We start from the raw sequence: 109,173 nt of genomic DNA, 5'->3' as shown, positions 1-109,173 counted from the left end.
TCTCTTCAATACTAGTTTTAGGGTTTTTTTCCCATATTGTATCAGCTATTTTATTGAACATCCGGGTTGAGCAGTTGTTTTTTGTGCTTCAGTGTTTCATTAAAATCATCGCTCTTCAGTTTTGTTACATTTTTGTAGGATAACTTACACCTTAATCACTCAATATTTGTGCATCAACCTGTGTGACCTTCCATAATTGTCAACTTAGCGCTGTCCATCTTCAACCTGAGCTGAGGTCTAATCAGCCAGAATAAATGATAACACCTGTAGGGATGTTCAGGGTCATTAGAAAGTGTTTCAATCGATGTTGTCACTTCAAGTGGTTATGAAAGAGAAAATGACAGAAAAAACAATGTAGATTTATAATATGATAAAGAATATGAATAATATGAATTTCTTCAACTGTGCACCTGTTAAAACTCAGTGAAACATGTTATAAAATCAACTTTTTCATAATTTTGTTTTTACATTGATGGTACAGCGTACAGGTACAGCGGCAAAAGGGAGGAAGATGAGGAAAGATAAATGTGACAGCATGACAGGAGATAAACACACTCAGGCACAACTAATGGATGATTTTCCAGGTAAGCCCAGACATCCATTCAACTACTTTCTTATTCCTCTTTTGAATGTATTTGGCAATTCAATGTGCTTGTGGGGGAATTTTAGCATTAAAATCTGGGAAATGTCTCGCAAATGTATGTTAACAGGCAACAAACTATAGATTTTACCCTGATTCAACTTATTAATGTACTTTTTTCCACGAAAAGTCTTTGCAGTTCTGTGTTTTGTTTGCGTCATGGACAGTTAATTACTCCTCGGGTCCGGGGACTGTTACCTAATTCTGATCCCTAACAGCTGACTATTGATAACAGTTAGACGTGTGCAAGCAAGAGATCAATATTACTGGGTTGACAAATCATGTTGTTTGGGGTCAATTGTTGTAACAAAAACACTTTCGATTTAAAGATATAACATGGAAATGACTCCACTGATCAGCAAATATTTACCACTTCGAAAGCCCTAGAAACAGCCTTTTTTTGCTGGAGTCCAATCATCCAATCATGCAACTCTTTTGCTGCAGTTGCATGATTGGATGACACAGATATGACTGTCTTTAGCTTTTGAAGGGATGTTTACCAGATGTATACACCACATATCCAACAGTAACCCTCCCCGCCAACTCCCAACTACAGTCATCCCCCATCCCAGGCACCTCATGTGCCCCAGCATGGGCTCCCTTCCCCCACTATTCCTCCATGCCAAGTGTGGCTGTCTAATTAAACCGCTAGAAGAGCACTCACTCTTGACATGCCCTAAGGGTGTGGCAAATGGGGCACATGGGCATGAAAAGGGGGGTTAGATCTGGTGGAGGTGAACAGTGTGAGTAAATGGGGGTTTTCTGGGATACCATAATATGGCAAGAGGAGGGAGGGGGGCATTATGGGACATGCCAGGGGACTATATTTACCTCTGGCAGGGACACAAGGGGTCTTATCATTCCTACAGACCTGAGCTGAGCATCGGCGTGTGTGAACCTGGCTCACCAGAAAATATGCAGAGCAGACGAGATAAACTGCTTAGTATACACAGCACACACTGACACACATTCATACACCAATACGCATGTACATCGTCATGCATGGATGCCCTTAACTGCAAATACAGTACTCACAAATACACGCATGAACAGATAATAGGACTGCACAGACAAAGAAACTTGGTTTAATAACAGCATTCATTAATGTATAGTTGAATTTTCAAAAATCACTGCCCTAGCCGTATGTTTAGGCCTACTGAATATTTGACTTGATTTTCAGCACATTATGCACAGTATGCCAATGCTAATACAACGTGATATGATTAATAATAATATGAGCCAGTCCTCAGGGTTCAAGGCTATATAGAAAGGCTGTGGTGTGTGCTGTCTGGTGATGTCTGTGTGCCTCATTGTATAGCCAAAAAGAAAAACAAACAGACATACAGAGTAATAACAGGCTGGGAGCTGCTCTGCTGCCTGAACCTGTTACATCAGAGCAGCTTTGGACTAAAAAATCAGACAGAGAGAGACGGATTGATTGAGCAAAACTTCACGTCAGTAACTCCTGTACAATCATACACATTTAGCTGTGATTTTTGTGCCAGTGCTGACTTCTTTTGAAGAAATAAGCATAATTGCAATTTGAATACACAATGAGAGCTTGCATTTGAAATCTAAATATGACTTGAATTATGCAGACGTACAGTAGTACAGTACGGTTTATCAAAACAATATCTGGAAAGATAGTGGACATGGCCGCAGGATTGAACCACAGAGAGGCAGATGTCCATATGGGACACCGGAGAATGTCGCTCCTCACCCAGCTGAGCCTGTGACATACAACCCCATTTTCCATCCAGAGATAGGAGTTATGACACTGTCAGAGCAGCTGTGGCAAACCGTGGATGTGTGTGTTCAGTGTGCGCGGCGCAGGCATATGAGGGAATGTGATCTATATGTCAGTCTGCAGATAGCTCATCAGTAACCAGGCAGCATAGCTTTGCAAACCCCCATCCTTCCTCTCATCAGCCCCTTGCTTCCCTCTCTGCCGCTGCAGTGCTGGAGAGGTCTGATAGGTTGATTGTGAGAGTGTGCGAGACTGCATCGGTGTGTGTTGTTATGTGTGCCTGCCTGCGCTGCCATGTCTGATAGATGATGTGCTTATGTGGTAATGAGCCAAGCTGCACAGCGTCCATTTTCTCTGACTCCTCCAGAGGGTTTCAGATGGCAGCACTCTTCCTTAAATCATCCCCAACCCTGGTTCCTGATCCTGATCCTCAGCAGGCTCACCGTCTCTGCTGCAGGCACCTATCCATCCACGGAGGAAAGGACAAAATGTCTAAACTGCACAGATCACTTACTACTGGCCTGTTCAGATATGTCAATGGTATACATGTGTCATTGTTGGCCTGTACAAATGTATTTTCAAGCATTGATTGATTTTCAGAAATCATCCTGACATGGAGGTAATTTTATCAATAAATCTGCACAACAGACACCTGTTTTCTGATTTAATTTTTTATTTTCTGTTTGCATTCTCAAGTAAAAAGAAGAGAAAAGAATGGAAAAGGAAAGAAAATGAAGGAAAAAGTATAGGTACATCCAGGTTGCAGGTGGAAGCAGACAAATCACCATGTGTGTAATATAACACTTTGTAATGACAAAATTTTGTCCAGTTTTATCAGACAGCTATTAGTTTTATCAATGATATAACATCTAGTTCTATAATTAAAACAATAATAAAAACAATACATCTTTCCTCTGAAAACAGGGCTGGGAACCTCCCTTTTCTAAGTTTGGGGCAATGTCGACAAAGACGACAGCACAGTAAACTTGTTTTTACAGGAATAGTTCAACATTTTGAGAGATACACTTATTTTTCTACTTACTAACAGTTAAATATGAACAGTTAAATGCCTTAAATGTGCAACAGGCCACAAAATAGTTCAGCACAAAACCCCAAGTGATGTGTTTTTTTGTACAAATTGAGCAAAGAAGACATAATGTTTAAATAGTATGATTATTTCAGACAGACACAGGCTAACTGTTTCCTCTGAGTAGTATCTATCTTCCCGTATAAACCTTGACAACAGAGCAAATATTGTGTTTCCTAAATTGTTGAACTATCCCTTTAAATATAGTCTGTTGCAAAACCAGCACAAAAAGGTGCAGTCTTTGTCAAAAGAACCACAGAATCACAGTGCTTCGGTTCAACATCCACTACGGTCATACAGTTTAATCATGCCTTGGAGCAACCTGTCATAAATGACACGCTCAATACGCCTTCATCAGAGGTTTATCTGATTTGCAGCGATGTGTGATGTACATTGGCCAATTTTTGATAAACGTGGGCGTGTGTATGTATCTGTGCGCAAGAGAAGATAAGAAAAGAGGAGCGTCGTAGACAGACAGGCAGGCAACCCAGTTTATCCACAAGACAATCAAACCACCGCTCCATTTCCAGCTCCAGAAAATCAATGTTGGAGCAGACAAGAGAAGAAATTTATCTGAGTCCGGTGATGCAGAGTATATTCTCACAATTGCCTCTCCTGTTGTTGTTTTAAGGTAATGGATAAGGAGGTCATGAGTCACTGCTGTATGCTCTGTGTGTGATAGTTCAGGAATGACAAACAGTGACTACATCCGTGTTGTATCATCAGCGGGCAAAGTGTGACAGCAGGACGCAGCCAGGGAGATCCTGATAAGAGACAATATCAGTCAAGTGAAAGACTAAGCAAATATAGTAATGGAGGTCAGGGAGGATGGATGGTTACATAAGGAAAAGCAAGACAAAAGGAAAGAGTAAAACCAGCAGTAGCAGTTAAGTAACCTTTGGAGAGAAATAGAGAGAAAGAAATGTTGGAGCTGGAATATTTTTGTTCAGACTGTCAAATTATTCACCTAAATCTTTTATGGCTTCAAATACAAGTGAACCCTTTATGAGTAGTGTAACATGGAGCTAGAGGCAGCATATCCTATCTAGTTATGGTTATAGTAAATGTATAAAATGTTCTGCTGTTGAAGAAGCTCTGCTCTATCAGTATAAGATTTAAGATCTTTGGTTTGGCATGACAACACAAGACATGATCCACACTGATATTATGGTCACAAATATGGTAATCATGAATAACACTTTGTTTTAAATATGGCAAATTAAAAAAGAATGGATCACTGAAGCAATAGAAATGATGACTTAGAAAAAGTAGCCTTTACATTATAAAATAATGAGACAGAATATGCGGAAACATGGACGCCAGTGGAAAACTACTTAGTGTCACTATAAAAATCAATCCAAGACCACCATTTTTCCTCTTTTTTGTCAGTCTGGTTTTCCAGTATTGTTACCTGTGCTGTAAGATGTAAGCACAGTGAGAATTGAAGGATAATTCTAATGTTTATGACTGATATCGTTTGACAGGTGGGTAAAAAATTTGAAATTAAAATGGGTTGCACCACACAAACTATATTTATGTGTCGATGAATTGTTACTAAATATTTACTCTACTGCCATCTAACTGCTATGTGCCGATAGCTGACACAACTAAATGCTAGCTAACTGACCAAAGCTTGCTAGCTTGCTAATACAGAGGTAGAATGGAATAAGGTTAAGTATAGCCTGATTTTTGAATTAAATACAATAGTCAGAAAATGAACACTGAATTAGGTTTTTCTTGCTGTAATAATTTTTCCTTTTCATACTGACCATTAGAAGATCAATTCATAATGCACTTACATTATAAGTGATGGGGGCCCAAAATCCACAAGCAATCCACAAAATGTAATTAATAGTATATCTGAAGCTATTATGAAGCTTCAAACATCCCAATGAGTGAAATCAAGCAGATATCTTTTAACATTACAGTATTTTTAGTGCCAAAGTCTCACTTTTTGTTTCTGTACTTCCTCCGCAGTTCAACATGGAAACACAAAGAGGGAATGTGACGCTAATAAGACTGTAAATGTGGCAGATATGCACTTAATATGACTAACTCAGTATGCTGAAGGCTCATATAAGCTTCAGTTAAACTTTTTAATGTGGATTTTGGCCCCAATCACTAACATTGACAGCACACTGAAAGAGGATATTTTAGTCAATAGTCAATATAAACAGGAGGAATGATTACAGCAAGGAAAGCTGCTTTTATTGTTCATATGGAGACCTGACTGATATATGTGTAAGCTCATGATGTGACTTAGCTACTACTTTGAAACTTTGAAATCTAGTAGTTACTAGTCTGACTTTACACACAAACTTAGTAAAGGATTTATGAATAGCTGATAGCCATCCTGAACTCATTAAGTAGGACAAATCTCTTTTTTTTCAAACAATAGAAAGTGGCATGTTTTCAAAATGAATCATACATGTAACATGATGTACTTACAGTAAGTGTGTGGCATTCAGCATGTGTGTGTTGGGGGAAGGGTTGATCCCTCAGGCTCTGTTCATGCTTCAATGATATAACTTCCACAGGCGTGTTTTGACACCACACTGTGTAGCTGCCGTCATCACCTAATTGTAGGCCACGCAGTCCTCTAGAGACCGGACAAAAAAAGTTCAGTTTGATGTCCAGAAATCCATATGAAGGAAGGTTTTGTGACATTCATATTATATTGTTGCGATATAGTTAATAACCAACAGGAATTAGGTTTAATCAGTACAGTTGTGTATTATCTGTGTTATAGCCTTAGTAAGAGTGTGACGGAACTGCTGTGCTTTTGACCTGAGAAATAAGGATATATTATCATTCTTTCTTAAAGACAAAATAGACAATGTGCCGCTCAGCTATCAGTCTATGTTTCTCTTTGGGAGCCTTGAATTTGATTAAATTCCCCAAATAATCGTTTACTCTGATTTGATACAGCTCCTGAAACGATGCTTGAGAAAAAAACTGACTTAAAGGGTATGAGAAGAGAAGAAGTTATGCTCCCAAAATGTTGATACTCATATGTTGTCTGAAAAGTGTGTAGTTTGCAAAGATCTTGAGTATAATTTGTTACTAAACTTTATATTTCCCCACAATGAGTGTCAGTGATCAAATTATGCATAAACCTAATTTTAATGGAATTTACACAGAAATACACACTGACTAAGAAATGAAGTTCAGACATATTTATTTAAATAAAGATTAAAAGATGAAAATAGCGTATGACATTAACAAATACAGAATTCAGTCAATAATTTAGGCCGTAATTGGCAACTTCACACGAACATTGCTTCAATAACATTCTTCTGGGACTTTTTAACAAACAGTTTTAAGAGGAAAGATATGTACAAAAAAAAAGTCTGTGAGACAGAAATGATCAAGAGAGTAAACTGTGAAATGACAGCTTTACATTATAGCTTGTTTAGGATACCATGATGCTCCAGATGGGACTGAGAAGTGATATAATGACTGCAGCAGAGCGACAGAGACACATTTTCAATGGCATGTCGTTTCCAACATCCCACTCGCGGCTGCTACCAGCGTGGGGTCTTTAAAACCACACAGAGATCATGAACAGTCCGCTGCCCAGCCGTCACCTTCGCAGTGGTTTCTGTCTAATGCTACAAATAAAAGGTGAGGCGCCCTCTCGGAGAGCCATCCCCCCCTCTCGGTGAGACAGGAACCCCGCTCACGCCTGACCCTGCTCACACTGTTGCTAGGCAACACGTTAAATTCCAGTGTTCTGTACATCCAGAGAACGCCGGGCTTCTCAGCGCAGACCTACAAATCATCAAGTCCTCCATTAGCCGAGCTGTCAACAGCCACTAATGCCAGAAGACTCAAGTGAAAACAAGAACAACATCAACAGCTACAAAAAAACAAAAAAAAACAAACACCAAAGACAGCCACAAGCAAGTAGAAACATCCAGACAGGCTATTTTATAAATGGAAAATGTCAAGAATACTTTTAAGGGAACTTGAAAAATAAAACCAACATATTTTTAAAGCATAAAAAGAGGAAGAAAAAAACATCTCTTTCCCCACACAGGACCAGCCTGTTTGTGTGATTCAACGTAACCCCCCTCCCGCCCCCCTCCAACCCCTATATTGTCAAACATCAGCTCAGGGACGTTTTATGTAGTGTTAACGTAGCGATCAAGGCTGGAAATGGCAGCAAGGGCGTCATGGATAACAGTTAAGACTGAAAAATTCAGCTTAACTCAGTGATAGTCCAAAGTTGAAAGCTTAGGACTGTTTCTCTTATCGTATCCATGAGGAAGAAGACTCATAAACAAATATTATAAGACTATTTTTGGTATGTTAAAATAAATCCATCCAGGCTAGCATGTGTAAAAAAAAAAAAAAAAACCAATCTTTGTTTTGTTTTTTATAAACCAAGAAAGAATGATTTTTGTTTTTTGTTTCTTAGCTGGAACGTGTATTAAAAAATGGTATCCAATGTAAAGCAGCTCTTAAGGTAGCAGGGGGAAAGTGAGATGATACACCATTAATGTAACACCACTAAAATCAAGGCTTATGGTTAATAACAGTTTTTGATGATGGGTAATGGAAGAGCATCTGACAAAAATCAGTCTTTACATGGCGCAGGTTTTTGTGTGTTTGTATTTGTAGACTGTTAGGTTCATGTGAGTGCTGAGCCACATTGCGCTCCTTCTCCTTGAGATGTGCTCTCAGATTGTCCTCCCACTGCCTTTGCAAATGGACACTCCTCTTGCCAAACTGCTCCCCTCTCTAACCGCTTTCTCCACTGTCAGCTTTAATTTCCAAACAAAATACTGCGAGGGGGTTCAGCCAAGGAGGAGGAGGGGGGAGGTGGGGGGGTAATTTCTTCAATGGCCACTGTTTTAAATTCCCCGAGCCAAATTTCTGTAGATACCACTTCCTGTCGCTGTCAAATTGTACATTTCATCTCGTCACTCAGCTCGTACTGTGACCTTAAGAGACATTCGGATAAAGAGATGGACGGGAAAGGGCGACGCTATCAGAATTTCAAATGGGTCTCATCAAGGTAATGCAGTCAAACGCAGGGTTTACAACCACTTCCCCAATGGAAAAGAGGAGGCACTGACCTTATTTGAGCAGACACTCTCACAGCAACCTTTCAACGTGAGGAGTCTTAAAGTGCCTGCTATGCTCTGTTTGTACACGTGCAGGATTGTTCTACATATAAAATGCCAGTTAATTACTCAGGAATATATTAAACATCATTATCACTCTGTCTCTGCACTGTGCGCTAGTGACAGGATCAAAAGTTCAGTGTCAGAGTTGAATAAAGAGTGTAGCGGTCTTTTTGAAGTGGCCGAGTTTGGGGAGGATGCTGCAAAGGAGAGAGAGGGGCATTGTACAAATCCACATCATCGCTCTCTTTCCCTTGCACACCCTGCACCCCTGCTGGCCATCTTTAGTTTGCTTGTCCTTGCTATCTCGTCTTCCCACTAACAGGATTCACATGATGATGCAGCTTTTGGACTTGTCCTTGTTGAAGGTGGAGGAGAGGAGCTCTGTCTTGCTGGGCAGGTGTAGGAGTCTCTTGGAGAGGCGGCGGACTGGGCTGGGTTTATTGGCAGGTTGCAGTTTGTTCATGCAGGCAAGAGCTGCCGCGCGGAAAACACTGTGGATGCTCTTCTCCGACGTGAAGGCGGAGCACTCCAGGTAAGCCTCAGCTCCAAGCTGCTTGGCCAAGGAAGAGCCCTGCAATGTGAAGGAAAGCATGTAAAATGCTTAGCCGACTAAATTTTAAAACCCTGTTTTCGTGCAAAAACGAAACATCCACAGCAGGACTTTCAGCTTATTTCTGTAAATACTTTTGTTTATATAGAAACGCCCCCGAAATTCTCCACCTACTGGGCATGGGCGGAGGATAGACAAATGTCAGCCACAGAAAACTATTGAGGAAGAATTGGTTTACTGTTTCTGTTTCCGCAGCTGCTTCCTGACATTTTGTTTATTGAAAGCAGATTACAACAGTTTCAGTGAGAGAAAGATGGTAAATAGCTATGTTTGACTTTGAATAAGCTACCAAAGTAGACAATAAAGAGAAAAACACTCGCACAAAGCCATCCTCTACTGGTGTTATTGTCGTTGTGTTTATTCGTCTTTCTCTCTCACACCCCTGCCACCATCTGTTTTGTCCCCAATATGATAACGTTTCTACAAAGCTCCATTTTCCCCATTCACACTACAACGCTTTGAGAGACTCTGGAGGCCATTTCTACAAAGCTCAATGTTTGGGGGAGAAAAACACTGTTTTAGTCTGGTGGAGGAAACAGAGAGAAAGACGTGTTTATGAATTTAGCCGGCGTAGCGTGGAGATGGTCTGAGGTAGAGTAGATCAAAACAAAAGGTGGGATTTCTTTCCTTGTTAGACAGGCGAAACCTCAATAGACACACAAAGGAGGGAAAGAGAAGATATAGAACAAACCTGTTCATGGGAGATGGGCGTCTGTTTCTGATTGGACAGCTCCATGCGTGTGCACACATCTGTGCGCAGGTCTGTCTTGCAGCCTATTAAGAGGATCCGTGTGCTGGGACAGAAGTCCTGGATCTCTGCTTTCCACTACAAGGAAAAAAAGAAGCACAGGTGTCAGCAGTCTGTCAATTGAGTGTGTAATTAGTAAATGGTACAACATGTAAGGAGTGTCGATTACCACATGCAACCAAGTAAGACTGTCATGTTCACAGTGCAGCTGTTCGTACCTTCTTCAGCGCGCTGTCTACTATGTCTGGTCGACTGATGTCAAAGCATAAGAGCACTGCGTCTGAGTCGCTGTAACAGAGAGGCCTGACGTTGTCGTAGTATGGAGAACCTAGAAGGACAGAGTAAGGTTTTAGAAAATACCTCAGGTAGCTGATGGACAGGCTCACAATTTAGTGAACATGTGATTTTGGAAGGTGGTCTCTTAACTTTTGAGCAGCATCTTTAAAACTGAAACCTTTTAGTTAACGTTTTCCACTTGTCAGCGAGCAGAAATAGAAACAAAATATCTCTCTCTTTGGTCTGAATCCAGCTGACACTATTATCATGTTCTATCACAATCATCCTCCTCACATCCACACAGTACAAACACAAACAGACACCCCTGCCAAAGCGATAAGAGAGCAAATAATTTCACTAAACCCAACGCCTTCCCACTGAGTGGAATTTTTCCAGAAAAGTCAACTAACACTGACTCACAAGCGCTGCACTAATCTTATCTTTCCATTACTGTTCAATAGTAAACTTTATTTGCCAAACTTTCCTGTGAGTAAAAACAAATTACCAGTAAATCAAGTGAAGGTGAATTACCATCATAGGGTACTAATTGTTTGGCATGTATGCTCACTGCCAAACACAGACACTATGTCTGATACAGTCAGCAACACCTGAGAGCAAAAATGGTCAATTTGAATAACTGTCTATTAAATTAAGTATCTGTCTGTAAACATTTTATATAGGCACTGTATATATTAAAGAAAGCATAGTCACAATTTACAATGTAATGCTGTTATATTAACAAAAACGAAGTAGAAATAGAATGGTTATTTTTTGGAGAAACTATATGTGATTGCTACCAGTTAAAATTAGAGTTTTGTGCAGTTAGCAGCAATCACATTAATTAAGCAAAAAGTCAGTAATGTTGCTATTAGGCTCCATGGGTTTCTTCCATTTCTTCCTTATTAAAACGTATTTTACTTATTCTATTCGAGGGTCTATGGGTAGAAGATTATGTATTGCTGTACAGACAGTAAAGCCCCCTGAAGCAAATTTCTGATATTGGGCAATACAAATAAAATTGACTATGACTATTCAGACATCAGTTGCAATATTTGAGGTGTTTGTTCTTACTTCACAGATATTACTGATGCACTGACATCATTACCACACATTTCTGACCCTGCAGCCAGTAGTAACTTTTCTTTTCCAACATTTTTAACCACCTCTTACTCTACTAATCCACTAACACACTAATCCCCAACACGACATACACTATTCATCACCTCACTCAGGCAGTCTACACAGATATTATGTATGTGTGTGTGTGTGTGTGTGTGTGTGTGTGTGTGTGTGTGTGTGTGTGTGTGTGTGTGTGTGTGTGTGTGTGTGCGTGCGTGTGTGTGCGTGTGAAGGAAACATATTTTGCTTACATTTCCATAAATATATTTTTTTTAACTGTCAGGAAGGCTCCTGTGCTATAAACAGACTGACAGGATGTCCGCTCTCTATTGTCTTCCCTCTGCCACCTAATCACTCCCCACACACCAACACTGAGAATTAATTTCCTACTCTAGTCCTCAGGGGCTAAACATGCACCAGAAGCTTTCCTCACAAATATAAAGATGATATAATTATATCCTAAAAATAATATCAGGAATAGATACTTCTAATAAGCTTCAAGCGGAACTAACTAACAATCATGCTGCCTTGATGAATATGTCCCCTGAGACATTAATGAAAAATGTTTTTATAACAATATAACCATCAAAACAGCACTTCCATTAAACAAGCCCATGCTGGTCCACTCGGCTGGTCTGAATCTTCGACTTGAAACTGCAAAGTAGGACAACTTATACAACTGCAATCTATCAATATCATATTTTTTTTTAGTGGGAATCAAAGCGGCCATCACATAACTATCCAGGGTGATGTAAGGCTTGGGAAAGAGGAGGCAGAGAGATCTAAGAGGACACAACTTCTGGCACCTACCACCTCCCACACATTAGCAGCCCCCTGCCTGGACATGCAAACACACAAACCAAACACACAGAGAAACGCACACATACACACACACACATATATACACAGCTTAGCGCTGCAAGCAAGAGCTGATGCATTTGAAAGTGTCTGTGAAAGAAAGAAAGTCAACAGAAGGCGTCATCCTTTGTCTATCTCTTTATAAAAGATGCAACATTAACTTGAAACATAGACGTTTGAGCCTTTTTATAGTGAGACAGCCTGTGGCACACACATATTTGAGGTGAAACGTTAAACTGTAAGTCTTCTCTTTTCTGTTTTATATGTGAAAGATCGTATTATACCAGAGAGGGACACCTGGAGTGATATTATTAGAGCTGAATTGATTTGACTTGATGAGTGAATCGACAAAATATTAATTACATTTCTCATTGTCTTTAACTTATGTGATGGTAAACTCAGTATCTTTGGGTTTTTCAGGCTGTTGTTTGGACAAAACTAGACATTTGATGATATAAACGTTGACTTTAGGAAACTGAGATTGTAAAAAAAGGAATTATTCACTATTTTCCAATCTCAGAAACCATCGGCAGTCTGTCCGACGACAATTTAGCCTCTCGGGTCAACCGCCAATATTTCAGAGGTTCACGTGTCACAAGCCTTATCCGGTTAACGGATATCTATCCAAGACTTCCTCTTCCGTGCAAGTCATTATTCACAGTCTGATTAGCAACTTCAGACAGTCCAGACGACATTTCAGCTAATCTCTATGAACAGATAAATGTGTACGAACTAAAAAAAAAGCTAAATCATTTTCAGACGATAGTCGATGGGTTCTGTGATTGCATTTCAGCCATTCCGTTCCGCTTGTTTTTCTCTCCACACGGACTGTTTACCTGGATGCAACCGAAGGCCGTTCAAACGTGATTGGTCACTTGGACTACAAATGGAAACCAGAGCGCTTCCGGTAAAAAAATCTAGTCCACTTGTTTATAGAGATTAACTTTTTTCTAACCAACAATTAATCAGTTATAATTGAGAAAATACTACGGAGATTGATCACAAAAAAATCTTACGCTTCTACCACAAATGAAAAGAAGGGGAATGAAGACAAAATAAAGACTGAGGGGAACTTTGTGTTTGTGTGTGTGTATAGAAAATGTAAATAGGTCTTATGCAATGTTTCCTCTGGAAAGGGTGACTGTCCAGAAAGTTTTTACTCTGTGGGAGATAAACACACAAACCTACATTAGTTCAGTGTTGGTTTCAGTTACATAAGACCTCTTTTTTTGTTTTAGGCAGCACGCACCATAAGGCAGTGAGGAGGTCATGCATTTCTTTTCTCTCGGTCTCCCTCACTTGCGCCTTCTGTTCACAGCGACTGTACGCCGTACACACATTGTAGGAGAGGACACACATACACACATGCTTGCCAACACTCTCACAGACTTCCACCCCCTGCATGGTCGAGGCAACCCCGAAAACAACCCCTCTGAAGTCCAACTGGCACTGCTCAACTTCCTCTGAGCACAATGGCTCAGCCAATGCTGTTACACAAGAAATCTATAGTGGAGTGGATGACTTTTCTTATTGATTTTATTTACATAATTCTTTATGTATTTTTAAAGGTCATTATGCTAGTAGGACATTGCAATTAACACATTAACACAACTCATTTTCAAGACAGAAAGTGGATCCAAAAAACAAAAGGAAGATATTGTATAGATACCAAAACTTTTGTTACCAAATATGTACTGTTTTAAAGGCACACTGTCTTGAATATAGGGAAGCAACTAATGATTATGTTAATAATCTGTTGATTATGTTTGATAAATCTATAAGTTCTGTCTATGAAATGTCATAAAAATTAATGAAAAATGTTGATCCCTGTTTCCCAAAGCCCAAGACGACATCCTCAAATATCTTATTTTTTCCTGACCAACAGTCCGCCACCCAAAGATATTCAGTTTACTGTCACAGAGGAATAAAGAAACCAGAAAATATTTACATTTGAGAAGCTATAATCAGATCATTTGGAATATTTTTCTTAAAAAATTACACAACACAATTAATCGATTATCAAAATAGTTGACGATTAATTTAGTAGTTGGCAACTAATCAATTAATCAACCAATCATTGCAGCTCTACTTGAATATATTAGATAACAGTCTCCTGTGCTGTTCACTGAGAGACAGTCATAATCTCCCATCAGAGGTCAGGGGCAATAAAGTGAACATCATGCAAAAAAACAAACAATAGATGAACTGTGTGATGTGTCTACACCATATTAAAAAAAACAATTAAATGAGAAGAAATCCACTGTAGAAATCAGTCCATGCAAGTCCCACCCCAAGTTTATTGTCCACTCTGTACAGTTTTCCTGTCTGATTAACATGTTGCAATAAAGAGACATTTGCGCATTTCAGGAAACACTCGTATTCACTTTCTTCAAAGAATTAGATGAAAAGATCAATACCACTCTCATATTTGTCTGTTATATATGAGGATACCTGGGAGACCATTAGCGTAGCTTAGTTTAGCTTATCTTAAAGGCTAAATGCAGGGGAAAACAGCTGGCCTGGCCCTGTCTCTCTGGCTCCTTATACAGATTAAATGAATGACATATAACATGTTAATCAATAAGCTTTAAAAGGGTGCTGGTTGGTGGACCTTTTACCTTTAGACAGAGCCAGGCTAGCTGATTCCCTTTGTTCTCAGTCTATATGCTAAGCTAAGCCATGCATCTCTTTACTGTGCATAAAAATATGAGAATGGTATTGATCTTCTCATCTATTCTCAGCAAGAAAGCAAATACACACAATACAATAATACAACCAGCTTAAAGCTCCAATAATACTGTAATTATAGTTTTATTTTTAAAATCGGACGAGTTTTAGCGTCTAATATCCACACAGTCATCATTACTTACTTTTGCAAAACAATGCTATTAAGCAATACATGTGTGCATATATATCTCAGGCAGGGCTGCAACTAATGATTTTTTTTATTATCGTTTAATCTGTCCATTAATTTGTCAATCAATTTAGTTGTTGGTCTATAAAATGTCTGAAAAGGGTGAAACATGTAAATCACTGGTTCCCAAAGCCCAAGATCACATCCTCAAATATCTTCTTTTGTCACGACCAACAGTCCACAATCCAAAGATATTTAGTTTACTATCATAGAGCATTAAAGAAACAACTTTAAATATTCACATTTAAGGCGTAGGAATCACAGAATTTCGACTTTTCCCTTAGAAATCACTCAAAATGATTAATTGATTATCAAAATAGTTGGCGATTAATTCAATAGTTGACAACTAATCAATTAATGGACCCAAAGTTAGACTAGAGATTTAGTAGTTAACGTGATGTAGCCTTAGGGATTTTATATTCCTGGTAATAGCTTGGTTATGTTGTGCCTTTTATGCTTCTGAATCTGAGACCCCTGTTTGTCTTTGGTTGTTGGTCCCATGTTTAATTTAGATTTGAATAATTTGTATTTCATTTAAAACTGAGGCTTTTGGGCCCTGCTTGTCCACTATGTAATCCACATATGTTTGGTGCACCGGAGTGTCGTTCCTGCTTCACTCAGAGACCGATTTCACACCAAAAAAGCTGCTTAACTGCATTAAAACAGGACTGACAGATAGTGATGTCTGGGTAAACCACAACAACACAGTTTAGTATAACAATGAATGAGGGGGAGCTCCATTTACAGATGTTACCCGTCTCCGGCCTGACTGTGTTGTTGGGAGGATAAACGAGTTTCACAAATCAGCCATGAATACAGTACAGAAACTAGTTAGCTCGCTGCTCAAGGACAAACACTGGCAATAAAAGCTCAGGGAGAGGTTTAAATTGGCAGCAAGTCAAAGATAGAGGGCAGGGGAAATCATGATGTCTTTAATGGATTAATGCTGAGCAAGATTTTAATAAAAATATCAGAGTATCCTCACCTGATGTGTCCCAAAGGCTGAGCTCAACACGCTGGTCTTCAAGCTCCAGACAGGCTGTGTAGTTCTCAAACACAGTAGGGACATAAGTCTAGAAATAGAAAATTGAAATAAAAAGCCTAATTTAGCTTTACTTGTCCTTTTTAAATCAGAAATTCTAATGGTATTAAATTATTCATCAAAAACAAGAATAAATGTCCATCACAAGTGGCCAGAGTCTACAGTGACGCCTCGAGTCTCACCAACCACAAAGAGTATTATAACAGACAAAGAGTGCTTTGCATTTGTGTAGCTTTGTTATTTTTAAAACACAATAATCTTTATCAATAAGTTAACTATAATTAACTTATCTTTTAAACCAACTACTCAATTCATAGGCTCATGATTTACAGCATATCACTGATCTAACACTGTTATTATCACCACAGGAAGTATTTTGTGAATGGAAATTTTGCCTATAGTCAAATATCCTTTACTTCACATATGCCAATCCAATAATTATACAGGCTACATAGTATACAATGGTAACATGGGAGTCTGAAAAATATAAAACAAGATATAAAAAGATCACAATAAATTCAAATTAAGTACCACTTATGTACTATTTGTTTCTAACACTACTAGAAACACATAAAAGCCTTGTATAATATTGTCTAGGAATACGTGGAACTGTGTGTCCTCATAAATATATAAATATAAATATTAATTCACCCTCAGGAAAATAAATAGCTAACTGTATGAACATGTAAAATAAATCTTAATTGTTATTTTTCTGCTCAAAAACACATCAGAAAAGTAAACAGCAGACATTATAAGGTTGTACAGACATCTCGTACCTCTGGATAGCAGTCTTTGGCCAACACTTGTAACATCGCTGTTTTACCGCATTGGACGTCCCCGACCAGCACTAGTTTGCACCTCGCTACAAAAGCCTGCGTGAGTCTTCTTTCCTTCATGGTGAAGATAAATGACACGAGTATGGACTGACAGAAGAGACAGGAGTGGGAATAATGGCGGTAAACTTTGTAATCCTCCCGGTGGTGAGCTTTGCACACTCTCCTGCTCGGTCAGTGGGTGATTGGAGCTCAGCAGCAGCAGCAGTCAATGAGGGAGTCACTGCGGAACTTTATATTGTCGCGCCAACCAATGAGCGCTGGGGCGCGCGCGAGCCGGCGCTCCCAACGAGGAGGGAAGCGCGCGTGCACGAGGTCTAATCTTATTCATTACTGATAGCGGATCAATTAAGTACTCAGATCCTTTAAGTACCAATTAAGTAATGTAAAAATACTAAATTACAATTGAACGTCCCACTTGAGTAAAATTAAGTATTATGAGCTTGATGTAGTTAACCCTTACATACTGTTCGGGTCCAATCTGACCCATTTTGACATTTGAAAGCAATTCTTTTTAAAACACATTAATTACATTTTTATGCCTGAAATTTTATGACTTTTTCTACATTGGCCTAAAATGTCCAAAAATGGAAACATTTTTTTTATTTCAAAATTACACATTTTTAAAGGTTATTTTTTTTACCACTTTCAATAAATTAAACATAACATGATTATGGCTGTTCTCATTTTAGATAATATAAGATCATCAAATCTGAAGAAAACATGAACACAAAAAATACATTTGAGGTTTAAAATTTGATACAGGCACTAATTATAAAGGAATACTTGAGCCGGAGTCAGAATATGAACAGTATGTAAGGATTAAAGTATTGAAGTAAATGTAGTGGTTCTGTCCCCTCTGACTAATAGATTATTAGCCTATATAACATCATTAGATTATTAATACTGAAGCATAAGCAGCATTTTACTGTCATAGCTGCTGGAGGTGGAGCTAGTTTCAATTACTTTAAATACTATATAGTTATTAGTTGGTCAGTTATTCCAGTGGTTTCCAACCTAGGGGTCAGGCCCCTCCTAGCAGTGACCAGATAAATCTGAGGGGTTGTGAGCTGATTAGGCTAATGGGAGAGGAAAGAAGAAAAAACACATTTCTGGTTGTTAGATGCTCAAAATGATTTATTCACTGTTTTATAGCCACAACAGTAACAACCAAGTACATTATGGTGGAGGTATGTGTCAACAGTGTTTTTGTTATTACTTTCACTGCTAGAAGCGGGGGACAATATGGTGGGTTCCAGTTGTTTTCGGAAGTCAGAATTTCCGAGTTCCCAGTTGGAAATTTCAACTGTAATGCCTCCTGAAGTCAGATTTCTGACTCCGAAAGTTGGACGAATGCTGCGTTCCATTTTCCTCTGAAGTTGGAAGTCGAAGCTGGGAATGACGTCACACCCGAGTTTGTATCGTTAGTTAAGAAGTCGTAGCCAGGTTAGCCATTGATAGCAATACAAACACTGTAGCAACACGTCCAGTCCACAGACAGAAGTTGGATAGTGCTGTGTGTACGACTGATTTACAGAGACACAAATAATACAAAACTGCTAATAAACAGAATATTGAATACAACTTTCACACTGTTGATGCATGGGGCAGCAATCTTGGATTTTAAGTCAGGGCTGGTGGGGCTGATCTGACTTTCCGAGTCGGAGATCCAACTTCAGGGGAACTCGGAACTTCCAACTGGGAACTTGGAAATTCCAACTTCTGAGTACAACTGGAATGCACTATATGACACAAGCATGTGTCATGTTTTTGTATTTTTTCTCACTGCCTAAAGAGGGAGACAAAAGTCCCTCACTCCATTTTTCCTTCGATAAGTTTGCCATGAAATTTGGTACAGGCTACTCTTGGCCCCCGCAGGCTGAATTGGAACTAATAACTTTGATGATCCCTTAACTTAACCGTTAACCGCCATCATCAGGCCTTATAGTTTGGTTTCTGACCAAATAAAAACGAATGCCATTCCCATCAGCCTCAACTGTACTTTAGATTTAGTGTTAATTAGTGCTAATTAGCTTAATGTTAGCTAATACACTTGGTAAACATTATGGGCTGCCTGCTAAACATCAGCATTTTAGCATTGCCAATGTGAGTGTGTTAATGTGCTGATGTTAACATTAAGCTTAAGCACTGCTAAGCCTTTTTTGGTCAAGTTGAACATTTTCAACTTTGCTAAGTTTGCTAAGTTTGTTTTGCTTTGACTTTGTATGCAGTCAGTCTGTTTAGTGTCTAAAGTTTGCTTCACGTTCTGTCTGAACACATTTATCGTTAATTATTTGAATTGTTCGTATTTATTCAGTGATTGTAACAATTCACTTTTACTTCTTGTAAATATTATTTTTCAAGATGAAAGCCTAAATGTTGTTTCAAAGGCATCGCAACATTGCCCGGAATAAAATTGGATAGGAATACATGCTCTGGGCTTTATTTATTTTCACTCCTGTAAACGTAGTTATATTTTAAAAGCACCGAGTGTAAAAATATAGCAGTTGATAAAATACCCTACCATGTGTAGGTTTTTAATAATAGAATATAAATTCCCTGCAGGTCTTACACACACACACCCGTGGAAAACCTGATGTGTCCTTTTCCTTTAGTAGACTTAAATCTAATTTTGTTCATAGCTGCAACAGAAAAAAGTACACAGAGATATTCGACGGCCTTGCAGGAAATGTTGATTGATGTATGTTATTAGCATTTTTTGTTCCTCTGTGTCACGTGTTCATATATTTTGTGTGCAAGTTTATATAGTCACAAAACCATAAGTCATTAGATAGGACCACATTTGTTATTTGACTTGTGTCAGTACCATAAGTGTTTGAGTGCAGGTATCTAAAGAATGTTGTATGACCCCAAAGCCTTGTGGTATCTCTGTTCATAGGTCGTCAGAGCCTCAGTGACATGTCATTTTGGTCAGATCATGGTTGAAAATGAGTGTCCACGAAAAGGTTGTAAGGAGGACATTACAAAGAAATTCACCTGATCAGAATTTACATGATAAGTAACAAGTGAACTCTTACAGTGAGGTGTATTCACAGCTAGGAGGATGCTGCACGTGCAGATTTTAAATGATTTTAACATGAAACATATGAGTGACTGTATGTGTATATATGTTTATATAATATGTAGCATGTAGTGACGGCTGCTCACGCAGTAAAGAGCTGAGCGCTGGCTGCCAACCATAAACAGATGACAGATGGCTTCATCAATCTGAAATATAACCGAGAATCCAAGTGTGTCAGCCATTTGGAGAGGAAGTGGAGCATGGCGAGTTGTGCAGCACATAAATGGAAACAACTGCTCAACTATCACAGAGGCTCTTTGATGCCATTAATGTATAGCGTGAAAATCTAAATTGGGGCACCAATTGCACCTGCTGCCTGGTGCAGCAAGAAACTCAGTAAACTGTGTCCATTTGTCAATTAAAATCTTCATGCTCAGTTCCTTCCCCTCATATATACACAACCGAAAAATAACATTCCGTAACCTTGCCATTTTTTAATGAAACTTGTTGTTAGTTTTGGGCTGTTTTACAGTAATCATTAAAAGAAACAGCTTCCCCTTTCATCTATTATTTACACTGGATAGTTAAGAAAGGCTGAGTTTAAAGGAATCGGTCAACATTTTGGGAAATACTACTCTCTGTGAGTTAGCTGACAAGATAGATACTACTCTTTGTCTGGTAAACATTGTAAACACTATACATCAATTGTAATTTTCAGCATGCATACTGACATTAGCATTCAGCTCAAAACAATGCAGACCCACTAGCTCTTTTGGTCTTGATACATTGATTAAACAAATGAGACACATGTTATGTAGTGAGCTTAAAAAGGGGCTGATTGAGAGATTTTTACCTGTTTTCTCCCTTTGTGATCTGAATGGGGATAAATAAGAATGATTCATCTGTATTTCTAGTGTTTTTTATCATCATACTATACTTTATTATACTTAATTTTAATAGGTTATTGCAAAAGAAGCCCCCATAATAGCTATTTAGACAGGGTCAAACATTTTGAAAGCTGCCAAAACTTGTGACTTTATGTAATCAGCTATAAGACTAGACAGTCTTATAGTCTGATAGTAAAAACATTAGTGTATTGGTCTGTCTGTGGAGCAATAAGACACCACCTGACAATATCTGGTTTACACGTTGGTCTTTGTCATATGAGTGATTCTCTAGTGTCACTGAATTCTACAGGTCACAAATTTCAAAACACTGAAATCACGGCTATCAAACTTTGTGATCCTATCTAAATACTTTGTGGCATCATAAAACATGCAATAAAGACTGCGCTTCAGAGGATTTCTACTGACCTACGTGTCACTGGTGTTATCCTGATGAAGGGTGACAGCACATTTGAGATGGTGGCACACTTTGGTTTTCTGCAGTGACTTTTATATAATCCCCAAACTATGACTCCTTGTGTACTGCCAACACATTGACCTATTGTGCTGGCCAACGTACTCCACGGGCACCTGACGACTGTCTGACCTACATTTATCATACACAACTGAAAGCTACATTTTGTCTCCACACTTCACCTTACCTAACTCGCCCCACTGACATTTAGTGCATGCACACGTGTGTCAGTGGATGTTTGTAAGCAGTAAGTATCTCTTACACTGGTACTCATACATGATGATGTCATACATGATGACAGGAAAGCTAAAGTACAAAGGTTCAAGTTTAACAGTTCAGAGGTGGCCAGTAAGGATTAAGGATAGGAGCTACTCGATGTAATGTGCTTTAATAAGGACCAACATTGTTACATACAATGATAATGAAAGACAGAGGGTATTAATCCAAAGTTCATTTCAAATAATTTCTGAAAAAGGACCCTCCCTCCTCCTCCAAAAAAAAAATCCATCACATAGCTTATGCCTTGCAGACAAGAAATTTGCATAATTCAACTAAGATGTGGTCGAGAGCTCTTGCATTATGTAAATCAGGGTATGATTAAAGAATATTACCATAAACACAAATGCAATCATGAAGTGGAAATGCATTGGCGACGCTTGTGTGTTAATTGCTTTTGAACATGTCACAGTTAAGTGATGCTGCAAAGGATTAACTATAGTTCATTATCATGAATCTAGATTACAGATATTTTACATACTGTAGCATGTAATGATAGCAGCCGGGTAATTACAGGTTGACTGTAGTCCTCACTCTCAGCGACTATACCTGACAACTGACAAGAGCTCTTATCGCTGCATAGCTCTCAACCTTCAGTGTGAACAGCACCACTTGAGTCAGAGTAATATGTAGAGTTTGAGACTCGCTGCATGAACATACAACAGTAAAGCCACATTATCATTAAGCAATCAGTGTTGCCACTGGATACAGCAAACCCCCTAATCTGAAGAGTAGGACAAAAAGGGGGCACCACCCCTGCCCCTTTTTTTGTGGGTTGGATGCACAAGTGCCCTTTTCAAATGTCAAATTAAAGATTGTCCTTGCCGTTTGTACCTACAACTGCATCTGAATGAAGATAGAATTGCATAAATTAGACCAATTTACAATTTGTTATCCAAAAAAGGAAGAAAATGTATCCCTCATTTCCCTGTTTGTCCCGCCTGGACTCTACATCCCCCGTCATACCTTTGCCAGTTCTATTTAAAACCAGGGAAGTCCCCTTTTTGTTTCGCATCTCTTTCCAGAGAGTATCTGAGTGTTCATCTCAGCTGACAATTGCACTTAAATTTGGACAGTTTTCTTGCTTAAGTTGAAAGAAATTGTATCAGTGTTTCAGTACCATTGATGTCTCATGATGAACAATACCATCACATTTCCTGAAATAGGGATCACTGTGGCAGCTCTGAATATATTGTCATGAGACTGCACTGCCCTCTAAAGGTGTAGGTAATACATAACAGTCAAAACATGCTGTAAAATCAGAACACATTGAACAGGGTAGGGTTTTTAATTTGGCAGGTGGATAAAGTAAGTTTCCTTCTGTGAAACATCAGATTTCTATAGAAAATATCTGGGTACTGCTACTGCTTTGACTGCAACTAAGAAAAGTACAGTATAATGGGACGTGCATTTAACATGAAGCTAAAGAGTATAAAGAGTAGGCTATTTCAATTTTGCAGTACTTCTAAATTAATTTAATTTTATATGATATTTTTTAATTAAAGTAAAATATGTACTTTATAATTTAAAACATTGTTATATTATCAAAACTACACCTAATCTGTCTTTTATGTACTGTTATCTTTTATATTATCTTCATTCCTTTATCACTATATTTAAGTTATTTGTATTTTACTTGAACGTTTATTTCACGTTTCAATATGTTTGTTTTCATATTCAGAGGTTTACATTAGGTGTAACATGTCAAATATCTCTTGTTTTTTATGGATAATATGCTAGAATTGTTCGTAAATGAAACCATACATTTTGAGAAATATTATCTCTTGCCATATTTCTTGGGCATGGCTTCATAATGTCTCATGTGTGTAACTGGCATTTTCGCAAAATGACTACACTTCCCATGATGCTCTCTTCCTAAAGACTAACAGCACTGCCGCCTTCTCTTTCGTTGTAGGACAAATGTTACAAAGTTGAGTCTAAACCAAAAGTGTGAGGAAATCAGAATAGAGAGCCACAAGCAAACAAAATTATTTAACCTAACTTCACTTGTGATTATAATATTAAACATAGTTTTACTGAGCAAAAATACCCGTTGGTAACTGGTTGCTAACGAGCACGTTTCCTAATTCCGGTGACGCAATTGTCTGAACCTCTTCTCATTGGCTCTCTTCTGTCCTCAAGCTTTTCCCGCGCTGTCTTCGGTGTAAAACAACACTCCGAGCTGGTGTCTTTGTGACAATTAAACACACTCTAACACCGGTACCGGAGCTGTTTCTATAGACACATAATGCCATCATCATTAGCGTCAGATTATGACCCGGCTAGTCTGCCAGATTTATTACCGCTTTACTACCGACGGTTGTTTCCTTTCTCCCAGTATTTTCGCTGGCTAAACTATGGAGGAGGTGAGTAAACCCGATTAGACAGTGCAGGAAAGCAAGCAACAGCTAATGTAAACAAGCTAAATGGCTGGTAAAGGTGACACGTTGTACTCAAATGCTTGATTAGTGTAAACTGTGGTTGACCTGCTCCCCTGTTGACACCATGTTAATCTCTTCTGTTAAATATGGGCTCCACTATTCAACAACACTAATATGTATTTTTTTCCTCTACAACATTCAGTGCACAAGAACTACTTCATGAATCGAGAGTTCTCCTTCACACTCAAAGATGACATCTACGTCCGCTACCAGTCTTTCACCACACAGAACGAGATGGAGAAGGAGATGCAGAAGATGAACCCATACAAGATTGACATTGGAGCAGTGTACAGTCACAAGGTATGACTGCATGCTCCTACCACACTTTCACAGGTCTCAGTGTCAGAGCAGACATTTATATGAAGAGATTTTCTTGTGTTTGTCACCCACAGCCCAATCAGCACAACACTGTGAAGTCAGGAACCTTCCAGGCCCTCGAGAAGGAGCTGGTGTTTGATATCGATATGACTGATTATGATGATGTCAGAAGCTGTTGTAGGTAAATATGTGGTGCATTTTGTTGACCAATGTTTGGAAAGACTGTAAACAACCACTTAATTCAACGTCTCACATCCTGACAGTTACATCTTTTAGATAACACAAAGTTTTTAATTTTAGTGCTGCAGACATTTGCTCCAAGTGCTGGCCCTTGATGACCATTGCTATACGTATCCTGGATAGAGCTCTACGAGGTTTGTTTTGCATTGTTTTCTATTTTACTTTGTTTGTTTTTTGTTGGCTATCATCTACTACAGCTGCAATGATTGACAGAAAATGAATCATCAGCTCTTTTTGATAACTCATCCTTTGTTTTTTAAGTTTTTTTTAAAGAAAAAATGTCAAAACTATCATGTTCCAGCTTCTTAAATTTGAGTATTTCCGGCTTTCTTTAATCTCTGAATCTCTATTTTTAGGGTTTGGACTGTTGATCAAGACAAAGATTAATCTAGAAAAAGATTGACAGATTAGTCAATACTGAAAATAAGCTGCCCTACTCTATACTCATGTTCTCTTGAATTTCTATTAAATGTTATTGAAGAAAATATGACTTTGCAAGGAGACATAATCAGCGACAAACACTTCTGTGATATTCCAGACGACTTTGGCTTCCAGCACCTGCTTTGGGTTTATTCTGGCAGAAGAGGAGTGCATTGCTGGGTGTGTGATGAAGCTGCCAGGAAGCTCTCTGTGGCAGCACGCTCCGCAGTGGCAGAGTACCTCAGCCTGGTGAAGGTAATAATATTTTAGATAACACACTTTGATTTTTCAAAGCTGTGAGGAACTGGATGACAAAATGATAGATGTGTACTGCACCCAAGGTCCTTTATCCCTTTAGTTGACTGCAGTTGCTGCCAAAATGTATCTTTAATATAGGGTGACTTCACCGATTTCTATGTTTATTCCTATTGTTCTAATGTGGGAAGTACCTGTATGTCAATATTCCCTCTATTAAAATATCTGTTTTCACCCAGCTGCAAAAGAAATCATCCTATTTACAGCAGTTAAATTCCTTCTTTAATTAACTTTATTTAACAGGCATTAATGGGTATGACCACAGTGTTTAGTGTGGTAATATTAAAGAGGTTAATTTATTAAGATTCATTCATTTTTACCATAGTATCACCTCAGTTACCAACTGGATATAACTAAAAATTTGAACTCAATTTGGGTTCTTTTTCAATTAGTCAATGACTAGTAGAAATGTGTGTAGAAAGCCAGAGTTCAGTTTTGAGATGTGACGTACTGATCACTGTTGTTTTTACAGGGCGGTGATGAGACTGTGAAGAAAGTAGTGCTGACAGATCCAATTCATCCTTTAATCAGGTATCCATGTGTTGTTTTGAAGTGCGTCTCTGACTGTACAGACTGTTATCAATGTTGTTGCCTTTGTTTGGTTCTGTGGCTTCAGCTGTACCTGTAATCTCAACAGGGAGTCTTTGGCTGTGGTGGAGCATTACTTTGACCAGTACGCAATACAGGATCAGGACATACTGGGCCGCAAGGAATCTATAGACAAAGTGCTGGCCCTTACGCCGGAAGATATCCTTTTCACAGTGCGCTACAGTGTGCTACATCTGTATGTCCGGATCACTTAGATGTGATTAAGATATAAGCATACAATCGATTTTTCTGTTGTTTTAAAAAGATTGCAAGACCATGCAGAAATCTTTGTGTATTTTTACACTTAACTCCGCTCCTACATGTTAAAAAAGAATTGCAGCAGGACTTTCAAAGTGAGAAGAAACCTGGCAATCGTTGGGAACTGGTCAAAAAACAAGCCAGCAGGAAACAGGTCGGTATTTGTGCCTTAATTACATAATTAGTTATTTAACACATTTTATACACATATGAAGAAGGCTTATTGTAAATATAGACACATTAATATAATCTTTCTTCCTCCAGGCTACTGCCAAGAAGGGCCAACACTTTGAGAAAGAAATCATGCTGCAGTATTGTTACCCACGGCTTGATGTGAATGTCAGTAAAGGGGTGAACCACTTGCTGAAGAGCCCCTTCAGTGTGCATCCCAAAACAGGTGAGCACAGATGAAATGAGATTTTAATCAAGGCAGCATGTAAAATATACCACTGACAAAATGGTTGAGTGTCACTGAGGTTTATCTCTTTTAACTCTGACCAGGACGCATTTCCGTTCCCATGGATCTCAAAGAACTCGATACGTTTGATCCTTTTGCTGTGCCCACAATCAGGTAAGTGATAATTAAATGTCTCATTGTCTGCTGTGTGTAGAGTTTGATAATCGTCAGAGCTGATCTTGTAACTTTTTTCTAGTCTGATCTGCGCTGAGTTGGATCGGCCCAGGACAGGCGAAGAAGAAGAGAAAATGGAGGAGAGCCAGGACAAGGAAAACGAGAAGGATGCAGCAGAGAGACGGAAGATCAGAGGTGCCTGAAAATACACAAAAAACACACAAGATTTGTTTTTTTCTTTTTCTGAAAGTCATGAGTAGACTCACACAAAGTAATCAAGCAAGTATTTCCAGACTCAAAATGAGGCAAACGTGTTCAAACAATGACCTGCTGAACCTTGTTTACTCTCCTATTTTAACTATTAAAATAGGTTTAAACATGAAGTATGATCTGAACAGATTAATGAGGCCTCATCTATGATTCTTTCAGCTTATTGATTGCATTTCTTCACAGATTATAAAAGAACCAGTCTGGCAAAGTATGTGAAACACTTGGACCAGTTTCTGGATGGGATGGCTCGTTCGTGGAAAGGAGAACTTCTCAAAAAGAGTGGTAGGTTGTAGTTTTATTTGGTGAAGCAGAGAAAGCATTTTTATTATTTTATGTAGTCAACGTTGTTGTTTTTTCTCTCTTTTTTTTTTTAGATCTTCAGAAGGAATTCTGAGCTGGATCAGTGATCGGTGATATTCGGAGGAAGCAGCGGTTTCTGGCTGATGATGCAAACTGTCCTGTTTTTTGGGGCTTTGTATTGTGGTGGGATGAAATGTTGCCATTTATTTCTGATGAACAATCATTTCATCTAAATCTTTTTTATTATAATCCTCTCTTTCTTACTGCAGAATTTTGTTGTATAATGCCAATTTTGTATGGTTTGTCTACCTGTTGCTATTGTACAGTCAGTTGTGAAAATAAATTTGGTATTCAACTCTGATATTTATGAAGGTTTAATAAGGGTGTTTTGTTTTACCAGAGGTTGTTTTCTTTTTTTAATTTCCTACATTTGCAGATTAATATTATCTCTGTAAATGTAAAGGGCATTTCTTTTATTGAATCATTCTGTATTGATTTCTGTCAGTGGTGGACTGTGACTGAGAACATTTATTCCAGTACTACACTTAAATACAATTTCGATAGAAGTACTTGAATACTGGATACTTAGTTCCTTAAGCAAATGTAGCAATACTGCAATATTAATATAAGTCCTGCATTATAAATGTCAGAGATATATTAATTGTTATATTTTTATATTTTTAAGTAGCATTTTACTGTTGTAGTTAGCTGAAGTGGAGCAAATCTAAACTATTTGTCTTATGCAGACTATTAAATATGTGTCATGTTTTATAAGCTCATTTTATATTTTGTTTGTAAAATCTTGAATCTTAGTGAAAACTAACCAGTAACTTTAGCTTTTAAATAAATGTAATAGAGTAAAAAGTACAATATTTGTCTGAAATACATAAGAACCTCAAATTTATATTAAAATACCTAGGTAAATGTAATTATTACATTCCACCAATGTTAGTTTTATGATACCTTATTCTAATACTCTACTAGGTTTAAGATGGAAATATTGCACTTTTACCCTATTATATTAATTTGATAGCTGTAGTTTGCAGATTCATTTTGACATATAAAAAAATTAAATCATAAAACATGAATAGATTACACAACCCAACACTATAGTGAGTAGCTTAAATTAGCTCCACCTTAAATAATTACATTAAAACGCTATTTCCACATGAATGCAAGTAAAGATATTCCAATAAAATATTCTATAAGGAATTAACACTTACAGAAGTCATTTATTCATGTAAGAGCTTTAACTACCAAAGTGCATTTTGCTGACAGTATGTGTACTCCTTACGATGTTGAATCTAGGACTTCTACTTGTAGTGGTGTATTTTAACAGCAAATGTTGGCTGATACACTTTAATATGGTGAATGTGATAATATCTGCATTTTAGCGTTGTCATTGTGAGGCTAGTATAATCAAATGTAAAAGTGCAAGGGCACTGAGGTGCAAAACACAACAACAATTTTGAAATGCGATAGTGTTCCCCTCAAATGTTGTGTTTTGTGAAATATCTTTTATGTTTTCAGGGTTGGGAAGGTTACTTTGGAGATGTAGATACTTTTCTAATTGTTTTGAATGTTTTCAGCTTTTAGGGTAAGTGTACCCATTAAGCCCAACAAAATTCCAGGTGCTTTCCATGACATGATGTATAAGGGAGATAATTTCTTATAAAGCAAGACCTCTCATTTGAAAATGCATTTGGTAGTTCATGTAGATTTTGGAAAATAAATAAAGATATTTTATGAAAAAAGTCAAAAGTCTGGCATGGGCTTAGTTTGTACTGTGGCACCATTTAAGCCCACGTCATGATTTATTTACAAAATATAAAAAATATATTGTTTTCAAAGAATTTAAAACAGTAATACATCTATTCAGTAACATGTTAAATATTTTAAAAATGAGGGAAAAAACATCCTCCTGAGCAACATCTTAAAGGTCTGGCTTCAGATAGAACCCCCTTTGTAACCATCAACATGTTCATAAGTAATTTTAATCAAATTACACATTTTTTCTCAGTAACTGCAACGGATTACATAAAAATGTGTCACTAGCCCTTTAAGTAACCCGGAAGAAGAATCTTCGGCTCTAACCGGATATTACCGAGAGCCTCCGGTCAGAAGTTCTCTCTCACAGCCATCTTGGATATAACGTCCCAAGTCGGTGAGTGTCTCCGCTGAAAATCCAACATCATCCAGCCATTTTTCACTTAATACCGTCCGTATCACCGGGGTTAAACGTTTAATTAAAGTGCGGTCATCACGTCGGTGCTGTTATTTTTCCCGTTTCTCTCCTTCGTGCGGTGATATTAGTGCCGTTGTACCACCGATTACCGGTTCAAAATGGGCGAACATCATGACTACCAGTTTCTCAGCAGCAGTCAGGGCCGCAGTGGAGCTGTGTGACAACCGGCCGGTCGCTTTGAATAATTCAAATTGTGGGGAAAGTGATGTTAGGTTTTGGTTATTTATCGGTAGCTTCTCTCCGTGCTGGAGCTGACAGATCTGAACATCAGCTCGGTGACACAGACTGGAGCTCAGAGGCTAAAGCGTGGGCTCTCTAACCTGCTCCTCTACTGACAACTGCGAGTGTGTGTCAGAAACTACTAACTCTGTGTTATTGAGCCATAGAAGATAACCTAAAATACTACCATAGTGTTGCTTTACTACACACAAGTTTGTATCTACAGGCCTTTAAAAAAAAAAAAGTCTTAACAGCATTGAAATATGAGGGCTCTTTAACAGGTTTTTTAAAGGAGTCTTGGGGGGGCTCCTCAGTGAAAAGGGGAAACATGTATTTTCACGATTTCATCCATCAGTAGCACATTGACAGAATATGTGACTGTTTTGGGCATGGGTTTCATACACTTTGTCAAGAAATCTCAAAAAGATGTGGGATCCTGGGATAGTCTTATAAAAATAGGGGGTCCACACTCTTGTGTCAGTTTAAGGGTCAGTGAAATGAAAAAGCATGTGAACCACTGCCCTATGTATGTTCAAAGTAGGACTTCTGTGTTTTTAATTGTGTATTTTTACATTTGCACTGCTGATATTACTCAACGACATTAGCTTAATACTCTCATAGCTGTTCTTCTAACTCGATACATTGGCTTTAACACCTATAATACTGAATGCTATTGAAAAAAAGTTGTTTTATAGGATAATATGTACAACAGGCAGGATTTGAAGATGCCTTACATTACCAAAGTAGGAGAGAATACAGGATTGGAGCCCAAGACTTAACTTTTTTTAAGTAGTTTGTGTTTTCTGATGCTGTTAAAGGGTTGTTAGGTCAGTTCAAGAAATGTGTCTCAACAGGTCTTAAATATCCCATCTTAAGGTCTTGAATTTTTATTTTTTTTCCTGAGGTAGAGAGCGACATGAGTTAAAATAAGTTTGTTTGCGGGCTGCAGGCAATGTTAAATCTGTTTTAGTGTGCACCAGACTTGCAGGAAACATCATTAATTAAAACTTGAACTAATCATGTTAGTTTATAGATTATATTACTAGGAGTTGTTGTTATATACAGTGGCTGTTAAGTGCTGGCAAGAACTTGATACAAATGTCAATAAATGTACTTAATGAATGGTTGTAGGTCTTAATTGTTCCTGCAATTTTTCCCTCATTATTAACTGGCATGACAGTGAATAATATATTAAATTGCATTTAATGTGGTAACAAAGTAATAAATTGAACTGTAATTCATTTCATTTTTCTCACCAGCAACCATGCCTGGCGAAGCCACAGAAACGGTCCCAGTTACTGAGCAGGAGATGCAGCAGCCTCAAGTGGAGACTGGTTCGTATATTTAACTTGACTCGCATGTGAAGCTGCATATTGACTGATATTAGAGACTGACCGTACTAATGGGGTCCTGGAACTAAAAAAAAAAAAGTGTGTATTGTTTAACAAATAGCTATCTGTGGAGTAAAGGATCAGTGTAAGATGATTATTTAAGTTCGGGGGGAGTTGACTCAGCTGGCTGGACACTGAGTTGATGTAACAGGTGACGGATATTTTGACCCTCAGCAACCAGGTGTTTGGACAATTGTGACAGTTGTTTTCTCACTGAGGGATCTGCAGTGGGGGAGGGATATAGCTTTACTTGAAAAGAGTAATCCAGGGCCCCTCTTTTTTATTTTTTTTTTATTTTTATTTACACAAACTCACAATGGTGTGTGGTGACTTGCACTTATAACTGGATTTAGCACACAATGCATGGTGGTGAGTGTGGTTTCCCCGTGCACAACAAATGCCTTGTAAACCCACTTTGTGTAGTTGTAGTGGTAACATTGTTAGCAATGGCACAGATCTTTTGCGTTACATTTTTATATTAACCTCCACCTGTAAAACCTTTTTATTATGTCTTTATTTTGAGAGTCATTATTCTTGGTTGTAAAAATGTGTTCAGAATTCAAACACATTGAGTGTACATAAGTACTAACTCTTGGGTGTAATTGTCTTTACCAGTTACACCAGTGTTTCCCACTAGAAATGGTCCGTCTGTGGGTGGAGATGCATGGTGGGTGTGGCATTGAACACAAACTGACTCATTGCAGCTATCAGTCAGTTGGAGCTATCCCTCTACAACCAAATGTAAAAATACAGAGGGTTCAGAGACATGCGCTGCACATGGACCATGACTCGCTGACATTAAACTACTGCGAGCTTGTTTTGAAACAATTTCCCAACATTTGTGTGTGTGCAGCACAGAGGAGACTTTTCAAAGGAAGCAATGAATAACCAATAACTTTGAACTTACTCATTCAACTCACAAAGGGAGTTTTGAGTGAGTAATCTTTAAAAAAGGTAAGGATTAAGGATAAAAAGCTCCATAAGCTACCCTTTTTCAATTTCCTTTTAAAAAATTGAAAAAGCCTTCAGTTTTAACTGTGAATTCTCATAGTCCAATTTGACACCTGAATTTTAAGTTTATGATGGCTCAACCAACAGTTTGTTGCAGTCCAGTTTGTTATATTAAAAAAGGTTACTTTGGGACTGTTAATAGATTTATAACTTTTTGTCATGTATGGGATATTTTGGATGTTAAGCAGTCTTCCGGTGCTTATCTCTCTCGTTTGGACACTGCATGGAGTTTGGGACATTGGGCACTTTTTTTTTCTTTTGGAGTGCACCCAACACGCACCACACCCTTACGCTGGCAAATCAAGAGCCAGTTCCACATCACTGAACTTTTTCCACAAACTCATCGTTTCTATTCACGTGTGGAGCACAATCCTTTTTCACCAGTTGTATCGGGTTGAGCTTGTAATATTGCTCCCTAACTACTGTGATGGCCCTTCCCCCTGTTACTCTTCCTTCATTAGCTGCAGGAGTATTGAGTTCTCCTGCTCCTCCTGAGATGGCTGTTCCTTCAGTACACAAGGAAATCCCATTGGAGAATCCTCCAGAAACTTCTACTCTTGCTGAAGTGATAGGCTCCCCTGAAGAAGTTAGCATTCAGGCTTCTGCTGATCAACCAAACGGTGTACCTGCAACTCAAGACGCGCCTGAGAAAACGGAAGAGATTGTGTCGGAGGCAACACCTGTTTCACTGCAAGGGGCGACTGCTGACCCAGCAGAGGCTTCAGCTGATTTGCCAGTTCCCGAAGAGTCTGTGCCTTCTGCTGAGGCTCCCATGTCTTCTTCAGAGCCGCACATTCAGGAAGAAGTAGCTCCCCCTGAAGAAGTTCTGAAAAAGGAAGAGTCAGCTGTTGCTGCTGAAGAGTCTGCCTGCATAAAGGTTACGCAGATATCTTCTGAAGTAGAGGCCTCTGGAGAAGAGCCGGCAGCAGAAGTAGCTCCCCCTGAAGAGGATCCGAAAAAGGAAGAGTCAGCTGTTGCTGCTGAAGAGTCTGCCTGCATAAAGGTTACGCAGATATCTGCTGAAGTAGAGGCCTCTGGAGAAGAGCCGGCAGCAGTGGCAGAAAATATTCCTGATGAGCCAAAACCATCTGCCTCTGAAGACATCAGTGTGAAAACTGAAGATGTGAAGACGAGTGAAGCACCAAAGTCAGCAGAAGAATGCCAGAAGGATCTCTGCCTGGACGCAGCTCCTGAAGTATCGTCTGGTGACGTGAACGTCGATATTTCTACTCAAAATGAAAACCTAGACGAGAAGGAACCTGTTATACTTCTCTCCAAGGCCATTCAGTCAAAGGGGACTTCAAAATGTGAAGATCCAACTCTTTCCACCCGCCACCTGTCAGGTTGGTTTATCTTTTGTGAAAGGCAGGCTCTCTCTTACCATAACTTTTTGTCTCAATGTTTGGAAAGCACCTTAGTGATTACGTTAACTTGAACAAAGATGTTTTCCATACAGTGTTGATAGTCAGTCATTTTGCAAAATGATGAAATTGCTTTAGCCATTCTGCTATCTGTTTGTTTTCTGTCTGGGGAGGGGGGGGGTATTATAATTAATCATTATAATATATATTTGACATATTTAAGATGCATTATTCAGTATACCACCCCTACATTTCACTGCACATAAAACTTGATCTGTTTGGCCAGGCGTTGGTCAGCTCTACTGAGGCACCAGTTGAGGTTCAGTAGGTGCATTGATGCGTTGCAAAGCCCGGTGCTGTGCCATATTTCATTGAGATGTGGTCTTGGACATTGTAAATACGCATTTTGTTTTGGTCTTTCTTGCATCCTGACTAAATGTAGAATGCAGTTTTCCGTGTGGAAGTTGGTAGTATGTCCCGTGCATTTTGAGTGGCAATTTGCATCAAACTAAAGTTCGGCAGGTGTGTCCTTTTTCCTAACCCTAAGAAAGATGATTGCGTCTTGGTTTGATCCTTTAACCCGCATGAGCAAGACTTCCACTTTCCCTTCAAAAATGTTTAAAGAATCTTTTTCTATTCAGCTACACCTCCTGCCCCAGCTCAGGCAGCTACTGGCTCTGCTAAGCCCAAAGGCAAAGATGCCAAAAGTGCCCCAAAGGCTGTGCCTGGCAGAAGAAAACGCTCATCAATGTCTGCCTCTTCCTCTTCTCCCACCTCACCAAAGTCTACTCCTTCCTCAACCCCTCGGTCACCCGTGCAATCTCCCCTTGCTTCCTCACCTGCTAGTCAGGGTAACCGCTCCGCCCCAAAAGTTGTCAAGGCAGGCAAACAAGGAAAGGCTAAGAAAGGAGAGGCATTTGCGCCTGTTCCTGCCCCTGTGGACAGCCAGGTCACAGGAGCAAGTGAAAAAACAGTAGAGGCGGTCCCCATGAAAACAGTAGTTGAAGCTACAACCGCCTCAGTCGAGCCAAAAAAATCACCAGCCCCAGCTGCTTTTAAAGTAACCTCAAAGCCTGCTGTAGCTGCCCCAGTTTCATTTTTAGATACTATTGCTTCTAGCCCTCCCAAATCAGCTGAAGTTAAGTCACCTAAATCAAAAGCTGCTCCTGTTGCTGCAGCAGCTGATGAGGAACTCCCTCCTCTTATCCCACCTGAGAAGCCTGTTAAAATGCCAGTGTTTGTACCCCCTGTAGAGGTTGGAGAGGTAGCACCCAAACCTGAAGCTGTTGAGGTTGTTAAACCCGTTGAAGCCCCTAAACCAGTTGCTGAGGCCAATCCTGCACCCGTTAAGGTCCCGAAACCTGCACCTGTTGACGTTGCTAAGCCAGTTGCTGAGGCCAAACCTGCAACTGTTGAGGCCCCTAAACCAGTTGCTGAGGCAAAACCTGCACCTGTTGAGGCCCCTAAACCAGTTGCTGAGGCCAAACCTGCACCTGTTGAGGCCCCTAAACCAGTTGCTGAGGCCAAACCTGCACCTGTTGAGGCCCCTAAACCAGTTGCTGAGGCCAAACCTGCACCTGTTGAGGCCCCTAAACCAGTTGAGGCCAAACCTGCTCCGGTTGAGGCTCCTAAACCAGTTGTTGAGGCTCCTAAACCAGTTGTTGAGGCTTCTAAACCAGTTGTTGAGGCTCCTAAACCAGTTGTGGCCAAACCTGCTCCGGTTGAGGCTCCTAAACCAGTTGTTGAGGCTCCTAAACCAGCTGCAGAGGCCAAACCTGCACCTGTTGAGGCCCCTAAACCAGTTGCTGAGGCCAAACCTGCACCTGTTGAGGCCCCTAAACCAGTTGCTGAGGCCAAACCAGCTCCTGTTGAGGCCAAACCTGCTCCTGTTGAGGCCCCTAAACCAGTTGTTGAGGCCAAACCTGCTCCTGTTGAGGCCCCTAAACCAGTTGTTGAGGCCAAACCTGCTCCTGTTGAGGCTCCTAAACCAGCTGCAGAGGCTAAACCTGCACCTGTTGAGGCTCCTAAACCAGCTGCAGCGGCCAAACCTGCTCCTGTTGAGGCTCCTAAACCAGCTGCAGCAGCCAAACCTGCTCCTGTTGAGGCCCCTAAACCAGTTGCTGAGGCCAAACCTGCCCCTGTTGAGCCTGCCGTGGCTGACCCAGCTCCCCGTAAACTCACATTTGCTGAGGCAGTTGCAAAACCTGCTGCTGATAAACCTGAGGTTGAGGTAACTCATTCTGAACCTATCTCATCACCCAAACCTGCCCCCACTCCCGCTAAAACCCCAGCGAAGGTGGAGCCTGTGATCAAGAACGACAAGGGTATTTTCTTCTTTTTCCTCCTGTGTGCTGTTTTTTCCCCACTCTCGCTGCGTTTTCGGTGATGCTCATGCTTAGATATGCCATTCTCTTTAAAAAGCAAAAATCGTGTAAGTAAGTATGCTCTAGCTTTGATTTATAGTTTTAACTGCTTACTAACAGATAGTCGCTGGAATGGATGCAACTGTTATTGGAAACAGTTATGCAAATATATGTCTAATAGGTTTTTTTGTTTTTATTCATTTCATTAGTGAAGATGTGTAGTGTCAGTCTGGTTAATGTTGTATTGGATAGGAGGGTGTCAAGTGTTCAATACTTGGACTACACAGTCATTTGGATTTGAGGTTCAAAATGTTGTAATCAAAGTGACTCGGCAGCTTCAGGTTCATTATTATTGCAGTCTATGTTGTTGGGGTGGGTGTAGTTCATGTTCGGTAATGACAAATGTGTACTGCATTTTTAACTGTTATTGACCAACCTGTTTTGATTTCCCCAGGATTAATGCATATTTTGTTCCAGCTTGAGAACATGTGTATATAAACAGGTTGAGGTGACTGATTTTGGTTTCTGTTGGTGCTTTTTTTTGTAGGATCTGGCACTGAGTCCGACAGTGACGACTCAGTCCCTGATCTGGAGGAACAGGACTCTGCCCAGACACAGACACAGCAAGCTCAGGTGAGAGTTCAGACTTATGTAGAATATTGTATTTACTGGTACGGACTTTAAACACGGAAAAGATCATTACATCATCTGCTAGTGTCAAACATTTTGAGCAGATGTTTTTTGGTCTTTCGACTCTTCAGTGATGATTTACACAGTGACTTTCGTTCTTCTGAGCCTCCTGAAGCCACCCTTTCTGTCCTGAGAAGAGAAACCGTCAAAAGAAGTTCATATTCAAACTTAATTTACATGTGCTTATTGACATTCAATTTGGATGAATATTTTCTGTCCTGTAGCTTGCAGCAGCTGCTGAAATAGACGAGGAGCCTGTCAGCAAAGCCAAACAGAGCCGCAGTGAAAAGAAGGCACGAAAGGTAATGAGAAAAAAAAAGTGAATTGTGCTTTTCTGCCATTTTTCTTATTAAACTTAGCCACATTAATAAAATATGACTTGTATTTTTTTACAGGCTATGTCAAAGCTTGGTCTCAGGCAGGTAACAGGGGTCACCAGAGTCACCATTCGTAAGTCAAAGAACATCTTGTTCGTCATTACCAAACCAGACGTCTACAAGAGCCCCGCATCAGACACATACATCGTCTTCGGTGAAGCTAAGGTAAGGACACAGTAATGACAGTAGGCTTCTGAGCCTTTAAAGGACCATACTGGTTCCTATTGTCTTGTCTGAGCTGTTTATAAGACAGCAGAACAGACTCATTGAGAGATTCAGATCATTGTACGTTTTTTTTATTGATGGTCAAAATGGTACATGTCTTGAGCTAAATGTTATTGCCAAATGATGTATTGATTTTTATATACTCTCTGTGCACCCTAGATCGAAGATCTTTCCCAGCAAGCCCAGCTGGCAGCTGCAGAAAAATTCAAGGTACAGGGAGAAGCTGTATCAAACATCCAGGAAAACACACAGACGCCAACAGTACAGGAGGAGAGCGAAGAAGAAGAGGTAAGATTTTTTTCATTCAGGTTGAAAAGGGGCTAAAACGAATATGTACTTTTAAAAAAAAATATGATATCTAACAAATTCCTCCTCCTATTTTTATAGGTTGATGAGACCGGAGTTGAGGTTAAGGACATTGAACTCGTCATGTCACAAGCCAACGTGTCGCGGGCGAAGGCTGTACGCGCCCTGAAAAACAACAACAACGACATTGTCAATGCTATTATGGTGAGATATAAAATCAACTTTTCCAGTGGTAGTAAAATGGTTTGGAGTCTTTATTCAGTCGGCCATTTTAAATGGTTTGATCAAATCTGTGAATTAATGTGTATTGAAAACTCTTCAGTGATGATTGAAACAGTGACTTTCGTTCTTCTGAGTATACTGAAGCCAACATTTCTGTCCTGAGAAGAGAGAAACTCTTAAACTTGTGGTTAAAAAAAATATCTTGAGACAAAAGCTAACAAATGGTTTTTTTGGTTCCCTTTGCAGGAGTTGACGATGTAAGCAGACCTTGGCAACGAGGAGTCGATGAGGTTGCTGATTTAATGCTCGTTTATACAATTTATACCCAGGATGGAAATAAAGTTGTGGCTTGATGAAATAAAATGTTGTTGTTTGTATTTTATTGGGACATATGGAGGTTTTTTTCATTGTGATTTGGTTGTAAGGGGTTTATTTGTAATATTAATTCCTCTGATCATAATTATTGGCCCACATAATCCTATTTAGGGTCACAGGGTGACAGACACCTGTATATAACAGTCTCCTCAAGTATTGACAGAAGTATATTGGTAGTATTGAGACCAAACTTGAGTTATGAGTCTGACCTTTTTGATTTGAGGTGATGGTGGTCACCAATGACCCCACTGCATTGTAGCAATCAAAATATATGAATTTGAAGTAAACAGCTTACAGCTTGTTAAAGAGTTGATCCTGTGTGAAGATGGCTGCCTGCCTGTCTCCATTTTGTCATGACTCAATAAATTCCAGTGCAAAAAGGCTTAATTTCCTCACCGGGAGAAATAAGTGCTGAGTGTGGATAGCCTTTATAACAATTGGGTGCAGTACTCCAAAGCTTCATTGTTGGATTAAAATTCTCTATAATTCTCTCTTTGAAACAAATTTCACAATTTTACAGCAGAAGCTAAGATATCCTAACATTTCATCCCTAATATGAGTTGGAATGCCAAAAAAGCTGGATACTACACTTCCCATAATGCAACTTGAGAGGAACTTTCCATTAGACCCTCCCTTTTTGATAAATGCGCTTGTCTTTCAAACTTGCTGGTGGAAAGGCTTTCTGTTAAAAAAAATGTACATTCACAAAGCCCAGGCCGAGAGACCTGCTAGAGGTCACTTCAATTATTTCCTCAGATTTGACAAAGCTCTTTCCAGAAATTCAGAATAATCATTTTACATATAACTTTGTGTTCACATTTAAAGACACTTCATTGCATCTGCACACTCATCCTACAGCAGCACATGTAATTGATCTTATACACAGCGTTGTTGCATATGTCTGGTCAGGACAGACAGGCGTGTATCTTCATGATTCCTTTAACCACCGGTATATGGAGTTTGGTGACTTTATTAAATAAATAACGTGCCTTCTTTTGAGATGATAAAGGTGAGTAAGCTTTGATTCATCTTAGGGATTTACAGGCTACAGCTGGACCATGTTGGCACAGAACAACTTAATTTTTATTAAGTAGACTAAGGTAAATAATTGTATGTTCGAACCTGTTTTTAAATACGTGAAACATGAAGCGCACATTATATTATAAAGAGTAATATGGACCATAAAAATGTGAAGGCCCACAGTTAAGAGACTGAGAAGGGAGGGCATAATGAACATAAATCTGGACAAAAGACATGAAAAATGACAGTGAAAAAGATAAAAGCAGTTGGGAATGTGTATAAAATCCGGCTGGGTAGGCATGAAATAAAAATTGGTACAGTTCAAAAATTAAAAAATTGAAGCAAAAGTAATGAATGTAATGAAGAATGGAAACAGATCGGTAAAAAAACTGAACTAAAAATAAATGATTTCTTTCAGCGGGAATTTGCATTTAAATTAAATACAAGGTGTTTCTTAACGTCAGGGGTTGTTTCCAAATGTAAACTCCCAGTGCTGGAGGAAATGTGGTGAAATTAGGGCAAACAATAAACATTTTTTTTGTTGTTGTAAGTGTTGCAGTTCATGCTTTAAAAAATCATTGTATTTAAAAGCTAAGAATATTCTACAGTAAAAATCCCCTGTGAAGATGAAGATATAAAAATTATGTATTGAGAATCCTGAGAATCAGCACTGAGGCAAACCACAAGAGGAAAGAGCTGGAAAACACACCACACTAACATACTTAATGAGCTGGAAAAACACAATTCAACAGGTACAATTTATGGGGAAAATTACTGGAACAAAGAAATATGGGGGATGCATTTAAAAAAAAAAAAAAAAAAAGTATTCTGGTGACATAGTTATAATTGTGCATAAAGAAAAAGGTTATTTGACGGATTGTCCACTTTCTGCAAGTAGTCAGATGATTTTTACTTTATCTACTGTGTCTAGCTATAAATTCCTGTTCTATGTCTACATAAATGATTTACCTGTATTTCCTTAAATGTATATTAGGATAAATGCATGTGATAGAAGAGGCAGAACATGCAAACTCCACACAGAAGGGCAGTCAGTCAGTAGACACGCAACTTTTTTGCTGAGAGGTGACAGTGCTGACCACTGCCCCACTACTGGAAACAGCATGTATGTAAGTATTAAAAGAAAAGCAGACACAATTTAATCATTTGAAGGGCACACAATCACCAAAGATAAAAAGAGGGAGGGAGGATTTGAGGTGCCCATGTCATTTATGTAACTTTCTGTACTCAAACTAGTCAATCAAATTAGATGACTAAAATGTGCACTTTAGCATTGAAAACTGCATTTATTTGTGTTGTGTTTCCCCCTCACAATTACTGCTACCCAAGAGACAACATTAGAAAGTAGATTCAACTTTCAACAAATAGGAATACAGCCTTAAATATGCATCTGGATTACTGTCTTCCTTTTTTGTCTGTATTCTTTTGTGTAATGATGTAAAACATGTTTTCCTGCTTGTCTGTAACACCCTTGGTAAAGGTTGCAATATTTTAATATATATGTTCACAATTTTTCAAGTCGGGTGTCCATATGAAAACTGAAAGAGAAAGATGTTTTTCTCACTCATTCTTACTGTTTTAGTTTAATCAAACTTGAAAACTCCTGTAGGCCTACATACCTACATGGCTCTTAAAGGATTAGCATTTAAATGTGCTTTCTATTTAAGTGCTGGGAGCCAAACTCATAATGTGTAAAAATGCATTTAAACATTTATCTGAAGCTTAGATAGGGCTTAAGCAGTCTGACTTAGTCATATTAAGTGGATATCTGCTACATTTACAGTCTTTTTAGCTGTAGTCTAATTCCCTCTTGTGGGTGTGTTTCCTTGGATAGCGTTTCCCTGTTGAGCTGCAGTGGAAGAACAGTAACAAAAAAAGGGACCTTGGCATTAAATAGACTGTTACGTTGAAAAAAGATATCTATTTGATTTGACTCATTTGGAAATCCAAAGTCTCATATCAGATTCAGATAAACCTTTAAATATTTTTTTTGCACAGAGGGAGGACTGTGTGTCACTTACATTATAAATGAATTATGAAAGGATCTTCCGATGATCAGTATGAACAGCAGGAGTGGTTGTGGCAAGAAAAAACAATTTCAGTGTTCATTTGGGCACCTGAATGTTGTTTTAAGACATAGTTGAACAATTGTGAACCTATCCTTTACAGTGCTATAAAATACATTTTTATGCTAAATAATGTGCAGATACAGTTATGTGCATTTTCTTTGAATCCCCACAGATTCATCTATAAACTGCTCACTTATGGATATGGTTATTAGAGACTGGGGGGGGGGGAATTACAGTGAATTATGAAAATGTTGATGATTACAAAGGGGGTTACATCTGAAGTCAGACCTTTCAGATTTTGCTCAGGAGGGTTTTTCCCTCATTTTTTAAATATTTAACATGTTACTGAATACATATATTGCAGTTTTTGATCCTTTGAAAATAATACTTTTTTTTATATTTTGTGAATAAATCATGACAGGGCTTAAATGGTGACAAAGTACCAATTAAACCCATGCCAGACTTTTTTTTAACAGAATATCTTTATTTTATATTGCAAAATCTACATGAACTAATGAATACATTTCAAATGAGTGATAAATCTTGCTTTATAAGAAATTATCTCCCTTAATAAATCATGTCAGTATCCATGAAAAACCCCTGAACTTAGATTTTGATGGGTACACATTTGTTAGAAGAAAAAAAAAAAAGTAATAAAATGCAATAAGTTAAATTACTTTGATTGAGTAATTTAACCAGTTACAATACTTATTTCATTTTAAATAGGGTAACTAGTAATCTATTACATTTCCAAAGTAACCTTCCCAGACCTGATAGCAGTCACTGCCTCCCACAGCTGTGACTGAAAGCTCTAGAAACGTCTCTTACGCTCTAACTGCGTCAGAACTGCCATCCTCGTCCTCGCGTACGTAAGAAGATCCGGCGTACAGTCCACAGGCTAGAGGCGTTTTTGCATTGCTTGTGTGTGGGCAGCGTTTCCTTCTTTTTTTACAGGCATTTCTATTCTTTTCACCAGGCTGTTTTATCTGTGAAAAAGAAGCTCACTTTCACGCCGACATGTAAGTTGTGGGAAGTGGGGAAAAACGGAGGGAAAAAAGCGATAGTACGAGCTGAGTAGCTAGCTTAACTAACGGGTAGCCGTCAGACAACATGCTTTGGCCAAGGCGGGAGGTTGGCCTTACCTCACTTAACTGTGAGCTAACGGTGACTCGCTCACAACCTTAGCTGTAATTATCCATACTGTGTATTTAAAAAATAAATTAAAAAAAGCCCAAGGCACCATCAGAGTTATTTTAGCAGAACAGGTTTCGCCGCATTAGCTACTTTTACTTTACGTGATTTCATGTGTCAGGTGCACCGCATGGCTTAAACTAGCACGGTTAGCAGAGGCTCATAGAAATGCTCCCTACAATGCTATCATTAGGTTAGCATCAGGTCTGTGCCAGCAACCGTGACTTCAGCTTTATACAGAAAATGTGGGAGCTGCAGTGATAACAGCAAATCTCTTTAATCGGTGGAGGATTTGTGGTGTAGTCGTGAAGGGAGGGAGCAACAGCGTTTTGTATTGAAAGCTAACGTAATGTCCATCCACTGCTTTGGCTGGTCCACGATCATTTCTAAGAGGATTTGAAAAGCTAAAAGAGGGGCCATCACTTCAATGCGTGGACGAGAAATGCGCTAATAATGTAAAGATAGTCGGGAAATGATGGCTACAACTGCTGCATAAAATTAATATAAATCGAAAACGAAACCGTAGTTATTGATGAGTGGTAACCACTGACCATGTATCTGTACTGGATAGGAAAGTATTTCTCATTGATGTAGATGACGATACGTTTGTATTGATAAAAGACCAATCACATATTATTTAATAAGGTTTAAAGGAAAGGTTCACAGTGTTTCATGTCTGTCTAAAACAACGTTGAAATAGATTTTGATTGCTATAACCATTCCTCCTGTTCACACTAGTTATGATAAGATCCGTTTATAATGCACTTACAATGTAAATGATGGGGGCCACATGTCTTCCTTCTATGCAAAAATCCATTTGAAAGTTTATCAGAAGCTAATATGAAGCTACAGCCGTCCATATTAGTCTAAATATCTTATACAATTAGTCTTTTGTGCCAATGTCACTCTTTTTGTAACTATTCGTCCACTTGATTGACTATTATAGACTGCTAATCTTTTAAATGCTTTTTTTTTTGCACAAAATGACTGTGTGAATACAGTGGTCCTCATAACTGACTTGAAAATGCATTCGCAGGGGATCTTTTAGTAGCCAGTATGAACAGGAGTAATGATCAGTGAGGAAAACCTCTTTGATTGATGTTTTAAAAAACCCACAAAAACCTATCTTTTAAGGTTACCAATCTTGGGGGAAAAGAGCATAAATTATTCCTCATATCTTGTATTAACTCTATTAGTCGGTATTTCTAAGTTAATTATGCATCACTACTTATTTTATGCTGACTTTGGTATATTAGTCACACCCAAAGACTTAAAAAAAACATGATTATAACTTTGGCATCGCCAGGTTAAAAGCAGTACAATAATATTCATAATTTCTAGGAAACCTGAGGTGAAACCATGCAAAAAATACTGAAATTTGACTTGTCACAGATGTTTTACCTTCTAGGCGTCTTGATACAGGAGCACACTGTGTAACTGGATGCTGTGTGGCAACCTGATACACAGGCTTTTTTTTGCCCACCTGTTACCTGTACTGGTGGTATCATGTATTTTTTATGAAAATTGTGGCTTTAATGATCTGTACTATGTACTTCTACAAAAACATTAGATAGGCATTTTCTAAAGTGCTCCTTATTTCTGCATCAGATCCTGACATTGTGTAGAGCTCCGGCTAAAAGCACCAAGATCTGCGCTCTAAATGGGTCTCGTGACTCACACTTTAAAAGCATTAAGGGTTGCTCTCTTTTTACGTGCCGTTTAGAGTAAGTATTATGAAGCTTTTGATGTTTTGACGTCTTCTGTTTCTTCACAGGCATCCAGCAACTGCCAAGTGGTACGACAGGAGGGACTCTGTTTTTATAGAGTTCTGTGTGGCGGACAGCAAAGATGTTAAAATCAACTTTGATAAAATAAAATTCGGTTTCAGGTACGTTTGTCTCATGCTGGCTATTAAAACAAAACTATCAAGCTGTATTTTACTATCAATCTTGTGTTAAATGCATTGTTGTTGGGTCTCTTTTTGGTGACTGAAGTTTAATGCAGACTACAAGACTTTCCTCCAACAAATGTCTCAAATGTGAGACTTTTTGCCCTCCTGCCTGTCACAATAGGCCCTCTAGTTCAAGCTTCTCTGAGACATGTCCTCATTGTGTCTTGAGTAGTCTCTGACACTAATACAATTTTCAAGCACTTTTGAATTTATTGTAGCCAAAAAACAAGAAGTGCTTGAAATCGTAGCACCTTGGACCAATCTAAGATGGTAGAAGAGCAACATCCAATGAAAGTACAATGGGGAACAGGAGGCGGGAGGGAGGGAAACAGCAGACACATACATCCCAAAATAAAATAGCACAGCACATAACCATTAATTATTATGTCTTAACAGGCAGCATAGGACATAGGATGCTTCAAAGACATGCAGCAAATGCTGAAACAAGATAACAAGTGTGCAGTTGTATGCGATATTGTGATCAAAAATAGTTGAATGTCAATTTCATCACAACACAAACCACAAATAATCCTGTTTATTTTTACATTCAGATTAAATATATTTCTTTAATTATCACGATTATTCGCACCAGCTGTGTGTTTTTTTTACAAGTGGAATAATCTTGTAATCAGTGCACCACATCTGGGATAAGTTGTGTACACACTCACAAACACTTCGCATCATAACAACAACAGTTTAGGACCCAAAAAAAGTCTCATGGTGAAAGTTCAGCACAACATTTTTTGAACGTTTTGTAGCCTGCATTTGTCTTCATGTTTTCTAAGAATTTGAAGTGTAATTTCTGTTTTTTTTTCCTCTGCAGTTGTCTTGGTGGAACTGACAATGTCAAACATGAGAATGAAATAGACCTTTTTGAAGCCATTGATGAAAATGTAAGTATGATCATTGCTTTGTATAGTTTCATAGATCACACGAAATGTATCCTGAAATTAACAACACATTTATGTTTTCTCGTAAACACAGGAATCCAAACATAAACGCACAGATCGCTCAGTGTTGTGCTATCTACGAAAAGCGCAGCCAGGGAAGGCGTGGCCGAGGCTAACAAAAGAGAAGGCTAAGGTAATTTACACACAAGCAAACTGTTCTTCTTGTCTTGAAGGACAGTGTGTCATTAAATTGGCTTGAAATGTTAACTGTTAATGCAGTACATTCAACTGGAACTAAAATGACACAAATGTGTGTGTGTCCCTCCCTATTTCTCTCTCTCTCTCTCCACAGCTGAGTTGGCTCAGTGTGGACTTCAACAACTGGAAAGACTGGGAGGATGACTCAGATGAGGAAATGGGCAACTTCGATCAATTCTCAGATGTAAGTGCTGCTCACTGACTTGTACGAGTTCAAATTTGTCTTTACTTTAAAGAGGTAAATGTTTGGAATCATGAGGAGCTTTTTCCCAAATGATTGCATCAGCTTTTATACCATCATTAAATATAACAAACATCCAAAAAACTCAACCATGGCATTTGCACCACGCCCAGAATGTAAGATAAAAAATGTGGATAAAGGAATATAACTGTTTAAAAAATGAGATGGTAAAATTCGCATACTTTTGTCCTCCTAGAGATGTCCCAATGCAGCTGTTCTGTTAAAACATTATTTATTTCAGTCACATGAAAGGGCCATACAGAGTCTCAAGTTGATGTTTATGCATGTTTTCAACAGAATATTGCACACTTGGCATAAAAAAGTCCTAATTTATATTCTAGTGAGGTAGAGTTTTCAGGTTAAAAAAGGAAAAAAGGAGCTCCCTGTTTCACACTTGGCCTGGAACCTTTTTTGCTTGTCATTCCCTCCTCTCTTTCTTTACTTTAATTTCCTGTGTTCTCTCCACAAAAGAAAAACAGAGCACTGATATCAGAGCGGTACTTGTTGTCGACCAACACCCCAAGTATAGATATTCTAATTGGTACTAGGAGACACAAAGAGAATGATGCATGCCTACTGTCTAATCTTATTAAGTGAAAAAATGCGGCAGAATGCCCTGTCATTCCTTTCATCAGGAGAAATCACATTATTGATGTAAGGTATGAACTAAGCTGAAACTGATACAGATGCAAAGGTTTTTCCACCTTTGTCCCATTTCGAATGCCTGGGTTTATGAAGCATTTAAGGAAAGTAAATGACACTTTTGGTGTAATATTACAGATGATGAACAACATGGGAGGTGAGGATGACCTACCTGATCTAGACGGTGCAGATGACGTAAGCTTTTTTCCCCCTTTTGTTTGCTTTCTAAGCATTTATTGGCTTGTATGCAGTACTGAAAACTGATATGGGGTTCAGGCTTACTAACATTTCCCTAATCTTTTACCCTTTTGATTTTTTTAGGATGAGTCTGCAGATAGTGACGATGAGAGTAAGTATTAATGAGCCTTTACAACAACTGCAATTACAACTGTATATGATGACTACACCTTTTTAAATGTGATGTTTGTATTGATGCAAGGTTTTAATGTGTTTTTCCTGTTTGACTTCACTTTCAGAAATGCCAGATTTGGAGTAGAAGGACTGTAAGACTCTGGAATGAAATGGAAGAACAGAGGGCAAGAAGAATCAAAACAAATGTATATCTTGAAATCGAAGGCAGTGACAAACAACTGTACATATGAGTCAGTAGCCATATTTAAATCCATAGCCTCAGCTCCAAACTCTTGACCGATCAGTCCACTGAAGGTTGATATGCATGGTATTGTACAGAGCAGCTATCTCCACTTCCATTTGCTGTACTGCACCTTTTTGGGTATCGTTTTACTGTTAAATATTACAACTAAGCACACATTACTTGTTGGAAAAGCTGTATAGTTGTCCTCAACTGAGCAATACGTGTTAAGAGATTTACAACTTGTTTTCAAATAAATTGTGGTTAAAAAAAAAAAATTTAAAAAAAGAGGCCCGCCCGTTCCCAATGTTGTGGTTTTAAGTTAGTCGACCAGTGTAGTTTCTCATGATTTTTAAGACAACACTAGCTGTGTACATCTGACAATTAGATGAATTTACTGATTGGGTTCCTCTAAAGCCTTCCATGTGCCGTGAATTAGATATCCAGGAAAACCAGTCCTTGTTTCTGTAGCTTAACCTTCCAGCTTACATGTTTCCCTTTACTTATCGTTTAATGTTCGTGAAATTGGAGTATTCTGAAATCATTGCAGAAATATTTGCATCTTCCCACTGACCATCTACTCTGGTAATTTGAATGAATTCCACACGTTCGGTATCTTAACAGTTCCTCTCTCCATACCTGCCTAACATGCACACTCGCGTTAGACTGCAAATGCAAGACAACATGCTTTGCATTTCATAAAGAGGCCTGAAGCTCGGTTGGGCCTCAACATCATGTGGTTCGTTGCTATCCTCCTGGTTCTTTCCATTTGTTCATCTAGAGTAGATCCTCCCTCGTTGGCGAGGGAGTGTCGGAAAGATATGGCGACATGTAATGACCAAATTATATTTGCACTGTCAATAAAATGTAAGGGGAGACCAGTAATGTTGAATTACAGTGGAAATTCTTTTTTTATTGTCTACATCTTTCTAATAAACTGTTTAAGAATCATTTTTAGTGAGTTTTTTTTTTCTCTTTACATCTGATTAATTTATATAAGTGTGTCTTTCTTCCAGAAGTACAGGGTTGGGGATGGTGGGTTTCAATCCCTTAAATATTATTGGGAATTAAACATTTTTTTGGATATAAGACATGATTTTGGGGAATTGTAGGAGCAAGTTGGGCTTTTACCCTGACACTAACCACTTTATTAGGAACATCTGTGGAATATAATACAACAGCTCTGCTTTAAATTCTACTTTGACAATGTTTGTATTAGTTTTTGTTAATATTGTCAGAAAGGTGATAATTATACTTTGCTACTGAGGTTGTAGTGGTTGGTGATGGTGTACTGGAGTGCATTATATTGGAAAGTGTTCTCAATATTATGCGCCACTCATATCTTAACGGAATGGACAAAACATTAGCGACACTTTAATTTTCCACAATTTAATGGTGAGTGTATGTACTAAGATTGATTTTAGTAAGCAGATGTATTGTGTACATATTTGAGGACATCCTGAAATCACTAATTTTATTTTTAGACTTACAAAGACAATTACATCAGTGTTATGGTGTTGTGGCCCTGTCAGCAGGGTTTCAATTCTCTTAAAATTAGAAAAATAAGTTTCAAGATTACAGTGCATCACTTGATTGCATACTCAAAGAAACTTTACAGGATATAACACTGGCCTTTTCATGTTTTTAAATAAACTTTGTTGTATTTAATAGAGGTAATCTTACTTAAAGTACTGTGTTCCTACTTGAGTATGATTTCTTTGGTACAGCAGATGTCGGCGCTAGGACCCAGAATCCTGCAGGCAGCTCCACCGAGAATGAAGACTTCCTCTTCAGGCCTGATTTCCTCACTGTCGTTTATGAGAAGGTTTCTGAAATATGTTAAACTAGTTTCCTGTTTTACTCTGAGGAACTTTAAGATAAAAGCGTAGATTTTATTCTGCAGCTGAATGCGGATGCATGGGTGGGATTACCACTGGATTGTTTAAATTTGCTTTACCAATAATCTAACCTGAACAATATAAAGAAAAAGTTTTTGGGGCAAACAAAAGATAATATATCATTATAGTTGACTATGTTGATTAGCTGTAAACTCACATCAGTAAATACCAAATGAACCACTTTGTTTTATTACTGTTTAGTGGTGGAAATTACTAAATTGAACTCAAGTAGCCCATTTAAGTACATCTGAGGAGCTGTCAATTACTTCATTTGAGTTTGTCCATTTTATACTACTTGTTACTTCTACTCCACTACATTTCATATTCCACTTTTTGCTCCATTACAGTTATTTGACAGCTATTATTGATAATAATCGGTGGTGGAAAAAGTATTCAGATCCTTTACTTAAGTTAGAATACCAGTACAGAACTGTACAAATACTCCATTACAAGTAAATGTCCTGCATGAAAAATTAATTAATAATAATTAATTAAAAGTACATAAATGTAATTTAAGTATTGTAGTAAAAGTAGTGGTTTATATATATCCGTCAGGAAGACCAAACCACTGCTTTTACTGCAATATTTTAAGAACATTTTACTGAGTACACACTACTGAGTTTAAAAAAAAAAAAGGACTTAAAACATTTCTTTTTAGACTTTTCATTAATCTTGCTGGTTGCTGCTTTTATGCTCATATTTTTAAGATGTTTTATGTTTTTTGTTTTAAATCTGTTTTTTATATTGATGCTTTTACATTGTAGCACTTTAAGATTTGCTTCAAATGTAAAGTGTGTTACAAATAAAATGTATTATTATTCGTATTATTATCATTATCATTATTATTATTATTATTATTATTATAAACATTACTTAAGTAGGTTTTTCATTCAGGACTTTTACTTTCAATGTAGTGTTTTTACATCGCTGTAGGCTATTGATATTTTTACTGAAGTAAAGGATCTGAATACTTTTCCCATTACTGAAAAATAGTATTATTAATAAAATAACAACAACACTATTAACAATAGAACACAATTCGTATTACTATTTTATTATTGTGTTATTATACTATTGTAGCATTGTTTTTGCTGTTGTTGATAAAGATGATGATGATTAATAATAACAATACATTATTACACCAACAGACTCATGAACAGTTTCTATCCAAATACCATCACCATACTGAACACTGCACTAAAGGATGCTGCAATTAAGGCATCATAGACAATCATGAGCTATGAAGTGCAATATTCTTATTTATTCTTACAATGTGCAATACAAGCATCAACTGGCTGTACAACGTAGGTACCAAGTACTGTGTATGCAGCGTTGGGGAGTAACTAGTTACATGTAACAGCGTTATGTAATTTAATTACAAAATAAATAGTAACTTTAATCCGTTACAGTTATTGAGAACAAATGTGCAATTAATTTAGTTACTTATGAACATTTTGATGATTACAAAGGGGGTTACATTTAAGATTTTGCTCAGGAGGAGGGTTTTTTCCTATTTTTTAAATATTTAACATGTTACTGAATTCATATATTGCTGTTTTAATACTTTGAAAACTTTAAAAAAAAAAATATATATATTGTAAATAAATCATGACGTGGACCTTATTTGGAGCAGACATGGGCTTAAATGGTGTCACAGTCCCAATTGAGCCCATGCTAGACTTTTGACTTTTTTCATAAAATATCTATTTTATATTTTTTTTAATCTACATTAACTAATGAATACATTTTCTAATGAGCGATAAATCTTGCTTTATAAGAAATGATCCCTCTTAAAAACATGTGAGTATCCATGAAAAACACCTGAATTTAGATTTTGGTGGACTTAATGGGTACACTTACTCCACCAGTTGAAAACATTCATTAGAAAATAGGAAAGTAATCAAAAAGAAATAAATGTAATAAGTTACATTACTTTTTTAATAAAATAATTGAAATAGTTACATTAATTATTACATTTTAAATAGGGTAACTAGTAATATGTAACCTATTACCTTTCCAAAGTAACTTTCCCAACTCTGCTCATTATTATTATGAGTTTTGTTGTGAAGTCCTGATGAAGAAATGTGACCGGATGTGTGTGTAGTTATTGTGGGGATGTTGACATCGCTGCTGTTCGCTCTGTTCTGTGATCATGGCTTCACTGGACCACACCAGCCATGTTTGCTAATTTAAACCCCAAAGGTTCGGGTTTAGTTGTTTATTATTTATCGCTGTGTCCATCTCCACCTTTGCATATCCGCTAAAGACGAAGGTTTTTAGAGGCAGCTGTGCCTTCGCGATCCAAAAGGACTGGAAGGTTGGAGATAGCTTTTTAAAAATTGAAATATATATCAGCGAAACTTTTGATGGTGGTGGTGGTTGTGTTGTAGTGTGGGAGGATGATGATCTCTCTGTAAAGAAAAAAATGTGTCTAGTGTGCGAGCAGCGTAAACAATGTAACTTCATCTGGCTGCTAGCTGCGTTAGCCTCTGAACAAAAGGGAGCTCCATCTGTTAACAAGCGAAGTCTTGACTGGGTTTTAATTATTATCGGTTGATATTTATTTATTTCTCCACCCGCAGTCCCCCTCTCTCCCTCTGTCTCTCGCTGCTGGGCATCATTGATACAACCCAGCGTGGTTGCGGTACCTGCTACCTGGCTATGGGCTAACATCGCAGCTTAAAGTAACGTCCTCAGTGTTAAAAACGTAAAGGATGCTATCAGTTAGCTGCCCTGGCTAACGACTTCTAGCTAGGTTATATATTGTGATGAATTAGCGAAAATAACCTTGGAGTTTGAAGCTGTGAGAGGGGAAAAATAATAATAAATAAACGACTTTTTTTTTGGTAAGTTTAGTTTGTATTTATGGCTAAAGAGTGAGAGTTGTTGGTTAGCACAGCTGGCTAAAAGCGACGCTTTAAAGTGAATTGTTCCGTGTGAGGAGTCGGCTAGCTCGGCTTAGCTTGTAGCTAGGCGACGGGCCTTGTCGCAAATTAGGAAATCAAGTCTCCCAACAGAGGGGCACGGAGCTTATTAAATAGCGAGTGTTGTAGTTACAGTCATTCAGGCCTCGGAGTGACTGAGATATTCCCTTGCTTTAATATAATCCTCCTCCATTGTTTAGTTTGAGGCCGGGTCTAGAGTGGTGTTTGTTCGCCTGGGCCGTCACTACATGTATCGTCTGGGGTTGGCGTTAGCAGCAGTGGCAGCGCCTCATCAGCGGTAATGATGAGCTTCATCGTAATATTTCGGCTGTCCATTACGGCTTTCGCAAAGGCCTGGCAAATCTGCTGTGGCTGTTTGCTGTAGCTTGGCTGCGACATTTTGATGGTTGTTGTTGTTGGAAGGAAATGGTGCTGTCACAAGGCTTGCAGATGCCAAAAAAATTCATATTTCTTTTTTTTTTTAGGGATAGGCATTTTTTCGTTCGTATTATGGTAGCAATGAGTGTGTTCAAATGCATGCATAGAAATAAATGAGGAATGAATTAAATAATACATTTGTAATGCGCGTCGTGCATATGCGTCTGTACATGTTACAGGAGATGAACACTAGTTGTAGTAAAGTTTGAATTTCTGTATTTATGTTTTCTTGTTATTTTTGTTTCATGTTTTGTTTTTTGGTTGTTGTTTTTTTTAGATGGAGGCAAATAATCATTTCAACTATGGCACTCACTCCTCAGCAAACTCAGGACTGAAACACTCCTCAGGGGATTCTCTTTATACTAACGGGTCCTCCATGAGTTTTCCTCAGCAGGGGAAGAGTGAGTATTTTTTATTTATTAAAAAAAAAAAATCTTTTTACACTTGACTGAAATGCAGAATAAATTTAGCCTCATATACACAACAGTTGCCATTTTACAAACTTCACTTTCTCCCTTCACCAGAACTGTTTTAATAAAGCAAACTGTAAACTTTTTTATCTTTATCAATGGTTTCATGTTTAACAGATATGAATGGCGAAATGAATGTGAATGGCGTCACTACTGTACTCGGGTCCGGTGTGCCTGGTTCCCACCCACCAACTGCTCCTTACCCACACATGAGCAACCACCACCAGAGCAGCATGGGCTATGACTACTTGTGGGGAGGACACCCGCAGTATAGTCCAGGCATTGGCACCTCTCCTGTGCACGGGATGCACCAGAAGCAGCCTGCACCTGGGATGGTGCAGCCTCAGTCACAGCACCACTTCCAGGGTCACGGACAGTACCAACTGAATGGTGGTATCGAAAGCTCCCACCAACCGCCTGTGGCAGGCCCACCAAACATGCCTCTTACTGGGAGTCAGTACTGGAACAGGAGTAACCCTGGCCCGCAGCAGATAAGTTATAATTCCCACAGTATGTATGGGACCTACCAGAGTCAGGCACATCCTGGGATTACACCGTCACAGCATCACCAGCAGCAGTCCTTACAGCCGCCCCCACATCAGCCGTCACAGCAGCACCTCCACTCCCACCGTCACCCACCCCATCACCACCAGCAGCACCAGCAACCACAGCATTATGGCTTGATGCCTAATGGGATGCCCTACTACCAGCATCAGCCCCAGCTCCCGTCCCTGCCGTCTACCCAGCAGCAGCAGCCACCACAGCAGTCTCAACCTCAAAGTCAGGCTCAGTTGATGCCCCCAGCTGCCCAGAATTTTACTCCTCCACGTGGCAGCCCACAGCATCACAGTTTAGGCAGAGGGGGTACTAGCAGCCCTCTCCCTGTGGGCATGTCCTCAGTACCAATGATGTCACCGTCAGCTGTGCAGGATAGTGGATCACCTAAGAGCCACAGCAGGGAAAGGAGCCCCCATGCTAGCAACGTGGCGATGTCTACTGCTGTGCAAGGTGACTACTTAACACTTTTTAGATGTTTCTGTGAAACCTTTTCAATCATTTAATCTTGTCATTCTTGTTTTTCTTCAGTTTCCACAAAACAAAATAACTATAATCATTTCTTCTGCCTGAAATTGATCAGCTCGTAATTTTGATACTGCTGTATTTCCTCATAAATTAAGCTGTACTCCTCTGTCTTACATTTCCTCTTAAAGCCAAGACTGGGTTGGCACTCATGTTGCCAAACTGTCTTCTTCCTCTGTAGCCAACTTGGCATAGTCATCCCAGATGCTGATCATATTAAACCATGACTCAGTGGTTGCCTTGAAAGAGTTATGTGGCATCTTTAAAAAAAATAGTGTTGAAATACCAGTTATTTTTTTACAACCCTTTTTTATTGGTTTCAAGCTTACCTATGTAGGCTGTAACTTGCGCACACATTTCTAGTAAAAAAAAAAAAGTGTCTCGCTGCCAGTTCTTAATGGTTGGACATTTAACCAGCAGGTGCCACTGTTTGACTGTGTGCTACACGGACCAACCTTTGGCAATAACCCGTCTCTGTCATGCTTTGTGAGGAACAGCTAATGCCTGCAGAACATTTTTGAATTATAACATGTCATTATTTCTGCATGATTATAGTCGGTATGAAAATCCACTGCCTGAGTGACCATAAAATGTTTTAATATATAATACTGCCAGTCTGAATTCATCATAATTTTTATAACTTATTTAAAGGAACAACTTTTTATTCACTGTTTTGTTGATTCTTTTCTTTTTCAGGGCATGCGAGGGAAGCTGCCAAGGAAGTAGACACAAGCTATAACGGTATGGAAAGGGCACCTGTTGCTCAGAGGCTATCCAAACCTTCTGCGGGACCTGCAAGTGATTATCATGAGCATTCTGAAAATCCAGCATCTCAGCGTCCAGATATGGCTTCCCCTGTCAGAGAGCCAGCAGTGATGAATACACCTCCCCAGTCCGCGTCATCTCAGCTCTCTGCATCTACATCGCCTGCAGCAGTGTCACCGTCTCTAAACAAGGCCTCAACCCCTCCTCGGGCCTCTGCAGCTCCTGCTGTCTCTGGATCTCCCATATCAGGCTCTGGGCCCCCTGTTGTTTCACCCCCTGATGTAGAATCTAATCCACCACAAATCTCAACACCTCCCAATGTGTTGTCGGCTTCATCTCCATCTGCTCCTCCTAGACTTTCCTCACCTCCCCTAATGATGCAAGGCCTCAGGCCTCCTCCTTCTGCTGCAGCTGAGATAACTCCTGCTGGATCCAAGCATCTGTCAGCGGGGTCTTCTTCCTCCTCCCTGCCCACATCACCTCCAAAGTTATCTACACTTCTAGGTTCTGCTTCATCAGAGTCTGTGGCTCATCAGAACAACTCAGCATTGTCTCCTACAGCTTCTGGGCCCCCCACTGCACCCATCTCATCTCTTCAACAGATGGTTATAGGGTCCATGACATCTTGCCTTCCCGATTTATCTGGAGCTCAGCATGAAAAGCCTGGAGCCCCAAAATTGATGTCTACGTCTTCATCAGTGTCTGATGCATCTGTGAGTGCAAATTCCTCATCGGCTGGTGTGGCTCCATCTCTAATGTCAAAATCTGTACCTTCAACCTCGAAACCACCTGGCTCTTTTTTATTAACATCTGGATCTCCCACGTCTATGTCCAAAACTCCTTCTGTTGGCAATAAACCTTGTGACCCAGGACCCGCATCCCAGCGTCAGACATTGTACACTCCTCCAGCTGTTGACTCTAGTCTTTCCACTGCTTCTGCAGCATCCTCCCCACCAGAAGGGGTGAATTTACCTTCCCTAGCAGCCAAGGAAAGTCCTACAGTCCGACCTCTGTCTACCCTACCTCTTCTAACCACTCAAGCCTCCAGGACTGCACCTGTGTCCGCCCCTCCTGCCTTGGTGTCTGTGCCTCCAGCAATGGGTACATCTTCTGGAGTGGTCCAAAGTTCTGAGTCTGGGCAGCATCCTTCTAACTCCACTCCTCCCTGTACGCCAAAACAGTCGTCTCTCAAGCCAGAGCACCATGGTCATAGTGAGGACAGGAAAAAAATTGGAACACCAGAAGAATTCCTCCCTCAGCTTGATTCTGGCACAATAAAGAAACCACAGAACGTAAAAGCTACTGAGACTCAGAAATCAGAAATTCGCACACACAAGTCCTTCATTGATCTTCCTGGAAAACATGCAGAGACCACAGTGGCTCCCGATCGGAAGACGGAGCGTGAAAAGCAACACATGCAGAGCAGTTTCAGTGACATAGGTGAGGCAGAGGACTCCATGATGGAGCAAACTCCACTTAGAGAGTCCCCACATCTCCACAGCACTAGAGCAGAACATCTGACCGATGAAGAAAGTTTTGATAACTCTTCATGTACCGCCTCTAGAATTGATGCCAGCTCTTTCTTGGAAAAGACTTCTCTCTTAGACGGTGACAGCTCATGTGTAGATGACTACGATCCCTTTGACAGCAGCTTTCACCTGAGAAAAGGCACTTCTCAGTTTGACAGTACTTCGAAAACAGAAGAGGAACCATCTACTGCGTTTGACACAACTAGAGACAGCTGTTCCTCTGTGGACGACTCCAGAGATGACACATTGGATTCCACCAGGGAAGGAGAAACCTCTGAGGCAGAAGAGACCAAGGACAGTTGCCAAATCACTGGAGAATCCATGCTGGAGTCTTCTCTAAACAATACTTCTCAGATGGAAGAGCCCCCTGTCGACTCAAGTGACGTGTCTCTCTCGCACTCATTTGTGCCAAGTCGTCAAGGTACTTTCTTAAAGTTCATGATCATTGAAACTAGTACATATACCAATATTTTCTTTCCCCCCCCAAAAAGTTAAATTTCTTTCTTTTTTCCTTTCTTAATCACCAAATTAATGCTCTTCCTGTTTTTCTGTGTCATGAGACCTTATATTTGAATTCTACTAACACAGTTTAATGTCATCATTTCCTCTTTGATTAGGGCCTGAAGCAGAGTGGGAACCCAGAGGACATGATACACCAGACTCAGTTGGACGCATTAGTATGAAGACCACTGTTAATGAGGCGATGACTCCCCCAAGTTTCAAGATGAAAGATGAGAACTTCATCGCCTTCAGCACCCCAGCAGAGAGCCCTGCTGTACACCCTCTCCAGCCAGTCACTGATCAGGTTGTGTCAGCTTCTGGAGGACATGTGAAAACCCCAGGGAAACCACGTAAACCTCAAGCTCCAAAGGCAATATGGACAAGAACCCCAGGTATTTAGCAGTCTGAATTCAACAAAATGTTACTTTAAATAAATATCATGCTTTATTTAAAACATTTCTCTTTCCTTCTTTTCCTCCAAGCTCCTGAAGGGACCCAAAGGAAGCCTCGGGCTCGAGCCCCTAAAGTGGAGAAGATAAAGACCGATGGAGAAGACAACAAAGAACAGGTAGCGAAGGGCAGAAAGAGGAAGAAGTCTCTCAAGGTGGATGTCAAAGAAACATCAGATGTAAGTGGAGAGGCTGGGCCTCCCACAGAAGAGGTGGATCCAATCACAGCCACAATTAATGCAGTTCTTGCCAATGCGTTAACCATCAGCACAGCTGTCAACAAACCCAAGAAAATGAAAAGGGCCAAGAAACAAGACAAGGATGGCAGTGTGGTAAAAAAACCTAAACAAAATGCCGAAACAACTGCAGATGATGTTGAAGACAACGATGACGACAGCTCCACTGCAGGTAATAAAGAAGATTAAAAGAAATTTGTGGAGATCTTGTTAAAGATATGACGGCTAACAGTCCGATGCTAAGCCTGATTTTATGCTCTTTCTTAACAGGTGAATCTAACAAGCGAAGGGTTGCAACGGAAGACCAGGTTCAGTTCCCTCTGCGGCATGGGTAATGAGTTCCTTCAGTGCTTATTGAGGCTTAAAATCAGAATGAAATGATATATGAAGGAATCAGATCAGTTTTCAGCTTAGTTTATTAATCGTCCACTGCAGCTACATCTTTGTACATTTTGTTTCAAGTTTTCTGCTTTTAGGTCTTGACATGCTAACGTTCATTTCTCAGCTAATACTGTTGAAATAAGTAGTAGTGAATTACTTAACAAGGGTTGTATATGTGACACATTCTGTCAGAGATCTCAAATACCTGTGTTTTTATTAAGTTTTGACACGTTTTAAAATGTGTGCAGTGTTGATACATTATACTCCAACTCCTGGAGGCTTGCTATGTTTTGTCTCTAAAAACCTATGACAGGACTGTAATTCTGATCTCTCTTCTTGATAGTTGGAGGAGGGAGATTCGTGTGAAGAAAATGGAGAATCGCATGAAAGGTGAAACCTGGTATTACACACCTTGTGGAAGGAGGATGAAGCAGTTCCCAGAAATAATCAAGGTACATTTCCACGGCTACAAAGCACAACCAAACAGGTCTTTTTTTTTAAATTGTTGAAATGGTTGTCTTTCCCAACAAATACAACTAATGTTGACCACTATTTTTTCCCCCATCTCTTGTCTCTCTTTTCTTTGAATTGCTTCACTCAGTACTTGAAGAAACACCAGGACAGCGTGGTAACCAGAGAACACTTCAGCTTCAGTCCACGAATGCCTGTCGGAGATTTCTATGAGGAGAGAGAAACTCCAGAGGTTTGTGTACCAGCTCTGCTCAGTTAATTCAATGCTCAGAGATTTCAATTCTCTACTGTAAGTTACAAATATGTATTCTCTACTATATGTTATAGGGTATGAAGTGGACCCTCTTGGCCAATGAAGAGGTTCCCTCTATGATCATGGCCATAACTGGTCGTCGAGGTCGACCCCCAAACCCTGATAAAGAGAAACCCCGCAGGGTTCGTGGCATAAGGGGAGGGCAGGCCCGCCGACCTGGTAGACCTCCCAAACCTCAGATGATTGACCTCCTGAGCAAAGTTGACGCCAAGCTGTTGAAGCGACTTGAGGCCAAGGGTGAGTGAATGTCGATTCCACGAGGTGTTCAGGGATGTGTATAGTTAATAGAAATGGCATTTAGGTCTAAGGCAAGGCGACTTGCTTAGCAGGAAACATCAAGAAGTTTTTGCTGTGTGTAAATATTTGTTTTTTGCTTTGTTTTTTGTAGAAGCTCTCACAGAGGAAGAAAAGGAGAAACTTGCAAAAATTAAGAAGAAAATGAAGAGAAAGGTCTGTACTCTTACTGTTTGTAATGTTAAACTGTCAAGTGTCCATGTGTCATCCTGATTTTTTCATTTATTTATTTTTTGCTGTTCATTATTTAGGCAAGAATGAAGAGAAAGGAGGATGCAAAGATCAAGAAGATGAAAGAGGAGAAAAAGAAAGCGAAGGTAAAGAAAAGACACAACATTGCACAAAATGATTTATCATCGTGTCATACTAGTCATGTCCTCAGCATCACCTGTTCTTTTTTCCATTATGGTTTCAGATCGAGCAAGAGGCCAAGGGCCTTGAGTTGAAGGCTGAATCAACAGACCCGAATGCTCCTCAGGTCAAACAGCCAGCATCAGCGTCTGCTGCAGAGCCCAAGAAGCCTGGCCGCAGGAGGTCAGTGAAGGTTGAGGCTGCTCCACTGGTACAGCAGACAGATGAGGAGAGGATAGCACAGGGTAAGCGGGTGCTTGGCGCTCGGAGTAAAGCCAAGGCTCTGGCTAAAGCTCAGGCTGAGGCAGAGGCTGCAGCTCAAGCTGCTCTGGCAGCCAAGAGGACAGCGGAGAGGAGAGCGCAGGCCCAGAGACGCCTGGAGGAACGCAAGAGGCAGCAGCTGATCACAGAAGAGCTGAAGAAGCCCACGGAGGACATGTGTCTCACTGACCACAAAGTGAGTTTTGTCATTTAAACCCAGTTTGTTTTAGTCTACTCTGTTGTATGTTTTGTCAATGTGATCATGACTTTTTACATTTTTCTTCCTCCAGCCCCTGCCAGAGCTGTCTCGTATCCCTGGTGTGGTTCTGTCCGGCACAGCCTTTGCACACTGCCTGGCTGTGGTTGAATTCCTTCATGGTTATGGAAAGGTGATTGGTCTCAATGTACCCAAGGATATCCCCAGCCTTGCTTCCCTGCAGGAGGGCCTGCTAGGCCTGGGCGACAGCCAAGGAGAGGTCCAGGACCTACTCATAAAGCTGATGGATATTGCACTCCATGATCCAGGCCTGCCGTCATATTATCAGGTGTGTAAAACACTTGGAACATTTTCTCCATTAATGCAACCCAAATGATAAACTGTTAAGCTACATTTTCCTCTCCATCTTCCCATCTCTACTTGCAGTCAGTAAAGATCCTTGGGGACAAGCTGGTTGAGTTAGATCTGACCCGCAGCACAGTTTCAGAAGTTCTTCGCATCTTTTTGGAATCTTATGGTTATGATACAGAGGTGTGCAACACATTGAGGACCAAAACATTTCATGCCCTGCCTCCCGACACCAAGGCATCCATCCTGGCTTTCCTGGTGGAGGAGCTTAATGGCAGCAATGTTGTAACAAGGTGAGAACAAGAACTCATTATTTACTCTGTAGGTTAATCCTGAAACTAAACATTTGTTACTCACATTGCTGTTACTTAATGTATGTTCTGTATTTCAGTGACATTGACAACACATTGGAGAACATGGCAACCTACAGGAAGAACAAGTGGATCATTGAGGGGAAATTGCGCAAGTAAGACTTTTTAAAATGAAATGAATCACTCAGATCAGTCACAGCCTTTCAACATGTTGATCCTGATTGTCTTCTCTCTTGCAGACTGAAGGCGGCACTAGCGCGTCGCACAGGACGATCAGAGGAAGAGCTGTGTTTTGAGGAGAGGAGGCGCAGTGCCAGAGTAGCGGAGGAAGAGAACCTCAGTCTGGAGGAGAATGTAGTCTTGGAGAGAGGGAACCGCCGTGCACGCAAAGAAGAGCCAAAACTCAGTGATGTATGTATCTTCTCCAGTGTTTTATCTAGAATTAGAAACCTTTTTTTATTTATTTATTTATTTATTTTTGGGCTTTTGCCTTTATGAAAGTCAGTAGACCAACACAGGGAGTACAGGGGTAAAAAAAGGGGAATGACAGTGGACGTTGCAGTTATCTGATATGCACTTTAACCATTGGGCCACCATGACACTTCAGAAACTGATCATTTCTATATCTGATTCTGTCTTTTCTGCTACAGACTGAGAGCCCTACAAATGCCAGCATTCCAGAGCTTGAAAGGCAGATAGATAAGCTAACCAAGGTAAGACTGATGCCCTGAAGACAGTGTTTTATACATACATATACTGTATGTTATTCCTAATTATTGAACATTCCCCTTGTTTTGCTATTCACAGCGCCAAGCGTTTTTCCGTAAAAAGCTGCTACAGTCGTCGCATTCCATGCGGGCAATATTGCTTGGCCAGGACCGTTACCGGCGCAGATACTTGGCCTTACCTCACCTCGGAGGAGTTCTAGTTGAGGGCCCAGAGGAGCTCTTGAGTGAGTCTGAGAATATATTTGAAGGACACGAATTGCCATCTCGTTTCTATACTTCATATACCCTTCTAAACTTTTTCTTCATCTTTCTTTCTTGCAGCTTCAGGAGACGTTCTTGTAGCTGAGGTGCCTGTCACCTTCCTCAAAAAGGAGCCCAAAATTGAGGAGGCCCCCATGCCCACTTCTCCCCCTCCTACTCTACCTTCCTCCCCTTCCTCTGCTACTCCTGGCCAAGCCCAGAGTTTGTCTGCAGATGAGGACCCCCTCCCCGGTACAGCATCCCTCATGAGCCGGCAAAGAGGACGAGGGCGGCCCCGAAAAATCAAACCAGAAGTGGAGCTCCACCTCCGCCAAGCAAACATTCGCCGCCGGCGCCGAAGTAGCGTCAGGTCCGGGGGTGAAGATGGGCCAGGATCACCGACCAGCGGCGCACATGACCTCACACAGGCTGCTTTCCAGAGCTGGCTCAGCCACTCGCAGGAAGCAGTGACCAACGGCACATGCTCATCCACAGGGGAGGCTCCAGAGGGTAATCGACCCGAGGAGAGTGTGAAAGAGATGGCAGAGAAGCAGGGACAGTGGTTCAACCTGCTCCCCAAACAACCGTGTGATGACAACTCTCTAACTGAGTCCCAGATACCGAGCTCACCTCCCAAACTCCTCCCTCAGATCCCGAGTGCTCTGCCCGCATTCGCTGCTCCACTCCTGCAGGTTTGTCTACCACAATCATTTAAAACAAATACATTTAATTAGCTTGTATTAATGCACTCTGAGTCTTGTGTGCGATGTATTCATGAGCAATCTCTCCTCACCTCTCAGCCGGACCCGCTCTTGCCTCCCGTTGGCCTGACTCCTGTTGACCCCATGACCTCAGCAACACCGCAGGACATCCCCCCTACACCCCTGGCATCTGCTGTTCCCGCTGGTGCCCCACAACCTCCTCCTCTCGCTCCTCCTCTTCTTCTTCCAGCTCCCATTCCTCCTGCAGCACCCACTCCGATCACCCCCACCAGGCCAGGTCGCAGGCGCAGGAGAGGTAGCAGAGGCAGCAGTCCTGCCCGCAGAGGACCACGAGGGGCCGCAGCCAAGCGCCGAGGCCGCCCTCCCAACTCTGTGTTCCAGGAGCTCGAGCAGCAGTACTTCACACAGCTGGTGGTCAAGCCCATCCCAGCATGTAAGTGGTTAAAAAAGAGAATTCAAATTGTAAGCCAGTAGTGTGAGATATGCAACTGCTTTCCTTTTTTTTTTTAATTAATTTGACTGTTACTTCATTGAATAATCCATAAACATTTAAGATTTAAGACTCCTACAGGAGGCGCCATACATTACATGGACACTTCATTTGTGTTTATACTTTTTTCTAACTGTGGTGTGTAATTATTATCTTTCTTTTCCAGCAATGGTGCGTGGCTGGTGGTGGATCAAGGATCCAGAGGAGCTGTATCGTACCTTACAGAGTCTCCATCCAAGAGGCATCAGGGAGAGGGTGCTCCATAAACATTTGGCCAAACACATGGAGAGCTTAGCTGAGATGTGCACCAAAACTATCAACGGTGAGTGTTGTTGATATCGTGCCTCATCCTTTTCCCCCGTGTTGTGTTCTTCTTACAACTTGTCTTTTGTGTTCTTTTCGACTAGACCCTCTGTTTGAGTTGAAGGTAGAACAGAAGGACGTGCTGCTGGAGGCTCTGCAGCAGCCTTGGCAGGTGCAGGAGAAAGCAATGGAGACTGACATCAGCTCCCTGCAGTGGGTGGAGGAGTTAGAGCAGCGGGTCATTGCTTCTGACCTCCTTCTGAAGGTGAGAGATCACCACAGTGTTTGCTTGTCATCACTGTGCATCATCTAATTGGTCGAATTATGTCACAGCAGCTACAATTTATTTATTTTTTTAAAAACCACAATAACAAGATATAGTGATGAGTTGCTTCTTACTGAAAATTGAAGAAAAGATATTGGGAGTAATGTGTTGCAAGCTTCTAAACAAATTAGTGGCCAGTGTGGCGTGTGCTCTGGCCATATGCATGAATATGCAAAGTAGCCAAAACAACAACACAGCAACACAAAGCTTGGAAATAGTAAAAACGTATATTTTCCTTTTGTGTTTCTTTAAGGCTCCTCCTCAGGGTGCGATGAATGATGCGGAGTCTAACGCAGGGACTCCAATGCCAGAATTTCAGGTATCTATTAAAATATTCTTCACTCAAGTGCAAATTTAATATAAAAAACATTTTTAGTATTGGAAAAACTAAGTGAAGGGAAGTTATCACTGTTACGGGTACTTCAACTCTGTCTTCTCTTTTTTTAAGCCCTACACAATCCCAGATCCAGACTCCACACGTGATGACCTCCAGTACTACGAACATGAAGCCGACCCACGTGACGACTGGATTGTACGAACGAAGAAGGAGTGGTCCGGCTTGCCGCGTATCGCCACACACCCGCTGGACCTTGGTGTTCTGCGGTTGGCCAACATCGAGCGAAATATAGAGAGACGCTACCTGAAGGAGCCGCTCTGGAACCCAGCTGAAGTGATGCGCCTCGCTCCTCTCACCCCCTCGCCAGGAGAAGAGCATCCCATGGATGTCTTCAGGTGAGAAGAAGAAGAGCAGCCTGTATTGGTCATGCAGGGAAGGTTTTTTTGTGTGTGTGTGTGTGTGTGTGTGTGTAATACTTTAATCTTACTTTCTTGAAATTTTCTTGTGTTACAGTCTGGAAAGTGAGATCACCTCTCGACTACGAACATGGCGTCAGGCTCTAGATCGTGTCCGCAGTGCTCCTCAGCTCTGTCTGTGTTTACTTCAGCTGGAGAAGGCTATTGCCTGGGAAAGATCTGTTACTAAAGTGGTAAGGGACCTCACAATGATCTGTTCAGACCTTTGACTGTATATGAATATGGACATCATGACAGCTCCCCAAAAATGAAGCCAAAACATCTTGATCACCCCCTGGTGGCCAGCTGCAGTTTAGGACATACATCTTGCCCCCCTCCAGGTTAAAGGATGGGATATGAGCCAAACTTTTAAAAAAAATCAAGGGACCAATTTTTAAAAAGACTGTTTCTGTCATTTTTAATTTAAAATAAACGCTGATCATTTCTGATCATTTTGTTTTTAATGAGTTATTTGATGATATAAAAAGGGGATGCAATTTGATTGTTGACAGTCACTTAGTGTGATGCTGAGGAGCATCATCCTTCACCCCTCCTCACTTTTGCATAGCGGTAGGAAGTGGGGACTCTTTGTCCATAATTGTCAGTGGTTCAGACATTCCTCTTGTGTATTTGCTTTTTAGGGATCAAACTGCAAAAAACAACACAGAAAAGTGTTATTTGTTTGTTTTTCTAGACTTGCCAGGTTTGCAGGAAAGGAGACAATGACGAGTGCCTGTTGTTGTGTGACGGCTGTGATCGTGGTTGCCACATGTACTGCCTAAGGCCCAAAATCACCCAGGTGCCAGAAGGGGACTGGTTTTGTCCGACCTGCGTTGCCGAGGTCAGAACCCGTCCTGTGATTCTTAAAGGGGAATCAACCTCAAATAAGAGCTCACAGGGAAAATTAAGCATGTTTCACAGCAATAGTTTCCCTCTAAAATGTGTTTTCTGCTTCATTTGTTCGTCACCATCTCAGTCTGTTTACCTTATTTGCTCTCTCTCAGAACGACTGTGATTCAACACGCTCGTCCAAAAAGAGGACCAGGGTGAAAAAAAGGAGATACGAAGACGAAAGCTCTGAAGATGACACCACAACCACCACGACAACAACGCGACGTAGTTCTGGCATGGCAACACGGCACAAGGAGACTCCGGCGCCCTCCTCTTCTTCTCGTCACTCTGGGGAAGCGGCAGCCGCTGCTAAACGTCGTCGCATGACCACCCGCAACCAGCCGGACCTCACCTTCTGCGAGTGAGTCTTGCTTTCACACACACAGGATGATCACATTAATGTTAAAACACTGAATTAATAAATTAAAGTCATTTAGGGAAACTTTTCTTTTTACATTTACGCTACTTTAGTGTTAATAATTTTATTTTCTTTCCTGCCAGGATTATTCTCATGGAGATGGAGGCTCATGCAGAGGCCTGGCCATTCCTTGAACCCGTCAACCCCCGACTGGTGCCAGGCTACCGCCGCATCATCAAGACCCCCATGGACTTCCTCACTATGAGAGAAAGGCTGCTACAGGGAGGGTACGAGCAGCTCCCAGTTTGCCTGAATAAATTTGGGATCGTTGGTCTCTGATAACATCAGTGTTTTCTCTCCCGTTTCCTCGTCTCAGGTACTGCAGCTGTGAGGAGTTTGCGGCAGATGCTCAGCTGGTCTTCAACAACTGTGAGCAGTTCAACGAGGACACATCGGAGGTGGGAATGGCTGGACACTCCATGAGGCGCTTCTTTGAGAGCCGCTGGGCGGAGTTCTACTCAAACAAGGACAAATAGGAGCCTACAACGTTCCCGCTGATGGCAGGACTGTAGACTGTTGGTGCTTTCACCGTCCCAGTCACACACTCTCCATTTACTGCGAAGACTGTCTGGAGGTTCTTCCAGCTCTGTGTATTCTCTCATGTATAGGTATATATGTATAGATTTGGCTATTTGTCTGTTATTGTTTCCTCAACTGGCCTCATATTTTCGAGGCCCGCAGCTGAACTGTCTTGAACTTGTACTCATTCCCTATCACAGAGAGTGACAGCACGTCTCTGTTCACTTCCTTTCGTGTCTCTTCATCTTCACCTCAGCACCTCATCTCCTGTTTGCGTTCTCCTGTCACGTCCTCACACGAGCCCCATGTCGTAGCGAGGCCTTTGGTCAATGATGACACGTCTCAGGCCTTGAGTATTTTCGCTGTCAGACTCATACCGAAGGTCAGGGACTGATCACACTAATGCAGCCTAACTGCTGCATACTGGACCTGCTTAGCACCCCTCCACAACAAAATGGATCAAAACTCTTTACAGAGCTTGGGCCATTTCTTACCTGTTCAATGGAAATGTAATGTAATGTGGTCTTATGCCTAGAAGTTTTTTTGCTCAATATATTTTTATTATATATTCTATATATAAATATATATAAAGATTACAATAGCTGGGATTATTTAATAGCAATAGCTTGTAGTGAATGTGTACAGATTACCTTATAGAGATGTCTAGACGATTTATGAAAAGGCCAGTTAAACTAAAAGGAATCTGTTCATGGACTGTCACGAGTAGACGTTGTATAACCTCCACTTAAAGTCTTGCACGCACACATTACACAGTTTTTATCCACACACAACACATAGACACACACACACACACACACCAACAAAACCAAACATGCACACAAATTTCACACACACCCACCTTCTGCTGCTGTGTGAAAGACACTGGTATCTGAAACTGGAGGATTTTTTAATGTTGGTCAGTCAGTCTCGGCTTCGACTCTTCTATTTCACTGTCCCTCCTGTTGAGAATAATTAATCGTCGCGTTACGCCTGATCTGTTTAACCGACTTGAACGGATGCTACAGCACCCACTGATTTGTTAAATAGTCTGTTTTTAGAGAACACACACAGCTCACTCTTATACTGTAATTGTAATCGCCACGACTGACACGGTGAAGTCTGCAGCTTCAAGCCAACAATTGACCAACTCATCTGTGTTTTTAAAGAAAGGACTTCTGTTTGTAGTTAGTCTGACTTGGTGAAAACATCTGAAGGTGGCTATGTAGGAGGCTAAAATCCTATTCATTTTTAACGATAGAACTGCAAAGGAGCTCTGATGTGTGAATTTCTGGGCACATTCCCGCCTGGTTTTCTGTCTTACATTCCTTTTAATCGATTATATATATTTTTTGTGCTGTACGAGGGCCAATGTACAATGTTGCACGGCATGGTTGGTCTGCTATGAAGGCGACAGGATGACTCCACAGTCCGGGTTTTATTTAAACTTGTTTCTTACACTGAACTCAAATCCGTTGATAGGAAAATACACTTTGTTGTTCCTTATGACACTTAAAGGGACGAGACGTTTTTTCAAAAAAGAAAAAAAAAAAAAGACATGAAAACCAAACGTGGTGTTAAGTGAATTTTTAATAATGTACAGTTTTGGTGACTTTAAATTTTGTTCCTTTATATTTTTAGGACCAATTCATCATTTTTAAGAGGAGGTATTACAAGACTCTGTTGTATTAAGGTGATGTAACACGTGTGCATCTGTAGAATGTACTGTGAGTTGAATAAAAACCACATCTAGTAGAAAGTATTTTGTTTCAGTTACTGCATCTTCTCTTTTCCTCTTTATCCTGGCCTTCCAGTGGTATCTGTTCTGTCTGTTCGCCATCTGTCTCCCAAATGTGGGGTGCCCCAGTTTCTAGCCCCAGTGCATGCTGGGATAGAGACTTTGAGCAGGGTAAGTGAAATAGATGGATATATGCTACATATCAGGCAGGTGCAACTTTGGTGTCATTGTGACATTAAGTATAATTAATTTCTGTGTATGAGTTTACTGAATATTCTGCTTAAATCTACAATATTTTGAAGCAAGTTAATACAACTGACTGCAGCCAATATTATGTTCAAGTGGGTATGTTTCATATATATCACAGTAATTTGATATGTACTACTGCCCTCTTCTTCTGTGCTGTAATGCAGCCATCTGCTGGTCACTCCTGACTAGGTTAAAAGAACTCAGGAGCTCGTACACAAAAACTCAGAGATATGACATTAGTTACTAACAATAAAAAACTTAATTGCATGGCACTTATTTTTAATTTTAAGAAGAAAAATCTGATCACATTATCAGGATTTTCACACTTTTGAGATAAAAGTTCTACACTGAGCAGCTTTGTACATACTGACTACAATCATAAAAATGCCAATTCAGGGAAAGATCTTTGTGGACATATTTGTAAAAATCTGTGACATTTCAAAACATATTTCAATTATTATATGACTAAAAACTGTCCAATAAAACAGGAAGCAAAATTATAGGCTGTGGATCACAAAAGGGAAAAACCAAAAACCCTAAGTAGAGAATTCATATAACATAGAAAATAAATAAAAAACACAGACAGACATAGACAGATAAAATATTATAATATAATATTCAATAAAACATTAGAGAATAACAAAAACAATATCAAGGGCATGTAGAGTGTTAAATGGCACTATTAGAAATAGAGTGACACGCACAAGTTACCCTTAATATATTACTGACAATGAAAAGATGAATGATGTTGTGATGTGATGGTGTGTGTTTCTGGCTTTAACAAATTTTCCTTTAGTGTGGGACCCAAATTGGCAGAAGAACTCAATGACTCAACGAGAAAGGGGGAGGGTGGGTGTTGAGGATTATGGAGATAGAAATTCAAGCTAAATTTTTGTGACAGCTGTAAAACAAAAACAAATTATTGGCATTGTTAGGAAGTGTAAGAATAACATGTCCAGTGAGTGGAATGAGATTGGTATGACTTTAGTCTAGAAAATCATTGATGGTATTTTGAACTCACTAACTTACATCTGTAAATTGTCATTGTCAGGTACATCACCCCATCATATAAAGCTGGGGATATATATCATTTTACTAATTATAAGCCTGTGTCTTTTTATTTCAAAGATGAACAATTTAATTGAGAAGCACACAATGTAAACAGTCAGTATGGATTCAGAACAAATAAATCAACATCTATTGCAGTAATGGAGTAAATAGAAATAAAAAAGGAATAACTAGTTGTATAGTTAATAGGAAGTATGCAGTGAGAGTGTTTATAGATTTTAAAAGAGCATTTGATACTATTAATTTGTAGGTGATTACAAATCAGCATGTTTGAATATTACTTGTGGAGTCCCACAGGGGTCAGTATTAGGCCCTATGTTGGTTATTTAGTACAGAAATGACATGTAAAGTGTCAAGAATATTGAAATTGGTTTTATTCGCAGGCAACATTAATATTTTCTGTTTTAGGGAAAATTTGCAGCAGTTTTTGGAGGTGGTCATGACAGAAATAAGTGTATTTAAAATATGCTTTGACACAAACAAATTTAATCTGAAAAAAAATAAACTTATTGTTTTTGGAAATGTAAAAATAAACCAAGTTTACATGATGTCAGATAATGTTAATATATAAAAGAGCGTATGAAAATACATTTCTGGGTGTGATGTTAGACCTCAAACTCTGCTGGAAACCTCATATCATGTTGGAAAGGTGTGTTGCAGTTATGGATAAAACAAGGCACATTCTGGATCATAAAGCATTGTTCACTCTGTATTGTTCACTTGTATCACAGTATCTGAATTATTGTGTGGAGGTGTGGGGTAACAAAAGCACCTTACAATCATTATGCATACTACAAAAAAGAGCCATAAGGATAATTAACAATGCAGGACATCAGAAACACATTAACAAGCTGTTTTTAAAGTCACATGCTCTGACGGATCTGGTGGAATTTAAAACTGCACAAACATTTAATAAAACAAGTAATAATTTACTCTATGGCAAAGTACAAAAACAGTTCTTAGACAGAGAGGAGGTTTATAATTTAAGAAGAAAATTTAACCTTAAACAATGTTGTGTTCACACCAATCTTAAAAGTATGTGTATGTCAGTTTGTGGGGTGATTTTAAAAAGTTGTACACAACAATTTTTGTGAGGTACAGAAATGAGGAAGGGGAATGTAACGATTGCAATTAGTGACATTGTTGTTATTGGGTTTTTTTGTCAGATTCTTGATTTGCCAGTGTTTGATTATGTATGAAGAGAATGAACACTGAGGTTTAGTTGTGTATAATGGACACTGGTGAATCTTTAAGTTGATCGATTAGTAGAAGAATATTGGGACTACACAACCATGCAATGTTGCCTTTTCCTTCTCCTTTTTGTTTTTTTTTAATTTCTTCTTTTTATCTTAGTTCATTGATTTTTCCTTTTTTCGGTTTTTATTCAGTTTATTCAAATTTAAATCTTTCAAAGAGGGATGCTTCGAAGACAAGCCAAGTCATTTCATTGTACAGTTATTGTGCATTTTCATTCTCATTTCACCACGTTAAACTGAGGTGACATTTACATTAAATATATTGTATGTTATGTTTCATTATGAAAAATGTTTCATATGCAGTAATCCAGTTAATGATAAATCAGGGTTTTTGTAGCCTTACATAGCAACGCAACACACTTTGTAATTTTTCCACTGTGGTTCCCAACCTTCCTCAAATACAAATATATGATGACATAAAGTAAATAATCAGCAACCATTTTGGTCATTTACCTACTGTTTAAGTTATTTATCAAGTCAACCATCTTCTGAGGTAGGATATGTTGCTTTTCTTTATTTTATAACTGAAAATAAAAGATATCATGTTGGACTCTAGAAAACTGTGATTAGCATTTTTCTTTTGTAGATGAACTGATAATGAAAATAATTGTTGGTTGAAGTCCTTATATATTTTGCTACCAAATCATAATTTCTATCAATTGCATCATTTCTATTAGCTGAGTCTTTCCAGGTACTCATATATATACAGCTTTGCAGAAGGTCTGCAGTTTATTAGATGTGAACGACTTTTGGTCTTTGTGGTGTGTTTGTTATGTGGATTCCACTGTAGTTAAAATGTCTCTCTGCCAAATTTCAGTACATTTACATCTGATGTGCAGAAATAAAACACTTGTTTGTACAAATTAGCAATCAGCTAATTGTCCTACAAATATTTGGGGTTGCAATAAATACAGAAACAGCATATATCTAAAGAGTAAATGACTTACTAGAAATAAACTTTTTCGAAATAGTCTCACACTCTGACATCCAGCCTGCCTCCCTCACACCTATACTATACCTCAATGTATGTCACAGGATAAGCACTCTGCAACGAGCTATTTAGGAGTGAAAATGAACCTTTAAACATGACAGAAATGTGGTGAAGTGTTTGGGCGGAGCTCTGCAGCGCCCTGGAGAGTCCTGTCTGAGCCACATGCTGCTGGGAACGTCCTGCCATCACTCCCAGCTGCTCTACAGTGGACTCAAGTACGACACACACTCACACACACTTATATTCTACGTGCATATGACAAACCATAAAAATGAAGGATATACTCAGAATTTAAAAAATAAAAAATGTGTGTACCACGTCTCTTCGTGCATCTCTGCCTTTGCCCTCTCTCACTCCCTCAAATCCCTTAGCACGCACTTTGTGTGAGTGAGTGTGTGTATATTTGTGTGTGAAATTGTGTCAGTGTCAGCACTCTGGGCGGAGGGGGCTGAAAACTCCCCACGCCAGCGGGTTCCAGTGTGCCCCCCGCCCGTCCCACTCCACACAGTTGGGCTTAGCCCCACAAAAGGGGGGATAACAATTTAACAGTTGCCGTGGAGAGGAGGGAGTAATCCACGGCATAATGGGGCACGCCATCACTCCCCCACCCCCTCGCCCCCCCACCCCTTCAACCAGTTCATTCTGGACTTTGATTGAGGGCCCCTGATGCCTGGAGAATCAGTTCGGACTCCAAACATCTCCATCTAAACATCATGCTAGCTGCTTTTAGTCTGCTGTTAAAATATAGAAATAGAAATACAATAGTAACACATTTAAAACATACATTTACTGACAATGCAAAGCAACTCTCATTTGTTATATCTCCGACATTCAGAGCTGAATATTCCCAGATGTGAGCTAAACAGAGGAATTCTGTGTCTTTTCCAAAACGTCTTCACAAGCTGCATGTTTGTCTGATATCAAAGGGTGAAAATGAGAAGCGTGCATAGATGAATCAACACAATAGGCACTATGGCAACAGCATCATGAAAGAGTTTGTCCCCATGGTGATCAGAGCGGTACCATACGAGTAGTTAGTGGATGGGAAAAAAAGAGGTTATGAGGATGTCATATTTGAGATCTTTGGGTATGGTGTCAACATAACACAGCAGGCAGTGTCACATTTGGAGGTAGCCTACTTTTTTAATACCTTAATCCTTCAAAACAGCACGAAAAGTCAGTATCACAGCAGCTCATTGCAAATCCTTTGTCCAAAGCTAATTCTCTTCTCTGGGATGTAAATAATAAGAGGTCAGAATAAATGTTTATCATGTTTTTTTCTCATATTTATCAGAAAATGTAACGTATGACAAACCAAATGATTTCAAAGCAGATGATGTCGTCTGTTCTTTTTTGTCTTTATGCCCACTGCTCACTAATGGACCCTTTCTCCTATAATTGATATGAAAATGAGGTTGAGCAGCAGTAATGGGTGCCAGGTGCTCAGGACACCCTAACTCATCTCAGCCCAACAGGAAACAACTGAGGAACAGGACGAGCCGCAGAAAACCTTCATGTTCATTTACAGTGTTAAAGAATAAAATATTCATACACACAGATGGACAACTTTCCCCCTACAATCCAGGTGGTAAGATGAATATTGTACCAAGGTTGTTGTATCTATTTAAATCTACAAGTAATGATAATACAAAAGAAGTTCATCACCTAGGATTCAAAAAAATATCTAGGTTTATTTTGGATGGTAAAAAATCCAAAATAAGAAACATAACACTCCAAATCCTAAAAGCTAAAGCAGAAATGTTCTTGGACCATATCTGACAGAATATTTCTACACAGCACGGCTAAGTGCCTCTTGCCTGTAGCCTGTTGGTGCATCTCAGGTTATGAAGCAAAACGGAGTAATATAGAAATGAAAATTCAGGACTTACAAATTCCAGTTTTGTGAGGAAATTTACACTATACATCTGGGGAAATATGGTTAGGAAATATAAACTGGAGAGGGATAGAAGTATACTGAGCTGGGTTCAAACAATTGACCGAAAAAACCCCCCCATCACTTCTCAAAGATGGGACATATACCAGCTTCCAAGAACTAAAGGTCAGATCAGCAGGGCAGATCTCCACTATACATACACACTATACATAAAAAATAAATGAGAATCGTAAATAAATATAGAAATTTCAGATGCAGCATGGTACAAAATGTGTATGACAGAGAGTACGACCATTAACTCACGAGGACGGAGAGATTTTGGTTGGAAGAGGCTAACTAGGTTCTTCATAACAGATCAAAAGACAGAGAAAAAAAACCAGCATCCATGTTGGAGGCTCTGTGGGGACCTGGAGGCCAACATAGCTGCACTAAACTGAAGCCTTTCTGGGATAATGTAAATGCAACTATTAAAAACATTATGGTATCTGCCATTCAGCAATTGTTCTGTAATGTACGTATAGGGAACATTGAGGAGGCTGAATACAGAAGAGATAGATGACTGGCAAAACAACAAATTGGTATACGGCTGATCCTCAAGAGAAAGAGCAATGGTTTAAGATTGTCCAGGATATCATTTCAGTGGAAAAGTTTAACATACCTGCTGAGAGTAAAGGCCATATATTCAACAAGAAATGTGAAAAGTGGATCATTAACAGGAAACATGACACCAAGTCATGGAATAACTGTGTCTGAACTGCCCTAAGACAGCTGACTCTGTTTCATTTGTTTTGTGTCCTATTGTTTGGTGTCATGTGTGTGCTGTATGTGACCAGGGCTGAAAACACGATAAAAATTATATACGTACAATATATATACATATAATAAAAAAGAAACCTTTATGTTATGTTTTGTTGCAATCTTATGGTGATCAATCATTTTATTAAAGTCTGACGGTATTCAGTATTTTTGTTTTTTCTTTTGTTAACAAATCTCATGCAAAGACTAAAGACTTTCCATCTTTTCCCCCCTGATTTTTGTGCCTGTATGTACATGCTCTCCACCTCAGATCTTGCAACAAAACCCTAGCAGCTGTCCTCTGATCTAGACTTAAAACTAAAATGGATTGTGCATTTGCTGTAAGGCCTCCACACTCTTCACTGCATCTGCATGTTAATAATTGCAGGTTATTATCATCATTATTGTTATTTGTGACCACAAAACCATTGTGTCCCAAAGAAGAAAGGCTGGCGATTTTCTATAGTTGTCTTATTGTCAACAAAAAACAACAATTAAAGGACCTATTTACAAGTATTATGTGTGTCCCCAAAGCCTGATATATCGTATTCCTCTGTGTCATGAACCTCTGTTGTTGTTAAGAAAATGTCAGTGAGCCACGGTTGCATTAGGTGACATGCTCCTTTATTACCAAGAGTTTGGTCTTGTTCATTTGTTGAGAAACAGCCTGAAACTAATAACATCAATCATATTTTCAGCCTTTGGAGAGTGGTTCCTCTAAGGCCGATGAGCTTCACCAGATTGTTACAACGTACATGTCACAACCTATGGATTTTGTACTGAAGATCTTTAAGAAATTTCCAATAAAGTAGGCCAGTTGGAAACATAAGTTGCAACCTTTAAACATTTAAAAAAGGGGTACAAATGTATTGTTTTCTTTTCAGAAAAGGTGGAGTAATTCACTTAAATAGCTGGGTACTGTATTGTTTAGCAAAAACTACTCATACAAGCCTAAATGTTGCATTTGTTGGGGGCTATTTTCAGCTGCAGATTTGTCTGGCAAGTGAGTATTTACAGCGGCAATAGCATTTACAGCAGTAGTTCAAAAAATTGTTTGCAGTAGTCTGGTCTGGATACAGCACTCACCAAGACTGCCATGTGTCATTATTGATGAGTTCACGTGCATAAATAATCTGGTCTCTTTTGTTTCAGCTTTGATTTCATATACGTGTCAAAACACTGACAGACAACATTTGAAGCTACTATCTGGCATTCAACTTCCACCTTCAAAGACTCACTGCTTACAATTGTGATCAAGTTATTTCATCCCTTAAGTGGTTGTATTATTTTGTGTCCTCCCTGCAATGTTTCCACCAGCTGCGTTGATTTAGCCAGACTTGAAGTGGCCACAATCACTTCAGTTTGAAGAGAAGTGAAAGGCCCCTCGTAGTTATCTGAAGATCTATTAAATTGCTCAAGGTCGGAAGTACTGTTGGTGGAATCTGTTGGAGGAAAACGTTCAGCTTTTATACATGCAGCCTTGGAGAGAAATACTTTCAGGGCTAGCAGTGACCAATGTTCTGTGCGCAGGGAGCCACAGATTTGATAAGGTGTAAGGTAAGGAGAGGATGAGGGGGGAGAGAGAGAGAGAGAGAGAGAGAGACAGAGAGGGAGGAGGCTGCTCTCATCAAAGGACCCCTCAGACTCTACAAGTTAATGAGGGATGTAGCAGAGACCCTGAAGCCCTCAGAGCCCGGCTGCTACAGTACGCACATACAGACGGAGGGACTAACTAAAAAAAATAAAGAAAAACCTGAAGACGACATACAAAGTTTGAAATGACGTGGCGTGAGGTAAGCATCTCATTTTATTGCTTACTCTTTAAATCCCTCATGACTCTTCTTCTTCTTCTTGAACGAATATCTCAAAACAAAAAAGGAAGTATTTTCACCAACATGGCTTTCACAGAGGAGTGCTTATTTTTGTGTATTATTTTTTGTCTAAAACTTCTGTATTTTAGAGCAAAAGCAGCACTGTGTAAGTAGGTCAGACGGTTATGAAGTGTTTGTAAAGTGTGTTATCAAAAACACAAACAGAATGAGGTGAAGGCTTAAATGCAGGTTTCTGAAATGTAGTTGACTTGTTTGTGTTTGACATAATGATATAATAAGTGTTTCTGATTGTTTTTAATATGCAGTAGAAGATAATTGGTGAACATTATCATCATAATCATTGTGATTAAAAGGATATCTATGTTTTTATAATGAGTTTTTATCAGGACTCTAGTTTCTCTGTTGTAATTTAGCCACATGTCTTTCTTAAAAAGATGTTTGGTGATCTAAATATAGGCCGTCTTTGTTTATGTCCCCTTTCTCTGCGAAGCTTCGAAGTCGGCAGTTCTGGCACGCCATGCTGGCCGAGCTGCTCGGCACCTTGGTGTTAGTGAGCACTGTGCTGGGTGCCTCTGTGCCAGGCCCTGGAGAGGCCCCCGTGGGACCACTGTACCCAGCTGTGGCCGTGGGTGTGGCGATTGTTGCACTGGCACACTGTTTTGGAGAGATTAGTGGGGCACAGGTGAATGTCTCACAGTTACACAGTTTCAGAATTTTCTTTCTTTTTCTTCCTCTGGTAGTTATTTATTGCAACATTGAGCTTTTATGTTATTTAATCGTTTGTCAACATTTTTTAAACATTTTTGTGTGTGTTTTTTTGTCCCCTGATCAGGTGAACCCTGCAGTGACTTTGGCTTTTCTGGCCACACGGAAGCTGGAGGTTCTCAGGGCTGTTGTTTATATCATTGCACAGTGTTTGGGGGCATCTTTAGGGGCCGGGGTCCTCTATCTGGCCCTGCCACACAAAACCACTGCAGAGCACTTTGTCAACAAGGTCAGTTCTCATAATATTAGTGAGTTACCTTGTAAAATATAATATAACTTTTCTGAAATCTTCTTTTGGCCTACTTGTCCTGCTCTTCTACCTCTCTCCTTACTCCTGTTTTATGTCACTCAGGTACCGATAGAGTTGAATGCAGCCCAGGCTCTGGGCATAGAGGTTTTGTGCACGTTTCAGTTGGTCTTCACTGTGTTCTCAGTGGAGGAGCAGCGGCGGAGGGAGAACCCAGAACCAGGAAACCTGGCCATTGGATTCGCACACAGTGCTGGAGTGCTAATAGGTGTAAGGAGCGTTCTTACACATTTATGTTATTTTCTGTTAGACAGAATTTACTCAAAGTTAACTTATGAAAACAAATAACTAGTCATAAAAGTGAGGGTGTATTTAGGGCTGCAACTAAGGATTATTTTGATTATCGTTTGTTCGTATTATAGTCTGACAATTATTTTGTATCAATTTATTAAATGTCAAAATATAAAAAATTGCAAAATTACCATTATGATTTGCCATAAAACCAAGGTGACATCTTCAAATTATTATTATTTTTTTGACCAGCAGTCCAAAACCCAGAGATTTGTATTACCTTATATGACAAACACAAGCAGCAATTTCTCACATTTATGGAGCTGAAACTAAAGAATATTTGTCTTTTTTGCTCGAAAAGTGACTGAAACGACTATTCAATCATTAATATAGTCACAGATTAATTTTATCCAAATTGACTAATCATTGCAGTCTAATTCTACCACAAATAATAAACTTCACCACATTTCATATTATCTGAATTTTTTTCTTCCAGAAAGTAGGATGTCTTTGTCAACCATAGTTTGTAGAATTAGTATTTACTGAAGGTTTTCATGGGTGTTGTCCCACAATCCAAGGACATGCAGGTCAAGTGAACTGGACCCAAAGGTGTGAGTGTGAGACACTGTTTGTCTCTGAGCGAGTCTGTTCAGGATATTTCTACTAGAGGACCCATAGGAACAGGAAAGAGGAGAAAATAAGTGAATAAATAATGTTTACATTGTACTTGTTTCTGAATTTGTTGAATTTATCAGTATACATCTGTTAATGTGTGTGTGTGTGTGTGTGTGTGTGTGTGTGTGTGTGTGTGTGTGTGTGTGTGTGTGTGTGTGTGTGTGTGTGTGTGTGTGTGTGTGTGTGTGTGTGTGTTGTTTACCTGTCAGGCCCGGTTCTCTGGTGCGAGTATGAACCCTGCACGCTCTCTGGGTCCAGCCATCATCGTTGGATTCTGGGAAAACCACTGGGTGAGAGAGAGCCTCAAAAATCCAAATCAATCTCCCGTGGTAATATTCGTCTGACCCAAACCATTCTTTTACAATTGTTGTTAGTGTTCATATGATAATCAGAAACTACAGGCAATAACATTCATTGACCAAAACCAACAATATATTAGCAGCTCTTTAAAAAATCTTTCCAAATTCTCCAGCCTGTCTCTGGCTCTGAGACCCAAATCCATTTATTTCTACTGAAGATATACATCTTTAAAAAAAACAGGTCACAAATACACACCTTTATTTCTTAAAAAGGCTAAATAATCTTTTAAAACAGCTGGGCACTGTAGTTTTGAGCAAATACTACTCAATTAGGAGTAAATAGTTTATAAATATTTATTGGGGACTTTTGTCAGCCACAGATTCGTTGTGTTAGTGAATATTTACAGCAGCAGGGCATTGTGTGTGGGATTAACTTAAAATAAACTGCAGTGCTCAAGTTCATCGGGCTCACTGATATGTTTTAATGGCCTTTGGACAACAATGGAAGTCTGTGACAGAGAGGAATCAGCTTTGGATACATAGATAGTGCTTGTTTTCGGCATCAAATCATTACTGCAATAAGAAAAATATAGAATATCACCAGATTTGAAGTCCAGTTCTGTCTTGGACAGTCCAGACAATGTGAGATAATTTCCTCTGTCTTCACCTATCTTATATTTTATTATAACCTCTCTCTCATGCTCCTCTAACCTGCAGGTGTACTGGATGGGACCGGTGCTCGGTGCTATACTGGCCGGAGTGTCCCACGAGTTCTTCTTTGCACGCAGCGCCTCTCGCCAGAAGCTGGTGGCGTGTCTGACCTGTAAGGACATCGAAATTGTGGAGACGACCAGCATGACCGGATCATCACTGTCCACAGTCACACAGAACGCCATGAGAGCCAAGCATGCCAGCAAACAAGAGAACAACTGAGGAAACATGCATTAAAAAAACGCAGAAAAACACAAAAGTACACATTCTGCAATAATACAGAAATGTTTATGAGGATGCATAGTGTCACAGTCATGTAGATCAGGCGCGACTGGTGGAAGCCAAATAATGGGAGAAACTGTACATAAGCTTAAACTTCTCACACATGAAACCACCATATAACATTAATAATAGAATGTGATTCATCAAATGATACAGAAGCTGCCAATTAAAAAAATTAGGGTTAGGGTTAAGACCATATGAAGAATTTCAGTCCAGTTATGAATAAATAAATAAAATCCTTTTCTGCACTGAAAATAGTAAAACCACAATAGAAATCTTGATGATCTCTGTTTTCTCCTGTTGAAGCGTCCTTGAGCAAGATACTGCACCTCAAAATGCTGCCAACATGTGGATGTAGATAAAGTATGGGCTGCAACTACTGATATATATATATTTTTTTTTATCATCGATCAATCTGCCAGGTACTTTCTCAATTATTGATGTAGTCTATAAAATGTCAGAAAATGCAGAAAATATTGAAAAATGCCCTTTAAAATTTCCCCAGTCTATAACATCTTGTCTTGTTTCATCCAACTAATAGCGTAACACCCCAATAAATTCAATTTACAATGATAGAAAACAAAGAAAGGCAGCAAATCTTTACACTAGAGAAGGTGTGATCATTAATGTTTGGCACTCTTGCTTAAAAAAGATTGTTACTGAATTATCAACTACTTATGTATCAACAACAATCATGAAAATCCTTCAAGACTACAGATTTTACAGGATTACATGCTCCTGCTTAGATATGATCTTAAAGTCACTGTGACACTGAGACGACCCAAAAAGTCAATATTGTGGTACAAGATACAAGATTTCTACGCAAAAAACACACATATTTAGCGAGTTGAATAACTCATGGGCTAATTACAGCTGTTAGTGGATTGTGGTAAAGTAATAATGTACAAAGTTTCCACATGAAAAATAGTGAGACTCAGTGCCCCAAAATTTAAAGTAAATGTAGTTACTTCTTTCCAACCTTCTATGATCTGAAACATCACAAAGTAAAAACATTTAGTTTATAATTTCTTATGATTTTGTGTCATTTAGAATTGTCAAAATACTTAAAATGTCCCACATATGGCTAATTTCCTAAAGTATTGTGGCTTCTGAGGTATCCAACAGTTTCCATTTTTTATTTAAGGAGACCACAGTAAATGTAAACCTCACATGTTGCTCAGGTAGCAAAACGTTAACATCACTTTGAGGAGATCATAGCGTTCACCTGCCACATTTCAGTGTTTTACCCGATACATACTGGAGGCTCATAATGTTCTAAAAGATCTGTTTTGTGTTTCACTTCACATTTGGAGAGAAGTTGATATGGAGGCTGCATTTTAAAGGGGCTGAATTTGACCTATGAGGTCCTAGTTGCCTGTCATTAGTGCATGTAGAAGTGTATCCAATATTGTGAGATTCAGTATTGTTACTTTCACATTTGCACATCATTAGAATATATAATGGAGACTCATTGAAATCCGGCTGAAAAACATCCTTATGTTCGCCATTTTCAGCTGCATCCCGTGTCTTTGAAATGCTAAAGAGGTCCTCGCCCCTTCGATGATGCTCAAAACCAGACCAGCATCTCTCGCATGTCCGCGCCTCTTCTCCGAGGCCTCCTATTCACAATCAAATGGAACTTCATACCTCTGTAATGGTTCCACAGAGGACAAAAAAACCCATCTTCACTGGAAATAAGCTCTGTAATTTGAAATGGATACAGTGTGTGTGTGTGTGTGTGTGTGTGTGTGTGTGTGTGTGTGCGCGTGTGTGTGTGTGTGTGTGTGTGTGTGTGTGTGTGTGTGTGAGACAAAGGTTTGCTTTTGTATGTTACTCAGTGAGAGACAAACTGCTTTCATGAAGATTGAATTAATTTAATAGCCATGTTGTTCATGTCTTAAAACATATTTAAAGGGTCAGTTCGCCCAAATAAATAAATAAAAGAAACCTCTTTTCTCTGTAACTTACAGTGGTATCTAGCCGTGCAGGTAGATTTGTTTTACTATATCTGAAATTTCTAATTTATCACCAATACAATGGATGTAAACTAGCTTCCCCAGAGCATAAGATGATGCATTCAAATGTTGGTTTTTGTGATTCCAACACTCTAAAACCCCCAAATATTTGCTGTTTACGATGATATAAAACAAAGAAAAGCAGCAAATCCTCACTGTTGAGAAGCTATAACCAGTGAATATCTGGCATTTTGTGCTTGAAAAATTATGATTAATTTATTATGAAGATAATTGTCTGTCGATTGATTCATTGATTAATTCAGTAATTGCCTTAGCATGATAGAAAAAATTTGATTTTTGTCATTTGGATGAATTGACCCTGTAATATCAGTATTTAATATAAACATATTGATATCAATAATTGAGGTAAAACATACTGAACACTGTATTTTCTGGATGTATGTATATGTCTGAATGTATAAAATAAAACCAATAGTAACCAGTACAACAGTGTCATTTGAATACACACACACACACACACACACACACACACACACACACACACACACACACACACACACACACACACACACACACACACACACACACACACACACACACACACACACACACACACACACACACACACACAAATACACACATGCTACAATAAACTACAATAAACTATTTACACACACACTGACCCACACACACACACACACACACACACACACACAACGTGCACAATAACTGCCACAGTGCCGCCAGCATTTTGCATTGTGTGTGTTCTTTCTAACATGTATAAAAGGGAGTTAAAATGGCAAGCTCAGCGTTCTGCATTCATGACCCCCCAACCTCTCCCACTTCACCCCCACCTCACTCCCCCCACTACCCCCCAACAGTGATGGCTCTCGACTGGTCAGCGCGATGCCCTGGTGCTGCTCAGTAACCCCACTGCCCCCCACAACCCCCCCATACATCCCTGCTGCTGCCCAGCTGCACCTCTGCCTTTACCCAGCATCACACAAACACACACACAGAACTTTCAGGGCTTTGGTCGTATGTCCTCCTGCAACACAAACACACTCTCACATAATGCAAAACTCTGCCCAGCACCTCCTAGAAACCAACAGAAGACACAATCTGCTGTGTTTGTGTGAATTATTGTTGGCTTGTTGTGTTTTTCCACAAATCACTTTCATTTTTCATTTTTTCCCGTTGCGTTGTCATATTTCTTCACCTTCTGGCATCTCCACTACACAGCGTTTGGCTGTGCAGCAGTGCCATTGCAGGCTCTCGGAGCCCTGAGGTGATGTCAAGTTCAGCTCTGAGTGCTGCTGCAATCAGAAAGTCACATTTCTATTTGACCTCTTAAAGATTGCTGAACATCAACAGCGCTGGTTGGTGGCGTAGGCCTATGTGTCTCCAAAACAATAAACAGAAGCAATAAATCATAAACTTTAGCTGTAGCTTTAGCATTGAGGTGTAGCATTTAGCATTGCAGATGCAGGACAATGCTTTGTTAGTTGTTAGCATCTGTGCTTTAGTTTAATATATATTTTTGTCTTGTCTCTGTCCATACGTAGCCCACATGCTTGTTACAGACAATGGTTTCACAGGGTCAGGCATTTCAGTGTATGGGTCAGTTCAGCGCTGTTAGCTTTGGGCACTTCCGTCCGGGGCCCCAACTGTATTATCTGCATGTGTGTAGGCCCTATACGTGTGTGTGTGTGCGTGCATGCGTGTGCTTGTGTTTGTGCACGCATGTGTGCTTTCTGTCCTTGTCCATCAGCATTTGCATCCCCTGATTATGACAGTTATGATATGTCAACAGATGACATATACCCCAAAGAAAACTTTATCCTCTGCTGCAGCTGCTCTTCATCATGGCTCATACTCCTAGTTTCCTCAGTGAATAAAACATACAATCCTCTCTGTCACCTCTTCCTGCAAATATTTCTCCTCATTACATGTTTTTCACATATTTTCACTCATTCTTGCTATATCTGTTTCTCTTCTTGGATACACTGCCTCTCTTTTGGCCTCAGTCTGTTATAGGGGGGCGACAGAGGGGTTAAGTTTGTTTGATTTAGGATGTCCAACACTGCCGCCCCCCCACCCTTGGCCCTACAGGGGGATTATGGCGTCACCTGGGGCCCCTGGGGGGGTATTATAAAGCCCCTGTCTGGCCCTCTCCCCTCCGTCAGAGAGGCTAAAAGGTCCACCGGACACTCTGTCTATCCCCGTCTCTTCTTTAGAAACACCCCTTTAGCATTGATGCCCACCTCCTCTTGACAACTCATCCCATCTGAGATCTCTAACCACCCTCCCACATATTTCACACCTATGTCTTTGCGACAGGTGGACAGAGGTGGCAAGCGAACGCAGCTGAGTTGACTTTACCAACCCAGTTCACGGCTTGGTAAAGATACGTTGAGTGGATTCGTCTGTTGACGTTCTGCAATCCTGTTTTGTCTTTGAACTGACTCTCTGAGTGTTTTTCGGTCAGCCGAGTTAGCTGACTACAAAAGGGAGATCTTTTTTTTGTTATTTTTGGCATTTGAAGAGGACTGAGAAGGTGCACATTTACCTTTTCCAGACTCACCCTGACAGATTTGTCTTTAAAGAATATTCTTCATCTGGTGGAAAGCCTCAAGTGAATCGTCACCATGTGGGAGTTCCGGTCCATGAATTTTTGGCGAGCGGTCTTCGCAGAGTTCTTCGGGACCATGTTCTTTGTATTTTTTGGCATGGGTGCTGCCCTGCGCTGGACCACCGGGCCTAATCATGTCCTACATGTGGCCCTGTGCTTCGGGCTGGCAGCTGCCACCCTAATCCAGTCCATTGGCCACATCAGCGGCGGCCACATTAACCCTGCCGTTACCTTTGCCTACCTTATTGGCTCACAGATGTCTCTTTTCCGCGCCGTTTTCTACATGGTCGCCCAGTGCCTGGGTGCCGTGGCTGGGGCCGCTGTGCTGTATGGGGTCACACCCGGCAACATGAGAGGCAATATGGCAATGAACACGGTAAGGATCAAACATGGATGTTTCAGAAATCAAGTGTAGGAATGGTGGGAGAGGTGAGGTAGAAATTTTTGGGTAGGTTGATTTCATCCATTTATTTTAGAATAAAGACATTTGATATTGATATTGATATTCTCTGGTCAAGTCGGATTCTACCAGTGGCATCAGTCCAGTAAAGCATGTTCAAATACATTGAAAACATGGTTAGAAATAATATATATAATTCATTTATCTGAAATAAAACACAAAATCAGCATGTTCGCTGCAGCTCTTTGAGCAAACTTCTGGCATGATTTTCATTATTTTTTTAATTTCTCGCATGATTTTTGTGATTTGTTTTGTTTAATTTGTGATTTTTAAATTTGTTTTCATCTGTGTGTCTACAGCTGCAGCCTGGCATCAGTATGGGAATGGCCACCACTGTGGAGGTTTTCCTCACCATGCAGCTCGTGGTGTGCATCTTTGCCGTGACCGATGAGAGGAGAAACGGACGTATGGGATCTGCTGCTCTCTCCATCGGCTTCTCTGTCACCGTCGGCCATCTCATGGGGGTGAGACACATAGAACAGAATAGAATAGAATAGATCTTTATTGTCATTGTCACAAGTACAACTAAATTTTAAAATGCTCACCAGTTAGTGCATCATTCATAGATAAAAAAATTTCTTTAAAAATGAAAGAAAAGATAATCAATAATACTATACATAAAAACAGCCCAAGTATACCCACATACGGTTACATCCTGTCATTGGAAACGTGGAGATTGAGTTATATAGGTGTGCCCAGATAAGTATGAATATTTCACAACACAATGCAGTAACGAGTGACTTGTGTTTCAGATGTACTACACTGGTGCTGGAATGAACCCTGCCAGGTCTTTTGCTCCTGCTGTGCTCTTCAGGAACTTTGTCAACCACTGGGTAAGACCTGCAGTCGCACTAAAGAGATCAATCATTCCCTTTGCTTTCAATTCTCTCTCAACAGGAGTCGTAAATGACTCAAAGATGTGTGCAATTATAATGTTAAAGCTGATGTGTGCTGCCAACAGGTGTACTGGGTCGGACCTATGATAGGAGGTGCTATGGGTGCCCTCCTGTACGATTTCATGCTGTTCCCACGCATGAGGGGTCTGTCCGAGCGCCTGGCCACACTGAAGGGCAGCCGCCCCCCAGAGAGCGAGACCCAGCAGGACACCCGTGGGGAGCCCATCGAGCTCAAGACACAAGCCCTATAAACCTGCCTCAACCCCTTTCTCTGACTGGGGCCGAGGGATGAGGGACAAGGCCCTGAGCTACGCCAACCCCACCTCCACTCACCCCCCCATGCCTTCACACACCATCGCACAAGACTAACCCAAATACTCACATCTAGACTAACACCACGCAAGATTTTCCAATACCACTGTAAAAACCAACACACATACACATACACATACACACACATACACACACACGCACACACACACACACACACACACACACACACACACACACACACACACACACACACACACACACACACACACACACACACACACACACACACACACACACACACACACACAGGTTCACAACCTTCAACCTCAACACACAACAAGACTCCTCTACCCCCCGGTCCTCACTCTGTATTCAGAACTGGACATTGTGTTTTTGATAAATGGTGACCAGTGCCTGAGCCAGCAGCTGCCTTGTCGTCTCTCTTTTCCACCTGCCTGACTTCCTGCCTGCCTGTCTCCTTCCTCCTCCCAGCTGCCTGGCCTTCTTCTGCAATGCAGAGGAGCGTACAAAACCCTGACATCCAGCAGAGAGGTTCGGGGAGGCGGATGTTGGAAGAGGGGGAAACAAAATGGCAGGATGAGGGTGAGGCGGGGATGTGGGTATGATATGAGAAGGGTAAGAGGGCATGGGGCAGGTGAGGGTGGAGTAGAGGGGTGGGGGTTGGGGTTTGGGTAGGGCAGAGAGGGCAATACTCTGGGTTTGTGGTCGTTTCAAGTTGGGTTAGACCAGTGAAGATGGGCATGCTTTTCATTATTCATCTGAATTTATCTCCATTTTAGTTTTTTTTTAGGTTCATTTTGTTTTCTGCACTTCAGACACAAGACGTGGATGTATGATACCATTAGATTTTACCAGGGTTTCACTATTTTCAAATCACTACATTTTATCTGTGGGTTTGTGTTTGTGTGTGGATACAAGTGTGTGCGTGAGAGTGAGCGTGCGCATGTGTGTGCCTGCCCGTACGTATGAGTGTGTTTGCAAGTGAGTGCGTATATGTGTGTATGTGTGTGCGTGAGATAAAGATTGCAGATACAGTACTTTTTATTTCGTTTTATTTCCATTACCGCTCTCCTGTTTCGTACCATTAACTGTGCTCATTTTGTCATCAATTTTTAAGACATGATCATTTCTCCTCCCCTCACTGTGGTATTTGCTATGATATTCATTTTTACATAAATCATCTGCTTTTTTGTTCTGAACCAGCGCAATCCAAAGGAAATGTTGTATCCCAGACTTACTTAATAGTAGGTCTGTTCACTGCAGATCGGCTGTGCGAGCTTTACATTGAGTCTCCTTTTATTATTTAATCCTTACTGGGAGCACAAGGCGTTTCAATAAAATTTCAATGATAATAAACATAAAAACTTGATACAAGGTTTGGCTTATTTTTGTTGCTCTAAATGTTGGTATTTGCTTGGTGGGTTTTGAGGAAAGTGTGAGCTGCAATAAATAATTGTGGCCAGAAGGTGGCGAAAAGAGCACATGTCTAAAATTTAAAATTGGAAATAGTTGCAGGAACCTAAAAAGCTTTTGGACTTAATCATTGTAAGCGGGAACTCTCATAATTTCTCAACATTTGTTGGAGGTATGTAGGGAGATGTAGTAAAGGGAGAGGTTATTTTGGTAAGACTGGGCCCACCCCACAGGCTGAGTATTGCTTGTGTTTGATAAGAAAACTGACACATTCATTTATCTTCCACTGTCTTCTGTTCTTGTGCATCTCAGCTGATAAACTGAAGTGTGACACCACCTCCAGAAACCTCACAAAACAATGACAGTTAAAGGACAACTGGTGGTATTTTATATTTTCCTTATAATAAAGACTACTAACCAGTCTGTCCAAAGCCTGATATAATATAGGCTAATCTTCCGTGCCATAGACCTCCATTGTTGTCCAGAAACTATTAAAAACACATCAGTAATATACATGTTCTTTCATTATGGTGAACACGACCACAGCAGTTTAATGGAAATACTTACTCAAGCTACAAATGTGTATCAATTTGCAGCCAAAAATATTCCCCAAGTAATACACTGTCTACTCCTGTTTGTAAAAAAAAAAAAAAACTAGAGCTACAACAATCAATCAATCAACAGAAAATTAATCTGCAACAATTTTGTTAAATGAGAAATCATTTAAGAAATTTCTGTCTATGGTCAAAAGACATTTTGAAGGACTCAGGGAACTTGGATAGACATTCTTCACAATTTTATGGACCACACAAAAAAACAATAAATAGACCATGAAAATAATTGTTAGTTGCACTATTAAAAACTACTGTGCCCTGCTGTTTTAGGAAATAATTTAGCCTTTACAAAAAGAAGAAACTACATGTTTGTTTGTTCTTTAGATTTTATTCTTAAGTGGGCTCGGGGCTGACAAGAAAATGGTGAGACAGACATTTTGCTCATTTTGGTCTTGTCATGGTATTTGTTGGAAATAAAGAAACATAAAACATTTCTTGAGAAATTAGAAAATAATGTTGCCTACAGTGCAGTTACATCAGCATCTACGAGGCTAAAATCATCTTTTTAAAAAATCCCATCAGCATCAGTGTAGCCTTCACCTAAACCCTTATACTGGTCCATCAGTGTAAAGTATTTCTCTTCTATAGAGAAATGACTCATATGCGACTCAGACTCAAGACTTAATGGCAACAACTGTGTCATACAGCGGCAGATATTTCCCAGATATTAACCACACTTGATAGCATATTTTATTTAGAAATGTTCATTTTATTTTGCATATTTGTTTTAAATGTGATGTATGGCTTGGTTTAAGACTACTAAGGTGGTGCCACAGCACAGAGGGACTCCAATATCTTTGCTAAAGCATCTGTCTGTATTCTGTAGCTGGAAACAAAAAAAAACAAAGAAACAACTCTGACCAGTACAATGGGCTGGAAAAGGAGCTCGATCCTGACACTGGCGTACACTGCATCGCTCTATTTCTCTCTCACTCACATACACACACAAAAAGGACAGAAAAAACACACAAAACACATTCAGCAACAACATACTTCTTGACATTTACTTGATATGTATTGACAACAATGTAATTTATTACAAACACCAAATCTAGACTCTGTTGCTCCAAAAGTTGTGGGTCAGAAATAGCCTGAAAGCTACTGCAGGAATCTCATGACAAATTTTTTGTTTTAAGTGTTAACAAGGTCCTTCTCTGAGTAATGACGTAGCAGTAGCAATATAAAAAACAATATACCAGTGTTGTTTACCTTATTCATGCTCATCCTCGTAATTGCATATTCTGTTAAACTGTGATTATCACGGTGTAATAACCTGCCAGCGGTGGACAAAAAGGAACGAAAGGCAGTAAAATAAACATTTTGTTCGTTTGAGATGAGACACTAATAAAAATGACAAACACTAACTGAACCAGGTACAGAGAGAGAGAGAGAGAGAGAGATCTCTAAGGCCATAGACAGAAAGGTAACCTTGAAGAGGAGGTAATTGGACCTGCATTTCTGAAAGAGGAACTGGCTCTCAGCTTGGCCAATATCCAGCGTTCAGCCCAGTACCTTCGGAGAAACTGCAGCCGCAGCATCGTGTCAAACAGACATATTTCTCATTGTCTTTACCCGTTCACTCTCCAGCAGCCAACGCTGAGGGTCAGGGGTAAGAGAGAAACGTCCAGAAGATTACCGTGTTGTCTCGTTCCAGTTCCTGACGTTTGCCACTTATGAAAAACATTCAGATCGTAGGCTGATGACAATAGCAAGAGAACATTTTTATTAACTATTACAACAATAATATAAAAAAGACAGGAGTGAGAGTGCTTTCTGAAAGCCCTTTTGATTACATCACACTCTCCTCCTGCTTGTCCAGTCTCATCCTGATGATGGCACAGGTCGTAGCCCAACAGTTTCGACTCATCAGTCAAGCAGCTCCAGCTCTGCTCAGAGCTGCTCACTGCATGCGGTCGGGCTGGTGCAGCGGGTAGTGGAGGAAGGCCTGAGGGGTGGCAGACACTGTGGTGAGTGCAGCCAGAGGAGGAGGGGGATGGAGGGCAGCCGGAGGGGTCGGAGAGGCGGTGAGAGCGGGTGCCGGCGTGCCAGGGGAGAAGCTATAGCTGAGGTATCCAGCAGAGGGCGACGGTGAAGGGGTGTAGGGGTACTGCTCCAGTCCTGTGGGGGCGTAGTGGCTGTAGGCGGAGCTGTAGTCCAGGTAAGGTGAGGCGAGGGCAGCCGCTGTGGGACTGAGTTGAGACTGCAGCACCAGGCTGGGCTGGAGGAACGCTTGAGGGTAGACGTACTGCTGGGTGAGCCTGGACGGACAGAGGAACGAGGGTTAGAACTAGCGATAACATAATTAATTAAGTACCCAATTTGTTGATCGAAAAGAAAAATGTAGTCATTTTTTAAGCAAAAATACCAAAAATTATGCTGTTCAAGATTCACAAATTTTAATATTTGCTGGTTTTCTTTGCTTTATATGTCAGCAAACTGAGTATTATTATTTTCTGACATGTATAGACGACAAAAATGTGTCAAGAAATATAATCAGCAGCTAAATTGATAGCGAAAGGAATCATCATAGCTCTAATTGTGACTGTTCTGTAACCTCACAGGATAAACATGAAGGCAGCATTCTTTGTGTGTTTATGTATAAATATATGTTCTCAATACTCAACGCTCTTTTCAGCTTTCAGTAACTTCATTCTTAAATTCAGGGAAAAAACCCCTCATCTTCCTCTGTATAAAATCAGACACAACCAGTGTTTCCTGAGATACTGCGTTGCACATATACACAAAAATAAACAACATGTGATTACAAAACTTTGACAATAAATTGTCATAACAGTTACAGAAATGTACATTTAGTACTTTTATCTTGTTCTATAAGTCTCCATATTTTATGAGTATTTTGGCACTATATCTTTGCGTGGCTTGACACCTGACTGGAGACGCAACTAAATTCGTTGTTGAACATTGCCAGCCAATTCGTATCGCAATTACATTTTGTGCGCCTCTTCTTTTTTTTATTGCTTGTATTTATGACTTTTTCCCCCTTATGTTCTTTTATTGCATTTTTAGCTGTTATATCCATAGCCTACAAGTTCTTGACCTCTGCTTTAATATTTTTCCTTCATCTGTTTTTAATCAGTTTTACGTGCAGAAAGCAAACAGAAAAAGCATGTAAGTGCAATTTATACGCAGAATATAACACCAATGGTTGGGAAGGGAAGATAATAGATGTAGCTGATATTCTTCTCGAGCCCCCACAGTAAAAGACATGTGATACAGAAGTGTGTTTAATGAAAATAGAAAAAAAAATACACACACAGTCCTGACAGCATTCATATCTGTGTCTGAATATCTGATGACAATGTTCTGTAGTTATGTGTTCTCAGACTGAGTTGTTGCTCAGTTTATCTTGGTGAGATCTGACGTAATTACTGAGAGTCAATGAAATGGCAACAGTAAGCAGATACAGACACACACATTTACAGTTGAATGTTTAACACAAACAAATGGCCCACGGTTTCTTTCGGAGCTGCTTCCTATCTTTAGAGTCCTATATAGGCATCCTCCTCCTCCTCATTTAATAGCAATTATCAGCCCTGTTGCTGTCACTTTATAAATGGACCATCTCCCTTGTGTTTAGGATTAATTAGCACGTTGCCTGAGAAACGCTTTGCTCCAAAATGAAATATTGCACATTTCAAAATGAAGCAATTAACAACAAGAAAATATTTTTAATCATAAACTATTGTATTTCTGAGATTATTAATCGAGAACTTTTGGTTCTAAAATTTGGTCTCTGTATCGAAAGCCTGAATGCACACACACACAGACACACACAACCTGCCACAATAGATGCAGTACATCACATTGTTGGTACTCCGCAGCCGCAGCAATAATGAGAGAAAAAAGTGCTCTCCTGTCCTTTTGTATTCAGTCATGCCCTTGCTTGAGGCTGCCCACTTAACCTGAACTGCTTCAGTTACATCTGGCAACAGCAAAAGCAATCATATCAGAGGAACTAGGTTACGCTGCTGTGCTTAAGTAAAAACAACAGAACATGACAGTACTTAACGCTTACACTACTGTGATCAGTGCCTACAGTCAAACCCATTAACCTGACAGTAACCTTGTCACTGAGTCTGAGCGGATGATCAGTGCAGCAAGAAGCAGCCTGCTGCTTCTTCTACTGCTGCTGCTGCTTACCCCTAAACAGAGCAGGAGCAGGGATGAGGTGTGCTTACACAACAAATACCTACACTACTGTATACAAAACACACACAGACACAAACCAGTACGTATACCTGCCGATATATTCTAACGCCCATATGTACTGCAAGTTAGACTACATATTTAACCTTACTTAACTTTTAGTTGACCTTATTTAACCTAACTCTGTCCTTCTGAAGAATCCAAAAGTCCCAAATATTCCTGTTAAATTTCTCCTTCACTTATACACATATTAAACATATTAAACATTTTGCCTGAAAGGTTTCTGTATCGGATTGTTTTCATTAAAGCCAAAATAAAATACTTAAATTGAGTGAAACCGAATCGTGAAGTATTGTATGTTATATTAAACACCATGTTTTTGAAGCTACCCTTTAGGAGAAGTGAAAAATCACCACTTCACCAGCCAACTAGATACTGAAGTAAAAAAAGGACCACGTGTGAAAAAACAACTTGTGACATTACAAACATAAAGATTTTTTTTGTATTTCACCTTTCAATGCTTTTTAGCTTGGAATTTTTTATTGATCTAGAAAGCCTTTTTTCATTTCCCAAGACAGTTAATTTAAGTAATTTAGTAATTTATCTTATCAACACTGATAAAAGAAAAGTCCATCAATGAATGTTTAACATCTGAAACATTTCCAGCTGTCTTGAAAGAAAAAATAATGAAGATTTTAGTATAATATATATATATTTTTTGGCAATTCTTTAAAATAATTTAATAAAGGTTTTGCTGTTCTTAATGAATTAATTATTATTTTTAAACATGTCTAAAAGGATTTTTAGAAATTGTATCCTTGTTGTTTTTCTTTTTAGATGTTTTCTAGTGTTTATAATTTACTTTGTTGTGTACTTTTTTTTTTTTTTTTTTAAATTACTGTGCTGAAGGCTGGCAATCAAAGTGTCCAGCTCTCATTGGACAACTGATGAGGATTCAGCCTTCAACCTTCATCATTTACTGTACTTTATATAGGCTGGATCTTTTATTAAAATATGCTGTTGAAATGAAGATTTTTCTAGGTATTCAACTTTTTTTCTTTCTTTCTTTCTTTTTTTTAACCAATTCTGCCGGTCAGAGTTTTTGTTTTTTTTTGGAAACCACAAAGTCTGGACCAGAATTCAAAATAAAATTGTCTGCATTTATACAATACAAACAAGTCTATGAAGATTTCCTATACCTCTTCAACTACCACTTGAAAGAACAATTTTCCAGACCACCTGTAAAGATCATTAATCAACATGCTGTATTCAGTTTGCTTAATCCAGCAACAATTTGTGGTTTAAGTTTCTCTATGCATTAAGCAAATGAGATATGTGTGAGTATGAAACTACACAAAATGGTCATCTTCTCATAAAACGCTCTGCAAGAAAGCAAATAAATGCACTCCCCAGAATGTTGAAAGAATATGTTTGCTGTTTTCAGTTCAGACCTTATTAAAATGTTTCACGTCTTGATCTTGTATGCCACATCTGTTGCTTAGTCGTTTGAAAATAACCACTCTGCTGCAGCTTTTCAATGAGCTTCAACACAGTAAAATGGTGTCATTGTTAAAACACAGGAAGCTCTCAGCAAAGTTGGAAATGTCAATTTTTTTTTATTCTTTATTTCTTTAAGCTACAAAAACAGAAGTTGTGCAACGTGAAGTCAATTAGGAGCAAGGTTTGTGACTTTTTCCATGGATATGTCAGTTTGACCAGACTATGAGCTTCCTGTTTTTGAAGAAGTTGTGAGGATTGACTGACTCACTGATCTGTGCTTAAACCAAGTGAGACGTGAAATGATGCCAAACAACATTTTAATAAGGTCTGAGGTTACAAACACTAGCTGTGCCCCAGTTACATACTTACTATACGCTGTACGTACTAATATTCACAGAATACTTTAAATCAACAAACTAACAGGATATGATGCCACAAGTGCTGACAGGAATCAACCAAACTGTGACTTTAGAATGACACTGTGAATCACACTTCACAATGAGAAAGCAAAATGTCTCTTTCTGGAGTTCTCAGCTTAAATCTTTCTCAGATGTGAAGATTTACTTTTTTTCTTTGTCAAATCTGACAGTAAATCAAAAATCTATAGGTCTTGAAATCTCAGTTTAAAGTAAATCGACCAAATTGAAGATATCACTGTTGGCTCTGAGAAGTTGAGAATGCCACTTTTTCATTATTTTTTATTTAGTAGTCTTATAGAAAAAATCAATCAAGAAAATTAATCAAGAAAATAATATATAATAATATAATATATAGAAAATAATTTTCAGCCCTATATGAGTGCAATGTTATATCTGTGGAGTCTCGTTAGACGAGTCTTGGGCAAAGAGCAGCACCATCCAAAACATCATATCTGCAGATTAATGACATACAACAAACATGAATTCAAAAGACAGCTGTAGCTAATTCACCACCCACCCACCCCTCTGTATCCCATCTCTCCTCGTTCAACTCTGTCAGTCTCTCCCAGAGCAGGAGTGCAGTGTCATTCCCACGGCTGTGTGCCGCTGCCTGCCTGTGCACCGGCCTGACTGATCCAATGTGACAGCGGCATCGTACGAGAGCTAGCTGCGCCTCGCCTCTCTCCCCCACGTGCCTGGCATCATCTCTGGCTGTCAAACACACATTTATATATATATATGTATACGTACTCAACGGGGGGGGAGGGGGGGGGGGGGGGGGGGGGGGGGGGGCGATATGCACGCAAACACTTTAAACACACATATTTAAAAAGCACACATTCACTCGAACAAATCACATGCAGAAAAAGTGAATGTGCAAGTCTGAAAGAACCCAAAATAAAACCCAGTTAACAGGTTTTGTGCTGTCAGTTCAGCAGCTTAGAAGAGGATGAGGATAAATGTGTGTGTGTGTAGTGAGTGGGGGGTTAAGCCATGGCAGGGATAATTGGCGCAGCTGCATGGGTGTACGCTCACTAACAGACCCAAGAGAGCAGAATAACCTCCACAGAGTCCGCTATCCATCCCCTCTATCACTCTGTGTGGGTTCACTCCCTCACAGCCAGCTTCCTCTGCACTCCCACTCACTGTCCTTTTTCAAAACCAGGCAGCGGGATAAAAGAGATAGGATGTACTGAATTTAAAAAAACATCTGCAGTTTTTTTTTTTCAAGGGTCGAGGTCGAGGTCGGGAATCTGTGGGCGAGGAATGAACGGGAGACGAGAAGAGAAAGAGAGGGGTGGGTGGGTAAGCAGGGGGACGCTGAGAGGTGAAGGATCAGCCATCATATCCTTCATGCCTTAGGACAGCCACGCTTTTAATAGTTCAGATGATGTGAGGAGGGTGAGTCAGTCAAAGAGACACACACACACACACACACACACACACACACACACACACACACACACACACACACACACACACACACACACACACACACACACACACACACACACACACACACACACACACACACACACACACACACACACACACACACACACACACACACACACACACACACACACACACACACACACACACACACACACACACACACACACACACACACACACACACACGGCTTAAGGGAGGGTCAGAGACAGAAAGCCCAACATCAGCGCTGTACACTCAGCTTTCCAATCAGCAAGCAATAAATGCATTTCAGTTTGATTATAGATTGAAAGAGGCTGCATGATATGGAGAGGATTATATTTGAAAATGTACACTAAGTGATATTTGTTGCATATTATTACATAAATCATGAACATTTCAATGAGTCTCAGATTGCAAGTGCTACAAACCCTGCAGAGAAACAGATTGTGTTGTCAGTGTAATGTAATAAAGATGATTTTCATCTCATTTTCACTTGTTGCGGGCTTGTTACACATCCGAAAAGCATCTAAAACATCCTGCTCTGAACAAAAAAATCTTGGATTCAAACCAATTTTTATCAAGTAACGGATAAATGGCTGTTTGTTCAACATTATATCTGCAGCAGCTTTGTGGTAAAAATTGATAAAAAACTTCAAAAAACTACATTTAGCACTAAATAAGTGGTTTTCAACATACCAGAATGTAGTTATAAGCAGTTATAAGGATATTTTTGGATGTTTTAGAGTGTTCTTGTCAACTCCTCCTGTGAAGCATTCGTAACAATATAATTCAGTTGTCCCGTAGGAAACATAAACTAATTATTGCATATATTTAGTATATTCATTTATATAATACATAAATACAATTTGGTATTTATTCATTTATAAATACTTTTGGTTTTTGCTGTGAGGCTCCTGCAGGCACATGATATATACAGAAGAGTCACTACTCATTAAAAATCATCATCAATCTGGATTTGTATATTTTATGCACTTTTTTGGCGGGGGGTTGACATCTGTATATAGCTCCAACAAAGCAACCAAAAAAGGGAGTAGAGTTTAGTGAGTTTAGTGTTGAAATGAACATCAAAAAACAATAAACTGGAAAAAAAAAATGCAAATGCAGTTCAGAATGTGTGTCATCTTTTAACAGACAACTGAGCAAAATGGGAGCTTTCTACACTATGAAAAGCTTCCGACATGATTTTCTCTTTCAAATATGGCTTTTCATCCAACAGAAGTGTTTCTACTAATTGGGTCCCTGGGTAAAGAGAATATACACCTGAGGGTTCGCCGTCTACCGAAACCCCTTGACAGACAGAGAGTGATAACGACACGCTGAACGCGAGGAGGAAAGAGCAAGATAATTTAGAGAGTCAACCACAGAGGAAACAGATAAAGAATGGAAAAAATCAGTTGTTGAACGTATTAAAAGAGACGACACGTCGTCGCCCACAGAGGCTGTTTTATGATTCACTGATGTTTCATTGAGGACATTTTTCTATTTTTCATCCCACCATAAAGGCGTTTCACACATAAAAAAGGAGCTCCGTTGTCACATCTACCAGTGGCCCTAAAGCTTCACTCAACGCAGCCACAGGTGTGCTGTAAGTAAGTGTTAGTCCTCCATTGCCACTATTACCACCCCCTCACTGCTCCTCTGCTTCAACAGGAAGTGTTGCCCTCCCCCCACCCGCCACAGCTTCACCGCACATCCATCCCCTTCCTCTCCTTTCTTTCTTTCTCTCAAAAAATAAAGACCAGAACAATTTTTATATATATTTAAAAAAAAAAGGAAAAAGAATTCACTTCTGCCAAGCAACCATGCCGACGCTGGGTGCTAAAGGCAGGCAGCAGGCAGCTATGGGCGACAGACGCCTCCCTCGAATGAGAACATCCTCCTCCTCCTCCTCCTCCCCCCGAAACTCAGCTGTACCTCAAAGCCACATTTGGCATCAGCCCGTCCTCTGTCCTCTTTAAAACTTAAAGCAAATACGCCAAAGGAGCAGGCAGAACACTCCTTTGTTTGAGTTTATCTTCGTTATTTACTGTTTACTGTGGGAGTGCTTCTAACAGGGGCAGCGCCATGTGTGAGTGCCAGACCCTGAAGACCCCCCAACTCCCCCACCAAAAGCCCCAAAGAAACCAGAGCGACAAAACATCTTTAGATAGGTAATATGAGGTTTTCATACCAGTAAGATCTAACCAGAGATTGCACATCGACACTGATTTGAGGTTCAGCTGCTTCCTTTTCTTCGTAAATAGAACTATTTTGTCAGCCCATAAAAACAAAACAGGCTTGTCTCAGTGCTATAAGTGTCAGGAAATTGGGAGAAAAATATAAAGAAAGTGACATGAAATGTTTGAAGCTGACTGCAGTCATACTGATAATGTCAAAGACACATGTCGCCTTGGAGCAGAGAGATCTGAGCTGGACAGATGCACCCTTTCTACGTCCTAAAAATGAAAAATAAAAAGACTTGACAGGCTATATGGATGATTTATCCCTTATTTACACATTTATGTCCAAATCATCAGGAATTAAACCAAAGAGAGTCCTATTTATATATACAGTAGTAGTATACTGTAGAGTGAAATATTTAGCATTCATGAGCAGTATGTTGCAGTTAATAAATGATTTATAACACGTTATTATAGTTATAAGCAGTGTGACACAGTGAATACGCACCATTTGTCCCATATGCACATTGATATATTTGCTTTTGCACACTTTATGTTTTGTTGCTGACAGATAAGTTATTGAGTTAAATGTTGTGGGGAGTAAAAAATAAAGCAGGAGAGGATGACGGTGTAGCTGCGTGCAACATTATCAGCCACATCACATTAAGTTCTAATTGATTATCAAGTTGAGCCAGGGCTGATTTGTTGGTTGTGGGGTTTTTTCCCCTCAGATTTGTCTTTGGTTGTGAGGTGAAAATAAGTCTAAACGAGTCTCTGCGTTCTTTCACCTTCCTTAACACTCACTTCCTCACAGATATAAGTACTTTTTTATCATCAACTGTAACTCATCTGTTGGCATCCATACTGTTAGTGGATGCTGGTTTATAAAACAGATAATAAATGACAATATGGTATAACACAGTTGTAGTAACATTAAATATGTGATAAATACAAATTAATAAATACTAGCTGCAAACAACTACATTATAGTGCATTATAAACCATTTATAAATGCTAAATAGGGAGACTTACAGTAAAGGGTTAGCGGAAGTTCTTTTAAAGAGTCAATATTTTCAGGTCTGTTTGTTTTGGTGTGTTGAATGGTAGCAGTCATTTCCTCCATTAATCCGATTGACTTTAGAAAAACTACAGAGAGTCTGACTCTAACTGTTCATGTACGTGTAATGAAGGGAGAAATAACAGCGATGGTAAAGTTTCCTATTGAGGAAACTTGAAGCCTCCATTCATTCAGAACATAACATGTCCTGCAGCTGTGCTGTGATCAGATCTCCTGAGGTTAATTTTGTTGCAGATCTTGGTATCGCTTCTTCTTCTTCAACAGGTTTATTCTCTAAATAAACTTAACACAATAACATTGACACATTGTGATTTTGTAATGACATTTTAAAGACCAAACAATTAATAATTTAATTGCAAAAAAGCCCTAGTGTAGTGGACGTCAATTTGGATGAAAATCACCTAATAGTTGAAGTCATTTATCAAACGGAAACACCAAGGATGAATTGATTTCAGATTCTCAAATCTAATCTAACAACAGGTTTTCTCTGTTTAATGTTGTTGTAAATTCAGTATCTTTCTGTTTTGGACTGTTAGTCAGACAACATAAGCCCCTAATCAACACATCATGGGTATTTTTTGGGGGCATTTTATGCTTTGATTAGAGAGTCAGCAGTAGATAATAGGAAATGTGAGGAGAGATGGGGAACAACACGCAAACCCTCAGGCCACCAATGCACCACATGACAGGTGTGTTAATGATATTTAATAGACTAAATAAGTTGTCAGTGATTAAAAAAAGATGCACACTACACTTTTAGCTATAAAATAAAGACAATGAAAACAAAAAAATCTTACAAATTAGTCCAGAAGCCCTGGATGTGTTCAAACTAAACACAGAGATACATTTAAAATGACTAATGGTGCAACTTGAAAATAAAAGGTTTATGAGCTGTCACTAAAGACTTCATTAATAGCTAAAGGAAATTAATGATGTTCTAACATTTTAACTGCAGGCTTGATGGTTTGTTGTTAAGTGAAAAACCTACAACAATTTGTCAAAGAGGCGTTTACACATTAAGCCATTTAGCCTGCAGTCAGCTCACAATCTGTCAGTCCAGATGTTTATCTTATTCATATTTCAAACCTGCCGCTGGTCTGTAAAGTATTCATGAAATCCTTTTTAACCACTAATTAAATGACCTATGGTGATCCTTGTTGTAAAAAGACACTGTAAACAGCCTGTGGAGAATTGGTAAGAAATGCTAAGTTCAAACCCCAAAATATTCAGTTTATAATGATATTAAATCTTCCTATGTGTCTACACCGTCCAGGATTTGTGTTTTTTATCCTCTTTCTGTCAATCTTAACTTCAAAGAAACGGAATAAAATATTCATAAGCAGGTTTTAATTAGTGTATAATCACCTGAAAATAAAAATAGTTGTGTCCTTTATATCTACATAGGGAGCGGAACCTCTTCCATGGAGCCCACCATGTTGCACCTCCATGTTTCTACAGTAGCCCACAATGGACAAACCAACACTGGCTCTATAGAGGGCCTTTCAAGTTTCTGTAGTCTCTCCTACAAGCTTGGAAGGGGAGGGTGAGGAAAGGTGTATTTATTTGGTTGTAATCTGCAACCTTACCAAAAGATGCCACTAAATCTTATGTATTGGTCCTTTAAGGGGATATAACATACTTGTCAGGTTATTTTTTGTAATTTATTCAGTCTTATAATATCAGATGTGTTAAAGATGGTCAGACTTTCAAAATTTAAGGTGAACGTATGTAAAAATGCTTCCTGCAAGTCAAAATCCAGGCTTTCAACCTGCTCTGAATGCCCTGATTACATTGTTACCTCAACCTGATTCTCTTAATGACATGTCATTTTTTTGCCTTTTTTGCTAAGACTGTTCCACCTGCTTTTCATGTTGTCCATTCGCATATTTCAGATCTGATTCAAAGTTTTTATATCTCAAGGGAAATTAGGGAAATCTGACTTCAGTTGTTTCGTTTATGTAACCTCTGGAGTCACTGAAACTCCTCCGAGAGAACTGAGGAGCTTCACAAAGAGCCAGTATAAGAAAAATAAGGAGTTTTTGAACTGTAGGTCATGCAAAGATAATCCATTACAGCCCCAAAATAAAAATATAGACCTGAAAATCTGCATAATATGTCCCCTTTTGACTCTTGTGTCAAGGCAGTGTATCCTACGCCTATTACTATTGAGCCCTGGAGGGTTGTGTAGGAAGGGAATCAGGATGATAGGGGAGGGACTAAAATGCGGAAAAATCACAAATACAGTGTTTTTTAAAAAGAAAATGCTCCTATTTGAGCAGCTGGATTCAGCAAATATTTTACAGTTTTGCTTGGACAATGATTAATAGATTATCAAAAAAAGAGTTAACTTTTTTGAATTGCCTAATCAATTAAATGACTGATGGTTTCAGTTCTAGTTAAGACAGCATTATATTCAGCAGATAATTGGATTGACAGCTTTAAAATAAATCGTTTACAAAGTGTTTCCACGCTGACAAAGAACCACCTTCTGTGTGTGTGTTTGCCTTCGGGTGCGTTTAGTGTGTCCGGTGATTCTTTGTTTCAGTCTGTGAGGTGTCAAAACTGTGACTCTTTCTGGGAGCAGAGATTAAAAAGAGTAACTCCCTTTGCTCTGAATGTCCTCCCTCACTACGGGAGGCATTCAATCAACCCATCATCACTCATTCATAGACTCATCTGGGTCAGCCTCAATTCCCTCATCACTCATTCAGAAATTGAGGACTACAATATTAATAGCACTCAGAACAGTTGAGGTTTTTAATGGACTTCACTGTCAGCCAGCAGAAAGTCTTCTTTTCCAAAACGCTAAATCCTGTTAATTCCTTTAAAAACACCTTTAAAATATAGAAGATCCAGTCGGTATAACAACATGCTTCCATCAAAGAGACAGAACGCTCTTTTCCTCAAGCTACAGCTATTTAACTTTGAAATCAACAGCTCACCCACATACACAGAAAATCTCATGACAGACAGCTGTGGTACTGGCTGACAATATCCTCGCCTAAGATCACCTTAGCAACAGTCTGTGCCGGCCCCAAAGCCTGTTACCTTGGTCCTGTGTATTGTAGGTACTGTGAGTGCTTTGTGTGTCTTGCAGGTCCTTGGCTGGGTGCAGCTGAGGTGCCATTGAGCTAACTGAGAGTACCTGGCCAGTGTTTCCAAGTTACTTAAGCCTGCCTGCCCGGATGGCAGTGTGTCGATCCCTTCACACTTCACCAAGCTCGGGATGTTTCTTTGTGTTTGAACACTGACAACATGCACTTTAAACCAGCCACTGCATTCATGCACCGTCATTCAAGCACCGTTACAGTTATTATGATTATCTACTTAAATAAATGTCACTTTGTTACCACTAAGTTTGACGTTGTGCATCTCCTTCTATTGTTGTGGCTCGCGACACAGCCGTGACTCAGTCGTACACTGGAAATCTGAGAGGTTTATACCACAACGGTCAGCCACACACAACTTATACAATGAGAAGCTTCTGGGTTTGACTTGCAGTGTCTCTCTACTTTCTGTAACAGCCACAGGAGTTAATCATCCTCTATGTTTCACTTAGGAACTGAGTCATTTGTATTTTCTTGAGTTCACATTTAAACTCAGCAAGACTGAATGTAGAGGATGTTGTCTCATGTGGATAACAATGATTTTACAGGCAGGTCGGTTCTTAAGTTCAACATGAATAATGATAAATATATAAAGCCCTCTTTTATGGTATATGTAAGTCTATACTGCGGTATCGGGTCAGATTTTAATAAGAAACTGTTTATAGATACAACAGGAAAGTCTATTTCTGACATGTCCAGTAGATTAAATATCTTAAATCAATGCAAATCTTTAAAAAATCCAATATTAACAATATTAGGTAGTCTTGATTATTGCTCATTGGCTCAATACAGTGGTTCCCCTCAGGATGAATTGTATTAACTTTAGTGATTCAAAGTGACTCATAATGACTCACTGAAAAAAAACGGCTTAGTATATTTAGAGAGAAGTTTTACGCTTTTTGAATGGGTGTTTTGGAGCCAGCATCCAGCGGCTGTCGCTGGCATTGCACTTTAAGCTAAAGCTGTATTGGCCTCAAGCCGTGGTAGCTGCTGCTTGGTGTAGCCTCACAGAGCCGCTAGCATGGCTGAAGACTATTATTCTTGTTTTCTTTTTTTCTCTCTCCTCTATAATCATCCTATGACACCTTGTAGGTGTACTGACCCCCAGGTTGTGAATCACTGGCCTGATACACCCTGGGATATAATGGGATAACACAGTATAAATGGTAAAATTTCTAGCAGATGAATTATTTATAACATCTCACAGTATGTATCATTATATCACCCAACCCTGAATGTGAGTGCATGAATGTGAGGAGAAAGGAGAAGAGGGATAACGGCAGCGGTGCATGTATATGGGTGTGTGTGTGTGTGTATATGTGTGGAGTAAAGGATATAGAAGGAAGTTTGACCAAAATGGCTCACTACCTCAGCAAAGCCCAAATTAACTGTGGGTGAAATTGAGATCTGAGTTTCTTTTATGTATAATGGAGCAGGCGGACAGAGACACAACAAAAGGCAAATCTAAAATTCAATGTACAGACACAGATACAGACTGCTGCTGCGACAGCCACTGGGGCTTTTTCCTTTCTCTCACATTGCAGAGTGGCACTAACTACGACAGCCCAAGTGGAGAGCGGGAGCGAGTGCATGCAAATGTCAAGGACAGAGGAGTGAAATGTATTGTGTGTTTTTTTTCCCTTCCCTTTTTGTTTTTAATGCCTTTATTTAACAGTGACAGTTTAGAGATGGCAGGAAATTAAGGTTATGTGGCATGCATCTTTACTAGTAGGCTACCAGGGATGCACTGAAATGTATTGTGTAGAGAAAGAGGCAGGTGAGACAGAGAGAAAAGGGAAAGAGAGGTATTGATTCCTCTCCATCTTACCCATATTGCCTCTGAGCCCATGTAGGATGGACTTGCTGAACTCCAACAGAGAGACCTGCAGACAAAAAAAAAAAGAGAGAGAGAGTGAGTGAGGAGAGATGTTTCAGCTATGGGCAACACAGACAACCAAAGAGACGAGCATGCAAGGACTGACTGTCTCCGCTTGTTTGTTTCAGATATCACAGACAGGCTGCACACACACACACACACACACACACACACACACACAAATAATGATGCGCACAAACATCTATGACCTCGCTGCCTCCAGAGTTCAACAGGAATCAGCTGAGACAGAGTAAGAAAAGATGAAATTTTTCTTCCTCCTCTCTGCCCCTCCTTTGACTTCATCTCTACATTCCTATAGTATTCATTACTCTGTTATTCCTCCTTTTTTACTGTTCGCCATGACCTCATCACCCTCCTCTTTTGTTCAAACCTATATCTAAATACACAGTTTCTTTCTTTCTTGCACACAACAGAGACACCAGGACAAAGAGGAGACAGACGCTGTGTTATTTCTTGCTCTTAACAGTCTCTCTCTCTCTCTCTCTCTCTCTCTCTCTCTCTCTCTCTCTCTCTCTCTCTCTCTCTCTCTCTCTCTCTCTCTCTCCTCTCTCTCTCTCTCTCTCCTCTCTCTCTCTCTCTCTCTCTCTTCTCTCTCTCTCTCTCTCTCCTCTCTCTCTCTCTCTCTCTCTCATCTCTCTCTCTCTCTCTCTCTCTCTCTCATCTCTCTCTCTCTCTCTCCTCTCTCACCTCTCTCTCTCTCCACTCACTCGCTCACACTCACTCACACTCACTCACTCACTCACACTCACACTCACACTCACACACACACACACAATAACAAAATACCAAGCGCTGCCATCTCCCATCAGACTGCATGCTTGGGGAGTTGCGTCGCAGTACTGGGCCCAGGAATAAGACACACAGTCAGTTGTTGTTGGCGCCACTGTTTGTCAATCACACCTCCACACGACGACATTTGAGGGGGGAGAGGGGTAAGCTGCTGACTAGTGTGCAGCGAGATATTGGAGGGAGAGCGCAAAGCTTGTGCGCTGGTGGTTAACGCTGTAAAATGCCCAGAGGCATGAAAGCTGTGCATGAACTCAAGTGTATAACATACAGTGATCAAAGAATTAATGTATGGTGAGAATGAGCAGAGACGGTTTGCCGGCTGGATTTGCATACCAGTGGTTTTGAATGTTTTATCCCACCAACTTCAAATCTGTACACATATTAACTGGTTTGCAGATTGACTTGGCAGCTGTTGGTTTCAATTCACTATAGCATGAAAACAAACAGGCAGACAGATGTAACTTGCTTACGACCCTGCATATTATCCATTTAACTGCTTTATAATCAATCAACAGTCATTCCTTTGCAAGCAAGGGGTATTTTGATGACCTACCTGTTGATATGATTCCTGTGCTTTTGGGATGCTGCAACATTAGAGGCTCAACCTTTTTTTAAAACATCTAGAATCTACCAAATTCACATGTTTCTTTTCATGATAGCTATGTTGTTTGCCAAGTTTTATCTCCCCAGAATAAACAGCAGTATGTGAATTCAAAGTTGTACTGCAGCTGCAACTCACAGTTCAGATCAGTATAAGAGTATTGATTAACAGTCTCTGCTCTCAAATTCAATCATCTGACAGTAGCGTAACTCCAGAAGACAAATATTTACTGTCTTAGATTACAGTTTGAAGTCTTTGCAAGCCAATTTAAGGCAAAGCCTGGTGATATTCTTTATTTTCCTTACTGTCAGTTATTCCCATGAAAATACCATGGACTCCATGAACTCAGCCTATTAACAAGTATTATTTGTGTAGCTTATTTCTCTATACAGTAGTTATCCAAAAACACATCAATTAGCCACACTAGAAGATTGTAGTTTAGTTTGAGTTGACCCAAAGACACAACTATTCTGCAGTAAATAGTGACAAGCACGCCAATTTATGGACTGAAAATAGTCCCCAACAAATGCACTATTCACCCCTGATTCAGTAAAGGTCACTAAAACCTACAGTGCCCAGCTGTTTCTGGGAATTATTCAACCTTTTCAAAAAGTGAAACTATATTCATTACCTGTTTTTAAAGATTTACATCTTCACTATTGTTGGTTTTGGTGTTTTCATTGAACAGGTATTTGGCTAAAACCAGACTAGGAAGAAACCACTGATTTAATCCGGTACAGTATGTAACAGAAATGTGAACAAAGATAGTATGTATGTGTGTGTGTGTGTGTGTGTGTGTGTGTGTGTGTGTGTGTGTGTGTGTGTGTGTGTGTGTGTGTGTGTGTGTGTTCAGCAGGGATCTAACACACTTACTTGTCTGCGAGCTGCGAGGCTTTGCTCCCAAATACGCCAGGTTCACGTTGGCCTTCCTGCCGTCGATGATGGGGTTTGCATCTTTGCACGCCCGCTCTGCTGCCCCCCTGTCCACCATGGTCACCTGTTGACACATCATCACATCATTACTGACAGTATCTCTCTGAAAAAAAGCCACATAACTGCATCATGTGAAAGCTTCCCTCTCCTGTGTGCATGGGGTGATTCTAACATGAGCGCTCAAATGAAGTGACAGACCCAGAGCTCGGCGGCCCCTGAGGGAGCTGCTGTCCTTGTCTCTCCTCGAATGATTCAATCTTTTAGCTAAACGCATGAGGAGACGACATGAAATGAGCAATCAGTGTGTTGAGATGGTTCAAGCAGAGCTCTGCCTGTGTCTAAGGTCTGGTGTAGGCGGGTGAGTGGGAGGAAAATGTGTTTTTTTCCAGACTGAGCTGCTAAGGATGAGCTACTGGAATCTACCTTGAGTTGAAGAGTGGGCAGATAGTAGGGAGAAGGGGTGGTGAAGGTTAAAACACACACACACACACACACACACACACACACACACACACACACACACACACACACACACACACACACACACACACACACACACACACACACACACACACACACACACACACACACACACACAGTGCAGCTACACTAAAAATACAGCTCCACTAGCAATAAATAGGACACTGAAAATGAAACAGCCACGCTTGCTTTCATTTCGCAGCATCAGACTCTGGATTCAAACAGAGGCAGTGGATGGTTTGAGATCGCTGGGGCTCAAGAAGCTGCTGCGGGGGAATTCGAGCACTAAGCGGGAAGTCAGGGATGAAATGAGCATGTCGTCCCGAAAGCACAGAAAACAACTCAACACACACACTGGTTGCCTCAGCTGATTGGCTCATTGGCTTGGAGATAATTTGAGTTGCTTCAGTCCAATACACACTTGACTCTTCTTATCTCATGTCTCTTTCTCTTTCACTCGTGCACACACACACAAACTCACAGACACTCACACACAAAGCACACCCAAAACCATCCTGCTAGTGGGGGGAGGGCCGTATGGGAGGAAGTCAAAATGAAACTACTGCAGCCTTATCTTGCAAAGCCAACTGACATGTCACACCTCTGTGACCAAGGACTAACCCCCCCTCCCCTCTGTCTTTCTTTTACACACACACACACACACACACACACACACACACACACACACACACACACACACACACACACACACACACACACACACACACACACACACACACACACACACACACCAGAAAAAAAGACAACTGTCCACAGCTGCTGCAGCTTATTACCAACTCAAGTGTATCCCTGTCTTCATGAGTATGTGTGTGCGTGTGCTTGCTGTTGCACAGTGTGTCCTTGTGCTGGGTCTATGCCTGCCTGCTCATTTGTACTTTGGGACTGCAGAGATAATTGATGACACACTTATAAGAAATAACCTGCTACTCATGCTTCAAGCATGTGACTGCCGCCACCAGACACACTGCACATGGCTGCTTGCTGCTGGAACAAAGTGGCAGTGTGTAGCCTCCAAGGCCCAGAAAAAAAACCCTGCAGGAGGTTGTAATAACCAGGAGATAAAATATACAATTAAACATAAAGATAAACTTTAACCCTTATTACAGTGGACAACAGACTAGTGTTTTACAGGCCTGACTATCCAATTAAAGTCACTGCATGTGGCTGATAAAACCGTGAAAATGAAAACACGATTTTACTCCACATGTGGTCATTTATGACACAGGAAGGCAGACAAACTGAAATGAACTTACAAAGCCGTATCCTCTGGACTTGCCCGTCTGTTTGTCGGTGATCACCACCGCCTCGTCGATGTCACCGAAACTCTCGAAATATTTCCGAAGTGAAGCGTCGTTGGTGTGATAAGGCAACCCGCCGACAAAGATCTTGGTGTAAGTTGTATCTTTCTCCATGGTGGGGTGCATTATCTCTAAGGGAACCCCGACCAGCTGACCCAAAAACAGCGGTGAACTCATGCGGTTTGACAAGAAACAAAATAACACAAAAAAGGGGAAAGAAACAAGAATAACTTTACGCTCCTGGTCTCCGAGAGGCTATGATAACGACAGCAGCGCGTCCATGGTGAAAACCGCAGCCTCCAGTTGGCTCACAAACAGCTGTTGGATGTATAGTCCTACTGACAGGTGTCTCGGACCCTCTTGTCTCATATCCCGGAAAAAAGCCAAGTCTTTAAGCTTCGCTAGACGCGTCTTGCGTGCGCACACTGCGTGTCTGGTCCAATCGACGATCGGTGCGTCTTTTCCATTGGTGCATCCCGCCTCCTGCTCCACCCTGCTCCTCCTGCTGCACACACGCGCACACGCACACGGGAAACCCCTCAGATGGCAGCTGAAATCACTTGTGCCAAAGATATATTTTTTTAAAATGGAGAAATAGCCTATATTTAGCTGCATTAGTGAAGCGTAAATGAAACTTAATGTCTAAAACTGTAAGATTACCAAAATGTGCGTCATGGGGAACCACGACTGTGTGGATATATGTTTCCTTAATCTTACCCGCAGACCTCAGAGTCATACTTTTTGTCATTTCTCTAGGTGTTTTATTCTATCATTCCAATTTTTCATGATTTTATATTTCTGTTTAATTAGTTCTCTAAAAAAACAATGCATCTAGTCAAAAGCACCCACGAGCAGTCTTAAATGATGGCATTACTTCACTCTGTCATTTTAAAGGCTTTATGGAAAGATTGTACTTGGTATAAAAGCTGCAATTTATTTTGTTTATTAAAGAAAAGTATATAGTTTCGTTTTATACAATATGCAAATTAAATGTAACTTTCATAAAATAATAAGATTTTTTTTCAGATTACATTAATTGCATAACTAATAATGTTTTGAGAAGAAATAAGTTAACATTTTGCTGTGAAGGTTGTTTCTTAAAATGGTTCATTTCAGTTGGTGTCGTCATTGTATGTTAAATGTTTTTGTTGTATGTTGCTAGGATACATATATAAACACAGTATATTTGATGTGGTTTTGAGTGGAATCTGTTTGGACTGTAGGTGGAGAGGAGGCAAACTGACATTTGGGGAAAACAATTAAGGGGTTCAGTTTTGTGCCAAGATGACTTATATGACTAATATTAATATATTTTTTTATTTTTAACTCTGCTGTTTTAGGAACTGTTCAACCTTCATCAGAGGGGTTTATGCAGTTTGTAGGGCTGGTCATGGATTTGATACAACAACCAGAGAGCATGTGGGTGATTATGGGTGCTACTGTATATGTATGTTATAAAACAAAACAAAAAAGTTTGAGGGATATCTTTTCTTAAAAAGGCTTTTGCTTTATATATATGTCCAATTCACAACTTTTCTGGGATTCTGATTGAAACCAGACAGAGAAATTGATCGTTCCAAAAAGTTGGGCTACATTGTGTAGAATGACAGCCATATAGTCAATTTTAATTCATTTGGCAACCTTGTTGAACTGCGGGGGGTCCACAACTACAACCATTATTATTATTATTTGAACAAGAGTGATATAGTGCCTCAGTGAGGCCAATAAATGGGCACAACAGGGCTTTGAGGTAGAGGGATCAGCATGCTTACGTGGCCACAATAACAATGTTATTAGTAGGTTTATTTAACATTTTCACCAGCATATTTTAGTGTGTTAGTATGCCAACATTTGCTAATGAGCACTAAACACAAAGTACAGTTGAGGCTGATAGGAATGTCATTGGTTTTTTTTATTTGGTCATTTGGCACTAGATGAAAAAGTAATTAAGGGGTCATTGAAGTTATAACAATCCACCCTGAGGAAAAAAAATCATGTGTCCAAGTTCCATGGCAATCCTTCCAATGGTTATTGAGACATTTCTCTCAAAATCAAATGTCCACCACATAGCAGAAAAGTTAAGGGGATCATCAACATCATTAGGAAAAAGTGTCTGGGGATCATTAATATCTGTGCAAAAATGTGTGGTAATTGTTCCAGTAAATGTTGAGATATTTTGAGCAGATAC

At 39.9% G+C, this 109,173-nt stretch overlaps 9 protein-coding genes and 2 non-coding genes across 11 annotated transcripts; 9 read left to right on the top strand and 2 right to left on the bottom strand.

The window, feature by feature from the left end:
* Window positions 1–7,580: 7,580 nt before the first annotated feature.
* On the bottom strand, window positions 7,581–17,177 carry LOC133987453 (rho-related GTP-binding protein Rho6-like). Its single transcript, XM_062426831.1, has 5 exons — window positions 16,950–17,177; window positions 16,117–16,204; window positions 10,183–10,292; window positions 9,908–10,042; window positions 7,581–9,177 (listed from the first exon to the last, which is right to left on the bottom strand). The coding sequence occupies exons 1-5, from the start codon at window positions 17,067–17,069 to the stop codon at window positions 8,932–8,934; spliced, it is 699 nt and encodes a 232-aa protein (XP_062282815.1). The 5' UTR covers window positions 17,070–17,177; the 3' UTR covers window positions 7,581–8,931.
* Window positions 17,178–23,911: 6,734 nt separating this feature from the next.
* On the top strand, window positions 23,912–27,694 carry prim1 (DNA primase subunit 1). Its single transcript, XM_062427610.1, has 13 exons — window positions 23,912–24,029; window positions 24,247–24,404; window positions 24,497–24,603; window positions 24,723–24,796; window positions 25,201–25,337; window positions 25,870–25,928; window positions 26,035–26,144; window positions 26,306–26,397; window positions 26,508–26,640; window positions 26,745–26,814; window positions 26,897–27,009; window positions 27,268–27,366; window positions 27,459–27,694. Exons 1-13 carry the CDS (start codon window positions 23,912–23,914, stop codon window positions 27,476–27,478), a joined length of 1,290 nt encoding a protein of 429 aa, XP_062283594.1. The 3' UTR covers window positions 27,479–27,694.
* A 1,800-nt stretch (window positions 27,695–29,494) lies between these two features.
* On the top strand, window positions 29,495–38,157 carry LOC133987386 (nascent polypeptide-associated complex subunit alpha). Its single transcript, XM_062426732.1, has 8 exons — window positions 29,495–29,548; window positions 31,108–31,182; window positions 36,522–36,607; window positions 36,889–36,966; window positions 37,060–37,206; window positions 37,426–37,554; window positions 37,654–37,776; window positions 38,041–38,157. Exons 2-8 carry the CDS (start codon window positions 31,113–31,115, stop codon window positions 38,053–38,055), a joined length of 648 nt encoding a protein of 215 aa, XP_062282716.1. The 5' UTR covers window positions 29,495–29,548; window positions 31,108–31,112; the 3' UTR covers window positions 38,056–38,157.
* LOC133987385 (skin secretory protein xP2-like) lies at window positions 32,761–36,515 on the top strand. The gene is made up of 2 exons (XM_062426731.1): window positions 32,761–33,127; window positions 33,254–36,515. Exon 2 carries the CDS (start codon window positions 34,360–34,362, stop codon window positions 35,995–35,997), a length of 1,638 nt encoding a protein of 545 aa, XP_062282715.1. The 5' UTR covers window positions 32,761–33,127; window positions 33,254–34,359; the 3' UTR covers window positions 35,998–36,515.
* Window positions 36,729–36,802, top strand: LOC133989407 (small nucleolar RNA SNORD59). Its single transcript, XR_009926545.1, has one exon. It is a non-coding gene; the product is annotated as a small nucleolar RNA SNORD59 (small nucleolar RNA).
* On the top strand, window positions 37,888–37,961 carry LOC133989405 (small nucleolar RNA SNORD59). The gene has a single exon (XR_009926544.1). It is a non-coding gene; the product is annotated as a small nucleolar RNA SNORD59 (small nucleolar RNA).
* A 3,996-nt stretch (window positions 38,158–42,153) lies between the features above and the next one.
* On the top strand, window positions 42,154–47,992 carry ptges3b (prostaglandin E synthase 3b (cytosolic)). Its single transcript, XM_062427633.1, has 8 exons — window positions 42,154–42,295; window positions 44,242–44,355; window positions 45,242–45,311; window positions 45,403–45,501; window positions 45,661–45,750; window positions 46,588–46,644; window positions 46,771–46,798; window positions 46,926–47,992. Coding segments are annotated over exons 1-8 (480 nt in total). The 5' UTR covers window positions 42,154–42,293; the 3' UTR covers window positions 46,946–47,992.
* Window positions 47,993–51,093: 3,101 nt separating this feature from the next.
* On the top strand, window positions 51,094–67,455 carry baz2a (bromodomain adjacent to zinc finger domain, 2A). Its single transcript, XM_062427965.1, has 30 exons — window positions 51,094–51,256; window positions 52,579–52,702; window positions 52,889–53,779; window positions 54,548–56,566; window positions 56,763–57,038; window positions 57,129–57,503; window positions 57,602–57,662; window positions 58,056–58,164; window positions 58,314–58,415; window positions 58,511–58,733; window positions 58,885–58,946; window positions 59,042–59,107; window positions 59,206–59,598; window positions 59,693–59,947; window positions 60,046–60,260; window positions 60,359–60,433; window positions 60,518–60,689; window positions 60,929–60,991; window positions 61,086–61,230; window positions 61,328–61,938; window positions 62,047–62,401; window positions 62,625–62,780; window positions 62,866–63,026; window positions 63,340–63,405; window positions 63,535–63,818; window positions 63,937–64,072; window positions 64,573–64,719; window positions 64,883–65,130; window positions 65,271–65,414; window positions 65,504–67,455. The coding sequence occupies exons 2-30, from the start codon at window positions 52,579–52,581 to the stop codon at window positions 65,661–65,663; spliced, it is 8,094 nt and encodes a 2,697-aa protein (XP_062283949.1). The 5' UTR covers window positions 51,094–51,256; the 3' UTR covers window positions 65,664–67,455.
* An 8,017-nt stretch (window positions 67,456–75,472) lies between these two features.
* On the top strand, window positions 75,473–78,736 carry LOC133988336 (aquaporin-4). The gene is made up of 6 exons (XM_062427963.1): window positions 75,473–75,487; window positions 76,017–76,208; window positions 76,359–76,520; window positions 76,644–76,808; window positions 77,714–77,794; window positions 78,521–78,736. The coding sequence occupies exons 1-6, from the start codon at window positions 75,473–75,475 to the stop codon at window positions 78,734–78,736; spliced, it is 831 nt and encodes a 276-aa protein (XP_062283947.1).
* Window positions 78,737–83,420: 4,684 nt separating this feature from the next.
* Window positions 83,421–85,011, top strand: LOC133988337 (lens fiber major intrinsic protein-like). Its single transcript, XM_062427964.1, has 4 exons — window positions 83,421–83,780; window positions 84,164–84,328; window positions 84,617–84,697; window positions 84,826–85,011. The coding sequence occupies exons 1-4, from the start codon at window positions 83,421–83,423 to the stop codon at window positions 85,009–85,011; spliced, it is 792 nt and encodes a 263-aa protein (XP_062283948.1).
* Window positions 85,012–88,138: 3,127 nt separating this feature from the next.
* On the bottom strand, window positions 88,139–107,268 carry rbm38 (RNA binding motif protein 38). The gene is made up of 4 exons (XM_062427962.1): window positions 106,941–107,268; window positions 105,127–105,250; window positions 102,795–102,849; window positions 88,139–89,339 (listed from the first exon to the last, which is right to left on the bottom strand). The coding sequence occupies exons 1-4, from the start codon at window positions 107,160–107,162 to the stop codon at window positions 88,982–88,984; spliced, it is 759 nt and encodes a 252-aa protein (XP_062283946.1). The 5' UTR covers window positions 107,163–107,268; the 3' UTR covers window positions 88,139–88,981.
* Between the last annotated feature and the right edge of the window lie 1,905 nt (window positions 107,269–109,173).

This window comes from Scomber scombrus, chromosome 10 (genome assembly GCF_963691925.1).
Source record: "Scomber scombrus chromosome 10, fScoSco1.1, whole genome shotgun sequence".
NCBI classification, from domain to species: domain Eukaryota; kingdom Metazoa; phylum Chordata; class Actinopteri; order Scombriformes; family Scombridae; genus Scomber; species Scomber scombrus.
The sequence above is the reverse complement of the archived record's forward strand: the minus strand, read 5'-3'. Positions and strand labels throughout refer to the sequence as shown.

Excerpts from the sequence above, each read along its gene's own strand:
- LOC133988336 (XM_062427963.1), top strand. Across the intron at positions 76,521-76,643 it reads CAGAGCACTTTGTCAACAAG|GTACCGATAGAGTTGAATGC; the intron begins GTCAGTTCTCAT and ends TATGTCACTCAG. Across the intron at positions 77,795-78,520 it reads GATTCTGGGAAAACCACTGG|GTGTACTGGATGGGACCGGT; the intron begins GTGAGAGAGAGC and ends TCTAACCTGCAG.
- ptges3b (XM_062427633.1), top strand. Across the intron at positions 45,312-45,402 it reads TTGAAGCCATTGATGAAAAT|GAATCCAAACATAAACGCAC; the intron begins GTAAGTATGATC and ends TCGTAAACACAG. Across the intron at positions 46,799-46,925 it reads TGCAGATAGTGACGATGAGA|AAATGCCAGATTTGGAGTAG; the intron begins GTAAGTATTAAT and ends CTTCACTTTCAG.
- LOC133987386 (XM_062426732.1), top strand. The coding sequence starts at position 31,113 with ATGCCTGGCGAAGCCACAGAAACGGTCCCAGTTACTGAGCAGGAGATG. Across the intron at positions 36,608-36,888 it reads CACAGACACAGCAAGCTCAG|CTTGCAGCAGCTGCTGAAAT; the intron begins GTGAGAGTTCAG and ends TCTGTCCTGTAG. Across the intron at positions 37,207-37,425 it reads TCGTCTTCGGTGAAGCTAAG|ATCGAAGATCTTTCCCAGCA; the intron begins GTAAGGACACAG and ends TGTGCACCCTAG.
- LOC133987385 (XM_062426731.1), top strand. The coding sequence starts at position 34,360 with ATGTCTGCCTCTTCCTCTTCTCCCACCTCACCAAAGTCTACTCCTTCC.
- LOC133987453 (XM_062426831.1), bottom strand. The coding sequence starts at position 17,069 with ATGAAGGAAAGAAGACTCACGCAGGCTTTTGTAGCGAGGTGCAAACTA. Across the intron at positions 16,205-16,949 it reads CCAAAGACTGCTATCCAGAG|ACTTATGTCCCTACTGTGTT; the intron begins GTACGAGATGTC and ends TTCTATTTCTAG. Across the intron at positions 9,178-9,907 it reads CGCCCATCTCCCATGAACAG|GGCTCTTCCTTGGCCAAGCA; the intron begins GTTTGTTCTATA and ends TTCACATTGCAG.
- LOC133988337 (XM_062427964.1), top strand. The coding sequence starts at position 83,421 with ATGTGGGAGTTCCGGTCCATGAATTTTTGGCGAGCGGTCTTCGCAGAG. Across the intron at positions 84,329-84,616 it reads CCGTCGGCCATCTCATGGGG|ATGTACTACACTGGTGCTGG; the intron begins GTGAGACACATA and ends CTTGTGTTTCAG. Across the intron at positions 84,698-84,825 it reads GGAACTTTGTCAACCACTGG|GTGTACTGGGTCGGACCTAT; the intron begins GTAAGACCTGCA and ends TGCTGCCAACAG.
- baz2a (XM_062427965.1), top strand. The coding sequence starts at position 52,579 with ATGGAGGCAAATAATCATTTCAACTATGGCACTCACTCCTCAGCAAAC. Across the intron at positions 57,504-57,601 it reads TGACGACAGCTCCACTGCAG|GTGAATCTAACAAGCGAAGG; the intron begins GTAATAAAGAAG and ends CTTTCTTAACAG. Across the intron at positions 64,720-64,882 it reads GTCCGACCTGCGTTGCCGAG|AACGACTGTGATTCAACACG; the intron begins GTCAGAACCCGT and ends GCTCTCTCTCAG.
- prim1 (XM_062427610.1), top strand. The coding sequence starts at position 23,912 with ATGCCATCATCATTAGCGTCAGATTATGACCCGGCTAGTCTGCCAGAT. Across the intron at positions 24,405-24,496 it reads GAGCAGTGTACAGTCACAAG|CCCAATCAGCACAACACTGT; the intron begins GTATGACTGCAT and ends TGTCACCCACAG. Across the intron at positions 27,010-27,267 it reads AGAGAGACGGAAGATCAGAG|ATTATAAAAGAACCAGTCTG; the intron begins GTGCCTGAAAAT and ends ATTTCTTCACAG.
- rbm38 (XM_062427962.1), bottom strand. The coding sequence starts at position 107,162 with ATGAGTTCACCGCTGTTTTTGGGTCAGCTGGTCGGGGTTCCCTTAGAG. Across the intron at positions 105,251-106,940 it reads AGTCCAGAGGATACGGCTTT|GTGACCATGGTGGACAGGGG; the intron begins GTAAGTTCATTT and ends ATGTGTCAACAG. Across the intron at positions 89,340-102,794 it reads TGGGCTCAGAGGCAATATGG|GCTCACCCAGCAGTACGTCT; the intron begins GTAAGATGGAGA and ends CTGTCCGTCCAG.